The 144,179-nt window shown below is 42.7% G+C and overlaps 1 protein-coding gene across 1 annotated transcript; it reads left to right on the top strand.

Annotated features, from left to right (window-relative positions):
- Positions 1 to 77,844: 77,844 nt before the first annotated feature.
- LOC311521343 (interleukin-6 receptor subunit beta-like) lies at positions 77,845 to 118,612 on the top strand (the record flags this gene model as incomplete). The annotated part of the gene is made up of 14 exons (XM_084629624.1): positions 77,845 to 77,921; positions 80,454 to 80,620; positions 83,329 to 83,465; positions 85,975 to 86,116; positions 86,274 to 86,356; positions 90,143 to 90,353; positions 92,673 to 92,831; positions 93,866 to 93,988; positions 94,634 to 94,786; positions 97,195 to 97,338; positions 99,764 to 99,860; positions 100,061 to 100,185; positions 115,642 to 115,709; positions 118,047 to 118,612. 14 exons carry the CDS (start codon positions 77,845 to 77,847, stop codon positions 118,536 to 118,538), a joined length of 2,178 nt encoding a protein of 725 aa, XP_084485750.1. The 3' UTR covers positions 118,539 to 118,612.
- Between the last annotated feature and the right edge of the window lie 25,567 nt (positions 118,613 to 144,179).

The raw sequence follows: 144,179 nt of genomic DNA, 5'->3' as shown, positions 1-144,179 counted from the left end.
CTCACAAGTCCCAGTAACTCTGTGTTTCAGAGTAGCAGCCGTGTTAGTCTGTATTCGCAAAAAGAAAAGGAGTACTTGTGGCACCTTAGAGACTAACAAATTTAGTTGAGCATAAGCTTTCGAGAGCTACAGCTCACTTCATCGGATGCATCCGTGGCACCTTAGAGACTAACAAATTTAGTTGAGCATAAGCTTTCGAGAGCTACAGCTCACTTCATCGGATGCATCCGATGCATCCGATGAAGTGAGCTGTAGCTCTCGAAAGCTTATGCTCAACTAAATTTGTTAGTCTCTAAGGTGCCACAAGTACACAGATGTCTCAAGAGAGATACCTAAATCCATACCTAGGCATTTAAATACATGACCTGATTTTCAGACGTGTTGAACATCTGAGCTCCCATGGCCAACTGGTCAAATATGCAGCGGCAGACTTAATGAAATTTTCCATTGCATGTGCTTCATATGTAATTTCCAAACAGTCACATAATTGTTAAATCAGAAAGATTTTATTTTCAAATCCAGTAAAGCATATACTTCTTTTAAGGATTTTAGTCCTTGTACATGGCAAAAACTGGATCCTGAAAACATTTACACAGGTAACTTATGTGAGAAGTCCACCTGAACTCTAACAGGACTCTCCGCATGTGAGTCAAGTTACTCACGTGTGTGTTTGTAAAATCAGGCCCTGTGTTTCAAACTTCATTTTTTCTTGCTGTAGCACTGTTCAAAAAATCTGGGTAGATTTATTTTTCTACAACAGCTTAAAGTGTATTTCCTCCCACTCCCTGTCTCATGACTTAAAAATAACTGTAAGGCTTTTGATCAACAGAAAAATCACTGTTGGGGAAACTTTTTCACCTTTTTCACTGCCACTGCACAGGAGAGTAAAACTGCTCTATGCTGCAATTAATCTAATTTCATGAGCTTTCCACCACGGATGCTGTAACCCCTTCCTTCATCAATCACAAGGAAACCATGATGGCCTATGTGGAGCTGAGGGATTTGTGTGGCGGTCTGTCAATGTTTGTGGATAGAGTGCTGTCAGAGTATTCTACTAAAATGTCAGCTGAGTGGCTCAGTGACTGAGCAGCATAATCCCTCAAAATTCTGGAACACAGGAAAATGTCATCAGTTCCTAGGGTGCATTGTTTAAAAAGATCCTCTGTCTCAGCATGATAGGAGGAGACCCTAACAAGACCCTGGAGTAAGTGATAACCATGAAAAAGATGTTATTTTATTCCTCCAATATCCACTCCCATTCTAAAATATGCTGCAAAGTGTGCTTGCCAATATGCATCAAGCTAAAAACTGCCTAACAGAGTGGTGTTTGTCATGGAGGCAACGTGTCTTCAAGCAAACATACCAAGTTATCATACCAAACATAACAAGTTATCATTGACATGGACAACAAAATTATCCAGAACACTAAGTCTCTTGCTCAAGAGTCTGATCCAACAGGAGCTCAGTCAGATCCGGGAACGAACTAGAGGAGCAGCATGCTGTTATATACCACAAGCCAGGCCTTGGTAACATAGGCAAGCTTGGGCATCTCATTTATAACAAAATTGTATATAGTAAGAGTCTTCCTCCCAGTTTCCTGGGCTCTGAAAAACTGAGGGATAGGGCCTCTGTTTGGCATTCTTCTTGTTCCTTCAGTGAGACCTCCTGTAAGAGCAGAAGAACAACAACGTATGTCCCAAAGCTGGCCTCTGCCTGTCTCTTACCCTTACCAAACTTAAGGGCCATTCCCATGAGACCGCATCACCAGATTTCCCATAGCTCAGAGGGCTATCCTTAGTCCTTTCCTAAAATAAATGCAATTCCGCACCTTCTCAAACGCCTCATCTGGACAAGGCACCTTTCATCAACCCTGAACTATGACTAGACTCTTTCAATTTAAAACTTTCCTTTACACTCAGGGCCAGGAAAAACCATGTTCATTTCTCCTAGGTTGAAAACACATTCTAGATTTGACAGTGTTTTGTGAAGAAGCAGAAATATTCCCACAAAGGATCCGTAATGCTTCATGTTAATCTACTTTAAAATTATGTAATCCGCAGGATGTTTGGGCACTTAAAACTTAAAGGGCATGGGTTTTTTTAATGCTTGCTTCACTTTGGAAAGGGAAACCGTCTTTCCTCTGTACCACGAAAATCATGCACATTATAAAGAACCCTTCCCTACTTCCAGAGCATCAGGCTTCTTTGATCTACCCCACTGCCTTGATTTTAATAAAACCTGTCCTCAAGCTTCTGTTGATTCCTAATTATTGGTGCTTTACCCAGTAAGGTTGACAGACATTTTTAGTTTGCGACTGCTAGACTATGGGAGAAGCTTCCTTCACAGCCAGTCACACCATGTTCCAGCTGTTTTGTTTGATTACCATTTATCCCAGTAAACATTAAAGCGTTAAACAGGGTTAGGGGGGAAAATTCTGAAGCCTTTATGCAGTTTTTACTCTTACCCCTGAACTGAATGGGTGTTTACCAGAGGAAAGACCTCAAGATTTGGTCCTAACTGAGCATTTTTGCCCTTCATTTCCTGACAAAACACATGCTGTGGATTTTTTTTTTTATTTTAAATCATCTGACAACTTTGACATGTAACTTAACTCTCATTTTCAGCATTAGCGACTGACAGGAAAAGAAAAAGAAAGAGCATGTCCTATGATGCCACTGGGGTATCTTTCAATTGTGCAGATTGTGGGGCTTCAGGTTTTTTTGAATTAGTCTGTGTAAAGTATTTTTCTCTGAACATACATATGCTTGATAGATTTTAACTGTACATTGTTTGGCTCAGAGAAAGTAGATAATTTCTTTTACTGTGGTTCAGAGAACATTGTGTTTGATGTGAGAATTTCAAAAGCTTTTAAAAATATAACACCGCGGCAGTAATTATAGTCAAATGTCAAAGCTTTGATTTTACTCTATTTTATTAATAGTGGAACTGGAGAGTTTAGGTACTTCTTTAGTAGATTATATTTTTTATTGTTCCATTTTACAAATGGGTAAACTGAGTCACTGACAGGCTAATTCACTTACTGAAGATCACACAGCAAATTGGTGGCAGTGCCTGGGAATATAGCTCAGGAAGCTTGATTTCAAGTTATCTGCTGTAATCAGAGATAATAGCTGATTCTCTATTTCTTGTGCAGTCATTTTCACCACTGAGTATCAGAATGGAAGCATTTTCCACCACTTTTTGCATGTAAACGAATGTATCTAAGTACTTAAATGGCCCTCCTCAGCACATTATCTGAGCAGCTACAATGGCTATGCATAGCTGACTACACAAGATGCAAGGCACTGGAGGATCAGCCCCATTGTTTCATTGTGGAATGTAAAGCTGGGTTAGCTCAAATCCTGCCAAATAGTTTTAAAGCATTCACAAATTGCTAATCCTTTCCTACAGCTAGGGGGCCTAACCTGCCAACTCTTACGGTCTCTCATCCAGAAGGGAAGCTGAAGACTGTAGTTATCATAAATATTCACTCCGATGAAGTGAGCTGTAGCTCACGAAAGCTTATGCTCAAATAAATTGGTTAGTCTCTAAGGTGCCACAAGTACTCCTTTTCTTTTTGCGAATACAGACTAACACGGCTGCTACTCTAAAACCTGTCATAAAGGGAAGGGTAACCATCTTTCTGTATACAGAACTATAAAATCCCTCCTGGCCAGAAGCAAAACCCTTTCACCTGTAAAGGGTTAAGAAGCTAAGATAACCTTGCTGGCACCTGACCAAAATGACCAATGAGGAGACAAGTTTCAAAGCTGGAGAGGCGGGAACAAAGGCTCTCTGTCTGTCTGGGTGATGCTTTTGCTGTGAACAGACAGGAATGCAGCTCAGAACTCCTGTAAAAGGTTAGTAAGTAATCTAGCATTAGATTTATTTTGTTTAATGGCTGGTAAAATAGCTGTGCTGGAGGCAATGTATATTCCTGTTTTTGTGTCTTTTTGTAACTTAAGGTTTTGCCTAGAGGGATTCTCTATGTTTTGAATCTGATTACCCTGTAAGGTATTTACCATCCTGATTTTACAGAGGTGATTCTTTTACTTTTACTTTAATTAAAATTCTTCTTTTAAGAACCTCATAGATACATAGATTCATAGATATTTAGGTCAGAAGGGACCATTATGAGGGGACCATCTAGTCTGACCTCCTGCACAACGCAGGCCACGGAATTTCACCCACCTGATTGATTTTTCATTGTTTTTAAGATCCAAAGGTTTGGGTCTGTGTTCACCTATGCAAATTGGTGAGGATTTTTATCAAGCCTTCACCAGGAAAGGGGGTGTAGGGCTTGGGGGATATTTTGGGGGGAAGACGTCTCCAAGTGGGCTCTTTCCCTGTTCTTTGTTTAACACGCCTGGTGGTGGCAGCATAGGGTTCAAGGACAAGGCAAAGTTTGTACCTTGAGGAAGTTTTTAACCTAAGCTGGTAAGAATAAGCTTAGGGGGTCTTTCATGCAGGTCCCCACATCTGTACCCTAGAGTTCAGAGTGGGGAAGGAACTTTGGCAGTAGTACTCCAAAATTCCTTGAGATTGTAGGGCTACTGCTGCCTGTATGCTTCAAGGTACTTGTGGTGCTTCAGTCTTTGGCACAGGCACTGTTCAGAATATGTGAGGGGTCTAACCTTGATTACATGTGGAGATCTAAAGCACCTGGTTCCAACACAGTTCCAATTTGTCCTGTTGACATGACTATAACCCTGCTCAAGCTAAAGCCTTGGACCAGGCTGGCTAGAGAACATAGTTAAATCCACTCCTACACAAGTCCTGGCTACGCTACAAATTAACTTCTGTTGTAATCTGGTCCAATGAATCAGTTGCAACTGAAGTCTAGTTGAAGTCTAATGGCCTGTTTATGGAATTGGCAAGGGAGATTTAAGCCTAACTACATTATTTTATTTTTCATGATTTGTTTCCAGTAGCATCCACAATGTGCTAGGCACTGTCCAGACAAAAAAAGAAGGTAAAAATCAGTCTTGAGGAGTTTACCCTCTTAAAAGGGGGAAGAGAAAAAGGTACAATACACAAGCATAATGGACAAATGGTGATGAGCCATGCTCTAGTATTATATATTTTTAATAAAGATAGACTGTCCCCAAGTATCCCACAGTCTTGCCATAATCAGTTGGTGGGTTTCTTCTAGGTATAGCTGGAAGCTGGTCTTCCGAAGGGACTTGAATCAAAAAGGGTACAGTGGCCTTGTGGACTAGCTAATGGGGGGCATTCCACGTATAGGGAGGACACACTTGTGGAATAAACTAAACCAACAGGACATGAATGGGAGCAAGGGTGGGTAAATTGGGAGGGACAGAATTATGAAGGGCCTTAATTGCTAAGAAATTTGTAAAATATATGGAATGCTGTCAAAATTCAGTTTTAATGGGTAAAAATGTCACATTACAACAGATTTGCAAAATTCTGTATTTTCACTTTAACAAGTTTTTGTTTTGGTTTTTAACAGCAAAACTTGAAACTTCGCACAGTAAAAGCAGATGGTTAGTACTGCTGTGTTTTCATACACCAGCCTTACATTGTGAACAAGGCTCTGACTAGCCTCATCACAAGAAAAAATGTTGGGTGGTCTCACACATTCCTAGTGAACCATGGTCCATACTCAACAACCTGTTGCAATTTACGTGGTTTAGGAGAGGTCCAGAACAACAATAGCGGGGAAATTCTAGACAATCAATCCTATGCATTGTTAAAGCACGTCTAGACATGTCTTTTAGCTGAACTACATCTGGCTCTCCATAGCATCATCCCCCTCACCCTTTAATGGACACTGTAATTCACTGTAAGAAGTTCTGTCCTTCGGTGGGGCTGCTGTACAGATGAAGGGGACCCTGTGCGGAAGGGCTGGGAGCAGTGGAGCTGTGCCAGAACAGCTGCGGGCCTGGGGTCACCCAGCAGCCCCACGTCCTACTCCTTTCGCTGCTGCGGTTCCGAAGGTGCAGTGGGAAGAAGACAGAGCCTCCCACACCCGAGGTAAGGGGGGTGGATCATGGGGGCCCTGGGCTGGGAGCGGGGAGGGGAGGAGTCACATGGAGGGTCACATGAGGAGGTCACATGTCCCTCATGGCCCCCCAGCCTGTACCAGTAAGAAATGGATTCCACTTGCACCACTGACCACAAGGCTCATTAGCCCAGAAAGTAGAAAGGCACAGAAAGATGCGAAGGGGCGGGGGGAGAAAAGAGGGAGAGACTGGCAGGCTCTGGAGAATCAGAGCCAGGAGAGATCTCTCAGTGAGAAGACACCTTCTGTCTCTTCTCATCTTGGCTGAGTGAGCTAAGCAGTGTTTGCTGCAGCCAAGACAGAGCTGCACAAATTTGTAAAGGTGTGGGGAGAAGACTGTAAATAAATTGCACATGGTGTTTGACCAGAAGAAGGTCTCTCTGAGCAGTGTGTGGCTAGAGAAGAGACAGGACCGGGATGACATCCTTTCACAGTCCTAAATTTTCAGAAGTGACCAGTCATTTAGGTGCCCAACTTAAGACACTGCAACAAGGCCTGATTTTTCAGAGGACAGGTGCTGAGCACTTTTTGAAATTCAGTCCCACTAGAGATGTCTAAAGTTGGGCAGCTAAAAATTGAGGCACCCAAAATGACTAGTCACATCTAAAGTTGGGTCTTTCTGTGGTAGGTCTTGGAGACTCTTATTTCAGTACATAATGTTCAGATGAACTCCTAGTAGGACTAGACACACAAAGCTAAACTAAAGCCTTTTCCCAGTTACATTTAAAATGTAGCTAGTACTATCTGAGGCTGACCTGTGGGCACTAAAATCCAGTGGCTCTATAGACTGGCAGGTGCTGGCATCTTACAGGCATCTTTACCTGTCCCCAAAAGGCTCCACTTACTGATCAATCAGATCAAGCCCCCTGGAGCTAGTCTTTTAACCCCCAAAATCAGGGTCCCAGACATCTGGCTTCTTCGGTTTTCATGACAGTGACATTTTCTGCATCTCTACTAGTGCAACCAGGAAATAATATACTTCTACTGGTATCTGCTCCAAGTTACACTCTTATAAGATTTCATTTTGTTACTGAAAATCTCTGCCAAAGTTCTCCCACCTCTGACACCATATGAAAAGTTCACAATCTAGTTTTGCTTGTAATCATTCTATTCACAATCCCATCTCAGTATTTTACCCAATATTTAATAGAATTATACTTTTGACACCTAAAAGGTATCAAAGTATTAAAGATTTGGGTCACAAAACTGGCTTCTGTATTACTGTCTCTCGTAACAGAGTTTCAGGCTCCTGCGTTACTAGCCACAGCAAGAATCTTCAGGCACCTGCATAAAAAAGTTGCAAGGAACGCAGTTTTAAATCAACATCGAAGCATTTTTCAACTTTCTATACAAGATCAACTCCAATTAATTACTTAGCACTGACATCAGAACCAATTCTGGCTCCAAGTGCCATTTCAAGTCTCATTGTCCTCACAGTCACAAGTGAAGGGCATAACACTTTGTTTCACTTGTAAGTGCCAAGAGATGTAGCACTATCACCCATGTTACCAGTGGCACTAATAACATTGCAGACCAAACCACTTTATCTTCATCAAAGGCTATGTATCAACTGAGACACACTGCTGATAACCTGAGTCAGCTCTCAGTAAAAAGAGCTCTTTATTAGGTAGGTCACTACCAGGGTTCATGTCAGCAAACACCTGCAAATCACATTTGGCCAGAAAAAAAAATCCTTGAGAAAAACTTAAACCGAGGACAGGGAAAAACCTGAAAAATGTCTGAAGAGCTACACAACTTTAGAATATGTACAAGAAACTCTAAATATAGAAACTATCATTTGTATAAAAAGCCAGCATTCTGGTTTCTCTTTCCATTGTGTTCTCAGCTTATATCCACAACATGCTGTCACTGCACCTGTTGAGAGTCCATATAAGAAAGACAGCAGGTCAGAACATGTCAAAGAAATCACTGAGCTGCCCAAATACATTGAGGTGATACTGTGTCCCACTTGTCTGCTTAAACAAGTCCTTGGGCTGAAACGTAAGTGTAGATTTATCGTACATTTCCTGTACATTAGCAGAGTGTAACATACTAGTAACCCATCTGTAGTTTCACATCTGACTGGGAGATTAGATCAAGCAAATGAAAAAGTGCACTTAGAATGGAATGGTCAATTAGTGAGAAAGTTACTGCTCATCTTCTGAATGGTTCCAGACAGCTAGGCTCCCCAGCCCTTAATATCCAAGACTTTCTTCCTGAGTGTACTGTACCAGGTCAGATCTGCAGTACAATTCTATCCCAAATGCTCTGGGGAAAAGAAGAGCTGTAAAATAGTGACAAGCAGTGAAAACTGATTAGTGGATCTTGAAAATCTCACCCACCACTAGCATGTGTAAATAACACATCTAACTACTGTTCCTTAAATGCCTTGCTCTTGCAAGCAAAACTCATGGATCAGCCAACTTTAGAGCTGATACATAGTCCCCCTTCCATCTATATAGTCAGTACTCAGGGCTGTAGGATGAATCCATTTTGAGCACTTAAACGTCCAGATGCTTTCTTGTAACCTTTACCATTGACAGATTTTAGTAAGTGAAGTCTGCACTTTTGGGAAATCTGCTGTAATGTCATGTTCCTCTTGCAGAAAAATATGTTAAGCTTACATACATCATCTATGCAAATGACAATTAAGTCCCTAGCTGGAGAGAGGGTAGGGGACTGTTTGTTTTTTGCTTTTTCTTGCCTACATTCTACACAGCTGAACAATTTTAAAAAGATAAAACAAAAATGGGGTACTCCAGCTGTAGCTACAATGCCCAGCTCCACCTCCAATCCCTAGCTTTTGTAAGTGACTTCTTCTGATAAAACTAGTCTATAAGCAGTGAAATTGCTTACAAAGTTTGACATTCAAATTGTCATAATTAATCATGTGTCAAACAGGCTTTCAGTGCACTCACTAAAATTCTTGGTTCCTAAAAATTAGACGAAAGAGTGCATTAAAAATATAGCACAGAAGGAAATGTTCTATGCAAGAAACCATTCCCCAAAAACTCAAGGGTGGACCCCTGTGTTTAGTGATGGATAGCAATAGATCAAACCATATGAATGTGGCCTGAATCTCAACTTGGTGTTCCTTCTCACAAACACAATTACTATTATTATTTATTATAGCCCCAAAAGAGATCAGGGCCCATTGTGCTAGGCACTGTGCAAACACATGGAAAAAGACACTCCCTACCTGAAAGGCCTTACAATCAAAGGATACATCTAGAATGCAGCTGGAGATGTCATTTCTAGCTTGGGTGGCTGTATACACTAGCTTTGATTGAGCTAGCGAACTAAAAAGAGCAGTGTAGCTGTTGTGGCACAGGCTAGCTGCCTGAGTACAATCTCATCTAAAACCTTAGGTACATTGACTCACTTGTCAACCCTGCAGATCAAAGCTAGCATGCGTACATCTACCCAAAACTTATACCTCCAACCTGCAACGTAGCCCTACCCTTAGGGTATGTCGATACCACAGCTGGGAGGTGAGATTGCAGCATGGGTAGCCATACCTGAGTTAACTTTGATCAAGCTGTGATCCAAGCTAGCTGGGGTGCACCTACATATGCTACCATCACACCTACTGTCTGCAGTATAGGCACACCCTAAACAGAGAAGACAAATGAAAGGGGGCGGGGGAGGGCACAGAGAGAAGTGACTTGCCCAAGGTCACATAGCAGTTACGTGGCAGAAGCAACAATTGAACCCGAGTCTCGCACGCCCACGTCTAGTGCCCTGTACGCTGTACTACATGGCCCCATAAACAGAAAAAAAAGCAGATGTCTCTTCAGAAGAAAAGCAGTGATTCCCCACTAAGTGACAACCACTTGTATTTGCCTAATCCTGCAGGGGATTTGTTTTTGTTTGTGCTTTGAATTTTGTGTGACAGACTCAGACCTCTGAACATTTTCCTAGCTGTCCATAAATAAAGCAATTGCACATGAGTTTCTGACGCTGTCACTTTTTCAGATGATGCCTACTGAAATTTTATGTAGTGTTTTATTAATGATGGCTGCATTTTACAAATTGAAAATTTAAATAAAGTCTGCTTCAAATCAGAATGGTTTATCGATGGTCAATCTATGATTGATCTGGCTGTACAGCTGAAATATTTCCATATCTCCTCAAACATTGAGAGGAGGACATGCCACAGCGTGAAGCATCCCTGAACAGCCAGTGAGTGAGAAAAGGGTCAAAGTGAGCCTCAATGCTGGAGCAGCAGTGGCACCTTCCTCTTGAGTTTATTCTCAGCTGAGGGACAGCCACATTTGCTCTTGTATATAAAGAAAGAGGTGAGATGTGAAGACGTATAAGGGGCAGGAAACAAAATGAAGGGGAAGAAGAAATGGCAGAGGGAAAGAAGAAAAACACCACTTCTAGAGGGGATAGTTCCTGGAATAACAACGAGAATCACCCCTACTGCTGCTAGGCAAGATATAAAATTGCCTTCCTTGGCTGCAGCTCTTTCAATAGAGAGTTCCCCAGACCTCACAGTACTCTTATGACCTTGCTGAGCCCTAGAGATACACACACTCCTTTCTACTGTACCTTAAAACTGAAACAAAGATTCAAATGGGTATCAAGGCATCACTGGTTGCATCTGAAGAATTCAAAACAGCTCCAGTAGCACACTGTGATCTAGTGTGCAGACCCCAGACCTATGGCTGGAAGGGAGAGGGTTAAGACCACTTCCTGGCTTGAGCAGCGAGAATGGCCACAGCTGAGAGTACTCTGTGCAGGGATTACCAAGGAACCCAGACATGAGGGAATTGTGGCCATGCTCAGCTGGAGTGAGTTAGTGAATACCACAGGAACTGTCAGAGAAGTTTGCTCTCGGGCATAACATGCACTGATATGCACTGTTCTCAAAGCCAGCTCCTCCCTGTGAACTAGGGGAGCCATTGGGTCAAGGGAGCACTTCTGGATTGTTTAAAATTTGACTCCCCAAAGGATTCCCCCTGCCCCCCAATTCTTTCCATTTAAAGAAACCATAAGTAGGCAGCAGCAACAAGGAAATGTAGGGACCAGCCATATCCCTGCTGCTCCTCCCACTCCTCACCAAGAGCATGACTGGTGCCAGAGGCAGCAGCAGGAGTGAGAGAGAGAAGCTCTATGCCACACCAATAGAGCTATATGAATAACTACAATGGGCAAAGCAGCCATAGACTTCTTCACCCATTATCCCTTGTGGCACCAGGCCTCATAGGCAGTGCATTTTCCCTCCTACTGTGGAACAGCTTCAACAGGAGAGACTGAAGCAGCCCCACATGAGAAGATCCCATACCTCAGTGTTTACGTATCATCCTGAGAGGTGGGAGACACCTGTTCAAATATTGTCTCCCCCTTTGCCTGAGGGGGGAATTGAACCTGGGTCTCCCATGTCCTGGGGGAGTGCATTTACCACTGGGCTAAAAGTTAGACAAGAGGTATCCCCATCATCCCCAGTTTTGTGTAGAACAAGGCAGGTGCCTAATTCATCCTTTCAACAAACAACTTAGGCACCTAAGCTGCCTGACTCCAGGAGAGGGTTTCCCAGTTGTGGATCACTAACTGAGGGCTTGTACACACTAGTGCTTACTTCAGTATAATTTAAACCACCCCCTGGGTGACGTAAGTTACACCGACCTAAGTGCCAGTGTGGACAGAGCTATATCAGCAGGAGAAGCTCCCCCACCAACATAGCTACCGCCGCTTGGGGAGGTGGAGTACTAGCAGCACAACAGCAGCCAGCTACACCAGTGCAGCTGCGCTGCTGTAGCGATTCTAGTGTAGGCTAGCCCTGAATTAGGTGCCTATATCCAGGGTGGAGGCAGGCATCTATCTTCAGAAACGGGGAGGAGCTTAGGACACACACCTCTCCGGCATCTTCCGGTGGCTAGCTTAGGTGGCTCCTTGCCCAGCGGGTTGGCTTTTGGGGATCGCATTCTTAGGTGCCTCTCTCTTCCCATTTGTTGTACAGGGAGCCTAACTGGGGCTTTGTGGATGGCAGAGTTGTTCCTGTGATGTTCCAGGCACCTACGAATTAGAGGTTGTGACACTCAGAACCACAACATATAAGTCCCTTTGTGGATTCAGGCTCAAGAGCCTGATTTTCAGAGATGGGGAGCACCTGTAGGATTTGTGGATACTCAGCATTTCTAAAAATCAGGTCCCAAGTAGGCTTGTTTAGAAGAGAGGACTTCTAATTTTAGATAAGCATGATCTCAAATGTGCAAAGTCTGGAGGGTAAAGTAACAAAAGGCCTGTGTGTGAGGGAAGGGATAAAATGCTGCCAGAAAGAGATGGTGAGGACACCAGGTGACGGGGTTGGTTGGCTGAGATAATTGTGGTATTTGTAACTTATTTCCAAGTAAGTTATTGATTTCCATCCCCAAATCTCCCACTCCACTAACTTGAGAGGTTGAGGAGGAAGAAAAATAATAAAAGGACATAACCCTCAGCATCACCCTTGAATTTCAAGGGGAGGAATTAAAATGTTCTCTTTATTTCAGATTTCTATAGCACCCATTGCCATAGCATAACAATGCTAAAGGATCTTAGCAATATCTAAGAGAAAGAAGAAAACAAATCATGAAATGAATAAATATGATATATTCTTGCCTGACACCCTCTATCACGTGTCCTATGGCTAAATCTGCTACACATTAGAGTGTGCTGCAGACAGACCTGTTAAAAGTTGATGAGAGGTGCAGTGAAGGACGGGCAAATAATGTATTTAAGAATGCGCCCCCCCCCCCTTCTCTTTTCCAGCTATTCACAGCTCAGCTGGCCAATGTCAAAGACTGAAATAGCTCATGTACTCACACATCAAGAGGGCTGAAAATTAATGAGAGGTTGGAGGAGGTTACGCTGGTGGGCTCCTTTTTTTTTTCCCCCGTTCCTGGAGGCACTGCAATACCAGATCGATGCATGGGGTGGACAGAGCAAGCTCCTATTCCATCTCCCTGTTTCAAAAATCAATTTAATATACTGTCCTCAAATAAAGGACATATCAGATAGTAAACCAATAAGAACGGATATTAGCAGATGATTTTCTGATAGGAGGAGATATGTATTCTAGGTCTTCAAAGTTCAGAGAAGTCTTATTAATATTAATAGGCTTGTTCATGGAAGGTCCTATCATAAACATCATCCTTAATGTAAGTATCACAATTTGGGAAAGAGATCTGAATCATTCCTTCCTCCGCACCCTCACCCCTCCTGCCCCAAACTGGTAACTGGTAAAGAAGGAGCACATAAAAAAGGTTTAATTTAAAAAAAATAATAATAATTATGCCCATTTTGCATTTTAAGTCACAGCTGTTTAAGGAAAGTGCTGCTGAAAGGAAAGTCTGACTGATGATGAAGGAATCCTGATGAGGAAACTAAGTTGAAATAGATAATATTAATAGGTTTAGGGCCAGATCCTTAGTCTGGCTGTGATATGATCGATACAACTGGGGGTAGACAAAGAGTAGGTGTAAAGGAATGTTTTGGCGCTCCCAATCCTGGGACAGCTGGGTGCCATCCCAGCCACTGGCAAAATCTTAAGACTGCTCTAAATTATACCTACCTATGTGCAGCTTTACACCTCAGTCATGCCCTCCCTCTGCCTGGGCTGCGGGGGACAGAGCAGCAATTCTTCCCATTCTGGAGGAATTTATAGACGATCCCCCAGGTTTCCTATCACTTTGCACCAACAAAACAGCACAAAGCAGCTGGAACAGGGCCAAGGATCTGGCTCTTAAATTACTTTAAAATTAACCCCCCTATGGATTGATTATAACAAAGAAAAAGAGGGTAAATTCTCTAATCACTATTTAATACCTCTGTCATAAATATAAAGGGAAGGGTAACCACCTTTCTGTATATCGTGCTATAAAATCCCTCCTGGCCAGAGGCAAAACTCTTTCACCTGTAAAGGGTTAAGAAGCTAAGGTAACCTCGCTGGCACCTGACCAAAATGACCAATGAGGGGACAAGATACTTTCAAAGCTGGAGGGGGCAGGAGGAACAACGGGTTCTGTCTGTCTGTGTGATGCAAGCCTTCCAACTCCTGTTAAGTTAGTAAGTAGTCTAGCTAGAAAATGTGTTAGATTTCCTTTTGTTTAATGGCTGGTAAAATAAGATGTGCTGGAGGGAATGTATATTCCTGTTTTTGTGTCTTTTTGTAACTTAAGGTTTTGCCTAGAGGAATTCTCTATGTTTTGAATCTGATTACTCTGTAAGGTATTTACCATCCTGATTTTACAGAGGTGATTCTTTTACCTTTTCTTTAATTAAAATTCTTCTTTTAAGAACCTGATTGATTTTTCATTGTTCTTAAGATCCAAGGGTTTGGGTCTGTGTTCATCTGTACCAGTTGGTGAGGATTCTTATCAAGCCTTCCCCAGGAAAGGGGATATGTAGGGCTCAGGGGGATATTTTGGGGGAAGAAGTCTCCAAAGTGGTCTCTTTCCCTGTTCTTTATTTAAAACGCTTGGTGGTGCCAGCATACTGTTCAAGGCCAAGGCAAAGTTTGTACCTTGGGGAAGTTTTTAACCTAAGATGGTAAGAATAAGCTTAGGGGGTCTTTCATGCAGGTCCCCACATCTGTACCCTAGAGTCAGAGTGGGGAAGGAAATTTGACAACCTTGTAATTCAAGATTCCCTAAAAGGAAAACCTAACCCTGTACTCCAGGGGTCTGCATAGCAAATGGGCATAGTGGGCTGGGAGTAGAAAGAAAAGGAGAGGATATCTGGGATGTTGCTACACAGATTATTCTGGATGCTTTGACTGCCACTCATGGAACAATCCCTTCTTCCCTGACCTTCCGCCCCCAGCCCTCCAGCCAGTCAGCCAACAGAGCACACTAAATTTAAGAGGCAAGAAATGTGTAAAGTTTGCAAATAATTGTATGCACACATATGCCAATAAAAGCCAAGCCACTGGCAACAAAAGAAATTAGTATACAGTATTGCAAAAGCTAGGGTGCATAAACTCACAGCGGACCAAATAGTCAGCTTAGAAGCTCCAGCAGAAGGTTTTAATTGATGTCATGTCTGAAAACAAATAAACAAAGCTTTTAAAATGAAAACACTAGGCTTCTAGAAGCTCTTCCCTTTACATTTATTATTTTCAAGCTGCAGAAAACTGTGTTACATAATTTTTACTTCTGAACCCTGGGCACTGAGTCTTCACATGACTGAGGATTGCATGCCTTGTGTGTTTCTTATCTGATATCAGATCATTATAAGTTTGAGGGTTCTGAATTTAAAAAAAAATGCATCTTGTACTGGAATTGAGATTTCTATTTTTTTTTTAAAAACCCATTCATTACCAATATACTCAAGAAAATCTGTGTCTGCCTGCCCTTTACAAGAATTTCTGTAGTCATGGAATATCTATTAAGCCAACATATTGCAAGAAGGTAAGTCCTATCTTATTAAGACAAAACAGAAGCCACTAGGCAATGGCACACGTCCGCACAGCTCATTGTATGAATATTTTTGCAGTGTCATGCAATCACTTAAATCTTGTCCCTTATTAGAACAAATTATTAAACATCCTTCAAAACTGAAATAAAATATGACCATAGTTTGTATGAATACTGTTGCTGTCTCTTTTCATGTGTTCTACAAAGGAAAAATGTAAACCGTATTTGAATGCAATAGCATTTAGTGACCCTGTGTTTGAACTAACAGATTCATTATTTTCTTTGAAGTAGGTTTTAGCTGGGAATCTTTTACTTGAACACTGTTTTTATTCAATTTTCTGCAGGCCTTTTAGTCTGGCTCATTTATCTCTCCTTATCCCATGAAACCATCTATAGTCATTCTATTCACTACAGTGAGACCTTCTGATAGAGCCAGAACTGATCAGCTGCAGGCTCCACTGCTTCCAAAGCCAGCTAACAAGCATCTCATGATTCTAGCAGAGTTTCCTGGATGTTAGGTTACTGGGGACTTTCTGGACAGCATTTCTACCCCCTTTGTCCTGACAGAGAGCTCCTCTCTACTGAAATACAATTTGAAATACAGTATTACAAAGGCAAACCACAGACTGATTTAAGGAAATAATACACTCCCTGGGTTTTAAATATTCTTGTTTCTGTTACCAGGTAATCTCTGTTTAAACATTTCCTGCCAGAATGAGTTACTTATTCTGCAGTGGTGTTGTAGCTGCCTGGGTTCCAAGATATTAGAGACTCAAGGTGGGTGAGGTAATATCACCCACCTTGTCATTTTACTTGTTCTGCAACATTTCAGTAAACAACACTGCACTTAAAATCATTTAAAAATGTAACATGCACTCGTGAAGACATGAACATACATTTTCTTATAACTAGGTTAAATAAACGAATCTTAAACTGTACTGCAGTTCACAGCAAGTTTGTTAGGTGCCTCAAGAAACAACAATGATCTCATTTGGTTTACAGTGAATCTAGTGTTCATGAAAACTTGCTAAGTGACAGATGTGGAAATAAAAGTCCACTGAAGAGGACAAGGGTAATGGCAGTGCAATAGCCACTCTCATCTTAATGTCCAGCTGCCTGCCTACCTAAACGCCTGTGCATTGTGCAACACCGCATACCCCATTTCCAGTAGGGCTGCAACCTTCCCTCCCCCACAAGCTATCGGGGCAGAACACCTTAGGAGGGAGTGGTGAACTTTGTCTTTCAGCTGGGGATCCCCACCAATCAAATAGCGGGGAGTCACTGACTGTTTTAAGTGCCTTTTCTCTTTTAAGGAAGCTACACACAAAAGCTTATGTTAAATTTAACACTGAGATTACAATTTCAAACATTCAAATCATAGTAACCTTAACTCACCCACATCACAACTAGGGTATGGAATATTTTGGATGATCAGCTATGCTGGTTAGTGTATCTAGTGGGCCTGAGCCTGCCTTCAGGTATACGCTCACAATTCCATTAGGATTTGCATAGATGCACCAGCCAAAATCGATCTAATCTCTGAAACATGGGATGAGTTCCAGTAACTGAGAATTGTAATGGATGAAGTTTCTTTACCTTTGCACGTTAACATTAGAACATCAGTGTTGCATTGTTACATTTTTGTAATTTTAATAAAAAGAAGAGATAACATACTCTAGCTGTAATAAATCAGGGAGCTAGAGAAACAAATTATATTCCCATCCACACCCCTCAGAGAAACGGATGTCATTTACTAGGAGCCCTCAAAAAAGAAATTCCCTAATTGGAAAAACATCCTTTTCAATCACAAGTAGCTGAGCTAAAGTGTGTCCTCAGAATATCAATGTGAGCTGAAGCTATTAAAATGTCATTGTTAACCTTTTTTTAAAACCTAATTTAATTAGAAAATAATGATTAGAACATTCTCACTTGAAGGAAATGCCCATTTCAAATGTACTTCTTCTAAACTCTCAATTGCAAAGGGTAGCACCTTGAAGCCACTATTAGAAAAGGTTTAGCATGTGGACAATGAGATTGCATTTTCCAAATACTGTGATTAACTTTCAGTTTTTCGTATTAGAGTTAAATACTGTAGCATGCTTAAGGGCAGGGACAATTTACTTGCCTGATCACACCTAATAAGATGTTTTTGCACATACCAGCAGCTCCTAGGCATAATCAAAAAAATCGGCCCAATCAATATCCTTAAACCCGCTCCTTGTTTTTTCAGAACAAATGACAGCAGAGACGTTTGTGACTTGAGTGAAAAGGCAGCACTACAGATTGCAAGCAATCTTGGGCAAAAGGGGCAGTTCTGCATTTAAACCTTAGAGAACAATAACCTGATTCTGCACTGCCTTGCACCATTAGTCAAGGGAGTGCACAGATGATTTGGTAGCATTTTACACCTGCATTTTACTCATTTTGCCCAGATGAGAAGGAATACACAAGGTGCAAAGCCATGGAGAAAGAGCTACTTTTAACTTCTGGGGATCTGCACAAAACTGGTGTAACGAGAACTACCATATTAAACATGAACAGACCAATTGGGGACAAACCTTTCTAGGGTATAATGCTGCATCCTAAACCAAGAGGCATTGGGAGGCCTACAGCCAGAACAGTGTAATGTCCTTGAGAGATCCCCACCACTTTCCAGACCCTAGAATAAGTGAAGTAGACAGCCCCAAAGTATCTATCCCAAGTTTTATACAATATGTGGTGCATACGGGGCAGGATACTTTGAGAGTTGAATTTCTTTCAAGATAGATGATTGATGTATATAAATCTGCTCACACTTTGCTTTAAAACAGTCTTAGTTTAACTACTGGGCTGCCAATTATTAAGGCAAAATGTGTATTTTTCTACCTGTGCCACTATCTTAACTCAATATAGTATCCATCTAGGGTTGCCACCTCTGAGGTACAAAACCCCAGGACACTCGGGATGTTCCTGAGCCCATAAAAACTGGACAGCTGCCAGTATGTACTGAGCATCCCTATAGACTTCACAGGACAGATACTTCAAAAAAGGGATGATCCCAGAAAAACGGGGACACGATGCCCATAATCATGAGTTCTTTCCAGCTCTGCAAAAAACTAGATGAATTTGTGCTTGGGGGAAGTAACATGGTAGTACTATAAGGGCACAAACAGAGGTGCAAGGCTTTAAAAATATCCCTTTAATACCTAGAAGATTTTTTTTTTAATTTTTTTTTTTGAGCCCAGGTAGGTACTTTCTAACTGCTGGATTTAACTTCCAAGGCCAGTAATGTCTTTGAGAGGAAGAAAAAATTCACTTCTGTGCAGTCAGTTTTCAGCAAAGTTCTTTAGAGCAGTCTTTAATAGACTTGTGTCTCCTTGCTTGCCTGTCACAGACACACAAAATGTGCAATGTTAGAAAAGACTGTAACCCTTACATTAGCAACAGCTTTTCAATTTAGAGGTAGATCATTGTGTGGCCCCTGTTCAGCTAGGTACTTAAGCAAGTTTGCACCTTTCAGCCTGTGCATGGTCTAGGGTGGCCATTCGCACATTCCTGGAACAACAGACATTCTGGTATTTCAGGGGTGGCATGGGCCCGCCCGCACCAGTGTGACTTCCTATGCATGGGGTGTGCAAGGTCATGTCACACAGGGGATACCATTTTAAAGAGCACCCCTTCCCCAGCAACGTGACCTTGCCAAAGTGTGCATGCACACATGGTGCATGCAAGGTCACGCTGGAGTGGCGCACTCTTAGAAATGGCATCCCCCATCTGATACTGGACAAAACCACGCCCGGTTTTGTCTCAGTATCAGATAGGAGACAAACCATCCAAAAAGAGGACTGTCTAGTTCAAAACCAGACAAATGGCCTCCCTAGTACAGTCCATACAAGCCTACAGGAGTATGAGTGTTCAAGGTGATGCATGAGCTTAAATCCCTTGCTGAATTGGGGCCTGTATGTTGCTTTTTCTCCAGTCCTCTGAATGCTACACTTTCACCTTTCTTCATTCGAAATGGGTCATTATCCTGAGACGCTGTGGAGCTCATCTGTAGACTTCCTGTAACCTATCAGCATATTCCACAAATACCTACTGGTAAAGAATAGCAGCAACAGAATATTGCCCGGGGGTAAAATAGTTTCTGAGACTGTGGTATATTGCCTGAAGACAAAGGCCGATGGCAATATGCACAATCAAAGGAACAATTTTTGCCTGAGGAGATCTTTTACTGCCATGACTGTGGAAACTGTCACTAGTTCTGATTGGGTTGGTTTTTTTTGTTTTTGTTTTTTTAATGCTCTGAAGCTCTGCACAAATTATGCACCCAAGTCCTTATGCACGTACAAGACTGCAGCACATAACCATTTATGTGCATTGAAGTTAACTACACTAACCCATAAAAATGGCAGCTTTGAACAGGCAACACTGGAGCTGGCTGCTGGCTCTTTCTGCTGGCAGAAGAGGGTCAGAGTTCCAGCTGCCATTTTGAAAGTGAACACATCACATGTGGATGATGCTATCACAAGAAGGCTGTTGCCCTTTCTTGGGCACAGGAAGGCACAAACTGAAGCAAGCTTTGACAAGAACAGGGAACTCAGACCAGTTTGCTACGCTTGCGAGTTACAGCACAATAAAGGAGCCCTGGGTGCACTAGCTCACTACCCGTTCACACTGGCAAGGCAAGTAGAGTGCTCTGACTCCGCAGCTACAGCGCTGCTGGAACTCCACCTCGGCGAGTGGAATAACGTTTGCTGCACCCCCGCTGGAGTGCCGCGGCACCAGTGTGGACGCCCTGGTCCTATAGTAAGCTCTGATCGGTCTCCAGAAGTGTCCCACAATGCCTGTGCTAGCCACTCTGGTCACCACTTTGAACTCCTGCCCTGCCCCCAGGTGACCAACACCTGGGCAAGTGTTGCATTTTGCCTTTACAGATGCAACCTTGAGATCTCAGCAGTCCATGTTATCTCCGGCCGAAACACTCCAAAGAATCAGAAAGAGGCCACATAGAAGCAAGGAAGACATGTTGCATGAAATAATGCAGCATTCAAGTAATGAAAATCAAAAAGTGCAGGAATGGCGGGAGAGTAAAAGGAGGGTCTGCCAGAAGAATGCGGATCTCTGGCACCAAAGCACGGAGCAGCTGCTAAGCATCATGGAGCGCCAAGCAGACTCGATACAGACGCTCATAGCAATGCAGGCGGAGCTTGTTTCCCGAGCCCAAAAGTGGCGTTCCATGGTGGTGAGCATGTCCGTGAATGCCACAAGCAAACTCGTGTCATATGCGTTACTCGAGTTGATATCATCATCGGACTCCTCACTGTCACTTTGGATCATAAGGAATAACTCTACTGCCATATGTGATGTGCTGGCAAGACACGTCAGCATACTCCTCAGCAGTTCAGACTCCATTCCTGCAGACTGAAAGGGAAGACAGAGCGCGCAGTGCAAAAAATGTTGAAAGATGGCACCAAATGTGGATGGAAGCAAAGGGAATGCTGGGATGCGAACCAATGCATCACAGGGTGTTGGGACAGGACCCAAAATGCCCCCACTTCCTGCTCCCTTCCCACAAGCCACTGCACCAGGATGGGAAGAGGGATAGCTGCCCACAATGCACCACTCCCAGTGCTGCTGCAAGTGCTGCAAATGTGGCCACGCCAGTGCACTTGCAGCTGTCAGTGTGGACACACTGCAGCGCTTTCCCTACTGCACTCTACGGAGGCGGGTTTAACTCACAGCGCTCTACATCTGCAAGTGTAGCCATACCCTATGCTTACATTTTATAGCGCTCTAACTTGCTGGCTCAGGGGTGTGAAAAATCACCCCCCTGAGAGCAGCAAGTTAGAGCGCTTTAAAGTGCTAGTGTAAACAGGCTCCAAGCGCTGGGAGCGCTAATCCCCTCATGGAGGTGGAGTACCAGGAGCGCTAGGACAGCTCTCTCCCAGCACACTCGCGCTTCAAAGCGCTGCCGCAGGAGCACTCCTGCAATAGTGCTTTGAAGTTTCCAGTGTAGCCATGCCCGAAGTGGGAAAGAACAACTGAATATTTCTGAATAAAGAACATGGCTTTGTGTCCACATGATATAATTATCCTATAGCCATGGTGCCACCCTCACTTAATGGTTTTATTATTATTGATATTATTTGTATTGTGAAAGCACCTAGCGCCAGGACCCCAGTGTGCTATGTGCTGTGCAAACACAGAACAAAAAGATGGTCCCTGCACCAAGGCCGCTTACAATCTAAGTACAACATACATATGTTATTGAAAACAAAAGGAAATAACAACATACCTGTATATTCCTGTAATATTTAAAATACAGGAGTTTTTTAAACTCCCCAGGAGTTGAATTGCAGATTGCCTTCTATTAAAAACAAAACTCTGGTGAAACAATCTCTGAAAAAAATATGCTTGTTACAGTGGGTTTATTTTTTCAGGGCTGTGTTTCATAGACAAGGTATTGTTTCTCTGTGGTATGCTGTTTCATACTTCATTCTGTTTTCACAATTAACGAACATAATAAGCTCTGAGATAAAATACTAGAACATAAAATTCTCCTTCTGCAGCTAAAAACCTAAAACCAAACAAAATCTGCAACAGCTCACACAGTAGGACCCCAGAGACCAGGATCTTCCACACAGAAACTCGAGCATGCTGCGGTGTTCTTTGCATCTCATCACTTAAATTGTGATTCCAAATGGGAAATCCCCTACGGCCCCCGGAAAGCATATATAATAAATTCTACGCATTATTTATGTAAAAGTCTGTCCTGCTGAATCTTCTGCTCTTAAGAGAGACTGTTTTCAAAATGAGGTTTGCCAGCAAAACCCCTTTCTCTGACTGAGACTTAACAGAATATCCGAATCATTACTCTCAATTTAAGAATGACAACAGCACAGAAAGAGAAGTCGACTAAGCAGCATTCTCCACTCCAAAAGAACAATTAAGTAATCCCATTCAAGGGAGAAAACAAAAGAGGAATTACACTACGTGCACATAAATTAGAGATAAAGCAAACACAACTTGCACTTGGGGATTTGTTAAACAGAGTGACCATTGTTTTAAAGATAGAGATGTCCTCCTAGTGAGATACGTGACATGCTTAGGGTACGGCTATGTATTGCCAAATTACCTCAAGGTATTAGTTCACCTTGACCTGCCTAGTATCCAAAAAATGACTTCCTGTGGTAGGCCAAATCAGCACTCAGAGACGGTCTACTATAAGGGTGACCCTGCTCTCCTCTCCAAATGGAGTGGCAGATATTAGTCAATCCACATGGAGTAGATGTTATGGATCATATTGTCATCTTTATCCTTTGAGAGAGAAGCGAGGGGCTGATGCATCTGGGAAGCTCTGAAGATTTATTTAGCAAATGTGAGCAGGAGTTCTTGCAAAGGATGTGGGCCTGCTCTGTATTAATGGATGAACACACTGTATGCTATATGCTTAGGGATGTTGTCTGTCTGACTACATAGAATTCAGTCAGAGGGGGCTGCTAGGAAAAAAACAAATAATTACTAGAGATAAGACACCTCTAGGTAAACTGATTTAGTTGGGGATTGGTCCTGCTTTGAGCAGGGGTTGGACTAGATGACCTCCTGAGGTCCCTTCCAACCCTGATATTCTATGAAACCACTTCAGAGTTGTTAAGAGAATAATGACTGGGCTGTTAATTGGGATGAGCACACCTGCCTTGGTGGTGCACTTGAAGAGACCCAGAAGGGACAGCGGTGCAGCTAACTGCCCACAGATGGCTATTAGGGACCCACCTGCATACACCAATCTAGTCACACATTTTTTGTATAATGATTTACGTATACAAATTTGGCCCTTAAAATGGGGTGGGAGACTTTTCACTAAATCTTTACTAAGTTCAAGAGATTCAAGCCTAGTATCATAGGGTAACTGGTGGCAGAACAGATGGTTTTCTGAGTGAAAAGCATTTTTCCACTGGTAATATATTTTTTCTCACTACACCTCCGTGTCCATCCTCAGTATCTCAGCTGAGCATTGGGGAGATCTGCAGTGAACCAGCGGTGGAGCCATTCCGCAGAAGCTATGCCAGGCCAATGACTGGAGTAGCCTCTATGGCCCTAGCATGCACATGCACGCACACATATACACACACCCATTTACAGAGAAAATAGAGCCACAAGTACTCCTGTTCTTTTTGCGGATACAGACTAAACACGGCTGCCACCTGAAACCTGTCAATATACATAGGGACACTCATGGCAGCAGGGAATAGAGCTCCATAGCTGAGGTACAGTACAAGAACTTAGACTAAATCTGAATTCCACCCGTTTTCAGGAAGCAGAAGTTTTCATATGATTAAAAACCAAAGAGGTAACCTAATGCTTGGGAGTTAGGAAGTTCCACTGAAGAGATGCAAGAAGACCTAGTTGCCTTTGTATTTTTGTTTGTAAAACATCCTGATACAAAGGTAGTGAGGATAGAATACTGTAGATTAGTTACATTGGTAATATTCCACATTGGTTCTTATACCACACTTCTAACTGTAATATCTGAGCTCCTTACAGTAGTTCATTGAGCAACATTAAGCAAATCTGTCGTGTGTGTTATCTCATCCTCTCCATGGGAAGAAAGTATGTGGTGGAGTGGAGTGTTTTGGATTTATAGATAGACATGCATGCTGCTTTATGTTTGTCAGAAAAAGTAAAGTAAAAGAAATGCTCTTAGCACTTGGAGTGGAAGGTGGTGTGAGATTTGTGATGGTAGTTAGTTCCTGAGGGAGTTCATTACACAGTCTCTGACCAGCCCCTGAAAAAGCTCTGTCTCCTAACACAGAGGAGCTTTACCCTTACTGAAGAAAGCTCCATGGGGCCAAAGCAGCTTCATCTCAGAGCTCACCCATAAGATCCGATAAATGTGTTTTCAAAATTTGTCTAAACTGATATGTCAATTTGCATACATTCAAAGTTAGTAACATTTCTGTCTTTTTAAAAAAGTAGTTTACTACTACTTGAAGGATCCTTCTCTTCATTAATTCACCCCTATAGCCTAGCTGCTACAGATGTGTCATACATTGATACATAGGCACAACAGGATGAGTTAATGACTAAGAACCAATTTCTTCCTTTTGCTGTTGTAGAATCAAACCCTCCATGTTACCTAATTATCTTGTTAAGTTCTGTGTGGTTTAATATTCCACAGGTGCAGATCTACAAATTACTACAAAGCACAAGTCCCATGCATGTAATATTATTAATCTAGAAATTTCCCTTTGGTTTCTTTGTGTCATTTTCTCTGTTACATATAAAATGATGATTCTGTTTATTTAGATTATTAAGGTTTGGATAAAGCTAAAAAATTCTGAACTATAAGACATATTAACCAATGTCCTGATGATCAGTAAAGAAATGTTTCATAAGGAATGATTTATCTTCCAGTAGACAGTAGCCATTTCAGTGGTGCTGATTTCTTCATTCTTCCCCTCCCCCACCCCTTTTTTGTATGAGAAACTATTTCTTAAAATAACCTTCTTTTGCAATGACTATGTTATCATTACCCCAGTAATCTCACTTTGAGATTGCAAGCCATTCATTTTAACACTGACTTCAATTTGCCTTTTGATATTTTTCTCTTCCTCTGTTCAAACAAACAGTCTTCTGATTCCCATGGCTCATCGCTGTGGCAGCTAATATTGAAGATGAAATCAGCTGACATCCCACAATGTCATTCAGCAGACCCCATGCTCTTCTCTAGCAGCAGCCATTGTAGGAAATAGTCAAAATGTCACTCTTAAAATTCTTTTAATCATTGTCCCCATGCTATTTTTTAATCTTTACATTGTGTCAAAACGAAGCCTTTTCAACATAAAAAATGAAGCTGTAAATCTTAAAATATGAAACCTATGTGGTTAAGCATTGTCTGGAAATTGAATGGAATACCAGCTTCTGGCTTCCTTGTTTGTAGCTGCTTGCCAGTGCTTCTGTAGTGCAAAATTTTACTTCTGAGAAGGGAGTTACTTTAGTATTTTAACATTATTAAATGCCTCAGTTGTGGCTTCAATGTCACATTTAGATAGATTTAGCTTGAAAGGGGATATTGTGATTTCATAACATCCCTTCTATGCATCTTTAGGACCACTATTCAAAAGTCTCTTCTCTTATCGCTACCTTGTTGATAGCAACGCATGTTCAAGATATTGAAGATGAAATCCATTCAGATTTCAATTCAGAGCTCCAGCTCAGCTTTTAAGGATGTTTTGTCTGCTTTCTAAAACTACTGCATACCACTAGGTACATGATACTGTTGCAGTTCACCGCTTAAAGCCATATGAGGACAGTGACTTAAGATGGTCCACAGAGTAGGAGCATTATAGATTTGCTTGTACCATACTATTTAATGCGGATAAATCTTTGTTCCAATTAGAATTCAGTCTCCGAATAAGGATTACATTCATAAAAGAATGGAGTGTTGCAGGGCATCTCTCTAGTAATATCACTATAGGAGATATTAGCAAATCTTTCTGCCTTTTCCTGTTACTCTATACAGCCTTTCATTACTCTTCTGTTTTAAAGTCTTCGGTATAGATTTTCACCAATGCCTCAATCATCACTACTGTAAAAACGACCACCATGTGTGTCCATATCTACACCTCATAGCTTTCAGCGTTGAATACACCATGCTCACTCAGAACATAGTAACAGCATGGCTAGGACTTGCACCCATCTGCTCCAAAAACCACATGAACTAGAGTGGTAACGGGTTTATGACACAGTGGAACAGTTCTGATGTTATGCAGTAGAGAAGAGAAGTATATAAGTGGTGGACTTGATTGGAGCATGGGTGAGTCACAGATTTAAAGCTAGCTTAGAACTTTGTTTTATCTCAAGAGAAGTTTAAAACCATTCTTTCCTTCTTACACTGCTTTGCTTGCACATACAGACACTACTTACCCCATTAAAGTGACATGAGGGTTGCACGACTGAGGCCTGCTCATCAGTGTGAGTAGTCTTTACTCACACAAATAGTCCCATTTGTGTGTGTGTGTGTGTATACACGCGTGCATGCACACACGCACGCCCTGACCACACAGTGGGAGTAAGCTGCACCCCATGGAAGGGTGGTGTCTCTTCTCAGCCAGGAGCTCCACAAGGCATTTTGCTTCCTGGTGCTTCCACTGAGGCAACAAGAGTCTGCCTTGCTCATTATAATACAGGGCTGTGCTTTCTGGGCACAACTGAGCCCTGAATGAAAGCAAAGGCAAAACATGAGTTAAAAATAAGGATAGTAAAATAGGATGGGGCAAATAACTACACATAAAATACAGGAGAAAATAGGAACAAAAAGTGTTGTGTCCCCTTGTTTCTATCCCTTTTTGAACTATGTTGTCATCACTTTAGGGCCCAATTCTGCCACAGATACTCACACTTAGTACTTTAAATCAAGGAGGCCACGCATGGGTCAAATGATGTCAAAATGAAGTCATAAGCTATTTGGGGCTATGCCCTGTGTTCTTACCTGCCTGCAAAATACCAGTACACTTATGGGCACTATATAAATGTCAATAAATCAGCTACACACTGCAGAGCTCCTTGTTAAATGGAGAGCATGTGTAAATAAGCACCTGGGAGGTGGAAAGTGCATGAAAATGAGTTTATGCTCTCTGGCCCATACTTCCCAATGCTTATTACCTTCAAAACATTTGTTTGCATCTATGCAGCATTGGGAGTTACTCCAGCTTCTTTCCACAGCCATGGGAAGAGGGACAGACTCACTCTGAGGTCTGTATTTAAAAATCAAAAGAACTGAAAGATAACGGTCAATATTTTAAAAATGGTTTCTATATTTGTTTACTTAAAAATCTTTGGACTATTTGCCCCCATACATGTTTTTTTTATGGATGTCTAGGATCAGCCAGGATTTGCTGTTCATAGGATATACTGAGATAGAATGTGATGTGCCTCTTATGCTCAAGGCACCACAAGGTATTACTTATAAATTACACAGAACTTTTCATCTTCAGAGTGCTTTATGAACAATAACTTTTTAAGCCTCAACACCCTCATGAGGTAGATAAAGCCTCAACTCCATTTTACAGATGGAGAAAATTGTGGCAGAGAGGTTATTTGTATTATTTTTTATATTATGGGAGCACACAAAGGTTGTAACTGGGGCTGTACTGTTTTAGTGTCATGTTCATGGCACACACACAGTAGTTCGATAAAAACATAAATCCTCTTGCCGGAGAGTTACAGCATACCCCTACTTTATTATTTATAATTCAGAACAACACAGAAGAATCCAAAAACAGTCACACAAAGCAGGCTTCCCTCTAAAACAGAGTGACACACCCTTCTTTACTCTAAGTAGGCTGAAAATTCTCAGTTCCCTACAGTGCAAACAGGACCAGCAAAACCTCGAAATTTTAAAGTGATAGATCACAATTTAAACAGAGTTTTCAATATACCACAGTTAGGCCCTGTACGAACACATGGGAAAACATGAAGCCTTCCCCAAAGAGAATTCAGTCCAGCCAGAAGGTGGGGAAAAGAGAAAAAACGAGCAAAATGATTAGAATGACGATTGGCACATTTCTCCTTAGTTCCATGTCATCCGTATAATGTGTCAAAGTTTATATATACACACACAATTTGGGTCAATGACTGGGAGGGGCATTTTTTGGGGTGCGGCGTTTGTGTATAGATATCAAATCTCCAAAATTATGTTAAGAATGTTAAAGTCCCACAAGCAAACACTCAAAAGTTGAGACATGCCAGAAGAAAGGCTGCCCATGCAATCTTAGTTCTGACCACTTGTGCCTATGCATTAGGATTCAGTCTTTAATTACAAGATCACATACTATTTTTTCCATAAAACCCCTAAATGGGTGGGCTCTGTTTATCCTCCTCATCCCAAGGGTGGCCCCTGGCCTTATTTAAGGCACACCATCCAATCCAAACTGCACAAATAATTTCCTCATGGGTGTTTCTACAGTATTTTCACAGTATCTAATTTTAAAAAAAATGAAAAAAAAAAAACCAGAAATCCCATCATGTGGAACCATAATGACCCACAACTTGGGTCATCAGCAGGGTTCAAACCTTTATATCCACAGCTCAGACCTCTAGCACTTGAGATTACAGAGCAACCTGCTAGAAGAAGCTTCTCCTCTACATCAGTGTGCTGCAACAGAAGGATAAGACATACACTTTGGCCGTGGATGTCACAGCCCAGGCAGCCAGGAGGAAAAACTGCAGGGTAAGACCTTCTCAGCTTCGGGTTGGGCATAATCAGTTGCTGTCGGGATGATGCATGCACAGTCTGTTCAGCCTATAGGATCTGTGAGGGGATGCACTGTGCTCAGTGCAGACTATGCTGTGGTAGTCAGTTCCAAACTGCCACCCAGGGCTGGTTCTAGGTGTGGGAGAGCAGGGACGTTACCTGGGGCACCAATTTCCAGAGGGCACCATACCACTGGGGTTTTTTGGGGGAAAGGAGATGGGGATGGGCTTTGCTGTTGAGCAGGAGATAACAAAAGAAGCAAGGCCGCTCCTGCTCCCACCCCTTGGCTTGGGGTAGAGACCCACCTTTAGGGAGGAGGAGCTCACACAGAAATCACCCTTATCAGTAACAAACACTTGGCTTTACTACCAGTCCTCAGGTCACAGATTGGGGCATCGCTTTCCTGTGGTGTTCTGGCAGATCCTCATGTGTGCTTGCAAAGGCCCCATTTCTGTTCCCCAGCCCAGAGTTCTAACTCCAAACCTGCTGGGTCCTTGGAGCAACAGCAGCAGCAGCTGATGCTGCCCAGATCTCACTCTCCAGCACTGTGCATTCAGCCCCTGGTGGGACACCCCAGGAAAGTGTGCAACGTGAGGGTGGGATTTCCTGCCATCCTTCTATCCACCCAGAGCTCTGTGAGGGTGAAGAGGCCACTCCTGTTTGCTTGCCCCACCCAACCAAATCCTCAGAGGCAGGCTGTCACAGCATGCAGTGTGGGAGTTCAGCCCCTCTTACTTGGCCTCAGGTCTATTGGAAATAAGACCTGCTCTCCTAACCTTCTAGTTCAACTCCAGCTATCCTCCAATACCTATATCATATTCCACCTGGCCCTGGCACCAAGACCCCAAAGAGTCAGTTCTGTTCTTGCTCATGGAGTATAAGACAAGTACCGGCCCATGGCCCCTGTTCCTTCCCCCCATAAGTCTCATCCTAAGCCGTAAGGGCTTCTGATACTGCTCCTTGGGTAGCTCAAAGGCAGTCTGCTACTGATGCAGTGCAACTGTGAGCCTCTCTGGCTGCCAACCCCATCTGGCTGGGCTATAGCCTCTTATACCAACTGTTGGGGTCACCTATTTATACACAGCTGGAAAGGTAGCTACTCTGTCCCTTAGTGGTTGTGGCAGACTCTTGCTCTACAGGATGGAATCTTCAGAAGATTTAGCTGCCAAACTGACCAATCTCTATTGAGCATGTATGTGTCAACTGAGATTCTGAGAAGCTCATAATGTGGACAAATTTTCATATAGATAGCAAAAAGCACATCCCTACCAGCAGAGCCATTCCCTGGCACCTTGCTCCAAAGCATGCTGGTGCTGGAGCTTCTTCACGAAACAATTGTAAGATTTTCTTTTTTTAATACCTGGGCAAAACATTGTTTCCTAAAGATCATTCTCAGAATGATCTTAACAATTGTAGGAGAAATTTAAAAAAAAAAAAAAAAAAAAAAAAAAAGTCCTGCTTGAGGCAGACATCTGATGTGGAAAATTTTAATCCCAACTGTTAAACTTTAGCAAAGTTACAAAAAACGGAAAACAAGAGATGTGTTGAGCAATCTTAGCTTCAATCAGAGCAGTTTCCACTTCCCTTCTCATATATGAGATTCCCTTGGTACAACAGGAAAAAACATACTACAAGCAAAACTGGTGACAAATGTTGGCCTGATTTTAATCCTTACTAGAACAAAATGGTCCCCAGACATAAGCATGTCTAAATAGACATATTTTGCCATCTGCAGTTTTTATTTTTTTTTTGTACCTAAAATAGTGTCCTTTAACTGAAAATTAGTAAGAAAGCTCAATGCATATGTATCCAACATAAAATATATTTGCCAGATTATACAGTACAGATATTACTCGCAAATGAGAGACCGAGAGAGAGAAAAAAAATATTAGTGGTAAGTAGGGCTTTTAGTCCTTCCTAAACTAACAATATTCAAATACTCCTGACACTTAGTGACACCTAGTGGTGTTTCCTTTCCTGGGGAATGAAAATAAAGTCCATAATTATCTTTTTTAAATGTTAGACTTCTTAAAAGGAACTAGTCCTTCTAGGATTATAAAGCACTGTTTCTTCTTCCACGTGACTCTCTACCCCTCCTTCCCTGGCTTCCAATAGGCAGATATTAGGGGGAAAATTTAACCTGTAAGAGCTAAGAACTAAAAGCAAATACCTTAGAAACCTAGAAAGAATGATTTCCCTAAAACAATTTTTTTAGAAAAAAAAGTTGCCCAACATGAGGCTTAAACTTCCTACCTCTCTGACAGTGAAGTTCAACTAACCGCAGAGGGACTGTGCAGAGATCCTCACTTTAACTTTGTTAAGGGCCTGAGCAAGTCTTGGTCCATGTCCCTAAAAAAGCTAATATAAAACAACATTTTGCTCTCGAGGTCTCTCTCCTTACAGCAGTGTGTTTTATTTTCTTCTGATATTTCTAATAAATGTGAGTCTTTTGTATTGTCACTCCCCATCACTATCTGTCCCAGTGTATGTCTTACTACATTTGGTTTAATTGTATTATGCTGAAAATGCATGTTCTCTATTAAAATGAAGGATCTTTGCCAACAGGTGTCACTATAATATGATAAATTCAAAATGAACCTGAGTTTGTCTGATATGCAAGGAATTCTGTCAGAAAAAGTTCAAAATATTCACCCCTACACATTTACACATCAGGTGAAACTCACCTTGTGCAAAGGGACAGCACAAGGCATATATTACTTAAAGCCCATTCAGTTCCTCAGATTTGGGTGTAAGTGGGTTGCACATCTCTTGTGCTGGTCCTCCTCACAAGAATGACTTTCACCCCCAGGAATTTGTTATCTAGGGGTTGTAGGGGATCCTTACACATTTTTGTTTAACTTTGTGTTGTCAGCAACTGAGGAAAAGCTATTGGCTGCCTGAATAAAAGGACTATACTCAAAGAAGTTGTACAGCTGGTTTACACTACAACATACGGCAACAAGATGGAGCCAAACTCACAAGAACGAAAAAGAAAAATAGGTCTGGAAGTCATCTGTAGATAAGGCCTAGACACCCCAACAAATACAAGGGAAATGGCTGCAACATTTGGGACATTTCACACCATTTAATCAGCAACACAAAACTTGGGGGAACACTGCAAAATATTATCTTATTTATTCGTTGCTAGTGATATTACAGATGAAGGTAAGAAGAAAATCATCATACTCAGCAGCATAGGGGCCAAGACTTACAGTTTAACAAGAGACCTGTTAAGCACTGAAAAGCCTGGAGATGGAGCTAGTAAATCTGGTAAAACATTTCAACCGAACACCCAGTGAAGCAGTAAGATAATTTAAATTTAGCTCTTGGTTGAAGAAATCCAGGGACACTGTAGAAGAATTTGTGACAGAACTGAGGAACTTCTCTTAAGATTGTAATTATGGTTAACTCTGACACAGATGCTAAGACCTAGATTAGTTTGAGCATTAATGATTGATGACAAAATGCAAAGGAGATTACTGTCTGAAACACAGTTATCATTTGAAACAGCTTGGAAATTGGTCTAGGCTATGGAATAGTCAAATAAAAATGTATAGGATTGTGATGGGTGGCGCTCACTGGTACTATCACCTAGTGGTTAGGGTACTAGGTCTCTACTAGCCCCACCTTCAATGTCTCTCACTGACCACTGTCACATCCCATGGCAGTCTGCCTTTTGGTGGGTGTCAACCTGACCCTCCAGTCAGGTCACCAGTTAGCTGTATCCCTCTCCAGGGTAACAGAGTCCCAAGAAAGACAGTGGGTCCATACCCTTTCAAAGGTGGGGAACAGGGAAGGACCTTCAGTCTGTTTAGGAATCCCTGTTCAGTCCCAGCCATGGGATTTGCAAAGTATTTAACCTCTGTGGGTTTGCACATGGTAGAGTGTGGAAGAAAGAGTTTTCATACCCTCCATAACAAGGTGATTGGTAGGGGAGCCTGGACCCCCCTGGGCTCTGGCCCAGGGCCCCACGAGAAGCAACAATGTCCAGCACCAGGAGTGCCTTTAGGCTACCTCCCTTGGCCACTCACTACCCTCTCAAAGTCTTACAGTTTGATGCAATAGCAAAGAAAAGGAGAATAACTGGGCCTTTAGCCCGTCTGGCTCAGTGGAAGGCTTTTTCCTCCCAGGGAAAGATTTTTGAGGCATCCCTCTTCAGGAACTCTCAGGGTATGTCTCTCTCCCTGCCCTGTCAGGCCTCTCTTCCTCCTTCTTCAGTTTTGTGCCATAGCAGACTCATTTCCTGAATCTATGACTGCCACGCACTATACTTTGTATCTTTTTCATGATGTAGGGTAATCTACACTGCATTTAAAAACACAACCGCAGGCCCTTGCCAGCTGTCTCAGGCTCAAGGACCCTGTGAGATGAGAGAGTCCCAGAGCTCAGGCTGCAGACCAAGCCAGAACATCTACACCTCATTTAAACAGCCACACAGCCCGAGCCCCATAATTCTGAATCAACTGGCACCAGCCAGCTGCAGGTGTCTAACAGAGGTTTATACATACCATTAGAGTTTCACACTTTTCCCAGTTTTCCTGAAGAACTGTAGAAGAGCTTTTTCTCCTGGGCCCCATTTTCTTTGTATTCTTGATAGACGTTGCAAAGAAAGTTTTGTTAGTTTAAGGCCTCTGAGTTTTTTATATAAATTCCTCCTTTCCCAGGTACAGTCTTTACAGTCCCAAAGGATATGCTCTATCATTTCCTGGACCATATGTGTTACATATAATCCATCTTTGTGCATATTATTTAGAAATAAATTACAATTTAATCCACAATGCCCTATTAGAATTCTAAATAAAGCCACTTGGCTTTTCCTCACTGAGCCTTAGATCATATCAACTTTGTCAACTGGTGGGCATAAGTCTCAAAAATGTTTCTCCTTTGTTTTTTTGCCTCCTGCCATTCCTTCCTTAGCTCATTTTGATTAGATATTTAAATTCCAGGTTTCTTAAGTGGATTCCTAGGTCAACTTATTCATGATTAATAGCACTTTTTGCCTGTTTGTCTGTGTAACCGGGCGCAACTCACCAGCAGCGCCTCCTGCTGGTCGTTTTGAAGTGTTCTTTAACATGTACATATACATTTTGACACCTAAATAAGTGGCCTGGTTTTCAGAGGTGTTGAATACATTGAATACAAATGATAAATCAATTGGATTTGTAAGTGCTCTGCAGACATATCTAATTTTGGATGTAAATGTCTGGTTTTAAGCAGCCATATTTGAAAAAATTGGCATAGTTAAAACCAAACTGTGCTGTGTCAGCCAAGCTGTAGGAAGTTCTGTTGTGGAGTTCTGATCCTTGTGTGATGAGTTATTTTAACTTCTGTAGTGGTTTTGTGTTTTTTCTGTTGTAACGTTTTTAAGTCTACATGTCTGGGAACTTAGATAATATAATGATTACGGTTTACATGACTGATTCAGTGATATATGTCAGCCACATCATGGACTTTGATTTCCATCCTAATACTTTCATTGTGAAATCTGTCTCAATATAAATCTGTCTCAATATAATTCCACTTACGGTGCAAAGACATCTCATTCAAACTCCTGTAGACAATGAGCCTGCCATCTCTTTATTGCCCATGTTTCTGCACCACACAGCATTGCAAGGAACATCATTATTCTGTACAGTTAGGCTTTTCATCTCAGTGGCATACACTAGTCATACAACCCCTGAGACATTATTCCTGTCAGGATCAAGGCCCTGTGCTGCACCTGCTTAGCACTTCTGTTGCCCTAACAAAACCAGCTAGACTGCCTAATGGACCACCCAGCTTGAATCATAGAATCATAGAATATCAGGGTTGGAAGGGACCTCAGGAGGTCATCTAGTCCAACCCCCTGCTCAAAAGCAGGACCCATACCCAATTAAATCATCCCAGCCAGGGCTTTGTCAAGCCTGACCTTAAAAACTTCTGAGGAAGGAGATTCCACCACCTCCCTAGGCAACGCATTCCAGTGTTTCACCACCCTCCTAGTGAAAAAGTTTTTCCTAATATCCAACCTAAACCTCCCCCACTGCAACTTGAGACCATTACTCCTTGTCCTGTCCTCTTCCACCACTGAGAATAGTCTAGAACCATCCTCTCTGGAACTACCTCTCAGGTAGTTGAAAGCAGTTATCAAATCCCCCCTCATTCTTCTCTTCTGCAGACTAAACAATCCCAGTTCCCTCAGCCTCTCCTCATAAGTCATGTGTTCCAGACCCCTAATCATTTTTGTTGCCCTTCGCTGGACTCTCTCCAATTTATCCACATCCTTCTTGTAGCGTGGGGCCCAAAACTGGACACAGTACTCCAGATGAGGCCTCACCAATGTCGAATAGAGGGGGACGATCACGTCCTTCGATCTGCTCGCTATGCCCCTACTTATACATCCCAAAATGCCATTGGCCTTCTTGGCAACAAGGGCACACTGCTGGCTCATATCCAGCTTCTCGTCCACTGTCACCCCTAGGTCCTTTTCCGCAGAACTGCTGCCTAGCCATTCGGTCCCTAGTCTGTGGCTGTGCATTGGGTTCTTCTGTCCTAAGTGCAGGACCCTGCATTTATCCTTATTGAACCTCATCAGATTTTCTTTTGGCCCAATCCTCCAATTTGTCTAAGTCCCTCTGTATCCTATCCCTGCCCTCCAGCGTATCTACCACTCCTCCCAGTTTAGTATCATCCGCAAATTTGCTGAGAGTGCAATCCACACCATCCTCCAGATCATTTATGAAGATATTGAACAAAATCGGCCCCAGGACTGACCCCTGGGGCACTCCACTTGACACCAGCTGCCAACTAGACATGGAGCCATTGATCACTACCCGTTGAGCCCGACAATCTAGCCAACTTTCTACCCACCTTATAGTGCATTCATCCAGCCCATACTTCCTTAACTTGCTGACAAGAATACTGTGGGAGACTGTGTCAAAAGCTTTGCTAAAGTCAAGATACAATACATCCACTGCTTTCCCTTCATCCACAGAACCAGTAATCTCATCATAGAAGGCGATTAGATTAGTCAGGCATGACCTTCCCTTGGTGAATCCATGCTGGCTGTTCCTGATCACTTTCCTCTCATGTAAGTGCTTCAGGATTGATTCTTTGAGGACCTGCTCCATGATTTTTCCGGGGACTGAAGTGAGGCTTACTGGCCTGTAGTTCCCAGGATCCTCCTTCTTCCCTTTTTTAAAGATTGGCACTACATTAGCCTTTTTCCAGTCATCCGGGACTTCCCCCGTTCGCCACGAGTTTTCAAAGATAATGGCCAATGGCTCTGCAATCACAGCCGCCAGTTCCTTTAGCACTCTCGGATGCAACTCATCCGGCCCCATGGACTTGTGCACGTCCAGTTTTTCTAAATAGTCCCTAACCACCTCTTTCTCCACAGAGGGCTGGCCATCTATTCACCATGTTGTGATGCCCAGCACAGCAGTCTGGGAGCTGACCTTGTTCGTGAAGACAGAGGCAAAAAAAGCATTGAGTACATTAGCTTTTTCCACATCCTCCATCACTAGGTTGCCTCCCTCATTCATTAAGGGGCCCACACTTTCCTTGGCTTTCTTCTAGTTGCCAACATACCTGAAGAAACCCTTCTTGTTACTCTTAACATCTCTCACTAGCTGCAGCTCCAGGTGCGATTTGGCCCTCCTAATTTCATTCCTACATGCCCGAGCAATATTTTTATACTCTTCCCTGGTCATATGTCCAACCTTCCGCTTCTTGTAAGCTTCTTTTTTATGCTTAAGATCTGCTAGGATTTCACCGTTAAGCCAAGCTGGTCGCCTGCCATACTTACTATTCTTTCGACACATCGGGATGGTTTGTCCCTGTAACCTCAACAGGGATTCCTTGAAATACAGCCAGCTCTCCTGGACTCCTTTCCCCTTCATGTTAATCCCCCGGGGATCCTACCCATCCGTTCCCTGAGGGAGTCGAAGTCTGCTTTCCTGAAGTCCAGGGTCCGTATCCTGCTGCTTACCTTTCTTCCCTGCGTCAGGATCCTGAACTCAACCAACTCATGGTCACTGCCTCCCAGATTCCCATCCACTTTTGCTTCCCCCACTAATTCTTCCCGGTTTGTGAGCAGCAGGTCAAGAAAAGCTCCCCCCCTAGTTGGCTCCTCTAGCACTTGCACCAGGAAATTGTCCCCTACGCTTTCCAAAAACTTCCTGGATTGTCTGCTCACCCAGCAGATATCAGGAAAATTAAAGTCACCCATGAGAACCAGGGCATGCGATCTAGTAGTTTCCGCGAGCTGCCGGAAGAAAGCCTCATCCACCTCATCCCTCTGGTCCGGTGGTCTATAGCAGACTCCCACCACTACATCACTCCTGTTGCTCACACTTCTAAACTTAATCCAGAGACACTCAGGTTTTTCTGCAGTATCGTACCGGAGCTCTGAGCAGTCATACTGCTCCCTTACATACAGTGCTACTCCCCCACCTTTTCTGCCCTGCCTGTCCTTCCTGAACAGTTTATAACCATCCATGACAGTACTCCAGTCATGTGAGTTATCCCACCAAGTCTCTGTTATTCCAATCACGTCATAATTCCTTGACATCACCAGGACCTCCAGTTCTCCCTGCTTGTTTCCAAGGCTTTGTGCATTCGTATATAAGCACTTGAGATAACCTGCTGATCGCCCCTCATTCTCAGTATGAGGCAGGAGCCCTCCCCTCACAGACATTCCTGCCTGTGCTTCCTCCTGGTATCCTGCTTTCCCACTTACCTCAGGGCTTTGGTCTCCTTCCCCCGGTGAACCTAGTTTAAAGCCCTCCTCACTAGGTCAGCCAGCCTGCTCGCAAAGATGCTCTTCCCTCTCTTCGTAAGGTGGAGCCCGTCTCTGCCCAGCACTCCTCCTTCATGGAACACCATCCCATGGTCAAAGAATCCAAAGCCTTCTCTCCGACACCACCTGCGTAGCCATTCGTTGACTTCCACTATTCGATGGTCCCTACCCAGGCCTTTTCCTTCCATGGGGAGGATGGACGAGAACACCACCTGCGCCTCAAACTCCTTTATCCTTCTTCCCAGAGCCACGTAGTCCGCAGTGATCCGCTCAAGGTCATTCTTGGCAGTATCATTGGTGCCCACGTGGAGAAGCAGGAAGGGGTAGCGATCCGAGGGCTTGATGAGTCTTGGCAGTCTCTCCGTCACATCGCGAATCTTAGCCCCCGGCAAGCAGCAGACTTCTCGGTTTTCCCGGTCAGGGCGGCAGATAAATGACTCAGTCCCCCGGAGTAGAGAGTCCCCGACCACCACCACCCGCCTCCTTCTCTTAGGAGTGGTGGTCGTGGAACCCCCCATCTCAGGACAGCGCATCTCATGCCTTCCAACCAGCGGAGTCTCCTTCTGCTTTCTCCCCCCAGACATATCATCTGGTCCACCCTCCGCAACGGTACCTGTGGAGAGAACATGAAAGCGGTTAGTTACCTGTGTCCGCGTTGCTGGAACCCGGACATTCCCCCTTCTTCTTCTGGAGGTCACATGTTGCCAAGCTTCTTCACTGGCCTCTTGGCTCCACTGTGCAACCTGCTCTAAATCTTTAGAGCTTTGTGCCCGTAGAAGCATATCCTGACTTTTGTCCAGAAAATCCTCCGTTTCTCATATGCAACGCAGGTTCATTATCTGTTGCTCCAGACCTTCAATCTTCTCTTCCAGTATGGAGACCAGCTTGCATTTTGTACACACAAAGTCGCTTCTGTCCTGTGGAAGAAAGACAAACATGGCACATCCAGTGCAGGTCACAATAGCTGAACCCCTCTCTTCCATACCACCGTCTTACTATGAGCTTCCTCAGAGAAGTTGGCAAGATGTAAGCCTCACTGGGCTCACTCCAGGCGAACTCCCAGGCAAACTCCTGCTGTGTGCTGCTCTGCTGTCCCCCGCTGCCCAGCTGGTTCGCGAAGCTCTGGCTATTTTTAAACAGCCAGGCTCCCCTGAAACAAACAAACAGACAGCCCCACTGCCCGCCCCCTGCAGGCTACCAGCCAATCAGACACTCGCTCAGGCTCTCACACTGCCCTCCCAGCAAACACACGCTCGGATACTTACTCAGCAAACACGCACTCGGATACTCACCAATCCCAGGCAAACTCCTGCTGTGTGCTGCTCTGCTGTCCCCCGCTGCTCAGCTGGTTTGCTGCCGATTACAAACATGTCATCTGTGGTTCCTCATCTTTTCCTAAAGTCGAACTGGTCTTGCTCAAGAAGGGCTTCCACCATTCTTCTAATCCTAGCTATGTGCCACTATTTTCATCCCATGCAACAATAGCTTTATCTCTCAATAGTTTCATGGATGCTTCCCTTCTTATGTACTGGGACCGGGATAGACTTGCACCAATCTTCAGGAATTTTCTTGTCTCACTGTATGGTTTTAACAACTCTGCACATCTGCCTTGCCGTTCTTAATTTCCTGGACTGCCTTTCTCACCTCCTCTTCTGTTTATGTCAGGTTCAGGCACCTCATTAGGATCTCATTTTGGCAAATCCAGTCTAAAGGGGTTTATCTCATATAAGAGGCTCTCAAGTATTGTTTCTCTCTCTCCTTCAGTTGTTCAGGTATTCCTAACAGTCTCTCCTGAACATTATTTACAAGTGGTGTTACCATCCTTCCCTTTGTGTCTCATTTTTGCAATGTTATAGATCTTTTTGCCAACCAGCTGTGAGTCATTTACATGCTCAGCACACAAATCATCTAGGATACTCTTTGGGCTTCTTCACAGCCCACATGGCAACTTGCTTTGTTTCTTTCTTGTCATTTTCATTCACACTCAAAAATAAATGAATCTATTTTTTTTAAACACAGAATTTTCTTGTTTCGTTTCGCTACTTGTATTTCATCAGTTCACAACCCCTCCTCTCTTTCCCTTGGCTTTCCTCATCTGCATCATCCACAAACCTCTTCCACTGCCACAGTCTGTGTTCCTCTGAGGTGGTTCCACTCTTCTTCTGCTGATGCCAAATTTGTTTTCGGATACTCATCCTGTACTGCTTACACACCTCTGTGCCACATTTCCCCATAACTTCCAATACTTACATTTTTTTAAGCTTAGTTTTACCCTTGTCCGACACTCAACCACAATCTTTGCCACAAGAGGTTTGTGTTGCACTGTTAGCATCTGCACAGGATAGGTATCACTTGCAGTCCATAACTCCACTGAGTCCTTTGAGATTCCTTCATGAACATCAGATCAATTTGGCTTTTGTTTCCACCATTGATGATCATAGAATATCAGGGTTGGAAGGAACCTCAGGAGGTCATCTAGTCCAATCCCCTGCTCAAAGCAGGACCAATCCCCCAACTAAATCATCCCAGCCAGGGTTTCGTCAAGCCTGACCTTAAAAACTTCTAAGGAAGGAGATTCCACCACCTCCTTAGGCAAACCATCACCACCCTCCTAGTGAAAAAGTTTTTCCTAATATCCAACCTAAACCTCCCCTACTGCAACTTAGACCATTACTCCTTGTTCTGTCATCTGCTACCACTGAGAACAGTCTAGATCCATCCTCTTTGGAACCCCCTTTCAGGTAGTTGAAAGCAGCTATCAAATCCCCCCTCATTCTTCTCTTCCGCAGACTAAACAATCCCAGTTCCCTCAGCCTCTCCTCATAAGTCATGTGTTCCAGTCCCCTAATCATTTTTGTTGCCCTTCGCTGGACTCTCTCCAATTTTTCCACATCCTTCTTGTAGTGTGGGGCCCAAAACTGGACACAGTACTCCAGATGAGGCCTCACCAATGTCGAATAGAGGGGAACGATCATGTCCCTCGATCTGCTGGCAATGCCCTACTTATACATTCCAAAATGCCATTGGTTTTCTTGGCAACAACGGCACACCATTGACTCATATCCAGCTTCTCGTCCACTGTAACCCCTAGGTCCTTTTCTGCAGAACTGCTGCCTAGCCATTTGGTCCCTAGTCTGTAGTGGTGCATGGGATTCTTCCGTCCTAAGTGCAGGACTCTGCACTTGTCCTTGTTCAACCTCCTCAGATTTCTTTTGGCCCAATCCTTTAATTTGTCTAGGTCCCTCTATCCTATCCCTACCCTCCAGTGTATCTACCACTCCTCCCAGTTTAGTGTCATCTGCAAACTTGCTGAGGGTGCAATCCACACCATCCTCCAGATCATTAATGAAGATATTGAACAAAACCGGCCCGAGGACCGACCCTTGGGGAACTCTACTTGATACCGGCTGCCAGCTAGACATCAAACCATTGATCACTACCCGTTGAGCCCGAAAATCTAGCCAGCTTTCTATCCACCTTATAGTCCATTCATCTAGCCCATACTTCTTTAACTTGCTGGCAAGTTGATTGATGTATGTAACCAAATGAGTCACCCTCTTTTGGAACTATGTATTGGCTATCATCCATTGTTTTGCAATACACATGACTAGTAGTGCTTTCCCTTTCTCATTCATAGTTGCCTAGGCTGCATTTTCCTAAAATACATTTCATACCTGTTCCCCCCCCCCACCACCAGTTCTTGCCTGTGTGCGCATTCAGATCACCCAGCACCACCAGGGGCTGCTGTGTCTGCTAGTGCCTGCAAGACTTGGTGGAGACTCTCCTCTTCTTCATTACATCCTTGTTGAGGTGCATGTACTGATATCAGAGACACAATGCACTCTTTAACTTGGACTTGTATAGCCATCACTCGCTCACTTAATCTAACAACTTCAGACCCCATCTTCCTCAGTAATTCTCATTACCACCTAACTCCATTATGCCCTCTTTTGTCACCTACATAGAAGAGTTTGCAATCTAAGCCCAACACCTTTGTTGCATACCTAGTGCTTTGTGTTTCCTGAAGACACAGAATATTAGTCATATCAGCTACTTCCATACCTTTGCCCATCAAACTGGACTCATTTCAGTGTTGCTACCTTTAAGATATTGGTCTTCTTTGGCTGTGCAGGTCACTGCTTTTCATTTGACTCTTTGCTCTGACTGCTAGTTCCCCGACCCTCTACAGGACAGTTCAGAGATAAGCTACCAGAAATCCTATAGGCCTGGGGCTGCCAGACTTGAGGCGGGCCAGCTTATGGCATGGGGTGAAATGTCTTTCCACTATTAGCAGTAGTCCTTGGGGAGAAGTATACAGGCCAGTCTCCTGCTTCTTATAACTGGTGTCTATTACTGCCCTTTGGAAACCTGCCACAAAAAGAAGAAAATGGTTTGTACTGATGTGGGAGAGACCAGGTGGGTGAGGTAATATCTTTTATTGGACCAACTGGTACAGGATCCATCTTGTCTCTCTAATATCCTGGGACTGAAACAGCTAGAACTACACTGCACTGAAGTAGTCACCTTGAGCCAATAAGAACTGCAGTGTATTGGTTAATGCCCTGGTATTTTATTCTATTTAAACTATTTTACAACAAATGTTTCAGTGGTCATACAATCACAAATTAGAGATCAAAAGGAATTATTACATCTACATTCTACTAATTAACTCTATTCTTGGGTGCCTTTTCTAATCTATTTAATCTTTCAAGAGCAATCAGGAGTCCAAAAGCACTGCTGCAAGGGGTGTAGAAAGAGGAGTTCTATAGATAAAAGTAAATGTCTGACCAGTGTGGAGTATTAAGAAAACAACTTGAATGTTTGAAGCAGCATTAATTCTTCCTGGGCCCTTCTGTGGCTGCTACTTTGAATTGTGGGGGGACATATCCATTAGCAGCATGGCTCCTCTATTTAGCAGCTGTAGTTTACTTTTTAACGTAAATCCATTTTATGGATACTATACAAGAATGGAATCAAGCATTCAAAACTAACAGGTTTCAGAGTAGCAGCTGTGTTAGTCTGTATTCGCAAAAAGAAAAGGAGTACTTGTGGCACCTTAGAGACTAACTAATTTATTTGAGCGAGCTGGAGCTCACGAAAGCTTATGCTCAAATAAATTAGTTAGTCTCTTAGGTGCCACTAGTACTCCTTTTCTTTTTGTCAAAACTAACAAGCTCTGTTGCTATAATTTAGTAAAGGCTTCTATTTTCATAGCGAAGAATACAAAAAGAAAACTCTCTCAGTATGACTAAGGCCAAGTTTTAGGCTAGTGTGAAATTCAGTTCTAGCCCCAGTAAAATATTTTTATAGCAGCAATGCTGACAACCTCTTAATCATTATCCTAAGCACTTTGTGGTCCAAACTGGTGTAAAACAGGGTTATGTACTGACACCCACCCTTTTCTCCATTTTCTTAGCAGCTATGAAAATGTTAATCCAAGACCGTTTGCCAGTATTGGACTGGTGGTAATTTCTTCATCCTTTCTCATCTCTGTGGCAGAACTAAAGTAATATCGGCAACAATAACTGAACTCCAGTATGTAAATGATTGAGCTGTAGTTGCACACTCAAACAGCCCTTAATTGCTTCTCTGAAGCTTACAAAAGCCTAGGGCTAACTCTGAACATCAACAAAACAAAAGTTCTCCACCAGCCAGCTCCCGGTCAATCATCAGGCCCAGCAAGGAAGATCACATTGACAAAGAAGAACTGGAACATGCAGAATACTTTGCCTATCTTGGCAGCCATTTCTCACAGAGGGCAACATAGATGTTGAGATTCAGCACAGAATCTGCTGTGCCAGCCTTGCCTTTGGCAGACTGTCTGGCCGTGTGTTCAGCAATCACAACATCAGAACACACACTAGACTTTTAGTTTATAAAGCACTGGTAATCCCAACTGTTCCCTGTGGCTGTGAGACTTGTGTGACGTATAGAAAACATCTGAAAAACCTGGAACGCCAGCATCAGCACTTTCTTTGGAAGATCCTCAACATTAACTGGGAGGATCACCACACTAATGCCAGTGTCCCCACAGAGGCCAATATCTTCAGTGTTGAGGCCCTGATTATCCAGCACCAGCTGAGGTGGAGTGGGCACTGTGTGCGCATGCCTGATGTATGCTTACCAAAACAACTGCTGTTCGCCCAACTCACCAAAAGAGAAAAGAATCGGGGAGGCCAAAAGAAACACTTTAAAGACATCCTCAAGGTAAACATCAAGAGATATGGCAATGACACCACACACTGGGAGACAGTAGCCCAGGACAGGGATAATTGGCAAAAACTTGTCAGAGTGGCAAAGTCCATTTCTGAGGAAAATCACCTTGCCCTGGTCACAGGGGTGAAAGTCACATTAAGCGCTTACAAGTACAGGGGCCCGCCTCTGGGCCCCTAGAAGGGGTGGAGCCTCGGGTGGAAGGGGCAGGGCTGGGGGCCAGCCTCCCCCAGCCAGCCCATCCGTGCTGCCCAGCCTGTGCTGCCACGGGCTCTGATGGTGATTTAAAGGGCCCAGAGCTTTGGCTGCTGCCGTGGTAGCACTTTAACGTCGGCTGTGTATGGGTGGGTACTGGCGGCCACTTCTTACCAGCACACATTCACCCCTGCCTGGTCACAGAAAAAATGACAGAAAAGAAAAGACAGACAACTGTCATGCAGCAATTGTGGCCCAACCCTAACTTCCAACACCACCTGCAAGGTCTGCTAATGAGCCTGTGGAGCCGCAAGGATCGGACTCCTCACTCATCAAAGGACCTTTAAAAAATAAACACCTGTGAAAGAGATCGACCTCGAGGGATCGCCGACACACACCCTGTTAGGAAACACTGCCATATTAGAATCAAATATTTTAGCTTTCAGGTTTCCTTTTTGATTTTTACAGAATGTATGACAGGTGATGTGAGATAGCACACTACTGAGTCTGGCTTTTGTCTTTCGATCTGTGAAGATAAGTTTCTTTGAGGGGAACAGAAGATAAAAAACTGCATCCTGTAGCAGTTAAATTTCTTCTAGTCTACACTGTAATTTTCACTTGTTAAATTCCTTTTTATGAAAGCAACACGTTTCCCAATAATGAGAGAATAAGATTTAAGATAGTAACTAAAATAAATGTGACCTTTCTTGGATCTTTCCCTTCACTTACTGCTTCTCTTTCTATGTACAAAATGTGCTATAATGTGACTGAGAACTTGACCATAGAAATACATACAAAACCTACACAGCAATACCTAGAAGCTTATCGGTGTTTCTGATCTATGACATGGGCGTCAGAAATTTTGTGTAGTTCTCTTCATGATTCAGTAGCTCTGTTAAGCAAAAAGACATGACAGGATGTGTATCATGCTGGGACATTGCCATGTCTGCAGTGAACTTCACACACCACAGAAAACATGTTTACGGAGAGCTCTGTGTGACGTTCCAGAATAGACCAGCTGCAGCCCCCTAGTAACACTTTGTGGGGGGTTTGGACAATTGGCTCCTTGTAAGTATACATCCAAGTAGTCTCCCCTTGGACCTACAACCAACAATACCCCCATTCACAGAGCTTTCTTTGCAGCCATTCTGCCCATGTCCAAGTGAAAGGGAGAAGTGGGACTAATGGCATGAAGAGCCTTGTGCAGACCATTAGCAGATGGGTGAACTGCTGAAATGACTACTAAGGTCTATGTGTGTTTGTGTAAGGATTCCAGGATTGGGCCCAGAAAAAGGGAAAGAAATGAGGAAGAGGAGAGCAGAGCAAAGATGACAAATGGCAATTAAAAAACACAGAAGAATGAATTGGGGTACAGTAATCATGATCCAGAGAAATAAGGGAGCCTAGAACAATAGTTACTAACAACAGAAAACAGACGAAGAAGGAAGAAAAGCTTAATTATTGTTTGTTTGTTTTTACATCAAGATGTCTAATTAAAAGACATTCCATGGCATTAGAAAGCCCTACAGTTTGAATGGCCAAAAGCCATTCTTGTGCAGTGTATGTGTGATGCATTGCAGCAAGACAAAGTAGTTCCAAACTGTGACATTATGGCAAAATATCACCTTGGTGACTAAATAGTCTGATGGAAGGATTTACAAGGTTTCACAATAGTGCTATAAGAAGTGGGGGTATTGGGATGGCTAATGCTGTGCATCAGGTGGGTTGTTAAGAGGCACAAGCCGAATATCACAACCACTCAAAAAACAAAAACAAAAGACATCCCAGCACAGCAGCATTCTATTTGGATTATATCCCCATGTAATTCATATTAGGAAGAAAGAAAATAAAATGATTTGTTTAATTTTATTTTTAAATAAAAAGGTATCTGATGTCTCTAAAAATAATTCCAAAAAGATCAGTTAAATGCAATGAAAACTGGCTTGACTTCTGTTGTTTTCTAATGCAATGTTTTTTTCTTCAATTTCTCCTCTCTAAAAGAGTTTGACTAGGACGCCTTTAGCTTTTGCTTCACACCTAGGAAGCTGAATATGGAGCTGAACAGAGCCTTGGCCCTTTACCCTTCACTGCTGTTGAAATGGTGCTCCAAGCGATTTGGGTCTGATGTGCCAGGCCACTGTTTCTCACTTTCGAAACCCACTTTGTTTTGCTTTTGAGAACCAAGCCCAGTTCCATCCACTTCAAATGTGTTGTTTGTTCTCCGTTTTTGTGTTCACAGCTTTCTATAACCACATACCCCAAACAAACTCTAAATATTTTTCCTCTCCTCAGAGTAAATACCTTGGGCCTGATTCTTCATTGCCCTAAAGACTTTGTCTAATAATTACACCAGTGCAAAATGAGGATAAATTGCCTGTCATTGCCATTTGGTAGCATTTTACACCCACTTTGAATTGGTATAAATGACTATACAAGATACAGTGCAGAGCAGAATCAGACCCCAGTCTTGAATTGCTTCTGTAGAGATAGTCCATACTTTTCTCTGAGATGCTCCCATATGCTTTGTTTTAGGCCAGGTCTGTATGTACAACGCTGCAGCACATCTGGTGAAGAAGCTCTATGTTGACAGGAGAGAGCTCTCCTGTTGGCATAAAAAAACACCACCGTGAGCAGCAGAAGCTATGTCAGCAGGAGAAGCTCTCCTGCTGACATAGTGCTGTGTACATAAGTGCTTATGTCAGTGTAAATTATGTTGCTTAGGGGAATGGTTTATTCATCCCTCTGAGCGACATAAATTATACCGACATAGACTATAGTGTAGACATAGCCTTAATTTCATTTTGGTTTATATTTTCTGCTAGCTCCTTTGAGCTTTCAGCGTGAACTGGAGAACCTAGGAAGGGTGGATTCATGGGCAATCAAACTCATCTCTTGTCCAAGTAATGACTTTGAAGATGCTTTGCCAAACAAAGTTACTACAGCCCAATGGCTGGAGTGAACTGCAGGGGGCCTTTAGCCTCCTTGCCTTCACCTCCACCCCAGAACTGAGGGATAGGAGAATCTTTTCAGTAGCTCGTTCCAGGGCCCTGCCCACAACTCTCCTCCTACACATCTATCTAGTACCCAGCCTGGCTACATAGCCAGAGCCCTGGGGTCTAGATCTGGAGCAATGCCATTTTGCTGCATGGGGACCCTCTGCAGCCATGGTGAAGGTCCTGGCTTTGGCCTTCATTGTTTAAAGAGGAAATTGAGTGTTGAGTCATTGAGTTTATTTAATTATGTAGAAGAAACCAAGCCAAAAAGCTTAGATCCAAACTTTCTCAAGTTTAGGGCTCTTCATAACCACAAGGTTAGTTCAAGTTCATCTTTAATGATTAACTTCAGCTTTTGCACACCCCTTGACTCTTATACCATTAATACATTTTTGCCATGCTGCTTCTACCCACTCCATTGGCGTTTCCCCTTATATAAGCACATTACAGTGGCTTGCAGCAATCACCCCAAACACTCCAGTATGACTACTGCAGCATACAGAGTTCTGGGTTTCTTTGTTGTAGAACACAGTAGTACATTATTGTTGTTTTTTTAAATGCGCTTTCACTCCCAAGGTTTGCTCAAGTCCAATTTTTAAAAAATCAGAATAAATCACCCTTAATGTAACACATTTCCTGTACCCCATCTCATGGCTTTACTTCGTCCTGATTGAGAACAATGGGGTTAACCAACACTTGGCACATCTGAACCCACGTGATAGTCAGGTCTCACAAAATAGAGAACATCGGAAAAGAAAATACCGCGAATTGTTTTGAACTACTAAGGCATTTTAACAAGATGTAATTGATAGAGACAAATGGGCTTCAAAAGCTTCATGAAGGGAAGTGTGCAGACAGTGAGTGTGGTGGTTTATTGAAACTATACGTGTGTTGTAGAGTAAAGCAAATAATAATGCTGGTTAATTTGGCAGTCACCACAGTTTTATTTTTTATCTGCTCTTTACACTCTTCATTTCTGCCATTATCTTTATATCTGAGGCTAAATAGATTTTTAGGCTGAAAGCTCACAGGTACTATTGGAGACAAGGAGTCAATACAAAACCCTAAGATACAATATAGACAGATGGATACTGGATGGGGGAACCAAAAAAAAAAAAAAAACCACACAAGGGAAGGAAACAAAGATACAGGGCTCACTTTGAAATGAGTAACTAACACAGTGATTGTAAGAGCAGCAGCATCTGTCCTTGAGGGGAACAGTGTTTCTTGTGTTTGCAGTTTACACAGCTCTATGCCACAGTGATCCATGCCTTTGTGATCTCTGGGCTGGATGAGTGCAATTCACTATTGCAAAGGCAGTAATTTAAAATCATATATTGTACAGACTAGGCAGAGTATTACTTCTCAAAACTGATGCTCTACCAGGCCGGAAGCATTGATGGAACTGGACTGACATGCTGGAACTAGACTTTTCCCAGATGATATTTACAGTTAAACTTCTTGGCATCTTTTAGAGCAATTCTGAGCCCTTCCTTAATGAAATCAAAACTCAAATGAGGCAGTGTGACTTTTGCCTAAATAAGGAGTTCAGGTTCAGGCTCTATTTTGGACAAAGTAAAATGAATATTCTGCCTGTTTTACTTTTTTAAGATGCCTCACACCATGGTATCTGAAGCACCATACAACAATTAAAATAATCTGAAGCATGCCCTAAATGGCAATATTCTTGTAGCCTATCTTGTTCCTGCTATGCCTGCTTGTCTGTGTTTTGGGGATTTTTTAAAACTTTTTTTCCTTCTTGCCTTCTATTCAGTCCCATCTCCCCCAGTTATGGGATGGGACTATGAAGAAGCCATTACTGACTTACTAGCAAAGAGATGCGTCCTGGAGGTCTGTGAATGAAGAGGCAACTTCAGAGGTTGCATGGACCCATTAGGAGCCTTTTAAATCCGGTAACCTTAACTTCCAGTTGGCTAGCATGATGTTACATGAACTTCATCTTATTTGTGATGATCAAATTAGTCTCCAGCCAGAACAAGCTACTGTTGGTGACATGAGTGGACTCTGCAGATTATTTTTTGTCTGTTTTCAGAACCTTGACTGTGCTTATAGTTGACTTTTAGTCTTCCGTTCTAGTCATCGTACAATCGGAACTGTGGTCCAGGAAGTCAGGCATGTGACTCTTTCTGCACTCACTTAGGGCCTGATCCAAAGCCTGTTGAAGTCAGAGTCTTTCTATTGACTTTAGGGAGCTTTAATCAGGCTCTTACACTGGTGTGAGTGAGTGTAAAACTGGTGTTAGTGAGAGCAGACACTTGGGATCTATTTCCCCACTCTGCCAGTGACTCATTGTGTGACCTCAGACAAATCACTTACATTTTCTATGCCTTATTTTTCCCAACTGGGGTGGGGGGAGAGTGGGGAGGGAGAAGCTTTCCTAGTTTTGTAAAGTTTTTTGAGCTCCATGAATGAAAAGCAGATAGTGAGTCAGTATCCTAGTTCTACCAATGTCAATTCAAAAGTACTGAAGTTACTCTGGATTTACACTGGTGTAGATGTGATCAGAATCTGACCAAGCAACTGCTAAATATGATTAATAACAATGTTTAAAAAATTAAAACTGAATGCAAAGTAAAAGTGGGTTAGGGCAAGAGGAAATAAGTTATGGCTGAAAGGATAGTGTTAGCATACAACTCTCTGTTGGGTTTCTGTTAAAATGTTTGATTTATTTTAGGGCTGTTGATTAACATCACGCGATTAACTCAACAAAATTAATCACGATTAGATAAATTAATTGTGATTAATCACAGTTTTAATCGCACTGTTAAACAATAGAATAACAGCTGAAATTTATTAAATATTTTGGATGTTTTTCTACATTTTCATATCTATTGTATTCTGTGTTATAATTGAAATCAAAGTGTATATAATTTTTTATTACAAATATTTGAATTGTAAAAATTATAAACAAAAGAAATAGTATTTTTAAAATTCACCTCATACAAGTACTGTAGTGCAATCTCTTTGTTGTGAAAGTGCACAACTTACAAAACTTACAAATGTAGATTTTTTTTGTTACATAACTGCACTCAAAAACAAAACAATGTAGAACTTCAGAGCCTACAAGTCCACTTAGTCCTACTCCTTGTTCAGCCAATTGCTAAGACAAAAAAGTTTGTTTACATTTACAGGAGATAATCATAGAATCATAGAATATTAGGGTTGGAAAAGACCTCAGAAGGTCATCTAGTCCAATCCCCTGCTCAAAGCAGGACCAACACCAACTAAATCATCCCAGCGAAGGCTTTGTCAAGCTGGGCCTTAAAAACCTCTAAGGATGGAGATTCCACCACCTCCCTAGGTAACCCATTCCAGTGCTTCACCACCCTCCTAATGAAGTAGTGTTTCCTAATTTCCAACCTAGACCTCCTCCACTGCAACTTGAGACCATTGCTTCTTGTTCTGTCATCTGCCACCACTGAGAACAGCCTATCTCCATCCTCTTTGGAACCCCCCTTCAGGTAGTTGATGACTGCTATCAAATCCCCCCTCACACTTCTCTTCTGCAGACTAAATAGCCCCAGTTTTCTCAGCCTCTCCTCATAAATCATGTGCCCCAGGCCTTAACCATTTTCTTTGCCCTCCGATGGACTCTCTCCAATGTGTCCACATTCTTTCTGTAGTGGGGGGACCAAAATTGGACGCAGTACTCCAGGTGTGGCCTCACCAGTGCCGAATAGAGGGGAATAATCACTTCCATCGATCTGCTGGCAATGCTTCTACTAATACAGCCCAATATGCCATTTGCCTTCTTGGCAACTAAGGCACACTGCTGACTCATATCCAGTTTCTTGTCCACTGTAATCCCCAGGTCCTTTTCTGCAGAACTGCTGCTTAGCCAGTTGGTCCCCAGCCTGTAGCGGTGCATGGGATTCTTCCTTCCTAAGTGCAGAACTCTGCACTTGTCCTTGTAGAACTTCATCAGATTTCTTTTGGCCCAATCCTCCAATTAGTCTAAGTCACTCTGGACCCTATGCCTACCCTCCATCATATCTACCTCTTTGCTCAGCTTAGTGTCATCTGAGAACTTGCTGAGGGTGCAATTAATCCCATCATCCAGATCATTAATAAAGATGTTGAACAAAACCAGCCCCAGGACTGACCCCTGGGGCACTTGATACCGGCTGCCAACTAGACATCGAGCCATTGATCACTACCCGTTGAGCCTGACAATCTAGCCAGCTTTCTATCCACTTTCTAGTCCATTCATCCAACCCATACTTTTTTAACTTGCTGGCAAGAATACTGTGGGAGACCATATCAAAAGCTTTGCTAAAGTCAAGATATATCACATCCACCGCTTTCCCCGTATCCACAGAACCAGTCATCTCATCATAGAAGGCAATCAGGTTGGTCAGGCATGACTTGCCTTTGGTGAATCCATGTTGACTGTTCCTGATCACCTTCCTCTCCTCCAATAATGCTGCCCTCTTCTTATTTACAGTGTCACCTGAAAGTGAGAACAAGCGTTCACATGGCACTTGTGTAGCTGGCGTTACAAGGTCTTTACATGCCAGATATGCTAAACATTCACATGCCCCCTCATGCTTCGTCCACCATTCCATAGGACATGCTTCCATGCTGATGACACTTGTTAAAAAAATAATGCATTAATTAAATATGTGAGTGAACTCCTTTGGGGAGAATTGTATGTCCCCTGCTCTGTTTTACCCACATTCTGCCATATATTTCATGTTATAGCAGTCTCAGATGATGACCCAGCACATGTTGTTCATTTTAAGAACACTTTCATTGCAGATTCACAAAACGCAAAGAAGGTACCACTGTGAGATTTTTAAAGATAGCTACAGCACTCGACCCAAGGTTTAAGAATCTGAAGTGCCTTCCAAAAACTGACTGGGACAGGGTGTGGAGCATGCTTTCAGAAGTCTCAAAAGAGCAACACTCCTATAGGGCGAGTACAGAACCTGAACCACCAAAAACAAAAATCAGCTTTCTGTGGGTGGCATCTGACTCAGATCATTAAAATGAACATGCGACGGTCTGCATTGCTTTGGATTGTTATCAAGCAGAACCTGTCATCAGCATGGATACATGTCCCTGGGAATGGTGACTGAAGCATGAAGGGACATATAAACCTTTAGCATATCTGGCACATAAATATTTTGCGACGCTGGATACAACAGTGCCATGAAAACGCCTGTTCTCACTTTCAGGTGATGTAAACAAGAAGCGGGCAACATTATCTCCTTCAAATGTAAACAAACTTGTTTGTCTGAATGATTGGCTGAACAAGAAGTAGGACTGAGTGGACTTGCAGGCTCTAAAATTTTACATTGTTTTGTTTCCAAGTGCAGTTATGTAACAAAAAACCTACATTTGTAAGTTGCACTTTCACAACAAAGAGATTGCACTACAGTACTTGTATTAGGTGAATTGAAAAATACTATTTCTTTTGGTTTTTTACAATGCAAATACTTCTAATAAAAAATAAATATGAAGTGAGCACTGTATACTTTGTATTCTGTGTTGTAATTGAAATCAATATATTGGAAAATGCAGAAAACATCCAAAATTGTTAAAATAAATTGTATTCTATTATTGTTTAACAGTGCAAATAATCATGCATTAATCATGACAAATTTTTTTAAATCGCTTGTCAGCCCTAATTTATTTACAAAACAGTTTAGCCACTATAACTTAGAACTTCGATATTTTTCAGATTAGCAGCTGATGAATACTTTAGGGTGTGTACAGCTTTGTATAGTGTGTCCCCAGTCTCCAAAGAGCTAATAGAAATTGCAGTAAAAGATGTCACCATAGATTGGCGGAAAAGGGACTCATTCTGATCAGTCTAATAGCATTGTTATACCACTGTAATTCAACCGACTTTACTCTTGCTTTATATCAGTGTAACCAAGAACAGATTCAGGCCGCAAAAGTCTATTTTACATTAGATGCTTTGTTTTGAAAAAAGACCCCTTAGTAAAATTTGTTTCCAATTGCTTGTTGCTTGACGTATGTTCCCTTCTGGCAACATCTGTTTTCTGCTTCTCATGGGCTGCATTTTAGTGTAGTGAAAAACTTCATCACAGGATGGAAAAAATAAAAACCTGTCAAAATGTACACGTTTATTTTCTGCATAGCCAATGGAGTTCCCAGTTGTATGTCCATGCAATCTCAACAGTGGGTATTGAGAACATAGGTTATTGATTTTCTTTTTCTGTACCCTATGTGAGATTTTCCATTTTATAGTCAGAACTGGTTATAGTGATTCAGCACATTGCAGAAGCCAGTCCTATGATTTACATTTACAAAAGTCCAAAGGAAATAGCTTATGTGAGGGAGGGTGAAGATGAAATTGTCTGTTTAGGGCTTACAGGTAACAGGGTTTTCGGTGAAAGTTAAACAGAGCATCGTCAGATCACTAGCTGTGATTTCCTGCATCTTGCATCACAAACAAATGACAAAACCAAATAAAAATATGAAACCCTTCAAAAAGAAATTTGTTTCACAGCACCCAAAATGCACAGAATATCCAGATGCTAGAAGTCTGTATAGAGCTGGAAAAACACTCTTGTTGAATCAGCTTGAAAGCCAGACCAGGTGAGTCCTATTAGCTCCGACCCAGGGTTAAAAAGGATTTCAGTGTCTCTCTTGTGGAACATGGATATGGAGAAAGAAAAGAAATCTTGCCAAGGAAAACAGTAGGAACACCCAAACTGATGTGAAGGTGGGATTGATGGCAGCAGAAGCTTCTTAGGTTAACGTTTATAGTCATCATTATTTAATGAGCAACAAAAGCAGACTTAGGCCAGAGGCTAAGTGTGATGCTGGCAGACCAGGTGCCAGCTCAAGCCAACGTCCCTATGTCTCCGCTGATCACAGATAAATACATTGTGGGAACCAGTCTGGATCATTTGTGTATTATTATTGTTAAAATAGGAATTAGAATTGTAAGAATGTGTTTAGACTTTATGAAATGTTTATAAGTTTCTGCATGTGCTAATCTCACTTGCAGTATCTGTATTCCATGTTACAAGGTAATATTTAAAGTCTTGTCTACACTTAAAACGCTTCAGCAGCACAGCTGCACAACTGCAGTGCTTCAGTGTAGACACTACCTGTGCTAACAGGAGAGACACTACCTATGCCAGTCTTCCATTTCGCTTTATACTGATTGATACTTTGTTAGTGATCGTATGAGGCTGATCCTTCTCTCAGAGAATGGGAGTGTTGGTTGTTGAGGAACATAGGCCCCAGGTGTTGAGCACTGTGACAGGGTCAGGCCAGGTGGCTACAAGAGAGTGGTCGAAAGTAGATACATTAGTTCCAGGTTAAGCAGGTCCCTTTTCCCTGGGTAAGATAACAGGGACTATTCCAGAACACTCAGGAACTTTCTGGAACTAATTAAGGCAGGCAGGCTAATTAGAACACCTAGCCAACTGGGAAGCTGCTAAAATTAATTAAGGCTAATCAGGACACCTGGTTTAAAAAGGCTGTCACTCCAGTTAGTGAGGTGTGTGGGTAAGGAGCTGGGAATGAGAGGATGTGCTGCTGGAGGACTGAGGAGTATAAGTGTTAACAGACATCAGGAGGAAGGTCCTGTGGTGAGGACAAAGAAGGTGTTGGGAGGAGACCAAGGGGAAGTAGCCCAGGGAATTGTAGCTGTCGCGCAGCTGTTCCAGAAGGCACTCTAGATAGCTGCAGTCCACAGAGCCCTGGGCTGGAACCGGGGTAGAGGGCGGGCCCAGGTTCCCCCCAAACCTCCCAACTCCTGACCCAACACAGGAGCTTCCACCAGAGGGGAAGGTCTCTGAGCTGGTCCCCGACGCACGTGGTGGATCAGCAGAAACTGCGGGGATTGTTCTTACTCTTTTTTCCCCATGCTGGCTGAGTGATGAGGTTATCTGAGTGAACGGCAGATCTGAGCCACGAAAGTGACCAAACTGAGGGCTACTGTGGATCTGTGAGGCGAGCAAAATCCGCCAATAAGCGCAGGACCCATCAAGGTAGAGGAGGAACTTTGTCACAGCATACATAAACATATAAATCTGAACGAGGAATGGGTTTTTAAAAACAGTCATTACATTCACTTTCTATTTTCAGAAGAAGCTGGTAATGTCTGAAAACAGACAGGTAAAATTAACATGTAACGTGCACTCAGAGGCAAGCCATGATCAAAGCACTATTGATTCAAAACAAGGTACTCACAACATGTGACCTGCATGTTGTGCTTGTTTCTGTAAAATGCCATGCATCTACTCCCACTTTCTCCACAAAACAACCCCATACTCTAAGGGTGTATCGACACTGCAGCTGGGTGGGTAGCCAGACCAGCGCAGGTAGACAGACACACACACACACTAGCTCTGCTTGACCTAGCACACTACAAATTTCAGTATCACCAGGGTAACACTGATGGTAGTTTGGGCTAGCTGTCTGAGTTCAAACCTGCCTGGAATGCCAGCTGCCCATGCTATCTTGGCTACATTAGTTTTAGCACACTTGTGCATGTCTGTCTACCCCTGAGATTGTGAATTGCTTGCTCTTCTGTATTCTGTGTTCGCTATCTAGTATGTATATATTATTTGTGGTTTGTACAGGCTTCTGGGGGGATTTTTTCACCCTGTTGTGTGGAACTCAACCTTTTGACGGTCTCTGGTTAGAGAACACATTAGGGTGTACATCCTGATTCTCTTTGAGATAATATGTAAATATTTTAGCAATAAGTTATTTTATGGTGTAACTTGAAATTGACAAGGAGGAAAGTGGGTGGGGTGGAGATTTCCCTGTGGTTCCAAATTTCCCTCAGGGGGCGTGGCTAAGGGCTGTGTGGGATCTCTTCTGTACAACATGTCAGAGTTAGTCTCTGAGATCAGAAACACAATGTGTTTCTTTGGCAACTACACTCTGCAAGAATCTGTCCTACCTTTTACTATCTTGGAGTCCTGGAGGTGAACCTAGAGGAAGTGGCGTTGGGTACAGTATCCTACTGTCTGTGAGCTGATTTTTAATGAAAGCTAACCTTGGTTAGAAGGGAGTTAAATTGAACTTCAGCCTTTACTACTAAAACACCAAAAATGTATTAATTTAGTAAAATGTCCATAGGCCACAGAAACAATACTTATTTAAAATAACTATATTATGCAATTTCAGCAAAGGGGAATGAAGATTTCTCAGCTACTGTACTTCAAACCAGGTAGGACCTTAATTAAATATGCTATATTGCTTACCATATACAATATAACTGTATAACTGATGTGCCTATTGGTTTCTGGGTTGATTTTAAGGCATTGGCTTGACTTATGAAGCTTTAAATGGCCTAACCTATCTATCCAAGACCCTGATTAAACAAACTTATTCACATGGGGAGACTCCTACTGATTTCAGTGGGGCTCAGTATGAATGCAGGGGTCTAGCCACAGGAGTGCAACTGCAGGATCAGAGTCTGACCACCACAGCTAGTTATATATGGGGATGCATCAGCTGAAGCCCCATTGGTAGAAAGCTGAAAAAGCCTCACAGGGAGTTCTTCATTAAGGCCCCTATCTTTAAAAAACAATTCCTCTTCAGAGTAAAATAGAAAGAGATTGTTAACAGGGGAGGGTTGGAGTGAGGGAGGGATTCTGTTGGTTACATTATTTTTTTGTTGTTGTTGCTAGGTTATTGTTATCTAGGGTAACTGATGGATTGGTGGAAGTGGTTTATTTTAAGATTGTGTTTTGAAGGGCTGCAGGGTGCCCAGAACCTGCAATGGTTGTCTTATTGTAGAATAGTACAAATTTAAATAAATGAGAGGAGGAGCTGAAGAAATCCAGTAGAACATTGACTTTATGCAATAGCCTTTTTTTTTCTCTGGAAACTTGGGCTGAAAATCTGCTTTCATCCCAAATGAATCGAGTTTGGTGGTCTAGTCTAGTCAACACTGAACATTTGCCAATATCTCAGAGAATGACATTCAATCTGGTTTGCAGGTTCCATTTCACTTCTGATATAAGACCAGGCCTGCAAGGGTGAAAGGATAAGATTGAAAGGTTGCAGAAAGTGGCTATTTTTAAAGGGCATTTTACATAGAATAATTCAGGCTTCATTATACATAAAAAGGTTACTATAGGAACCTGGCAGCTATGCTATAATTAAAGATGAGTTCTTATTCATTCCTATTATAAATTCCAGTTTTCAGCATTTTATCATCTCGGTTCTATTATACTTGTTATATTTGGCCCAAATTCTTTATTTTTAAAATGGCATTAAAGCAATGTTGAGTTTTGGAGTGCTAATAAATATAATTTGGACTTAGTTTATGGTGTTCTCCCCTCTAAGCTTCCCCAAACCCTACACTTATCAAATTCAATATATTTGCTGCTGGACTGTCTTGTTCACAGTGCAGGCTCCCTTCACTGGAAAATAGGCTGCCTTAAATGTGATTATCCCTCTTGTTTCAAATGAGTACTTTGTATTTAATGAAGTTGGCTCTATTGTTTCCTCCTCATTTGTTTCATCTCTTGTCTTTTATGATCTAATCTATAACTCTTTGATCCACTGTTTCTGCCATCAAACTATAATTGACAAGTTGACTTTTATTTTTTGAGTTTTTCTTTAGCAATGATATATCTTAACGATGGAAAAGAACAATCCCTGTCAACTATTCTTGAGTGGTTTTGAGCAATCTTATTTTTGAGTGCTTCAGATTACTGTATCCTTCCCTCCCCCCACCCCTTCTCTTCTGGACAGCCTAAAAGATCTCACAAGTAACGACTTGTCTAGGGGGTAGTTTAAAATGGATTGATTAGACATGCATTATTTAACTTGCAGTATGTAAGCCACACTTTCAGCCTGTGTTATTGTGTACACACAGAGGCAGCTTACTGGGTACTAAGCATACGACATTCTCTAGAGCATCCCATGGCTATTTTTTTTGCTGCTCAGCTGTGTGCATTTTGGGATTTTTCTTGCTCTGCATTGTGGGATGCATAGCAGAAGCCAGGCAGGTTTCCACGGGCTTCACCCCATGCTTCCTTTCTGATTGAGCTAGCTCTGTTTTTGAATTGCTGTCAGCCAGCATGGACCCAACAATGCTTAGCAATACTACACTGGCAACTCAGAATAGGTAGAGGCTGCTTGGGCTGTATTTCAGCACTCAAAGCTGGACGAATTCAGAGATTTGAGCTGCCAAATGGTGTCTGGGTGCAAGGGGGTTCACCCGGCAGGACAGACGTGGGAAGAGGAAACGAAAATAGGTGGGTGGGCACGGTGTCCTCCATGGCATGGGCCTAGATTTCTGGCCAGGAATTGGGCTCTGTTGCTCGCATCAAGATCCTCTGTCCCAAAGAGATCCTGGTTTTCTGGGGACAGCTCTTCACTGACCTCCTCATGCTCATCATCCAATGAATCTTACTGATCATCCTTTGGGTGGTGCGGGAGGTTAGCAGAGTGGGCAGCAGCATCCACAACCTTCCTGGGTTGGGCAGTAGGGTAATTGATCAAAATCTTGTCCAGCTCCTGAAAAAAGTCCACAGGTCACATTTCCCCTGCCAATTTTTTTCCTGGCATCCCCAGTTTGAATGTAAATCCTCCTGAGCAGCTTGCTCTTTATCCTGCACTAGTCAGCATCCCAGTTGTGGCCCCTTGCAGTCATATCCATAGAAAGATCCTTATTCCGGTGGCTGGCCATAAGAGCTTCCCACCCCGACACTCCTCCCCACCTGGGTATAACTAACAGCTAACTTTGAGTCTTGGTATCTCTTACAATCCAGTGTATCGCCAATAAGCACCACAAGAGAGTCACTGGTATTCACCTGATGTTAGTGTAGTGGGTAGTGGATTGAATGGGCAGTTTGGAGAGCTTCAGCTAGAGGTGGACTGAAGCCCATGCATACGCCCATAGTAATGATTATGCTTCTTTTTAAAGGAGAAGATGAAGCGCTTCTTATTGCTTGTGTCTATGGCCTTGCTCACAACAGGTGAGTTTTCATTCACTGCATAACTCATCCATTTACAAACAGTAAAAAATGGTAATAAATTATTTAAGTATGATCATCCCATGCCCAAAGAACTGTCTGTATTAACTCATGGCAGGAGAGACTATGCAAAAACTTTAAAAAGAGAGAGCTTCAACACATTTATTCTTTCCATATTTGTTTTACATTCTTGCTGTTAATTTTATCCTATATTATCTTCCAGATTCTTCTGATTGCTTGGAATCTGATCTTCCATTTTGCAAGCAAGTTCCAGGTAAATAACTCTCTTTAGGCAGTAGCCAGTTAAGGATGGGCCCCACTTGTGAAGGAAATGCCACAGTTGAAGTGATTGGATAATCAATTTGGGTTTGAAATATTCATTAAAGTTTTTTGGCTGCAATCCAATCTCCAGTGGATAGGGATTTCTGAAAGTAGCACCAGCAGTTTCTTCAGAGCATGAACCTTTACTCATTGGTGTCCCACTGCAATCAATGAATGAATTCAAGGGTACGGAGCAGAGGGCTTTACTTGGAAAGATTAACTTTTTATGTTTGCAGATTTAGTGAAAAGCAGAGACATTCATGCCATTGAAATGGTGATGTATAACAACCAAGCATTGCTATTGTATGGATACAACCAATCCATGCAAACATGCAGCTACTCCAGGCAATGGAGTCTATAGCAATGGGGCCAGCTAGCAAGACAATGTTAAAAGCTGAAGATTTTAGAATATTTGATAGAGAAAGACAGTGCTTCTGCATCTACTGACAAGTGATTGATATCTCATTATCACAGCAATCAAAACAGTCTAATTTAGAGAGAGACTATTTTCACCACAATTGCTGGAACAACTGACATGCTGCTGTTATTAATGTTACTGTCACATCTCTAAGCCTTCATCGTGGACCAGGACCCTATTGTGCTAGACATTGCAAAAACAGAACAAAAAGATGGTCCCTTCCCCAAAATGCTTATGCTGTAGCTAGAAGATGAGACAACAGATGGGGAGTGCAAGGAATCAGCATGAAAGGCAGTTGTCTCATCACCCCAGCTTAACCATTGTCCATTTTTTTTGGTAGGCATCGTGGCAAAGGAGAATTTTGAGGAGGATAATGTGGTAGCTGTAGAGATGTTTACAGGGAGCTCCGCCCAGCTGCAAGAAGCAGTGCGGGAGAAAGCACAAAAGTGCTTGTTTGAAAATAAGTGGCCAATGGAGACTGGCATCAAGGGTCAATCTGAGGCAGGAGTCAACAGCTTGATAGTGAATGACACACAATAGGTAGGGTGGGCATTGGCTGTGAAGGGACTTGAAAATGAAGACTATTAGCTTATTTTGGTTCCCCCTTCTCTCTTACCTCAATGGAGAGACTGACATGGTCAAAACGCTGAGCTAGGAAAATGATCTTTGCAGCAGAATTCTGAATGGGTGTGAATGGGGGTAAAATTGCATTTGTCAAGGGCAGAGAGAAGGATGTTGCAATAACTGAGGTGCAATATGATGATGCAATAGGGAAGAGGGAGCCAGTGTATGAGAGTTTTAGCTGTGTGGATAGATAGGAAAGGTCGTATCATAGAGATGTTATGCAAGATTTTGATGTGGCCTGGATGCAAGGCCCTAGAGAGGTCCAAGTTGAAGAGGACACCCAGGTTACAGGCCTGAGTGACCACCACAGGATTGTAGAGTTGTCCACAGTGATTGAGAAAGGAAGTAGCAGAGAGGATTTGGGGGGGTGAGGGGAGGATTAAGAGCTCTGCTGAAGCCATGTTTATCTTGAACTGACTGCTAGAGAGCCATAAGGAGCTGTCTGAGACACAGGCCAAGATTTTAGTTTGGACAAAAGGAGACAGAACTGGAGTAGAGAAGTAGTTTAGTGAGTTGTCTGCATAGCATTGGCAGTTGAATTTGGATCTGTGGATGAGATTACCCAGAGATAAGATGTAGAGTGAAAGGAGAAGGGGGATGAGGAACCAAGCAAGCCCTGTTGAACCCCCACAGACTGGGTCTGAGCTTTGGCTAGGAACCAGTCACTGAAGACTTTGGCAAGAGAGGTGTCGATGAACTGCAAGGGATGGAAGCCGAATTGAAGAGAGTCTACGTTGGAACTGAAGGAGAAGAACTTCAGACAGTGATTTTTAGAAAGTGTGTTCAATGAGCTTACAGATGAAAGGGAGATGGGGCAGTAGTTAGAGATAAGTGAGGTCAAGGGTGGGAGTTCTTTAAGATGGAAGAGACTAAAGCATGCTTGTATTGTGAGGGGAAAGAGACAGAGGAGAGCAAGAGGTCAAGGAGAAGAGGGAGGAAATGTGCCAAGGAGGTTTAGAGAGGGAATGGAGTCACTGGCGCATAGGAAGGGTTAGAGGAGGAGAACAGATGAGAAACTTCTGCATTAGTTACAGAAGAAAGGAGGCTGGAGTGGTAGGAAGGGAAGGAAAGGCCACACTGTATGTTGTCAATTTTCCCTTGGCAGAAATTGGCAAGATGTTGTGTGGCGAGAGAATTGGAGGCAGAACGATGGGAGGGGTTGAGGACAGTCAACGGTGGCCGTTGGGTTTGCAGGCATGAGATTCAATTAAATTGGAGAAGTGAGCTGTTTACCAATGAAGAAGCAAAAGTGAAGGAGGAGAGAACAAATTGGTAGAAGAGGAAGTCAACCCTCTCACAGAATTTCTGCCAGAGTTGATCTGCAAAGCAAAAGCAGAAGTTGAGAAAGAAGACGTTGGAGGTGAGCCAGGAATGACTTTGCAATGGAAGGGAAGAGGAAAAAAAATCAAGGACAGAGGAGCATGAAGTACGGAGAAAGTCAACAACCATATCAACGGAGAAAAAAGGCACGGAGGAAAGGGCTGAAAGCAGACAGAAGTAATCAGTGCTGATGGATTAGAAGTAATGGAAAGGCCAAGTGACAGGGAATGAGAGAGGGGCTAATGGGTGATGTTGAAGACCAGGTGATGATTGGAGAGTGGAACTCAGCAACAGAGAGATCAGAAAGCAGTTCTTGGTGAATACAACGTCAAATCAGTTTTGACTCACTTTGGTGAGTCACTTTTTGGTGAGTGGGAAACAGAGCAGCAGGTGAAATGAAGAAGTGAGGGAGAGGAAACTTGCAGCTAAGTGGCTGGATGGATCATCAATATGGAAGCTGAAGTCATGAAGGTAGGTCTGACTCAGGATGAGGAGTGTGAGAGAAGGAGAGTCCTCTGTAAGAGAGGGCAGCTCCAGAGGCCATGTCAGATGAAGGGATTCATGAGCTGGAGGGAAAAAGATGTGAAAAGGTCATGGATGGTTGCAATCTTTTTAGAGATGGAGTGGGCATTCCAGAGACAACAGGAGGGGGGATGGGTGAGAGACTGGGAATGGTGGCACGAAAGAGGAAGAGGTGGTGATGGTGGTGGTGGGGATGGGTGTGGGTCGTGTGGAGGGGGCCAAGGTTGGGGCAAATGTCACCAGAGATGAGGAAGAGGCAGCAGAGGAGGATGTTGCTGTGAGATCTCCCCCCTCCTCCCACCAGCACAAATCCAGAAGTAGGTAGATCCGGTGGGAACTACAGAGGAGTGGGGAAATGGAGTCAGGGGGAGAAGGCGGACAAGGGATGCTGTGATTCAGAAGAGGCACCTGGCGAGAGCTGTGGCAGATGGATGAGAAAAAAGGCTATTGGAAAACATTGTGAAAATAATGCTACTGCAGCCCCCTCAGGCACATTGCCCTTCCCAGCTGGGGATGCAAGAGTAATCAGGCCAGGCTGCACCACTGGCAGTATTGGGATGACAGGCACAGCAGGAGTAGAGCAACCTGCTGGAACTTTCACAGCTGCCTCTCAGAAAGTTGGGGTGCTGAACAATTGTTTCAGCAAATAGGATTTTTCTGCCAATAAAAACAGTTCCAGCATAGAAGATGGACTCTGAGTACACAATGTGCGCTGGGTGTGTCATTTTTGCTGCAATCAGCCACAGCTTTCCAGGCCACACATTTAATTCGGCATCTGCTGACTATAACCCTTACGAAAACATTGCTGAAAAATCTTGCTGACTAATAAAAAGAGGTTTCAAAGTGAAAAAACTGGGCCATTTCCCATTTGTCTTTTCAAAAGAGATTAGATCTCTGGTGGGAGGAGATACAGTGAAATGAAACTAGAAGTAATTGGATGAAACTGTGCAAAGGAAAATTTAAGATCAATAAGGAAACACTTGATAATGGGGAGCTTTATTTGACTGTAGAATGAAGTGGTGGGAACATCATTGTTTGAATAAATGAAAACTGACCTGGTCAAGGTACTGAGGAATGTAATGTACAAACAGACCTGCATTAGCGGGGAGAGGGATCAGCTGAGCTAATAGGCCTTGTCCATCTCTATTTCCTATGTTTCCAAGTTGCTCATTATAGTGTAATCACCTGCAAACTGAAGGCATTTTTGTAAAGCCACCAGGAATAAGAGTCAGATGATCTCCTCCACTTGCACAAGCATAGGGAACTCTTCAACACTATGGCCAGTTCTTCCTGGACCCCATAAAAACCCCATATGCATCCAGGAAATTTTGGCTGGTGGGGTAAGGAGAAAGAGTTACTCTCTGCCCCTGAAAAGGTAACAGGTATCCACACTTAAATTAATGCAGCATTAATTCAGACTCCACAGAAGACCTTCTCTTGGGTAGGGGTGCAGGGGGTTTTGTGAAGGTGCAGCGTGCTTGACCATTGGCAGAGGAACAGATGCCAGCAAACAGCATAGAGTGGCTGGCTGTAGGATTCAAGCTTCCCTTCCCTGTGAAGCTTTAGGGCCACAGGAATTAAAGGCTGCACTCCCTCTCCACTTTGTGGTCCTAAAACTCCTTCTGACTGAAGGAACGGATGCCTGGGAATGTCACAAAGTCAAATTCATGGAGTTTTCCGGCTCCCTGCTCCTTCCCACAAGTTTCTCTGTGGGAGGGATGATCCAGAAATTTAAGATCGTGCTTCTGTAGGAAGAGTTTTCTAAAATACAGTGATGTGTCTCTGCTCTGTGCAGAAGAGAATAGAACTGATTCTTCTCTCATTTACTCCACTACAAATCAGAGTGCAACACCACAGAAGGCAGCAGTGCTCTACAGAGAGATTCTACTTACATTCAGTGTTTAACTTCCAAGTAATAAGATGCGTCTCAGACAGGGGTTTGGTTTTTTTTAAATCTGTGCAAATGAGAAAATGAGATTTGTACAATGGGGATTTGACTACAGTTATCAGGAAAACAGAACTACAGTTGTATCTTCTACATTTCAAGATCCTTATCCTTGTCTCTAAAGTTAGTACATTAACATTTTATTTTGGTGTCTGTTTATAAACTAGGGCGTGGTACCCAGGAACATAATTTCTTAATTCCTGTGAATTCACAGTTCATACACTGAAAAGAAAAAAATGACTACAATTTCTAATACTTAAGATTTCTGAAATATTGTGGAAAACCCAGGGGACACTAAAGACTAAAAAAAAAGTTCCTTTAAAAATACTGTCAGTGTTTGACAAACTGTAAAAAACACTAAATAAATTTTAGGTTCTTGAGGAAAAAATTAATCATTTTGTATACCAAGCCTGTGGTCATATTATTTATTAACTGATAAGTAAGAAACTGACATTTCATCCAGTATGCTAACGTACTGTAGTCCTAGTTAGCCTATTATTCTGAATTAGAAGACATCACTGAAAAATAACTTCAAAAGTACGCGATTCAGTAAATATATCTTCCAACGTTGGTCTCTTGCCTAATGTTACATGATGATGTAATGTATTAAAAGAAACTCCTACCCGTTTAAAGGTATGATCCTGAATTCCTTGTAGTATGGGAGTTTTGGGTACACAAGGAATTCAGGTCTGGGCCATTACTGTGTCAATTATCAGAAGCTCTGTGTTTTCTTTAGCTGATTGGAATTAGCTTCAACAAGGTTTAATACTGGATGAACCATTAACATGAAGAGGGATAATTCTCTAATGTTTCCAGCAAGTTACCTGAAATCAGAATGCCTAAACTTCTCAGCTCTGCTCCTGACTTCATTGCTATCTTGTACAGATAATTTAGGCTTATATTTTCAGAAGTGTCCACTAATTTTGCATGTTCAAGTATTTAGGTATCAAGTTAGACAAACAAACCACTGAAGCACCCCAAATCAGTGTCCGTTTTGAAAAACTTTGGTCTTAAGTTTTCCAATTCTTCCATTATTCATCTATACAATAGTCATAAACAATGCTTATCTACAACACAGGATGTCTGTGAATAAATTCATTAAATATTTGGAAAGTGCTTTGAGATCATTGGAAGAAAGATGCTTTAAAATAAGAGTTAAGCAAAAATATTCTGCAAATATTCACTTGATTTTTTTAAAAACTTACTTTAAATGACAATAAAATAAAATTTAATCAGTCATTCTCAATTTCTGGATTGGGACTCAGAGCAGCTGTTTGTTCTTCAGGTTATCTGGATCTATATTGTTTATATCCTTAAAGTTCTTGATTGCATTAAGCAGACTATAGGCAACCAAAGGCCCTCAGGTAGTCATGTTGCCTCATTCTGCAAAAGCTGCAAATCTGCAAGTGGTTTTCTAAAGCAAAAAAAGTGTGTTGATATTGAGAATTCATGAAGATGTGAGTGCGGGTGGTGTGTTCCATGTGTAAAGGGACTCTTGCCCCCTTACTAACATTCAGTGGGGGTGTTTTGGTTGGCTAGCTCCCAGTAGTAAAAGGGGAAGGGTCTGTGGGAAATCAGGACCCTGAGACTGATATTCCCCAGGAACGATGGGGAGAGGCCAATGCTCCAGGTCAGCCTGAATGACAGGGCAAGCAGGCTAATCAGGGAGTCAGGAGGCCAGGGAGGTCCCATCCTCTGTGTGAGCTGGATTTGCCTGGGTCAGACAGAGTGGGGCCAAGCTAATCTGGGGAGCAGAGCTGTGCCAGATCCAGAGGGACCAGAAGAGCAGACCCTGTCCTGGGAGCAGAGCTGCAGCCCCAAAGCCAGAGGCACAGCCCAGAGAGAGCAGACTTGCCCTGGGAGGAGAGCTGCAGCAACCAGAGCCAGAGGGGCCAGAAAAGCAGCCCACGAAGCCGGTCAGTGCTGGGAGCAGAGTCACAGAAGCAGCCTGCAGAGCAGACCTGTCCTGGGACTGTGTGAATTGGTGTAGCAACCAGAGGCAGAGGGGCCAAAGAAGCAGCCCAGGGAGCTGGAGGCAGAGCAGCAGCAGCAGTGCAGAGACAGAGTGGTGGAGCTGGGGCAGGAGCAGTCCGGAGCTGGGTGCGGTGAGCAGTGGGGAGACCGAGGGGGACCCTGGGTAGCAGGCCCAGCACAGGGAGATGCCTCAGCCAAGAGGCTCTGCAGACCAGGCTTGGATCGTAACCCCGACAGGGCGGGGGCGACACTGGGAAGAAGAGTCCTACCGCTTAGAGCCTGAGAGCATGTGGCCACCACCAGCGCAAGTGTCCAACCCACAGCATCCCTACAGCATGGCCAGGGCCTGAGCAGGAGGCCTGGGACTTACAAGGAACAGACTGTGAACTGCCCGGACATTCCAGAGACACTGTTTGTCATGTTCCCTGCCACAGAGCGGGTGGATGTGTTTCCTTTAACCTTTCCCATTTTTCCTTATTCTTTTTAAAATTAATTGTTGATTGAATAACTTGCATTTGCTTTAACTTGTATGTAATGGTCAGTGGGTCAGAGAAGTGCCCAGTGCAGAGAGTACCCCGGAGTGGGGACACTCTAGCCCCTGTACTAGGTGACCACAGCAAGGTTGGGGGTCGACCCCCCAGGAATCCTGGGCCCAGCCTTGTTGGGGTTACGAGGACTGTGCCAGACAGGAGAGTGGAAGGGGAGGGAGGCCACTGGGTAAAGGAAGTGGGAGCGAGGACTCAGATCCTTTCGCTAGCCCACTTCACCGGTATAATGCAGAAGCCAGTTCCCCACAATAGTGGGACTATTCCCCCGCTTACACGTCTTAAATAAAAGGTAATGGCTAAAACTTTTGGAGATTGTAAAAGCCAATCTTGACCTACTTCTGGCATCTAGATATCAGCTGTAAATGGAGGGCAGCTGTCTGTTCATCTCCCCCCAACTCTGGGAGTTAACATTGCTGAGTTGGAAATGCAGAATACGCACTGCAAGCAGAGTTCAGTAATGGAATCTGTGTGCAAAGAATGCAGCTACATTAGCTAGCCCTTAAGGTAATTTAAGGAGCATACAGTGTGTTCCAATTTTTTTAAAGCAGAATACACAATCTAAATTTTAAACAAGTGTGGAAGTATTTCACAGACCCATAACATGCTGTTCAGTCAGACAGCAATAAGTCTTTGTTACCAGAGAGAAGCATGACTAATGGGTGTAAAGAAAGACTAAAAAAGTAGGAAATGCCATAATTCAATAGGCCTATATTTTTATCGAGCCTCATATCCTACTGTTTGGCAATGGTCCTTAATTAGATTCTTAAAATAAGACATCCAACACTGGTCCCAGTACAGATCCTTGGGGGATCCTGCTATTTACCTTCCTCCTCTGTGAAAACTGACCATAGATTCCTACCCTTTGTTTCCTACCTTTTAACCAGTTACTGATCCTTGAGAGGAAATTCCCTCTTATCCCATGACTGCTTACTTTGCTTAAGAGTCTTTTGGGGGCTTTGGCAAAGGCTTTCTGAAAGTCCAGTTATACTATATCCACTAGTTACCCTTGTCCACATGTTTGTTGACGCCATCAAATAATTCTAATAGATTGGTGAGGCATATGATGGAGCGTAGGCATAGGGTCCAGAGTGACTTAGACTAATTGGAGGATTGGGCCAAAAGAAATCTGATGAGGTTCAACAAGGAAAAGTGCAGCATCCTGCACTTAGGAAAGAAGAATCCCATGCACCACTACAGGCTGGGGACCAACTGGCTAAGCAGCAGTTCTGCAGAAAAGGACCTGGGGATTACAGTGGATGAGAAGCTGGACATGAGTCAGCAGTGTGCCCTTGTTGCCAAGAAGGTCAACGGCATATTGGGCTGTATTAGTGGGAGGATTGCCAGCAGATTGAGGGAAGTGATTATTCCCCTCTATTCGGTACTGGTGAGGCCACACCTGGAGTATTGAGTCCAGTTTTGGGGCCGCCACTACAGAAGGGATGAGGATATATTTGGAGAGAGTATTGCATAGGGCAACAAAAATGATTAGGGGTCTGGGGCATATGCCTTACAAGGAGAGGCTGAGGGAACTGGGGTTATTTAGTCTGCAGAAAAGAAGAGTGAGGAGGTATTTGTTCGCAGTCTTCAGTTACCTGAAGGGGGGTTCCAAAGAGGATGGAGTTAGGCTGTTCTCAGTAGTGTCAGATGACATAACAAGAAGCAATGGTCTCAAGTTGGAGTGGGGGAGGTCTAGGTTGGATATTAGGAAACACTATTGCACTAGGAGGGTGGTGAAGCACTGGAATGGGTTACTTAGGGAGGTGGTAGAATCTCCGTCCTTAGAGGTTTTTAAGACCCAGCTTGACAAAGCTCTGGCTGGGATGATTTAGTTGGTTTTGGTCCTGCTTTGAGCAGGGGATTGGACTAGATGACCTCCTGAGGTCTCTTCCAACCCTAATATTCTATGACTTATACTGTATAGTTTGCTCCAAAAACTCCTCTACTCGCACCTACATCTGGGACAGTTCCTCAGATCTGTCACTTAAAAAGAAGGGCTTGGGTGTGGGGTTCTCCCCCGTATCCTCTGCAGTGAAGACCAACGCAAAGAATTCATTTAGCTTCTCCACAATGGCTTTGTCTTCATTCAGTGCTCATTTAGCAGCTCGATTGTCCAGTGGCCCCACTGATTATTTGGCAGGCTTTCTGCTTCTTAAACTTTTTGCTGTTAGTATTTGTGTACTTAGCTAGTTCTTTACATTCTTTCTTGTCTTGCCTTACTATACTTTTACACTTGCCAGAACTTATGCTTCTTTTTTCTCTTCCTCAATGGGATTGATTTCCAATTTTACACTTGCCAGAGCTTATGCTCCTTTCTCTCTTCCTCAATGGGATTCATTTCCAATTTTTAAAAGATGCTTTTTTTGCTTCTAACCACCTCTTTTACTTTGCTGTTTAGCCAGGGTGGTATTTTTGGTCCTGTTACTTCATTTTTTATTTGGGATACACATTTATTTGAGCCACTTATGTTTTTAAATAGTCTCCATGCAGTTTGTAGACATTTCACCCTCATAACTGGTTCTTTTAATTTCTATTTAACTAGCTTCCTCATTTTTGTATACTTCCCTTTTTGAAGTTCAATGCTATGATGGTGGGTGTCTTTGGCATTTCCTACCCCCCCCCAAAAGATGTTAAATTTAATTACATTATGGCTGCTGTTACCAAGCAGTTCAGCTAGATTCACTTCTTGGACTAGATCCAGGTTTTCACTTAGTCCTGGAACCCACCAGGAAAGAGGCAATTCTTGATTTAGTCCTAATTGCTCCAAGAAGCAGTTATTTAATGGGTCTAGAAACTTTGTCTCTGCATCCCAATCAATGAGGATAACTGAAGTCTCCCATTATTATTGCATTGTCTGCCTTTGTAGTAGGGCAGTCAAATTATTTTAAAAAATAATCACAATTTATCATGAGATTAAAAAATAGTCACGATTAATCACAGTTTTAATCACACTATTAAACAATAATAGAATGCTAATTTAAATTGACTATAAATATTTTTGGATGTTTTTCTACATTTTTAATTATATTAATTTCAATTACAACACAGAATTCAAACTGTAGAGTGCTCACTTATATTAATATTGGTTAAATATTTGCACTGTAAAAAAGATAAAAGAAAGCATTTTTCAATTCACCTCAAGCAAGTCCACTCAGTCTTACTTCTTATTCAGCTAATCGCTAAAACAAACAAGTTTGTTTACATTTGCGGGACATAATGCTGCTCGCTTATTTACAATATCACCTGAAAGTGAGAACAGGCATTCACATGGCACTGTTGTACCCAGCGTTGCAAGGTATTTTGGTACCAGATATGCAAAACATTAATATGCCCCTTCATGTTTTGACTTGTAAGTTTTAAAGTTTTACATTGTTTTGTTTTTTGATTACAGTTATGTTAAAAAAAAGTCTACATTTGTAAGTCTTTCATGATAAAGAGATTGCACTACAGTACTTGTATTAGGTGAATTGAAAAATGCTATTTATTTTGTTTTTTTACAGTACAAATATCTGTAATAAAAATATAAAGTGAGCACTGTACACTTTTTGTACTGTTTTAATTGAAATCAGTGTATTTGAAAATGTAGAAAAACATACAAAAATATGTATAGTAAATTTAAATTGGTATTCTATTATTGTTTAACCGTGCAATTAAAACTGCAATTAATTTTTTAATCTAGTTATTTTCTTTTGCATTAATTGCATGCATTAACTGTGATTAATTGACAGCCCTAGTTTGTAGCATCTCTAATTTCCCTGTTCATTTCAGTCACCCTCACCATCCTAGTCAGGGGTATATTCCTACTGCTATACTCTTATTGTTCAAGATTTGAATTTCTATCCATAGAGATTCTGTGGTACACAGTTTGATTCATTTAAGATTTTTTTACTTTGCCTGTATGCTTTTTTTCACATTTAGTGCCACACCCCCACCAGCACAACCTGTTTTATCATTCCTATATATTTTGTACCCTGGTATTACTTCGTCCATTTGATTATCCTTATTCCACCAAGTTTCTGTGATACCTATTACATCAATATCCTTATTTAATGCCAGGCTCTTTAGTTCACCCATCTTACTATTTAGTCTTCTAGCATATGTGTCAAGGTCCCTTCCCCACTCTGAACTCTAGGGTACAGATGTGGGGACCTGCATGAAAGACCCCCTAAGCTTATTCTTACCAGCTTAGGTTAAAAACTTCCCCAAGGTACAGACTTTGCCTTGGCCTTGAACAGTATGCTGCTGCCATCACCAAGTGTTTTAAACAAAAAACAGGGAAAGAGACCGCTTGGAGACGTCTTCGCCCCCAATACGCCCCCCCCTTTCCTGGGGAAGGCTTGATAATAATCCTCACCAATTGGTACAGGTGAACACAGACCCAAACCCTTGGATCTTAAGAACAATGAAAAATCAATCAGGTTCTTAAAAGAAGAATTTTAATTAAAGAAAAGTTAAAAGAAGCACCTCTGTAAAATCAGGATGGTAAATACCTTACAGGGTAATCCGATTCAAAAAGAATCCCTCTAGGCAAAACCTTAAGTTACAAAAAGACACAAAAACAGGAATACACATTCCCTCCAGCACAGCTTATTTTACAAGCTATTAAACAAAAGAAAATCTAACACATTTTCTAGCTAGATTACTTACTAACTTTACAGGAGTTGTAAGACTGCACTCCTGATTTGTTCCCGGCAAAAGCATCACACAGACAGCCCAAACCTTTTGTTCCCCTGCCTCCAGATTTGAAAGAATCTTGTCCCCTCATTGGCCATTTTGGGTCAGGTGCCAGCGGGGTTACCTTAGCTTCTTAACCCTCTACAGGTGAAAGGATTTTGCCTCTGGCCAGGAGGGATTTTACAACATTTTATACAGAAAGGTGGTTACCCTTCCCTTTATATTTATGACAATATGTATACGTAACACCGACAGACCCTGGTCATCAGCAGGCAGGATTGAACCTGGGACCTCTAGAGCTTAGTGCATGAGCTTCTACTGCATGAGCTAAAAGCCATACGGCTATTAGCTAAGGCTGTAGAGCAGACTCATTAACTTCTCTCTAAGTGGTCTTGGTGCCACTAGATGGGACAGCACTTGTACATTGTCAATATTCAGTTGCTTACCTTCATGTGTTCTATTTAAATGGGAATCTTACATTTGACTGTTCCTCAGTAGCTCCTATCTGAATTTCACCAACTTCTCTCCTACCCTCTTTACTAGGATATAGAGTTCCCCTTTTAATAAAAATTCCTCCCTTAGGGATGTCTCTGCCTGAACCATGTTCTCATCTGTACCTCTTGGCTTTCTCCCACCCCTTAGTTTAAAAAATCCTGTATAACCTTTTACATTTTACAAGCCAGCAATCTTGTTCTCTTTTGGTTTAGGAAGAGCCCATCTTTCCCATAGGCTCCTCTTTCCCCCAAAGCCTCCCCAGTTCATAATAAACCTAAATCCCTTCTCTCTCCGCCATCATCTCATCCAAGTATTGAGACCCTGCAGTTCCGCTGGTCTTCCTGGCCCTGTGCTTGGAACTCTCTTACCCAGCAGCCTCAATTTGGCCTCCACGCCCTCTCTCCTACCTTTACCTATGTCATTAGTACCTACCCTGTACTATGAACGTGGGCTCCTCTCCAGCACTACACAAAAGTCTGTCTAGGTATCTCATGAGATCCACAACCTTCACACCCGGCAGCCAAGTTCTCCTGCAGTTCATCATGCAGTTCTCCTGGTCATCACAAACCTAGATATCTATATTTCTATTAAGTGAATCCCCCATTCTGCTACCTGGCTCTTCCTAGTTATTGGGTCCTCTCCTTCAGTGGGAGCCTCAGTGTGAGGGGCTATCATGACATCATCTAGAAGGAGGTCCCAGCTATGGAAACATTTCCCTCTACTCCAGCTTGACATCTGCTTCCCTGAGACTTTCATCCTCCTCAGCAGTATAGACGCTGTCAGACTGGGGGTGGGACCACACTATTGTGTGTCTGAAAGTCTTGTCTATGTACCTCTCTGTCTCCCCTCGCTCTTCCAGTTCAGCCACTCTGGTCTCAAGAGTCCATACTTAGTCTCTGAGGGCCATGAGTTGCTTGCACCGAAAATACACATATGCCACCTGCCCACAAGGCAGGTAATTGTACATGCTGCATTCAATACAATAAACTGGGTAGTTCCCTCTGCTGCTGGACTTCTGCCGGTATTATTTTTACTCTTGCAAGGTTTGTTTGTGACCTAAGTTTAGAGAATGTTAGGTGTAGAAGAGTGTTTTTGTTTGGTTTTTCTCCTCCTTTCTGTGTTTCTTTTCTCAAGGGTTTTCTGGCGTAGTTAGGTTAAAACCCCTCAGCCTCCTCTTCCTGCCACTGAACTGTCTCTGCTGCCAAACTCTCCTTGGTAATTCACTCTGTCCCACTCTGCTTGAGAGCTGGACCTAGAAGGAACGCCTCTCTGAACTCCCTCACATAACTCCCCTGTTTGCTGCTACTGGTCGCTTAGGAGCTGGCTTTTAAAACCCCTGTTCTCACTGAGATAGGATCCCTTAACAAGGGCATGGAGCTAAAGGGCTTAGGGATCAAAGAATAGCACGCTAGAGCCTCATTAGTAAGCTCTCAGCCTAGCCTAGCCGGCCACTTGGCTCAGCACACAGCCTCCCACAACAGACGTGTTTGTGTTTGTGTTGACGTAGTTCATTTCAAACAACTCTAAGTTAACATGAACTAGGTACATTTTAGTATATACCAGCAGGGTCTAGATGTGCATTTACCGCACAGCACACTGGTGTGCTTTAGAAATCACACCCCTCTGGTGCTCTTTGTATAGACAAGCCCTAAAGTGGTTGGGTTTTAAGTAATTCCTGATTGTAGTACTAATTGCATCGATGTCTGCTTTGCCCAAACACTATCATTTTGACAGGAAATACCACTGGTTAATTAAGAAGTTGTATCCCATTTCAGACTTGTTGCCTCTTTAGTTTGAGAGTTGTCTTCCTCTTGTTAATGGGGGGGTTATAAATAGATGTCCAAGATAGTCCTTCACTATATAGTGTGATTGCTTATTTAGTTTGCTTTCATTTTGCAGATTGGCATGGCGAACTGACTTGCTACACAGAGAGAAAAATAAGTCTATTTTGCTCCTGGTTGCCTGTCCCCTGTGCTCCAAAAACTACTTCTTATACAATAATTTTAAAGTGGTAAGTTTGAAAGACATTTCAGAAAGTCTGTCATTGTTGCTTGATGTGATTCTTTCTGTCCTGACTTAAGTTCTCTCTCTTATATTAAGCATGCCATCAGATTCTAGATAGTTAAACGCTGAAGGTCAAAGTCTTCCCTCGGATTTGTACTTACATGTAGTACCCACTGATTTCAGGGGGAACTGCATTTTAGAAACTGATGGGAGAAATTGGTGTGGAGGATGGAAAAAGATTCAAGACAGGTGAGCTAGTAGGCAATGCAGAAGCATACAGGACCTCTGCATAGATGGCTCTGGCCTCCACCAGTTTATGTATCTATCTCAGCATTTCCTATAGAGTCCACCACACTAGTATCTAATTTCAGTAAGGAAAGGAATTAACTGCCCTGCTAATTCCACAGGGGAAGGTGCAGGTGACCATCCCTTCCTCGTTAGGGACAAATCAATGGAAACTCCATGAACACAATCTCACAGGTTTCCTTGCAAAGGTTCTTCCTCCTTTGGGACAACCTGCCCATGTTTGTTTGTTTTGTTTTGTTTTAAAGTAATTGTAGAGAGCAGCAGTACAAGTTGGTAGTTGTACTGGGGAGGAGGGGGAAGTAGCAGTCTGAACTGTGATGTGATTTTTCACTATACTGTGTGGGTTGACATGTACACCATTTGCTGTTTACATTTACAAGAGCCGTGATTAGGAGCACATCCTAATGCTGAGTAAATGGCTGTGCAGTGAGGAATTCCCCTAGACCCACTGGGGCCAGCGAGCAAGAGAATCATCTCTTACAGGCCGGAATGGCAGTGGAGGTGCTTGATAGCTGCAGTGCTCCCCACTGACTCCTGCACTCTCCATTTCTGTGGGGAATGGCTGGTGGATCCAGCCAGCTCTACTCCAACTCCTCCCCTGCCCGACTCAGTCTCCAAAGCGCCTCTGTTCCCTGGAGTGTTAGGAACCCTGTTGGAGCACAGACCTGTGTTGAGAACCCATTGCACTTGCCTTGCCCCAGCAGAAGCACCAAATCTATTGCACTTCAATTGGGGCACTCTGTAGCTATGCAGAGCAGGCAGGTCTTGCCTATCATTTGCCTCACTCCTGGCTGAATGTGTGTTTCTATATACATAGTGTATATGTCTTTAGCGACCTCGTGGCCAAGATGGAGTCTGCTCTGCAGGCAGCTCTGGCCAAGAGATGGCGCGCGCAGGAATGCAGCAGGAAAAATTCCCTCCACCACAGGGGCACCTGTTCCAAACCCCCCCAGAGTGAACACGCACACCCACAGGAAAAGTACAATGGATATAACAAAGGGGGATATTTATTTACAGAGGAATGAGAGGAGAAAAACAACAAGGGGAAGTAGAGGGGGAGCAGAAGAACAGGGTTGCATCCAAACCAAGGCCCCACAGGCCCAGTGGTGGCACAGTCTGAAAGGGCAGACACCGAGCAATGTGTCTGCACACAGAGTTCAGGAGTCCTGAGCAAAGTTCCAGTTCAATGATGAGTCTTGGGTGCTCCTGGTCATCTTCGGTGCCAGTGAACTTTCCCCAACAAATCCCTCCGGTACCCTCTTGTCAAGGTTCCTCCCCCACTCTGAACTCTAGGGTACAGATGTGGGGACCTGCATGAAAAACCTCCTAAGCTTATGTTTACCAGCTTAGGTCAAAACTTCCCCAAGGTACAAAATATTACACCCGTTATCCTTGGACTGGCCGCTACCACCACCAAACTAATACTGGTTACTGGGGAAGAGCTGTTTGGACGCGTCCTTCCCCCCAAATACTTCCCAAAACCTTGCACCCCACTTCCTGGACAAGGTTTGGTAAAAAGTCTCACCAATTTGCCTAGGTGACTACAGACCCAGACCCTTGGATCTTAAGAACAATGAACAATCCTCCCAACACTTGCACCCCCCCTTTCCTGGGAAATGTTGGATAAAAAGCCTCACCAATTTGCATAGGTGACCACAGACCCAAACCCTTGAATCTGAGAACAATGAAAAAGCATTCAGTGTTTTACAAGAAGACTTTTAATAAAAAATAGAAGTAAATAGAAATAAAGAAATCCCCCCTGTAAAATCAGGATGGTAGATATCTTACAGGGTAATTAGATTCAAAAACATAGAGAACCCCTCTAGGCAAAACCTTAAGTTACAAAAAAGATACACAGACAGAAATAGTTATTCTATTCAGCACAATTCTTTTCTCAGCCATTTAAAGAAATCATAATCTAACACATACCTAGCTAGATTACTTACTAAAAGTTCTAAGGCTCCATTCCTGGTCTATCCCTGGCAGAAACCAGCATACAGACAGACACAGACCCTTTGTTTCTCTCCCTCCTCCCAGCTTTTGAAAGTATCTTGTCTCCTCATTGGTCATTTTGGTCAGGTGCCAGCGAGGTTACCTTTAGCTTCTTAACCCTTTACAGGTGAGAGGAGCTTTCCCCTGGCCAGGAGGGATTTCAAAGGGGTTTACCCTTCCCTTTATATTTATGACACCTCTTCTGCTGTTCTCTGCAAAGCCACACAGAGCGACCATCTCCCCACTTAACTAGCTAGCAGCCTCCCTCCTTTCTCCCAATGCAGAGTCACAAGCCCCAGTACTCACAGCCCCATGCAGCTCTGGGCAGCAGTGATACTGGGTCCAGCTCCGGCCTGTCCTTCTCGGGCGATTCCTCCCTGGCACAGTGCTCCTCCTGGCTCCCATCCTGGGGTGTCCCCGTTCGGCCGCCCTGTCCTTCCGAGGCTTCAGGCAGGTTCTCTCTCCTTCACTTTGTCCAGGGTGTCCCGGCTGAAGCCCTTCTCTTCCTGCGCTCCAGAGCCACACGCCCCAAGTTTCCCTCCTTTCTCTCACTGCTCCCCCTCCCCACTAGGAAAAAGATTTAAAGGGGCCATACTCTCTAAACCCCAAAGGGTTACATATGTGAGTATTCCAATGGCTCCAGAAGGCCACAGCCATCGTCAGGCCCCATTTTGCTAGGTGCTGTACATACACATAGCAAGAGAGAGATCCTGCCCTGAAAAGCTTACATTCAGAACAGAGAAGCCAGATGAAGGGTAGAAAGAAGAGATTCAGCATACAAGCAGAAGACTGAGAACCAAGGCACAGAGAGATTGTGACTTTTCCAAAATCACACAGAGAGACTGTTGCAGTGATAGGATTTGATCCAAGGTCTCCCGAATTCTAGTCCAGTGCTCTTAACAAGAAAATATTCTTCCTTTTTATGGGTTTTTAAAAAAGCATTTGCTTACGCCAAGCTGAGGACATTATTGCTTTCTGCAATTAACATCAGTTGGAAATTGGAAGAGTACTGTATATGATTTAGCTGTCATGAAGGAAGAGATTAAAGAAAAACCTTACACAGATGCTCTAGCTGTGCACTCAAAAAATCAGACTTAGAAGATGGGGGAGAAAACCTTCAAACGTTGTTCATGTATTAAATATTGCATTGTGACCACGTATTGAATTCTAAAAAAGCTGGTAGGTAAGTAATATCACTAGCCATAAAATAAATATTCCATTTTAAAAACAGTGTTGAGATGGCACACCTTAGCTGTACAAAGTCTTCTGTCTTCAGTGTACGGGAAAGGATGTATAACCTTTTAGGGGGTATGAAATAGGATGTTCCCAGACTGTCTATCTTTTTACCTCCCATTTTTGTTTACATGCCAGGAAATTATATTAAAATCTGTGTTTAAGTATCATTAAGGCTCCATAGTTAAATCACTCAGAGGTCAGGAAATGCCAAAGTAAAGGTTTGAACATAAAGTTATTCTTCCCCCTTGTGTATATGCAATTATAATGCAATTTTTAGTTACATCACATACTATTTCCCAAATAATGCCCTATACTATAATATACAATTATTTTCTACAGCCATGGATACACATGTAACATTTACAGAACTTTGTCCTACACTGTGACCATCAGGCAAAAAGGGCCAAATCCTCAGCTTTGCTGGGGCCACTCCACCCACTTTGATTTCCCCAGGATAGGAAAGTCATTGGGTTGTTCAGAGACACCACAATGGCTCCTGCACCAATCTCCCTTCCTGGTCCCACCAGTGGAGTCATGGCTACAGTAATGGGATTTCATGGAGGCAATTCCTGGATGCCTCAATGTCCCATAGGAGCTATTGACAGCTAGCACAGTTTAGGGCAGTCTTCAGACTGTTCTAATTTATGCCAGGGAACTAGCTTGGCACTGAGCTGGCTGAGGTAAGTATGGCACATGATACCTTTCCATTCCTCCTCCTGAAAAGCATTGAGACCATAATGTATGAAAATCATTCCTATACCAGGTATGTAAAAGAGTTTGATCCTGAGGACAGTGGCAGTTGAGAACCCTCTGATCTTGTAGGTTTGATCTGTAACTAAATAAAGGTTCCTGTGGAGCCCTGCCTCAGTCACTCTGCACCTGACAAGATTCACCATACAAGGTTGTGGGAAAAGTGGTACATCTGAGAAACCATGTGATTCAGATATGTGTGGAGGCAGAGTTAACCTTTGACTGTAAAGCCTCAAGTGTTTGTAAAGTTCAGGTAGGGAATCTCAAAGTAAGGCTAGCATTATTTTATTTGCATTCATATTCAACAAAAAATGCATGTCAAATTTGTAAAGACACTTAAATCTGAACAGAAATAGAATTGCTTGGTTACCAGCGTTACATTCATTGGTCTGGTTCAAATGGATGGGTCTGTAGTGATAACTGGGGCCTTGTGAGCCTAACTGAGGGAAAGTAGATAAAAGTTTATGAAGTATCACAATAAATTAACAATAAATGTTGATGGAAAAAGGTGCAAAAGGGAGTCAGATTAAATTAATCTAAACAAAAAGGCCTAATGATATAATTCAAGGACTGTGTTAAGATCACATCTGGTAATCAAGAAAAGTGTGGGACCAGAAATCAAGGAACCAAAATTGATGTGTTTGAAGTGAGGCCTAACAGAATAATGAGGGGGTGGGCTATTCTTCCCATTACTACTTTTTGGATTCCTCAAAAAGATTTTTTTGGGAAAGCTAGAAATAAGTGAAAGATGAAAAAACAAGCTTCTCCATCATTTCTGACCACCCACGGTCTCCTGGGACTCCAAGATCCACTGTGACACAACTGGGTCTTTTTCATCCTAATCTTGAGAGATGTCCTGACCAAAGAGAGAGAGAGACCCAGATGACACTGCCACCAGTTCTGGCTAAATTCCAAACAGCCTTCTCCTTTTGCCTTCTGTTTAATAAGAGTTGTGCAATTAGAAAGTTGGCAACCCTAAAACTAAACACCCTAGCTCCACCCCTTCCCAGAGGCCATGCCCTGCCCCCTCAGTCACTATATTCCCCCTCCTCAGTGGCTCGCGCTCCCCCACCCTCATTCACTGTCACTGGCTGGGGTATGGCAGGGGGTGAGGGCTCTGTCTCGGGGTGCAGGCTCTGCGGTGGGGTTGGGAATGAGGGGTTTGGGGTGCAGGAGGGGGCTCCAGGCTGGGGGGTGGAGAGAGGGGTTCAGGGTGTGAGGGGGGCTCTGGGCTGGGGCAGGGGGTTGGGTGCAGAGGGGGTGAGGGCTCCATCTTGGGGTGCAGGCTCTGGGCTGGGGCAAGGGATGAGGAGTTTGGGGTGCAGAAGGGGGCTCCAGGCTGGGGGTGGAGCAGAGGGGTTCAGGGTGTGGGAGGGGGCTCTGAACTGGGGCAAGGGGTTGGGGTGCAGGGAGGTGAGGGTTCCATCTGGGGATGCAGGCTCTGGGTGGGGCCTGGGGATGAGGGGTTTGGGATGCAGGAGGGGGCTCTGGGTTTGTGGGGGGCTCAGGGCTGGAGTAGGGTCTTGGAGTTGGGGTTGGGGCATGGGCTTACCTGAGGTGGCTCCCGGTCAGCAGCACAGTTTGGGGGGGGGGAGGGCTGAGGCAGGCTTTGTGCCTGTCCTGACTCCACGCTGCGCCCCGGAAGTGGCCATCAGGTCCAGCTCCTAGGCAGAGGCGTGGGAGGCGGCTCTGTGCACTGCTCTCACCTGCAGGCACCGCCCCAGTAGCTCCCATTGGCCGCGGTTCCGGGCCAATGGGAGTGCGGAGCCAGTGCTCGGGATGGGGGCAGTGAACAGAGCTGCTGGCTGCTTCTGGGGTGCACCGCAGAGCTAGGACAGGTAGGGACTAGCCTGCCTTAGCTCCGCAGCACCGCCGATAGGACTTTTAACGGCCCAGTCAGCAGTGCTGACTGGAGCCACCAGAGTCCCTTTTTGACTGGGTGTTCTGGTTGAAAATCAGACACCTGGTCACCCTAATAAGAGTCTGGTTTAGCCAGCCAAAACTGCAACAAACCCAAAGAGACAGTTAAAAGCAATGTCCTAAACAGCCCAGCACTGGTACAAGTTTGCCAGATCTTGAAGTGGCTGATAGTGTGCCTTGCCTGTATTTTTTCAGCAGTGAGATTGCAAGGAAAAGTGAGCACCAAAGACAAGCTGCATTTTCTGTCTTTGCTGTTTTCTTCTTTCCCTGTTCATATGCGGTTGTCTTGTTTTGTTTTCTAGGAAATGGGATTGGACATTAACAGCGACAACACCTGTTTTTAAAAATCTGTTTGCTATGGTACTAAGTAAGCTGAGGTGACTGAATTCCAAGCCTGAACTTTATTTAAAATTGTTTAATATTGGACAATAACAGGGTCATGTTAACACCACTAAGTCTTTGGGCCCATATATTCCACCAAAATTAATGCAAGTCTACACCTTTGAGATTGCCTTTTAAAGTTATTGTGTGTGTTCTAATTGCCCCCAAAATTTACCGGTTGTCATATTGCTGCTTTAATAAGTTATAGTTCAATAATGTTTATTTTAATGCTCTTTGCCTCAAGGGATAAAATCCTGAGATGTTTTGAAAGAACAACAACATCAACGTCCATCACAATAGAACGAAAATTCCTTTACATGAATCGTGCTGTAATTATTTGGGTATCAGCAAATTACTCCCATGAGAGCTATGTGAAAACAAAGAACATCTCCATTATACCCAGCAAGGCAGGTACAGTGCCTCTAATATGGTTCATTATTTGTATTACCATAGCATCTAAGATGCAATAGTTTGGCTAAAACTACAGTATAATTTTATTAAAGTATGGATTTTTTTGCTAAATTGTAACTCTCAGTATACACTTCTTACCACCAAATCAAATAGTTAAACCATAATTTGGACCTCTGGGGTGAAATCCCCACTCTAGTGACATACATGTGGGAAGGATTTCACACCAGGAATGTTTGCTAGACTGTAAAGGAGCAATATCCAGAAACATACATCAATACACACACACACACCCCCTTAGGCTCTTATTTTGTTTGCTGGCTTTCTGAAGACAGGGCTGGTTCAGCATCCTGTGTTTAAGGAAATCTATATAGTTAGAATCTCTGTGTGTTGAGAGACCTTTTCCAGGTTTCGGTCTGTTTCTTGACCAACTAAGAGTATGTCTACACTTTAAGAAAACGGGGGGCGGGGACAAGCCATGGCAGGGAGTCTGAGGTCAGATCTACAAACTCTGCTCACACTACAGTGCTTAAAAATGGCAGTGTAGACATTCTTGCTCAGGCTTAGAGACCCATCCTCCTTGCTGGGTTTCAGACGCCCAGAGGGAACATCTATACTGCTATTTGTAATGTTGTACTGCCTGCACAAGTCTGTAGACCCAGGTTCTGAGTGTCACTACAGTGGCTTATTTGGGGGGAGGGGGAGTGTAAACCTACCCATTGGGTAAGACCAAATCTGATTCAGGTTTGAGCTCAAGTCCCCCATCCATCCACACACAAATCAGTCTGACTTGGATCAGCAAACTTTCAGGACCTGGGTCCTACAACCCTGCTATAGGGCTCGGTCAGAGCCAGAGTATCACTCTGACTGTAGTCCAAGCCCTGCCATTTTGCAATATTGACTCAGCTCAAACGGTAGACCCAAGTCAGACAGTCTATGTAGTGCAATATGGACACATTAACACAGCTGAGACCTGGGCCCAGCAGTTGTAAGTCCAGGTTTACAATGCAGTGTCCATGCTCAGGTGTAGGCTTGGACACCAAGCCTGGATCCCACAGACCTGGGTTAACAATGCAGCGTAGACATACTTAAGTTAGTTACACAATAATTTTATATAAAAGGAACTACCTGATTACAAATGAGATGTCAAGTCCTGTTCTTCTGATTAGGTGTTTATAGTGCAATTCACCATGGTATCCAAAATATTGATCTAATCCTCAAGCGCTGCCCAAAGACTGAGTGAGACTTTGGTCATGGGCTCTTCTAGGAGACATGGGATTGGAGGTGGAGGGAGAACAGAGTCCTCACTACTACAGCACCCTACCAGAACCAATGCACAGCCGCTACTCTAGCCTCTGGTGGGGGTCTTTGGCCACTTTACATGTGTTAGGTTATGTCTACACTTTGAGCTGGAGATGTGATTCTCAGCTTGAGGAGACATACCTATGCTAGCTCTCAGTGAGCTAGCACGCTAAAAATAGACAGTAGCCCTGACAGTGAGAGTGGTGGGAGGTGCTGAGTTCATGCCTGTCAGAGATGCTAGATATGTAGTCTGAGCAGCTAACCCTTATCGCCACTTGCGCTACTGCAACTACATTCTATTTTTAGTGTGCTAGCTAGCTCAGGTACTTCTGCTGGAGCTGGAATCACACCCCCAGCTCAAAGTGTAGCCATAACCTTAGAGAAAAAACAACAAGTAGTCCTTGTGGCTCCCTAGAGACTAACAAATTTATTTGGGCATAAGCTTTCGTGGGCTAGAACCCACTTCATCAGATGCATAGAGTAGAAAATACAGTAGCAGATATATACACACACAGAGTACATGAAAAGATGGGAGTTGCCTTATCAAGTGGGAGGGTCAGTCTAACGAGACAATTCAATTAACAGAAGAATACCAAGGGAGGAAAAATCACTTCTGTAGTGGTAATGAGGGTGGCCCATTTCAAACAGTTGACAAGAAGGTGTGAGTAACAGTTTGGGGAAATTAGTATGGTAAAATCAGTTTTTGTAATGGCCCATTCATTCCCAGTCTTTATTCAGGCCTAACTTGATGGTGTCCAGTTTGCAAATTAATTCCAATTCTGCAGTTTCACTTTGGAGTCTGTTTTTGAAGTTTTTTTGTTGAAGAATTGCCACTTTTAAGCCTATTATTGGTAACCAGGGAGGTTGAATTGTTCTCCTACTGGTTTTTTAATGTTTTAATTCCTGGTGTCAGATTCATGTCCATTTATTCTTTTAAGTAGAGACTGTCCGGTTTGGCCAATGTACATGGCAGAGGCCATTGCTGGCACATGATGGCATATGAAAAAGAAACTGTACTTGAAATTACACCTCTGACATACCCATAAAATACAGAAGCAATCAGAGTTCAGGATAGTCTTTTTAAACAGCATTATTGCTGGTACTGTCAACATTTTAATTTGAGGATTGTGCCACTCATGCTGACTTTGAATGGTATCTGATACCACAAATTCTCATTGAAATCAACTGGACTACCTGCAGAGAAAGATCTTACTCTCACTGAGTAAATGTGGCAGACCTGGGCCTTTGTCTCATACTGCAAAATTTCACTAATGAATTCTTTCTCCATTTTGAAGATTGAAAATTGACATATTTAGTACTGAACAAACAGAAGGGAGAAAAAAATGTATTTATCATTGGTTTCCTCCTGTGTGTGTATGTGTTTACGGCTTCTGCATTGTTCATTTTAGAGAAGTGTGCTATACACTCCATACGTGCTCACCAGTTATCAAACAGATTAATAATTAAGTGGGATGCACCAAAAAAGTCTATGCAATATGAACTGCAATATAAAGAAGCACGTCCAGCAGCCTCACAATGGATATTGGTGAGTAAATGAAGATTGATATCAATTTAAAAGCTTCAGCTGAAGTATTACTGGTTCTACGATACACAGCACTGTTCTGACAAGACAAAAAAATACTCCTGTTAACCACCATTTAAGTTCTGTTAAGATGTTCCAGGCAGTGGGACAGATCCTGAGCTAGTGTCAATCAGAATAGATCTGTTGACATTAATGAAGCCATGGTGAATTACATCAAGTGAGCCTCTGACCATACATTGGTTTCAGAATAGCAGCCGTGTTAGTCTGTATCCGCAAAAAGAACAGGAGTACTTGTGGCACCTTAGAGACTAACAGATGTATTGGAGCATAAGCTTTCATGGGCTACAGAATGGCTAATTTCAGCTTGACAAAAAAGTGCCAAATGTTGCACCCTCTGCTCATGCTTAACCCCCACCTCTTACACACACATTACATTTTTAAGCTGGTGCTCAACGAATCAGATACACAAGGCATTTTCAGTACTAATGCAAAAGCTAGCTTAGCATTTTGAGCATTCATAACTCTTATTAAAAATCAATCTCAGTTGCACAAGTGGCTTGAGGGTTTTGAATGTATTATCTCACCTCTTCCATGTGCCTCAGCTTCAACTCCAAAGAAAGTGGAAAGTCTCTAAATCTTTCCATTATTCTGTATTTTTCCCCAGATCAACTTTATTAATAGAAATATGTTACAGGACAAAATATTGTCTCCTAAAAATGCTTCTGCTCACTGTCTTAGCACTAGAGCAAGAGCTAGCCACCTAATTGCTTTTATTCATAATTATCACAAATATTTTCATGGCAATAAAAACTTATATGGAGAGTAGTAAGGAGACTTTAGGCCCAAATTTTCAAAAGTGCATCTCTGCCAACTATGTACATTGCCTGTGTGATCACTGTAATTGTGCAAGCTACTATTAACTCCATACACAAATTAGCATTGAGGCACTAAGTATGTGCATACAGTTTTGAAAATTTTTGAGCCCAATGTGCATTTCTAATATTTCATTTTACCTCAATTTCCAGCTCTTTTGAGCTCCTAAATGAAGCCCCAACTCAGTAAAGCTCCTAAGCTTGTGTTTAAATCCATCCCTGGTCACAAAAGTACTTAAGCTTATGCTTCACTTTCAGTACATGCTTCAGTCCTACTGAAGTCAATGGGACATAAGCACAAGCTTAACTTTAAACATGCGCTTAAGTGCCCTTCTTGACTCAGGATACTTTTCTGTAATGGGACTGAGTGTCTAATGGCTTTGTTAGGGCCCAATCCCTCAAAGTGCTTAGGTATGTAAGTCCCAGACTTATGCTCCACTGCAATCCACAAAACTCCCACCAAACCCCCTAGGTGTCTACACTCACTCAAGTACCCTAGGTGCTCTCTGACTCTGAGCATACACAATGCTACCTCACTCACGGTGTCTGAATGCCCATCTCCTGCCCATGCCCCAGACCGATCTGCAAACCGGGGGAAGATAGGTGCTCCTCCTACGTCATGCACAGGGCCCAATCCAATAGGCATGCTCAGAGGCTGCCTACTGGATCAGGTCCTATTCAATATCTGGCATCCTGTTGGAGCTGGGAAACTGGACCCTGGGACTTCCCAGGTCGATGACCTCACCACTGAACTATACAGTCATTCAGTCTCTCTCTCTCTTTCTGGCCCAGTGATTGTTCCACTGTGAATAAATACTTAAGTAGTCATTGGGCCAGAAAGAGAGAGAATGAATGTTTCTGTAATTTAGAGTCCAGTCCTCCTGTTCCAGTCACTAGTTAGTTATACACAGTAGAACACTTTCACCAGAAGAAAGTAGGAAGCACTGTGTCAGAATATCCCATAAGCTCAGTGGGTAGAGCACTTTTCTGAGAGATGGGAGAACCCTGTTCAAATTCTATCCCCCACTCAGGCAGAGGGGAAAATGGAACTCACATCCCAGGTGAGTGATCTAACCATTGGACACTACCGCCTCCAGCCATTTTGTGAGGAACAAGTCAGGCTCCTAAATCTGTCCCAAAACAAATGACTTAGACACCTAAGCCACCTGACTCCAGAAGAGGAGTTCCTGTTCATGGATTACTGGCAGAGATAGGGGTCTCCCTGCAGCCTCAGAGAGAGAGATGGTGCTTAGGACACTGCCCTCTTGATGGCATCTTCTATTGGATAGCGTAGGCGGTTCCCTGCCTTGTGTGCTGGCTTTTGGCTTGCATTCTAAGGCACCTCTCTTCCCCATTAGTTATACAGGGAGCCCAGGTGCCTAACTCAGGCTTTTGTGGATCACAGTGTTGTTCCTGTGATTTTCTAAGTGCCTAAAAGTTAGGTGCAATGATGTTTAGCATTGCAATACCTACTTCCCTTTGTGGCTCTGGGCCTTAGTGTGTCATGTGTATTGGTGAATACCCTTAACTTCCATTGAAATTGAAGAACAGGGCCCTTAGAAAGGAGAGCAATGATTACAGAGTATAACATTATTAAAAGGGAACTTTAGTTTAATGATGCCAAATATGTTTGTTGGCAGGTGCCCACAGCAAACGATGCTGTCAATGTGACTGTCTCCAATTTAAACAGCACATCTTCATATGTTATTCAGCTCAGATGCATACCCAGCGAGGATCACCACTGTGTTTGTGTTTGGAGTAAAGAGATTTTAGTACCTCATAGTAAGTGGCATTTCATTTGGTTGTTCTGGTTTTTCTGGTTGTTCTGGTGATTGATATAAATAAATCAGTTGTTGCATAAAGTTATATTGTATTTATAGATTGGAAAATATTAAAATCAAATGATGAGATTGGGTTTCCCCATCCTTCTCTTCTCTAGAGCTAATTGACAAGCCAACAATTTCAGCTAATGAAACCATAGAAATCAATCCGGGAAGAATAAGTATTTTTCTTCAGTGGCAGGTAATGTATTTGTTGTTGTTATTATTATGGATATAGCAAAAAAGTTAATCATTTTGGGCAAAACAGGATTTTGTTCATTATGTTGAAATGTCAGCAAATATTCTTATGCAAGCAAAACTATATTTGAGTATTGCAATGTTGTGCACCTTTGCAACAGCAATTCCTAGCACTATATATATAAATGTGTTATGGACATGGTCTTAGAGAAGAGAGAGCAAAACCCCTTTGTAAACTTACAAAATGATTGATGCAGCAACATCTGAACTCTGGACCTTGGCCTAAATGAAGCATCTTTCCATTCTACACTAAGTATTTTTAGGAGCTGGATTCTCAAGTCTCTCTCTCACCATCACCCTCACACTTCATCTTGAAAGATTCCCTTAGGCAGAGACACCTGAGGCTGTAGAGCTAAAATACTCTCTTTGTCTTACATATTCATAAGCTGTCATCTTATTCTCAAATGGGACTAAAGCTTTTGAAAGAGCCCCACTCTAGGAATCTGAAAGCACCTTCCAAGTTTATTTATTCAAAAATCTAGATACAGCATAGGTTATGAGGCTCTTGCTGACAAAAGAGTGCTCTATTCACCATGCAGAGTGCTGCATATTCACCACAAAGACATTAAAAGTTCAGAAGCTGAGATCTGGAAGTGTGCCTTCTTCCACAATGGACATCATGATCATCAATTGACTGACTACTGTACATCAGCCATTTTTGCTGAATTAATGATGTGAAGGTTTCCTGACAAAGTGAGCACATAAAAAATGTGAGGGCAGTAAATCCAACAACCTTGAGTTCACTGCCTGTGGGCTAGCAGGACATTTTGATGAGCAAGGAGCTATTGTAGACTTCAAGGCTTGTGGTCTTCATGTAAAGACTATCTATCTAAAACCAGAGGGGAAAAGAGGGCTTCTAATTCTAGATCAAAGAGGGTTGCCATGAGTGAAGCCAAGAGTCCAAGTCAGAATCAACAAAGACACCCATATCTGTATGTGAAGGAATCTATCAAAAGGGACATTTTGCAACAATCTGCTTTAAAAAAAAAAAAAGAAAGAAACTTCTTAGGAAGTTACCCCTCTTACCAGCAGGTGATGAATCTAAACTAGAAATAAAATTGTTCCTTTTACAGTAATGTCTTAAATTGTACATACTAATTCCAATATCAAGTTGAAGGAAGAAATCATCTTTAGACTGAGAGCTTGAGTTAGATCTTATGTAATTGTTTCATCTGATCCCATCTTCTACAAAATTGAAGGCCTTTTGTGCACTTTAGTCCAATTCAAATCAAGAGGGATGCACTTAAGTGCATGCTTTCCTGACTTGGAGCCTAAATCACTTTAAAGATACACAATAGTATAAGAGTAGCTGGGATGCACGTCCGAGTCTTTAATACTTATAAAATGTTAAAGAAAAAAAATGTAGACTCAGCTGTTTACACAGTATTGGAGCAGAGACCAGTTTGTGACACAAGACTATAGTATCTAGTACTAGTGTCTGGATGCTTAAGATACATTTGCTTTGCTCAGTGCTCACCTTAGAATCCTAGAATATCGGGGTTGGAAGGAACCGCAGGAGGTCATCTAGTCCAACCCCCTGCTCAAAGCAGGGCCAATCCCCAACTAAATCACCCCTGCCAGGGCTTTGTCAAGCCTGACCTTAAAAACCTCTACAGAAGGAGATTCCACCACCTCCTTAGGTAACCCATTCCAGTGCTTCACCACCCTCCTAGTGAAAAAGTTTGTCCTAATATCCAACCTAAACCTCCCCTACTGCAACTTGAGACCATTACTCCTCGTTCTGTCATCTGCTACCACTGAGAACAGTCTAGATCCATCCTCTTTGAAATCCCCTTTGAGGTAGTTGAAAGCAGCTATCAAATCCCACCTCATTCTTCTCTTCTGCAGACTAAACAATCCCAGTTCCCACAGCTTCTCCTTATAAGTCATGTGCTCCAGCCCCTTAATCATTTTTGTTACCCTTCGCTGGATGCTTTCCAGTTTTTCCACATCCTTCTTGTAGTGTGGGGCCCAAAACTGGACACAGTACTCCAGATGAGGCCTCACCAATTTCAAATAGAGGGGAATGATCACGTCCCTCGATCTGCTGGCAATGCCCCTACTTATACAGTCCAAAATGCTGTTAGCCTTCTTGGCAACAAGGGCATACTGTTGACTCATATCCAGCTTCTTGTCCACTGTCCACTTGTCCCTAGGTCCTTTTCTGCAGAACTGCTGCCTAGCCATTGGTCCCTAGTCTGTAGCAGTGCATGGGATTCTTCCGTCCTAAGTGCAGGACTCTGCACTTGTCCTTGTTGAACCTCATCAGATTTCTTTTGGCCCAATCCTTTAATTTGTCTAGGTCCCTCTGTCCTATCCTATCCCTACCACTCCTCCCAGTTTAGTGTCATGTGCAAACTTGCTGAGGGTGCAGTCCATGCCATCCTCCAGATCATTAATTGTTCTTTTGAGCATTGCTCTGCTCTGTTACCATACTAAACAAACTTAATATCAGTAGGTAAGGACACCATTCTGCTGTAGCAGTTTAATTACCAGTCCCCTCTTCCTCACAAGATAGTTCAAAATGCCCTGTAGAATCTAGGGGATTAAGATTTTCAAAGGCATACATGGCAGTTAAGCACCTAACTCTCACTGACTTTCAGGCTCCTAATAAATAGGGGCACATTCTGAGTGCAGCGTACAAAGTATTTAAGCTGCTTCATCCTCATTAGTGTTTACTGGATTTGCACAGGTAAGAACTCAATTCATCATCACTACTCCCATAACCGTATTGGTCATTGGGACACCATCACTGATGAGGAACCAACCAATTGCCTCCACCCCTGATGATTGTGTGTCAGTGCTTGAGTCTCTGCAAAGCCCATTTCTGTTCACTGTTTTACGTTGTCAATCCATCTCTTCTTCTCTTCCCCTCTACTTCTCTTCCCCTCTACTGTCCCTTGGAGGATGATCTTGGATAGGCCAGATGATCTTGTTACATGGCCGTACCACTTCAGCTTGAGCTTCTTCATGGTCATCAGAAGGTCTTCATATGACCCAGCACATTGGGTGATGATATTGCAGACCTCTTCATTAGTGCCGTGTTCAAAGTACAAGATGCCCAGGATTTTATGGAAGTATCTCATCTCTACTCCTGTATTTTCCATTCAGGTTCTGCCGTAAGGGTCCATGTCTCACACATATACAGAAAAATGGAGATGACCAGTGCGTGCAGCACTTTCAGTTTGGATTCCAAAGAGATGTTCTTATTTCTCCAAATTGGCTTTAGCTTTCCCACTGCTGCTGCTGTCTGTGCAGTTCTTGCCAGAATTTCTGCCTTTGATCCTTCATCAGTGATGACTGCCCCCAAATACTTGAACTGTTTCACTGGCTCCAGTTCTTGTCCACTGACAGTGATATGTGAGCTGATCCCATCACATTTGTTTGTCTTCAGCTTGGTTTTCTCTGCACTGATTTCCATGCCGTATTTTGTGGAACCCAGTTAAGCAAAGCATTTAAGCACAGGATTATGTGCTATATATTTAAATAATTTTAAGCAAATGCTTAAGTCCCAAGAACATGCTTAAGTGCTTTGTTAAATCATTTCTTAAATCTCCAATCACAGCACTAAATTTATCTCCTTTTAACAATCAATGTGAAAACACCAGGAAGATTTGTTTATACATAATTTCGTGTGTGTGTTTTGGCTTACAATTTTTTGTAACTGTTCTAATTTTATTAAGAAAGGGATTGATATTTGATTGTTCAGTAATAATCTTTTTTCTATTAGATAACACAAAGCAGGAATGTCATTGGATACTATATTAATATTGAAAGAATACCCAACAGTTGCAATGATCGATTCGAACGCATCAACGTAACGGAGAGAAGAGTGCATCTGAATCTCTCCATGGCTTATTATCGGTTTAATATTTCTGCCTATAATGAAGCAGGAGAATCTCCACAGAGCACTTATGTTGTCCCAGATTTCACCGCAACAGGTACTTTATCCAGTTGGTGAAGAAACTACACACATATTCTTTTGTTGGCAATGTTGCCTTGTGATAGCAACAGTTTGGGGATGAAAAGGATCTTATTGTTCCTCTTTATTCTTTTCTTTAAACCCGCACCAGATTAAGGACTCATGTGAAAACTGGACAAAAAGAACAGTTTTATGGAGCTCTGTCAGAACACAACATGTTATCTCATGTGGTCACTATATGTCACTATCTATTGTGAAGAATAAAGTTATTCATATCAAATTAATGGCTGTAGGAGGTATTCAAACTGAATTCTGTGTGAGCTGACCCAAACCAAGAAATCTGAAAAATAAACTGGAAACCTGAGAGAACAGCTACATTTATATCAGCTAGGCCATTGGATTAACTAATTACTAGCAGACTAATTTTACTGTGCATTACAAACACGCTTTTTAGTATGAGGTGGTTATAGCTGCATATGACCTGCCAGGTGAATATTTACAATTAAAGGTCACGATGATCTACTGCTATTCCATTCTCTCTTTATCTTATGTTGTCTTCTGGCAAGTTGCATGAGGGCACAAATTTCCAACATGAAACTAATACGATGGTAAGAACAAAATTAAGAGAGGATGGGGAGGTCCTTCCAAAAATTAGAGGGCTTCTAAGAAATCCAGGAAATATAATTGCCATAGTACAATTTCCATGCTTTGCTAGACACTTGCTTGTATATCTGCATTCATAGTTAAAATCAGTGTTCCCATGGGCTGGCACCAGTTGCTCATTTCTCCCATGGGACATGTATTGTTGTAAGGTAGGATTTCCTATGGCCTGATACTGTGAGTAACAATCAGCATCTGGGTACCGCTGACACTCTCCAGCTGATGTGTCTGCAGTTAATGTTTCATACCGTCTCCTATCCACCCACTGCCACTGAGGAATATAGTATCCACCCCTTCAATCTTTTTTGACTAATCCTACTGATAGTCAATGGTTTACCGAGTCTGCTCACTTAAGCATCACGATTTTCCTTACACATTTATTTTCAACTCTAGCTGTAGTTTTATCCTTTGTTTTCCCTAATGTGCCTATGGTCTTGAACATCAATAAAAGCATTACTATGATGATATAGGCATTCAGTTTGTTTCTCATGACCTTTTCTGAGATCAAGTTTTCCTCAGCTAGTTTTGTCACTCTTTAATTCTTCCTTATAGCCACTCTCTACTGTTTTTCAAATAGAGAGCTCCATTTCATCTTCTATCAGCCACTGACTTATAAGTTGCCAGTCTTCCTTCTTAGTCTTGCCAATTTTGATTATTAATAGATGACACGATCTAGTGTTGGTTGGGAATTTTTAGATGAAATGGTTTTTTTCAGTCAGAAAACACTGATTTGTCAAAACCAAGACTTTTAGCAGAAATGTATCAATTCAAATGAAGCTTTTGTTTGGAAAGTTTCTCAGGCCCTGAATGGAATTTCTAGGAAAAACCAGGGAAAGAGAGACAGACACTCAGGTTCAAATCCCCGCTCTGCCTAATTTGGAGCAGGGGCTTGAATGTGGGGATCCCACATCCCAGGTGAGAGTGTCCTAACCACCAGAACTTTGGGTATTCTGGGGTGGAGGAGCCCAACTCTTTCCTGTTGGAGCGATTCCAATTTGTATAGATAATTAAATATTAATTGGATGAGAGAGAGAGACTGACTCTAGCCTGGTGTTTAGAACACTCACTTGGAAGCACCAGTCCCTGCTCCCTCTAACTTGGTGCCCTAATTACCAAGCTAGAGTCGTCTCTGTCTGGTTTTTCACAGAGTTTCAAAACTTCTCTGGTTCTCCCAGACACAAAACTAAATGCTAAAACCCCAGCTTTTCTTGTGAAATGGAATTCTCATTTTCTACCCAGCCCTACTATTGTCAGACTTTACATAAGGAAGAATACCACAAAAACATCTTATTTCCCTGAATCTGAAGCCCAGCATGACTGTCTCCCCCAGTCAGAAATGTTTCACATAGCAGCACTACATATGACTTTCCTGGGGGGAGGACTCCAGTTGAGTAAGGTGAGGTGCTCCCCCTTCCCAAGGTTTGAATGTTCTCTTCCCCCTTTGTAGTAAAGGCCATGTCCAGAAATCAAATGTGGATCTTCACTAAGGCAGTGCAAAGCACTAGACTAGCTTGAAACTTTTTATGAACTACATTGTTACTAGTGATCAGAGTTCATTAAGCCTTACTACCCACATAGTCGCTATGACTTGTCACAGGATGCTGACTTCACAGTGAAATTTTTAAAAAATATTTGCTTTCCTATGCATTGATCTATAAAATATTTTGTTTTGCCCCAGTTTTGCCTGGACAAATCACTGCCATACCACAGGAAAACAACACTGTTGTCACCTGGACTCCAGAATATATTCCAAAGTGTTTTGTGGTTGATTGGGGCACTGGTAAAGAAGATATGCACATGAAAATAATAACTAAGCCCATGGGAAATTTCACACTAGGTAACAATTCAACTTTTTTTCATGGATTGTCCAATTATTTTATGGGAAACATGCCTCTTTCTTTCGCTTGCAGTTTTAAAAACCATGAGACAGCCAAAGATCCTTCCTCACACCTCTACTCTTCTTTGTTCTGTGTATATGGGGGAGGGGGAGGGGAATTGAAGTACATGGGAGTTTCAGTCCTCTCTGGGAAGCCTACTGGTCGTGGTCAGTGAAGAAATGCAGCTATAAAAACACAGATTGTTTGTGCTATCCCCCTCCCCCAAATCCAGGATAGAGGCTTATATGCTGCAGCATAACAAGAGTGACAACATTTTGCCCTCCCAGGTAAACTTCACTTACATGACAGACAGCTGTGTCACAGGCTGCCCAGTAGATGACATTTCATCCCTTTCCCCTGAACTTGTCCTTGTAAAGTCGCAACAACAAAACAAATCTTGTTATGCAGCATATCTGAGTTATGTGCAAAGAGCTTCTGTTCAGGAAGATTTTACAGGACTTGCATTCTGCATATTGATTGAGATCATACAAGTGACTGGCAAAGAGCAATCAGGATTAATGTCAATGTACATTGGAGACATTTGATCTGAGGGTCACAATTGAAATGTTATCAATAATTCATCCACTATTTTAATGGATCCTCTTTTTACGTGTGCAACCCCTGGTTGCATCCAGTTTAAGTTCCCAGACAGGAAAAAAAAAATCCATGCTTGAGCCAAGAGACCTTGAGCTTTCCTGCTTTCTACCCTGTAGCTCCATCTGTGCAACAGAGGCAGACTAGAAACCAATTTGGCATACTTTACAAACAACGTTGTATATTAATATTTGTCATTTTAATTATAAAAAAAATCCAATGTACAGGTTGTATGAGGATGGTCTAGGAAGCTACCTGGAAAACGTGTACATTTGGACTCTTAACATGAAGACCTGGAATTTGTTAGACTATATTTGGGGAGTTATACAGAAAATCTGAAAGTTCCCTCCTCTTACTTATCTGTTCAGCAAATACTGATTCCAACGTGATTGTTTTCCAGACCATTTACAACCATATAAATTGTACAAAATAATGGTGCATGCATCTGACATATGTGAATGTGAAAGTTTCATGAGACATGAGAGGACATTTGGAGTGACCCACTTCTACTCAGTTCAAGGAGGTATTTCCTAGAAAATCTTCATTCCCCCCCTTGCCCCGTTTGTTCCCTTCCACTTTTTCTCCTATTTCTCCACCATCAGTAATAAGGGAGCTCCACCACAACATCTTTGATGGGATGACCTAACATAACACTTATATCCACTCAGTCATGCCCCTAACTCTAAGCTGTGATGTGCTGGCTTTGTGTATGAGTGAATATGAAGTTGCTTGCTAGTGACAGGTCCAGAGATATGATGAAGTAACTATTACTATTCATAGCAGAGATGTTAAGGCAATGGAGCAGGGGTTTTGTCCCTTCTTGCAGTGTGTGATTGTGGCCAGATTCTGCTACCCTTACCCACATTGACTAGCACCTTCCTAGGTGAGTAGCCATTCATGCCAATGTGACTATGGTGAGTAAGGGTATCCTTAGAAATTGTATCTGTAGCAGATGGATGATATGTCTCTACCTTCTTTGGTATTGTTTAAGCAGGACTTTTTCCCTTCTCTGCCATTAGTTATCTGTGTGTCAGTCTGCAAACTGGGGAGATGCTTCCCATTCAGCGGTCAATTTCTATGTATGGATTAGCATGCTGCACATTGGATTATAGGCAATAGTTATCTGTATGATTTGAGTTATTTATTTTTAAATGACCTGATGCTTAAGTTCCTAGGACAGGTCCAGCTACTGTGAAAATTTCAAATATCATGAAGCATTCTGCTATTGTGAAATGGACTGAAGTACCTGCAGAAGACTGTTTGGGCTTCCTCCAGGGATACAGAATCAACTACACAGACACAATGAAGAATCTCTCTCTGGGTAGGTCACTATGTCACATTATCATAAAAGACAAGAGCAACATTTCACACATAGAGCAGTAGCAATCAGACATAATCATTGCCTACAAATTACAAGTGTTGAGCTATTTAATGCCTTTACATATAACTTTATCCACCTTTGATTTCAGTGGCAGTTGAATCTGTCACTAGATCAACTGCCAGTGAACATTTTAATATTCTAACTAGTTTAGACTAACCAGAGACTTCTAATGATTACAGGGTATGCTCTCAATTTATTATGAAATGTATCTTTAAAGATTTAGCATCAGCATCACCACAGGAGGCCAAAATTCAGATCAATTTAGGCCATGAAAGAAACACTCAACATATTTTCAATTCAGAAAAGTGTTCAAAGGTTCACAGAATTACCCTCCAGTTCAATACAATTTGTTTTAATTTACAAGTGACTAAGTTGCTGTTAAAGCTTCAGCCATTTTCATGACAGTAAAACCCACCAGGCTAAGATGCTTAAAACTCCTGCTGCTAAAAATATAGTAGCCATTTCTATTAAACACTGAAAGGAAGGATATGCTATCAGCATGTTTACCACTTAGCTTAAGGTATTGTGACAATTCACACTATTTCTGTGTTGCATTATGACTCAGCTCAGCTAGTTCCTGAAGATCTCTACTGTGGGTCAAAGATAAGCAGCAAATAAGAATCATGCATTATCGGACTGAAAATAAAATATAGTCTCAACAGTTTCCTGCTCATATTGAAAGACAGATTAAATAAGTGATCAGTTAATACCAACTCCAAAGAATATAGTTTTAAGTTTGTTCCTAAAGGCACGATATTAATTACAAAGAAAGATTTATTGATTAGTTAGAAGGTAATGAATGGTGGGCTGATTCCATTTTACCTGAGCTCATATCAGAGAAATTTACAACAGATTCTCTTTTGATTGATATCCTTGCTCTTGTCTGCAGGGGAAAGATTCCAAGCTGCAAGTTACAACACATTGAGGTTTAGATCTTTAACTTTCATAGATAGTGCAGTCTGCATATCAAGAGAGATGACAAATATTTCCTGAAAACAGTAGAAGAGCAAAATGGAAGAGCAACTGGTTTCTAGAACTCAAAAATCAGCGGATGGACATAATGGATGATCAAAAAATAATCAAAATAATCAAAACTTGGTGGATGAAATCCTGGCTTCATTGAAGTCAATGGCAAGAGTCCCATTGACTCAAAGGCAGATTTCACCCCAGGTTCCTGCTTAGAAATTTGAGTATTTTGAAAAAACAAATCCCAGGGTTGCTTGAACTTTGTCGGCAGAAAGAGTTGAAAAACTGCTGAAGTGTAGTGACAATTCAAGTCACTGCAATGTCAATTAGCCTGACAGATGATTACTGGGTTTTCCAGAAAGGAAGGATGATAAGCTTCATTTCACAGACTCTTTGCCTCACTCAGCTCTACGATCACACCTTTTGCTTTCAGGAAATAGGCTATTTTCTTTAACATTAAAACTTCCATATCAAGAGTATCTAAATGCTTGGCAGCATTCTATAACATAAAGGGCACTGTTGTATTGCTAGTGAAGTTATTCTGGTGACAGCAAAATCATCCACTGCACCTTCAGAAAGGAAATAGTTTTGAACTAAACCCAAGCAGTACAGCTGTGGATCTGAACATACAGTCTTTTCTCACACCAATACCTACCTGAATAGTACATCACTGAAGTCAAGTAAAGTGAGTGTTGCCTGATGAATGAGGATTGCTCAAGTTAGTAAAAGGCCCCCTGGTATGTTCCTTCTATCACCTGCTTTGACAGTTACCAGGCATCTACAAGCTCCTTTGAGTCATGCATTCTACATTAGGGGTCAAATTCAGGGCGTAGTCACTTAATGTAGATGTACAAGCACGCTGATTAGGCAGTAACATTCAGATAAGTCCTTATTCCGACTGTCACAACAGTAGATACCCAGGAAACTCACTTTCAGTAAGTTTCACACCCCTCTCCCCCTCCCGGTCTACAGTATATACGAGCCTACCATGGCTACCCTTTAAGGATAGCTCAAGTGGTAGAGGCTCATGCTTTTAGCACTGGAGTTCTTGGGTTAAATACCCAGGCAATTACCTATACTGGAAGTTTATGGCACACCATCTTCAAATAGCCATACACTGAGATTGCTTGTTCCAGGATCCGGATTAATTTCAAGAAGAGAGGCTACATAGTGGGTCCCAATCCCAGCATCCGCCACAGAATGCTTCCTCCTTTGGCACCAACCGTAGAAGGTCTGCAGAGTATGGTTTCCTACAGGTTTGGGATGAGGGCATGAAGTTGGGCCTCTTCTCAGCTACAGCTTTATGGGCTTGTTCCTATGTACAGCTTGAATTTGGCTCTAGTGTTGTACATTTGCTGATCCCTCACCCTCTTGTGTTGCAGCTGTTGCTGTCAATTCTTCTACCACCTGCTACCTGTTAACAGGACTTAAAGAAAAAACTGCCTATAGAGTACAGATTTCAGGAGTCACCACTGCAGGAGAAGGAGCCCAAAGTCGTTCACAGTTTTTCACTACTCTGAAATATGGTACCGTGAAGTTCTTTTTGTGACTGTGCTGTGCTGCATTGATTCACACCATAAAAATGGGTTGTGGTATTTTATTCCAAAACCTCAGCCCTGGGCAATATTAGCCATGAGTAGAACAACCTGTAAAACTGAGAGGCGGAGCTAGGAAAAGGGTGATCATGTTTACCCCTCCTTTGACTTGAAGGAGGGGTAAACATGATAGACTCCCATGAACTCTCTTCAGCAGACAAGCAATGAGGGAGGCCTATAATTTCATTCTGGTCAGTTTTTGTACGGCACAAAAAACAAACAAACAAACCCACACACCAAGGGCTTGAAGCAGACAGAAATGGGAAAGGAACTAAAATTCCCCTGCAAACATGAAATGGTTCATCATTAACTTAAACCAATTTTCATATGAGAACACTTGGATATAAATTGGCCATGAATAAATTTTATGCTGGAAGTTTAAAGAAGGTTTCTATAAACTCTCAGAAGAGTGAGGTTCAAGAACAGCCTCCCAACAGGAACAGTGGGAGGCAAACAACCTAACTAGTTTTAAGAATGATCTAGATAAATTTTAGTGGGATTTGATGGGGTTGCTTGGGAAGAGGGGGAGGCTGGGCTTGGTGGCCCAAAGAGTTCCTTTTGGGTTAGTTTTATGTTCCTAAATCTCATGCAGGACTTTAGCTGGTCAGCTGTAGATGTCAGGAAGGAATTTCTTCCTTCCCACCCATCCCTGATGTAGTCGGAGTTTTTTCCCTTCCCTTTTCTGATGCATCAGAAAAGACCATGCCCAGATGGGACTCTGGAAAAGGTGGGCTAGTGCACTGAGGCTGTGTAGAGAATTTTTTTGTACCATTCACTTGGCTGGTGGGTCTTTCTCACGTGCTCCAGATCACTGATTGCCAGATTTGGGGTCAGGAAGGAATTTTCCCCCAAGTCAGGATGGCAGGAAACTTGGGGTCAGGGGTTGTTTTGATTTGCTTTTTTGCCTTACTCTGCAGCATGGGCCACAGGTTCCTTGCTAGAATCGTCTGGATATATCTCACCAAATCTGGATATATATCTCACCAAATCAATTCCCTGCCATTGCAGGGGCCTCGGACATTGGTTCACCTCAGTCCCTTGTACTCTCTACCTGTGGCACATAATAGTTTAGTCTCCTGAGGGCTGTATTACATTAGTTTAATCTAGGTTATTGGGTTCAATATAGGGATAACTGGGTGGGTTTCCATAGCTCGTAATGTGCACGAGGTCAGACTACATGATCTGTTGGTCCCTTCTGGCCTTAAAAACTGTGACATGCTGCCGCTAAGGAATCAAGCTTGGTACAATCAGTGAGTAAAGCAAGGACACACTGTTTGTATCAGATTCTATTTGCACTAACTTTCAAATGAATGTGACCAGTTACTGACATGGCTGGTTAAAAAAAACAACAAATTTTGTTATGAGAAAAATTATGAATTTCAGAGTTTTTATTTTGAAGTGTCTATTTTTTCAAAGTTTCACAGTTTACTCATTTAAAAATATGAAAAATTATCAAAATGGCTGATGTATTGTTTACCAAAATCCATTTTTTTGGAACTGAAAAAATTTACAACTGTTTAAAAAAAATAAAATTCAGCCAACTTTATTGTAAGTGTTGTTTGTGTCCACACAAAACTTAGTTAATACTTAGTTCTAATCATGCATTGACCACATCAACAGCATATGATTATCTTCCAGTAGCCAGGTTAAAATGCTGTTGGTTTTGCTGAGTATACAGGACCCTCTACCTGCCATCTAGGTAACCAAGATGGCATGTACTTCCTTACAGCTTTGTGCTGGTGGTGGTCTTTGTTCATCTCCTCTGGGCACTCAGAAAGGGGGCAGAAAGGGGTCTCTAGCAATACTTTCCCAGAAATTGTTGATGCAAATAATGGTAGGCAGCGTAGTAGGTGTAGTTACACAGCCACGGTTGACATGGTTGTGTTGTGAATAAAGCTGCCTTTTTGTTGTAACCAGGTCAAATTAGCAGGTCATCAGCTGATTACAGAATCAAGGTTATAGTTATAGGGGACAAAAGAGGAGATCCTGGGACCAAAATGGCCCCTGATTTAATTTAGGGCTACTCTGAATTATGCTGGTTGAAGCAATCTCATAGTCTGGGGCTACAGATCTGGCCCATAGCTTAGATGGGGCCTTACAAGGCAAAGTACTCCCTACTCCACCCACTTTTTATACAGCTCCTTTCTGTGGTCAGCTTTTGATTTTAAAGGTTTATCATTCAGTCATGTGTGGAACTTGAAATTAGTTTTCTATTGATTTGATTGTTGCTAAGATCACAGGGATCCCATGCTATAACTGTGAGGTTTATGCTTTGTGCAAAGAGAACTCCATCTCTTTCCAGTCTCTCAAACCCTGGTCCCATAAGTGATTTTCATCTCTGTTTATCTCTCATCAGATAAAGGGGAATTTGAAGGTATTGTTGCTGCCCTTTGTCTTGGCATCACATCCACCATGTTTTTTCTACCCATCATTTGTTCATTGATGCTTAGAAGGTAAGAGGGTAGTATTGATTTGGCTATTGCACAGCATAAGTACATTTCCTGACCTTGCATTCTGTAGTGTTGAGTCATGTCTTATTTTTGCACAACTAGTCTTTCTAATTTGAAACTAGAAATGACAAGTCCTTATGAGACAGGATGCAAAAAAGCAAGTTATACTGATAATTTACACAATTCTTGTGGGTTTGGAACAGCTTTAACAAACCAAGAATGTGCAAGCTACAGATGACTAAAGAGGCTTCTTTGCCACAAACTCAGAATGTTTTAGTCTTTGATACAGCTGCCAGTCCAGTTACCATCTCATACATCAATGGGATAAGTATGTAATACCACCTACTGTCCCAAAAATAGATAAAACTTCTTATGCAAGGAATAATTGTCCAATTGATAATTATGGCCTATTTTTCCTGATGAACTGGGATCACAGTCCTATTACAGTAGGACTGTGGATTGATTGTTCAAAGCCACATACAGATTGATATAATTTAGAAAGTCCCACTAGCCTAAGTAGTGCATCAAATCCCACTAGTGCAAATCTGGGACATGATCTCGTACCACCTCCAACATTATGTTAAATGAGTGAAGAGGAAACAATGAGGGGAAGAAGACAGAGATAACAAGGCACCTGTTGAGACATGATGGTGGTTTTTCCCATTTTGTGAGGAACTACTTTCTATAGTGGAAGAATGTTGCATAATATCCCCTCCCCCAGAGAACAGTCTTTTTAAAATATTATTTTTACAAAATGTAAACTGAAGGAGCTATACTCTAATAAAATAAATAAATAAATAATAAACCATGACTGGTTGCACATTAGTAAACTATTGGTGTGCATCTGAAAATGCACCAATAGTCTACTAATGCAAAACCTGTCATAGATTACTATAAGGAAACCCTGGAACCCTGCCCCCATCTCCGTTTTTTCTGCTTTAACTATTTCTCCTGTCATTATCTGACTTGATTAGTGCTGAGTGACTAGAGCAGACAAGATGTCAAAACCATAGCCTAAGGTCAAATATGGTCCATGGCATGATTTATTCTGGTCTACTGCTCCACCACAACTCTCCTCCCTGCAGCAACTACTCATCCTTTCTGGCCTCTCTCTGGCTTATCGCTACTTTCAGAATTTGAGGCTCATTGATATCTGTTCTGTAGCCAGAGGTGACAGCTTGAGTTTGTGTCAGGGCACTGGGAAATAGTGTGTCAAATCATGTGAACCTGTTATGATTTCAAAGTTTGGAGCATGCCAAAATAAAACCAACCAACCAACCAACCGAAAACCTGAAGACTGACCCTACCCTTTGCATGAGAAAAAATATATAAACATTTTTAAGATTCCAGAAACCTACATAACAGTTGTTTCTGACAGGATATTTTTGGAGGGTGGGGGTAGGGGGCAGGGTGGAGGTCTAAGAAAATGAATTCACTCAGTCACATGAGCTAGGCTGATTTCTTAAAAAGTGCATCTAAAGGCAGAGCAGGCAGACAGCTTGAACTCCTTCAGTGACTTCCGGAAGCCTCTCAGCTCATGAGAGCAGAGTCAGAAAATGTTTATTCATCCAACAAAATACAATCTAGCTTTGAGGTATTGCACTGATAATATTAAAGTGAATCATTTTAAAAAAAAACACATACAGAGTGCTATTCTACTGATTTCATATGCAGAGAGAATTGGGGCCAGGAGATTCTCAACAGAGTCCAAGTTAAATTAATTCTACTCACACTGACTTCAACAGGAGCAGAGTTAGGCCAACATTAACTGCTTTTGAAATTCCTTCCCTGCTTCCACATTTTGCTCTCCACCATTTCCACTGGAAAATAATTGCCAGAAGCTCCGTTATTGTTATGGAAGTGCCAAACTAATCAGGATGGAGCCTTGTGTTGCTCAGAGCGATACAGAGGTAGTCTCAGTCCCTGTTCTGAGAAGCTTACAGTCTAGGATGACCCATATTAAGGCTGGGATGGGAGGGGTAATGATACTCTAGATATAATTTTTATATACATATTGTAATAGAGACTTACCCAATCTGGCTCTGGGCTTGTCTCCTGCCTCAGTTTCCCCTTGCCTTGAGATGGTTCTTTCTGCCATGGCCTTCTGGTCAAGTCAAAAGTCCTCCCCTTCCAGAGTATAAGCCAAGTCCAAACACACACAAGTCTTCCATGCCACACTCACCTGACACAGTCCTCCTTTCAAGGGTTCATTTTCTCTTCCACACCACACTCTTTCAGCATTACCCTTCTCCTGGGCTCAGCTGTAGCCTTCCTGGGCACTACTCGGTCCTTTCATCCACCCTTCATTCACAGGGTTCAATGCATCACCTCACCAGGTGGCAGCTTAAAAAAAAAAGTCACTCCTGTCTTCCCTTAATAGCAAGGGTCTCTGTAACCCCTCACAGAGTGACAGCATAGGCACACCCAGCCTCCGCTACAGATGCCCAGCCTTGGGAACCCAGAACACCTGGGCTGTCTGCCCTGTTATCCCAGGCTATCCTGCGTTCTTTCCAGGGCCTCTTCCCACATGCTTCCAGGCCTCCTATTGCTCCTTCCCACTTTTTATAGCTCACAGACCTACTTCCATGGAGTCTTCCTGTTCACTTTTCACAGAGCATTCACTTACAAGCCCTTACTAGTGGAGTCTCCCTCATCCACTCTTGACAGGCTGCTCTTATCCCCACAGCAGGCCTGCTATTATCACCTAACTTCAGCAGGCATTTCCACCACCTGGGGGAGGTGAGTAGGGTTGTCAACTTTCTAATCACACAAAACCAAACACCCCTGGCCTGCCCCTGAGGCCCCCACCCCTTCTCCGAGGCCCTGTCCCCACTCATTCTATCTCTGCTCACTCTCCCCTACCCTCACTCACTTTCACCAGGTTGGGGGCAGAGGGTTGTGATGCAGGGGGGTGAGGGCTCAGGTTGGGGGTGTGGGCTCTGGGGTGGGGCCAGGGATTAGGGGTTTGGGATGCAGGAGAGGGCTCTAGGTTGGAGTGCGGGGGTGGGTATGGGCTCTGGCCTGAGGGCAAGGATGAGGGGTTTAGGGTGCAGGAGGGGGCTCTGGACTCAGGCCAAGGAGTGCAGGAGGGGGTGCAGGCTCTTGCTGGGGGCATGGGCTCTGGGATGGGGCCAGGGATGAGGGGTTTGGGGTGAAGGAAGGGGCTCCAGACTGGTGCAAGGGTGTCGGGGGGGGAGTGAGGGCTCCGGCTGGGGGTATGGGCTCTGGGGTGGGGCCAGGATGAGGGGTTTGGAGTGCAGGAGGGGGTTGGGGTAGGGGGTTGCAGGGTGTGCAGGCTCCGGGAGGGAGTTTGGGTGTGGGAGGGACGCCAGGCTGGGGCAGAGGGTTGCGGTACGGGAGGGTGTTTAGGGTCTCGGCAGTGCTTACCGTGGCTCCCGGAAGTGGCCGCCAGGTCCCTGCAGCCCCTAGATGCATGGGTAGCCACGGAGACTCTGTACGCTGCCCTCGCCCCCACAGGAGCCGTCCCCACAGCTCCCATTAGTTGTGGTTCCTGGCCAATGGAAGCTGTGGAGCCTTCCATGCGTCTAGGGGCTGCAGGGACCTGGTGGCCACTTCCAGGAGCCGCGCGGAGATAGGGCAGGCAGGGAGCCTGCCTTAGCCCTGGGGCCCCGCTGCATCGCCAAGTGGACTTTTAACGGCCCAGTGTTCAGGAGCTGCCAGAGTCCCTTTTCGACCAGGCATTCTGGTCGAAAACTGGATGCCTGGCAACCCTAGTGAGCCAAGAATGCCACTGGTGCATTTGAGCCCTAACCCTCTTAAAGGCCCAGCTCACTCTGTGGCATGTATACTTATTTCCATTTTAGAGTAGTTTTGTATTTATATAAAATAGTATCACCTTTCTCCAGCTGCCTCTCAGTTTAACCATCAAATACTGTCTGATTTCTTGTAGGCCTGGAGGCCTAGCTTGAACACATACATGGTAAAGTTAGCCAGAGTTAGAGGTGGCTAGCTTTTTAAAGCTTGTTATTTCTCAGGTCCCAAGTTCAATAAGAGATTATAAACCACGTTGAGGTGGTGTTCATGAAGGCCCTCAGCTGAAGCTAATTTGAACAAGGCTCATGAATTTGGTTTTACCTTGGTAAAGCACCACAGGTTTTCCCCCACCACTAACCCTAATAGGATTTAAGCACAGAGGCAGACATACTAGCTAAGCCCTGAAAATGCAGCTAGAATTTGGATTTTATATCAAGTCTGCATGAGGAAGTACCTATTTGTTGTAGCAACCAGACAAGGTACTAACAAACTTCAACAGGCCTTTATTTTTAAAGTGGAAATCTCTTTACCAAGCTGCTGCTGCACCCTCGGTAGCTCTCACTCTGCCTCCTCAACTCCTCCCCATTTCCTGTCCTTTCACACTCCCAACAGCCAGTGATCCCAGTTTAATAATTACAAGGAGCATCTAAACATCACATTCCCTCCTCCCTTAAGAAACTCTCCCAATTAAAATAAACATTGTTGTTCTAACCACAGGAACAAATATGAAACAAGACACTATACTGCTGGCAGAAATGTTACACTGAAAACACTGTAGATACTACATAACAGTCTCTAGTCCAGACAGGTGGTAGCCTGGGTCTGACAGGCTGTCTCTCAAGCCCTGGTTCCAGTGCAATGTCCTGTTGTGTTGATACTAAGGTGAAGTCATCCAGTGCAGACTGGGTGTTGACGTAATCTCCTCTTGGTGCATAGGCAGGTGCAAGAAAAGAAGCATTCTATACTCGCCCATCAGAAAGTTGATCCCTTCTTCTCTATGATTTTTTAGAGAAGCTGTGAATTTATGGTCCCCTTTGCATAAAATTCCAGGTTTTTGTATTCTAACGAAGGAACCACACTCTAAAACTTTGGTTCCTTAGCACCCCACCGCTTGTCTGTGAAATCCTTATACTTTGCTTGGTTCTGTTCAACTGTTTTTCTCACATCATCCTCGGTTGGGGCCTCAGGTCGTGCCTTTAACAATCCAGCAATGTTCAGTTTAGTATTCTTCTGTTTCCCATGCAGTAACTCTGTGGGTGATCTTTGCATTGTGGCATGTAGTGTAGCCCAGTATGCTTGCAAGAAATCAGTAGTGAAGGTTATCCACAATCGCCCTTCCAGTTTAGCAGTTTGCAAACTCCCTTTCAAAATTCTGTTAAACCGTTCAATTTCCCCATTGGCTTGAGGGTAATATAGGGATGACCTTCTGTGTAAAATGTTCCTCTCTGCTAGAAAAGTTTCAAACTCCAGGGAAGTAAATTGACTACCATTATCTGAAACCAGTTCTTTGGGGTTATCTTCCCTGCTAAAAACTGAAGAGAGGAACTTAATTCTGTAGCAGAAGAGATTTGCGATGTAAACGCTATCTCAGGCCATTTACTGAAATAGTCTATTAAAGTGATGGTATAACAGCAGTCACTTGGAGCAGTATCAAAGGGTCCTACAATGTCCATTGCCACTTTTTCCCATGCAGATTCAGGAAGAGGAACAGGCTGTAATGGAGGGGTATATGTCACTGCTGTCTTATCATGCATTTGGCAAGTGACACAGGTTTTCCAGCCTGGGAAATTGTATGCCCCAGAAAGGAGAGTTCGGTTTGTCTAAATTTGCATTTGGACCTATTGAGCTTGAGGCCTGCTTTGCCGATGCAGTTTAGTACAGACGACAGGTTATTGTCATGCTTCTCAGAAGTATTTCCAAACACGATAATCATCCAGATAGCACTGAACTCCATATTGATTCTTCAGAATCAATTACATCATTTTTTGGAAGGCATTTGGGGCAGATGCAAGACCATATGCAACACGTTTAAAATGAAATAGTCCCTCATGTGTAATAAATGCTGTGAGGTCTCTGCTATCTTCATGCAACATAACCTGGTGGTATGCGCTCTGCAGATCAAGAGTAGAAAACATCTTTGCTCCACAGAGTTCTGCAAATACTTCTTCTATGTGAGGAAGAGGATGGCTGTCAATCACAATAGCTTTATTTGGCTCCCTTAAGTCCACACAAAGGTGAATGGCTCCACCCTTCTTCTGTGTCACTACTATATGTAAAAAGAAAAGGAGTACTTGTGGCACCTTAGAGACTAACAAAGGTATTTGAGCGTAAGCTTTCGTGAGCTACAGCTCACTTCATCGGATGCATTCGGTGGAAAATACAGTGGGGAGATTTATATACACAGAACATGAAACAATGGGTGTTACCATACACACTGTAACCAGAGTGATCACTTAAGGTGAGCTATTACCAGCAGGAGAGGGAAAAAAAAGACCTTTTGTAGTGATAATCAAGGTGGGCCATTCCCAGCAGTTGACAAGAACGTCCGAGGAACAGCGGGGGAAGGAATAAACATGGGGAAATAGTTTTACGTTGTGTAATGACACATTCACTCCCAGTCTTTATTCAAGCCTAAGTCAATTGTATCCATTTTGCAAATTAATTCCAATTCAGCAGTCTCTCGTTGGAGTCTGTTTTTGAAGTTTTTTTGTTGAAGAATTGACACTTTTAGGTCTGTAATCTAGTGACCAAAGAGATTGAAGTGTTCTCCAACTGGTTTTTGAATGTTATAATTCTTGACGTCTGATTTGTGTCCATTTATTCTTTTATGTAGAGACTGTCCAGTTTGCCCAGTGTACATGGCAGAGGGGCATTGCTGGCACATGATGGCATATATCACATTGGTAGATGTGCAGGTGAATGAGCCTCTGATAGTGTGGCTGATGTGATTAGGCCCTATGATGGTGTCCCCTGAATAAATATGTTTCAGAGTAGCAGCCGTGTTAGCCTGTATTCGCAAAAAGAAAAGGAGTACTTGTGGCACCTTAGAGACTAACAAATTTGAGCATAAGCCTTCGTGAGCTACAGCTCACTTCAAAGGCTTATGCTCAAATAAATTTGAATAGACACGTGGTCACAGTTGGCAACACTTTGTTGCAAGGATAGGTTCTTGGGTTAGTGATTCTGTTGTGTGGTGTGTGGTTGCTGGTGGGTATTTGCTTCAGGTTGGGGGGCTGTCTGTAAGCAAGGACTGGCCTGTCTCCCAATATCTGTGAGAGTGATGGGTCGTCCTTCAGGATAGTTTGTAGATCCTTGATGATGCTCTGGAGAGGTTTTAGTTGGGGGCTGAAGGTGATGGCTCGTGGCGTTCTGTTATTTTCTTTGTTGGACCTGTCCTGTAGTAGGTAAGTTCTGGGTACTCTTCTGGCTCTGTCAATCTGTTTCTTCACTTCCGCAGGTGGGTATTGTAGCTGTAAGAACCCTTGATCGAGATCTTGTAGGTGTTTGTTTCTGTCAGAGGGGTTGGAGCAAATGCGGTTGTATCATAGAGCTTGGCTGTAGACAATGGGGCGTGTGGTGTGGTCTGGATGAAAGCTGGAGGCATGTAGGTAAGCATAGTGGTCAGTAGGTTTCTGGTATAGGGTGGTGTTTATGTGACCATCGCTTATTAGCACCGTAGTGTCCAGGAAGTGGATCTCTTGTGTGGACTGGTCCAGGCTGAGGTTGATGGTGGGATGGAAATTGTTGAAATCATGGTGGAATTCCTCAAGGGCTTCTTTTCCATGGGTCCAGATGATGAAGATGTCCTCAATGTAGCGCAAGTAGAGTAGGGGCATTAGGGGACGAGAGCTGAGGAAGCGTTGTTCTAAGTCAGCCATAAAAATGTTGGCATACTGTGGGGCCATGCGGGTACCCATAGTAGTGCCGCTGATTTGAAGGTATACATTGTCCCCAAATGTGAAATAGTTATGGGTGAGGACAAAGTCCAGCCACCAGGTTTGCCATGACATTATAGGGGATACTGTTCCTGACGGCTTGTAGTCCATCTTTGTGTGGAATGTTGGTATAGAGGGCTTCTACATCCATAGTGGCTAGGATGGTGTTTTCAGGTCCACACAAGAGATCCACTTCCTGGACACTATGGTGCTAATAAGCGATGGTCACATAAACACCACCCTATACCGGAAACCTACTGACCGCTATGCCTACCTACATGCCTCCAGCTTTCATCCAGACTACACCACACGATCCATTGTCTAAAGCTAAGCGCTACGATACAGCCACATTTGCTCCAACCGCTCAGACAGAGACAAACACCTACAAGATCTCTATCAAGCATTCTTACAACTACAGTACCCACCTGCTGAAGTGAAGAAACAGATTGTCAGAGCCAGAAGAGTACCCAGAACTTACCTACTACAGGACAGGCCCAACAAAGAAAATAACAGAACACCACGAGCCATCACCTTCAGCCCCCAACTAAAACCTCTCCAACACATCATCAAGGATCTACAACCTATCCTGAAGGATGACCCATCACTCTCACAGATCTTGGGAGACAAGCCAGTCCTTGCTTACAGACAGCCCCCCAACCTGAAGCAAATACTCACCAGCAACCACACACCAGAAACACTAACCCAGGAACCTATCCTTGTAACAAAGCCCGTTGCCAACTGTGTCCACATATCTATTCAGGGGACACCAACATAGGGCCTAATCACATCAGCCACACTATCAGAGGCTCGTTCACCTGCACATCTACCAATGTGATATATGCCATCATGTGCCAGCAATGCCCCTCTGTCATGTACACTGGGCAAACTGGACAGTCTCTACATAAAAGAATAAATGGACACAAATCAGACGTCAAGAATTATGACATTCAAAAACCAGTTGGAGAACACTTCAATCTCTTTGGTCACTAGATTACAGACCTAAAAGTGTCAATTCTTCAACAAAAAAACTTCAAAAACAGACTCCAACGAGAGACTGCTGAATTGGAATTGATTTGCAAACTGGATACAATTAACTTAGGCTTGAATAAAGACTGGGAGTGGATGTGTCATTACACAACGTAAAACTATTTCCCCATGTTTATTCCTTCCCCCGCTGTTCCTTGGACGTTCTTGTGAACTGCTGGAAATGGCCCACCTTGATTATCACTTTTTTTTCCCTCTCCTGCTGGTAATAGCTCACCTTAAGTGATCACTCTGGTTACAGTGTGTATGGTAACACCCATTGTTGCATGTTCTCTGTGTATATAAATATCCCCACTGTATTTTCCACTGAATGCATCCGATGAAGTGAGCTGTAGCTCACAAAAGCTTATGCTCAAATAAATTTGTTAGTCTCTAAAGTGCCACAAGTACTCCTTTTCCTTTTTGCCAATACAGACTAACACGGCTGCTACTCTGAGTACTATACGTGAAACCCATTCTGAGGAGTCAATCTCTTCAATAACGTCCTTTCGAACAAGTTTTCTCAGTTCCTCTGAAACAGCTTCCTTGACTGAAAATGGTAAGCGCCGTAACTTCTGTCGTACAAGCATCACATTATTCCGCTTTTTAACTTTATGCAGAAATCCATAAGCACACCCAAGTTTCTCCTCAACCTGGTGTTGGGTCCCAGCTGAAACTGGTGTGTGTACTGCAAAAGTGCTTTGCTGAGGAAGATCAATTCGTCCATTAACTACCCTGAGATTTAAAGCAGCCAATATTTTTCAAATAGCACACCAAGTGAAGTTTGGGTTCAGTAAGAGGCACATCTTTAAAGTAATGCAAATTTGATGGAATCAGGTAGTATAGATACTGCTGAGCCAGTGTCCAACATTAGCTGAATAGAGTGTGATTTGCCTGAGGGTATGACAGAAACATTTACAGTGCACTTTATTTGTTTTGGAATATGTGCAGTAGTGATTTTGTCCACGCTCAGCACAGTAACATCTGGTATTGTAACTGCATGCACCTGTTGATTGAACTGGCTGCTGCGATATACTTTAGCAAAATGCCCAATCTTTTTGCAATGATTGCACTAAGCTACATTTGCCGGACATCCTGTATAGCTTGCAAGGTGTTGTGGGGATCCACAGTGAAAGCATGTATTTTGAATTTGCTGATTCGGTGGTTTTTCATTAGTTTTCCTCTTGTAATTGTTTGTCTGCAGCGACAGTGAACTTTTCTTCAAAGGAGTCACAGCCTGGACTGTGCCTCCTGTATCCATGCTCATTATTTTGGCTTCAGCTGTAGCTGACTCAATCTGGGTAGCAATGGTTATTGCTTTTTCTAGTGTAAATTGTGGTTCTAAAAGGAAGCGTTCTCTTACATGAAGCACGGTTGTTTTCTCAATGAGCTGGTCTCTAATCATCTCATCTGCCATATTCCCAAAGTCACAAGTTACAATCAGACTCCTCAGGGAAGCAATATACTGCATTATAGGCTCCCCTGTTTTCTGCTCATGCTGGCAAAATCTGTAGTGATTAACTACTACATTCACTTTTGGCACAAAAAAGGTCTTTAATGCAGTGAGTGCAGTCTCATATTTATCATCTTCAAGGGGAAACGTGTAAAATATATGCTGACCTTCTGCTCCAAGGCAGTGGATTAGCAAAGCATGCTTTCTTACTTCAGAAATCTCTGTAGCACTGATTGCAAGCAGATAAGTCTCAAACATATGGATCCAGGCAATAAAAGCAATTGGAGGCTTACCTGGGCTTTGCAGAAAGGGTGCAGGTGGGTTCAGAGGCAGAAGATCCATCCTCGTTGCCAAAATGTTGTAGCAACCAGGCAAGATACTAACAAACTTCAACAGGCCTTTATTTTTAAAGTGGAAATCTCTTTACCAAGCTGCTGCTGCACCCTCGGTAGCTCTCACTCCGCCTCCTCAACTTCCCCCCTCCTTCCTGTTTCCTGTCCTTTCAGACTCCCAACAGCCAGTGCTCCCAATTCTAATAATTACAAGCAGCATCTAAACACCACACTATTGCTCTACAGTTAGTTCACTGAATACCATGTCTGATCCTTCAGTCAAGTAGGTGGATCTCCCATTGTGTCGGAGTCCTAAGCAAGAGGTGACATGGGCTAATATAGCTCTGCTGCACTCTGCCTTCTAGTCCCTAGGCCTCCACAGGTTTGTAGCATCATGGGGGAGGAGCAGATGCTTGCTCTTGATTGATGGGCAGATTTCTAAATGGAAACTGATCTATAAGTTGCTACTGATAAGACAAAGTAAACCTGCAAGGGAGGAAAGGGGGTTGGAGGAGCCAGGAAATAGTGATGGATTAAAGAAAGAGAAAGTGGATATGCAGTATAGATGGAAAGAGAGTCACATACTGATGGCCTTCATAGCTCGTTAATTACACTAAATAATTTTGCATCAGAAACTCACTAACTTACTGTGAAAATATAGACTATAGTTTGGGACCTCCAATTTGTGTGTTTGTGTGTGTTGTTAATAGCTGCTAGAAGACATCCTGGTCTGATGTGCATGAAAATACTGACAAACTATGTACATGACTTGTGATGAAAACAGAAGTATATGAAGGCTCAGTCATTTAATTGGAGCCTCAGTTTAAAAAGCATGTCTTTCCAGGTCAAGAAAATTGTGCTGGCCAACTGTCCCAGATCCAAGAAACAGCAGCGCTATCCAAGATGTGGCAAGAATCAGTCCACGGGTATGAAAAGTGTTTATGAATGGGCCCTTTCAGTGAATTACAGCAGCACTGATTACTAGCGTCTTCTCTTTTTAATTGTGCCTGGTAAATGTACAGCATTAAAGATCTAGCAGAAGCTCTGGTTGTATTAGGAACATAGTGTCAGGCTTTTACAGGGGATTTTCCGACTCCTTTTTAAAAAGGTTCTATTGATTTTTTTTCCCCAAGCATTATGCAACATGCACTGAGGCAAATGTGTGAAAAACAAAGACAAAAAACCATGAAGTAACTCAAAAAGGAAAAAAAAAGTTACTTTTTTGACTTATACAAAGTCCATTATGTAAGAGTCAATAATCACCAGGACTGATGGTTTCTTGAGAAATCCAGAGTGTGAAAGTTCACGTGAATCTGGAATTGTTCAAATACACAATTAATAGAATCCTGGAATATATGAAAGTTAGATAAAACATTTTGAACCAAAATTCACAGCTGCATCACAAAGGAGCTGGTTTCTGCTATCTGATTCTGGGACTAGTTCTTCACTGACCTCAGCTTCAGCACACTTCTGAGGGCTTTGGGGGTACTCTAACTAGTCAGAGACTAATCACAGCAAGACCTTATATTCCAACCAAGTATTGCAAGAACTCAGTAGTGTACTCAAGTCATGAATTTTCCCTGTCTACACCTGCCTGCCATATGTCATCTGCTGGGGCAGGGGCCAGAGGAGCTAGCTACATCAGCGCTGTGTTAGCAAATTGCTAGCTAAAAGATCCATACTTCAGTGTTTAAGAAATCTCTAGCTTATATGGGTCAGGAGGATCTCTCATTTTTGCCTACTGTTGGGTTTCTTGCGCCTTCCTGTGACGCATCTGGTGCTGGCCAATGTCTAAGCTAGGATACTAGACTAGATGGACCATAGGTCTGATCTAGTATGGCAGTGTTTATGATCATATCCTGCTGTGTTCCGTAGCAGAGTGGATCTGACTTTTTTTTAGCCTTTTTTGTATTTGTTTTGGTGGTGGTGGTGGTGGTTGTTGTTTTAAAACACTTCCAGATTTTTACAAAGTATGAGTAGGTAAAATAGTATGTTCATGGTCAGTTAGAATCATGGAAGATTAGGGCAGGAGGTCATCTAGTCCAACCCCAACTAAATCATCCCAGCCAGAGCTTTGTCAAAAAGGGCCTTAAAATCCTCTAAGGATGGAGATTTCACCACCTCCCTAAGTAACCCATTCCAGTGCTTCTCCACCCTCCTAGTGAAATAGTTTTCCTAATATCCAACCTAGACCTCCCCCACTCCAACCTGAGACCATTGCTTCTTGTTCTGTCATCTGCCACCCCTGAGAATAGCCTAGCTCCATCCTCTTTGGAACCCCCTTTCAGGTAGTTGAAAGCAGCTATCAAATCCCCCTTCACTCTTCTTTTCTGCAGACTAAACAATCCCAGTTCCCTCAACCTCTCCTCGTAAATCATGTGCCCCAGGCCCTAATAATTTTTGTTGCCCTGCCCTGGACTCTCTCCAATTTGTCCACATCCTTTCTGTAGTGGGGGTCCCAAAACTAGAAGCAATATTCAAGATGTAGCCTCACCAGTACCAAATAGAGGGGAATAATCATTTCCTTCAATCTGCTGGCAATGCTCCCACTAATGCAGCCCAATGTTAGCTTTCTTGGGAACAAGGGCACACTCTTGACTTATATCCAGCTTCTCGTCCACTGTAATCCCCAGGTCCTTTTCTGCAGAACTGCCGTTTAGCCAGTCGGTCCCCAGCCTGTAACAGTGCATGGGATTCTTCTGTCGTAAATGCAGTACTCTGCACTTGTCCTTGTTGAACCTCATCAGATTTCTTTTAGCCCAATCCTCCAATTTGTCTAGGTCACTCTGGACCCTATCCCTACCCTCCATCATATCTACCTCTCCCCCCAGCTTACTGTCATCTGTGAACTTGCTGAGGGTGCAATCCATCCCGTCATCCAGATCATTAATGAAGATGTTGAACAAAACTGGCCCCAGGACCGACCCCTGGGGCACTCTGCTTGATAACGGCTGCCAACTAGACATCAAGCTGTTGATCACTACCCATTGAGCCTGACGATCTAGCCAGCTTTCTATCCACCTTATAGTCCATTCATCCAATTCATACTTTTTTAACTTGCTGGCAAGAATACTGTGGGAGACCATATCAAAAGTTTTGCTAATGTCAAGATATATCATGTCCACCACTTTCCCCTCATCCACAGAGCCAGTTATCTCATCATAGAAGGCAATCAGGTTGGTCAGGCATAACTTGCCCTTGGTGAATCTATGTTGACTGTTCCTGATCACTTTCCTCTCCTCCAAGTGCTTCAAAATGGATTCCTTGAGGACCTGCTCCATGATTTTTCCAGGGACTGAGGTGAGGCTGACTGGCCTGTAGTTCCCTGAATTCTTCTTCTTCCCTTTTTTAAATATGGGCACTATATTTGCCTTTTTCCAATCGTCCAGGACCTCTCCCAAGTTGCCACGAATTTTCAAAGATAATGCCCAATGGCTCTGCAATCACATCAGCCAACTCCCTCAGCATCCTCGGATGCATTAGATCTGGACCCATGGACTTGTGCATGTCCAGCTTTTCTAAATGGTCCTTAACCTGTTCTTTCACCACTGAGAGCTGCTCACCTCCTCCCCATACTGTGATGACCAGTGCAGCAGTCTGGGAGCTGACCTTATCTTTGAAGACCAAGGCAAAAAAAGCATTGAATACTTCAGGTTTTTCCACATCTGTCACTAGTTGCCTCCCCCATTCAGTAAGGGTCCCACGCTTTCCCTGACAGTTAGTGACATTTAGCAAAAATAAAATTAAAATATTTGGATTGTTGAATTTAGAAAGAACGATTACTTACGCCAGGTTCAGTAAGATGTTTTAGCCACATGGACCCCACTGTAGGTGCACATAGGCCCCATGAGCACAAAATCAGATTATTTTGGCCAGCAAGGTCTGCTGGGGCCACACATTCACCCTGGTTACTCTTGCCCACCCCACCCAGGGCATAAAGGGAGGAGTGGGCACAACCATCCCACAGGATTATGTATTAATGAAGGCACTTGGGGTATTTCTGCACTGCAAAGGAAAATCCATGGCACTGAATCTCAGAACTCAGATCACTTGACTTGGGCTTGCAGGGCTTGGTCTTAGGGGCTAAAAATAGCAGTAAGACGTTCCCACTCGGGCTGTAACCTGTAACCTCTCCCTCCCCTTCCTCCTTCCATCTGCCAGGTTTCAAAGCCTGGGCTCCAGCCCAAGCAGGAATGTCTGTACTGCTATTTGCAGCCCAAGCCCCACAAGCCCAAGTTAACTGACCCAGGCTTTGAGACTTGATACCACAGGTTTTTCTTTCCAGTGTGGACACAGTTTAAGACCACAGGACTCCACAGTAGCAAAACAGGAGGACCAATCACGGCAGCCATGTGGACATGTTCTATGTTCTATCTACATAAAGGCTTAGGACCACACTGCCAAATGGGCATCCAGTCTAGAACCTGCCACTAAGTAAAAATATGTATTGAATTCCAAGTTGATGCCATGAAAATCTGATAGAGGGATACTTCTAAAACATATCAGGAAGGTTCCTTGAGACCTAGTAAAGTGTGCTTTAATTTGAGAAGCAGCAGCTAACGTATGTAGTTCATAGAAGACCTTAATACAATCAGATGCCCATTGTGAGAAGCTCTGGGTCAAAAGAGCCTGCTCTCAAAAGCTGTCCCCAAACTCTATAAATAGCCATGGTGACTCAAAGATTTTTGCTCTACTGAGGTAGGAGAAAGCTCTCAGAACAAATGTATGGAGCATTGCTTCCCAGGCAGAAAGAATACTGGTAAGTGTATGTATTGATTTAAAAGTAAGTTTGAGACTACGTTGGATAAGAGTTTTGGGAGAGGTCCAAGAATCACCTGGGTTTTGTATATAAGGTGGTCCTACCATTAAACACTTGATTGAATCTGGCTCACCCTTTCAGCAGAGATACTAACTACCCAAAATGCTGTCATAATAGAAAGATGATATGATGCCATAGGCTCAAAAAGGGATGTTCCATTAGTGCCGAGATACCACATTTAGTTCCCAGGGAGGGAAAATTCTTTAACGGGTAGAAACACATGGATCAGGCCCTTCAGAAACAGTCAGGTGAAAAAATACTGTGTGAACCTGAATGACGGGGAAACAGGTTGATATTGTCGAATGACTCCTAAATTGAGCTGGTTGAAAGTCCTGAATGTTTCAACGACAATAAAATGATCCGGAACATTGACCCTGAGCAACCCAAAGCAAAAATCATTTCCACCTGGTTTTATATGTTAACGTTTCTGCTCTGCTTCAAAATGCAGAACAATTCCTGGCTGTGGAACTTAATCAGCGAGCCTCCATGCTGTTAGGTAGAGAAATGATGGACCAGGTTTAGGAGCAGACAGTGATTCTGTGAAATCAGCATCCAGAAGATATGAAAGAGTGAAGGGCAGTTTAATCAATAGATGTATCTGCCAGAGTACCAAAACTGACACACCCATCCTGGTGCTATCAGTATTAACAAGGCTTTGACCTATCTTATTTTACTCAGGACTCTCGAAATTAAGGGAATTCTGTGGTAAGGCATCCTACAGGTTTCTGTCCCACTGACTCATAAATACAGCCAAAAGGGAGCCTGGGCTCACATGTCTCCTCAGGACAAAAAGCATGTGACATTTCTTGTTCAAGTTGCTGGCAAAGAGGCCTATGGTCAGAAGAGGTCATTTTAAGATAAGTTGATCAGGGACTAGAGCTGCATCAATAACTGATTTTTCAGTTCACTGGCAGTTCTGGAAAAAAATTTGTTTTGGGTCCACATAATTGCATCCAAGGTCATACAGGGCACATGTGTGGCTCCAACGGACACAGCTGTCCAAAAGAATCAGATCGTGTGTGCAAAGCGCACATTTGCCCATATGTAAGAAACCCAAAGTATCCAGCACACAGGTGCAAGGTGTTGTGATTTCCATCTGCAAGATGGAAGACTTGTATAGCGAAGTTCTCCATCCTAGAATGTCACTCCAAAATAGGTACTTGGAGGGAAAAATACATAGCTGGTATGTGGCCATAATGTTACTGTACACACACAGCAGAGAGAGAAGCTGTGGAAAGAAATCAAGTCAGTTAAACTGATACTGTAAGAAATATTGCTGTGCTGATAACATGGCAGAAATAGAAATAATGGTTAACAGATGAAGCATAAAGGCTTTTGGGGGAAAACATAGCTCAGAATGAGTAGGCAGCAGAACAAGGCAGCTACTTTTGGAGACATTACCTAGTGGTAACCTGACATTAGCAAAGGCTCATGAAATGTGATAGATGCACCCACATACACCAGTGAGCATTGTGAAGTTGTTAAATAGAAGCTGATTCCCTCAGGGAATTTCACTATAGTCAGAGCGCTCACAAAATTTCTTCAAGTCAAGAACGAACACAGTCAAGTAAATCAGTAGTAAATTCCTAGAAGAAATAAAGGAGATCAAGCATATGATCAAAAGTACCTACTGCAAATTTCCCCTGCAAACTCAGATGGGATACCAGATATCACAATCTAAGAAAAATTCTAGGAATTACTGAATTAAATCACTGAACTTTCTAATAGCTGCAGTAGTCATAAGTACCTCACCAATATAGAGCATGCAAAGATTAGGAACACAGGAACTTCCATAACTGATTGGACCAGCAATCCAGGAAATCCAGTAGCCAATCTCCAATAGTGCCTATACCACATTCTTCAGAGCAAGGTGCCAGAATCACTTTAAGGGACAATTATGGGGTAACGTAACCATCGGAAAGTTTTGTTCCTTAGACCGCTAGAGGATGGCTTCTGCTATGAAGCAGGCAGTCATTCTCCAGCTCATGAATGGGAGTCAGAAAGAATGAATGAAATACAATAAAGTCTTGATCATTTCTCAGGTCATCAATGCTAGAATGCACCTGCTCCACTTAAAATAAGTGAAGATTGAAGCAGTTACTGGTGGGTCAGAGAACATGACATCCAGTCTGTAATTTAAGATAGATAATGGAAAAACCAAAGCAGTGTCACCAGAAAGGAAAGATGCTATTTATGGACTATAAAAAACCTTTCCATTCTATGTGTTTTGTGATAGTTTGTATGGCTCTAACAGGACACACACATTTCTAAGCGGGTAGTACCTGGCTTTACATCACACACTGCTCTGCAGTTTAGCCAGCCAAAATATACAAAAGCTTTCAACACAATCTTTACCTAGACCAAAGTGATAGTGAAGCGACTAGAAGGCACTGCAGATGGACGTTGATATCAAAGGGTAATTAGGCAGAATTGCACTGTTCAATTCAACCGGTTAAATGTTGATATCAACATGTGAATCACACAGATCAATAGTTATAGGGCCCTGCACAGAACATCCTGCAGTTTACATTTCATTACTTATGTGTTACCTACCTCACCTCACTTTAACAATGAAGGGATGGAGAATATGGTCCTCTTGGGCAGAAATATTTATTTCCCTAATTAAGTTTCTCATACCAATGCACATTGTAAATGGAATTTAAAGAGTAAATAAAATAGCTTGGCCAGCTCAATTAAACAAGAAAGTAATAGCTGCGGCCAGGCTTCCCATTTCCTGACTTTGTTTTTCTATTGCTTAGTATTAGTAAATTATTTATTTCAATATCATAAAAGTTTACACTATGTGCAGAAACATGCAATTATTTTTTTCTTTCCATTTCATTTTGTTTGTAGGCTAGCCAGGGACCCACTTCAAGGCTATTGCTTCAAACACAAACAGACAATGATACTACCAGCCTTCATGTGATAGAAGAGGATTCAAAGGCTTCTTTGAAGCTGCAGCCCTTTATTGAGGACACAGAAGACAACAGTGAGTGTGATGCAGGCCACTCTGAAAGTGCTGGTGGTAGCCCAGACACCTGTCCAAGTCTTTTGAAAATCCCTGAAAAAGCAATTGCAACCGAAAAAGAAAGAGTCAGCTCTAGCATGAGGGCACCTCTCCTAAGTGATTACACCAGCATGGAATTCAGTCAGAAAGCCATGCTAAGTCTGGCACTGAATCTCCTTCCGCGGGCTGTCCATCCTCACATGGAGGGGAAACTGAACAACAGGCCAGGAAAAGTGGAGCAACGCACACTGTTTACTCCTCAAGACTATGTGAAACAGAACCAGGTGGTGTTTACACCAACTGGACCAACACTGATGGAAGAAGCCAGTTTGAGCTGAGGTCTCTCAGTGCCTCCCCGTGACATAGAAGCAAGTCCCAAAACCTTTGATGTTTGATTGGAGCAGTTACAATATTTTAGGATGGTGATTCTGTGAATGTTGATTCTTCTTTGCTTTAATAAGTTTCACAGATAAAGTAGTTTGTGCGTATAGTTACATTAGCCATTTCAGGCCCTTGCTCTTACCACAAATCATACTCAACTAAGTTTTGCAGTCATGACATGGACAAAGCTCCAGTTTGGGTCCACCAAAGATTTCTAGCTGGATATGGCTCCTTGCTACTTTGAGCCTGATAATTTGTCAGTGTTACTGTAGTAAATGCAATGTGGTCTAGTGACTCAGCTGCAGCACTGGTAGACACGAACCCTTGACTCTAGTCCCAGCCTTGTTATTTGTTTGCTGTAAGCAAGTCAAAATCTCCAAAAGTGGTGTTTAATTTTGGATGACCAATTTGAGACAACGAAGATCCGATTTTCAGAGCTGGTTAACAAAGCCCTTCAATCTGTTGGAAAGGAATCCAACCAACTTGTCTGTCTTTTGCATTTTGGGGCAGTGTGGCAACTTTCTCAACAAACTTCCTGTTCATTCCTTCCAAGAGATGTTCCTGATCAGCTTGTGTGTTTGGTCATTGAGAAGGGTACAGGAAATCCTCAAAAGCGGGAGAGCAAGTTTTCAGCCATATCACACTGGGCTCTGATAGTCTTGGCTCTCACAAGCCAGGCACAGAATTTGCTCAGTATATGGATAAGACATCTTCAATGAAAACCTAAGTGGTTACTGTAAGTGATGTTAACGAGCCAGACTCTTTGAGTCAATGATATATCAACCCCCAAGGCAGATGTTTCGCTGATAGAGGTGGCATCTTTAGGATGAGAAGAAAAACAAGCCCTCGTGGCCACCGGAGACCCTGTGACACTTTCTGCAAGAGTGGGAGTATTTCCTAGACAACCTAGCCAAACTCCGAGGAGGAGGAAATGATTCCCCTGAGTTCAGCACTTCACATTGATACAGCACCTTACATCCTGAAGTAGTGGTGCTATTATGGGTGTGCACCGCCTTTTCACCCAAGCAGCAAATCCAAGTTCAAGGCCCTGTGGGTTGTTTCCACTAGGAAGTGAAAATAAAATAGAGGCAGGTATTTCTTTGATGCAATTTCTTTGTTTATGTATACAGAATGTACAAAGTCCAGTTTCCCCAAACAAAAGAAGAAACAACAACAGAAAACAGCATCCTTTCTTTCAGCCCATAACCCCAACCCAAAACACCTCTGTAGCTTCTTCCAGGGCCACACCATGCTATGTCTCTCTCTGTCCTGAGTTTGTTTACTTACTCACACACACACACACCACAGTCCTTCCACCTAGATTGTATGTTCCTGAGCTGACCTGCTTGTTCCTTTGTTTTGAGCTTGTTTAACTGTCTTTTACAGTTCTCTTAAGTGAAGGGTGGTAGTTAAACCTGCAACAGGCGCTATGATTTCCAGCTTTATATAAAATGGGGGTGGGGGGATGTGAGAAAACCTGGATTTGTGCAGGAAATAGTCAGACTTGATTATCATGCACATTGTGTAAAGAGTTGTCACTTTGGATGGGCTATCACCAGCAGGAGAGTGAATTTCTGTGGGGGGGTGGAGGGTGAGAAAACCTGGATTTGTGCTGGAAATGGCCCACCTGATGATCACTTTAGATAAGCTATTACCAGCAGGACAGTGGGGTGGGAGGAGGTATTGTTTCATATTCTCTGTATATATATAAAGTCTGCTGCAGTTTCCACGGTATGCATCTGATGAAGTGAGCTGTAGCTCACGAAAGCTCATGCTCAAATAAATTGGTTAGTCTCTAAGGTGCCACAAGTACTCCTTTTCTTTTTTGCGAATACAGACTAACACGGCTGTTACTCTGAAACCTTCTTGTAACTGTTGTTCTTAGAGACGTGTTGTTCATGTCCATTCCAATCAGGTGCATGTGTACCACAGGCATGACAACCAGAAGATTTTTCCCTTAGCAGTATCTGTAGGGTCAGCCTGGGTGTCCCCTGGAGTTGCACATTCATGGCGCCCAATATAGGGCCCTGCTGACCAGACCCCCGCTCAGTTACTTTATGCTGGGTACTCTGACAGAGGGGTAGGAGGGTGGGTATTGGAATGGACGTGAACAACATCTCAAAGAACAACAGTTATGAGAAGGTGACTAACTTCTTCGCGTGCTTGTTCATGTCAATTCCAATCAGGTGAATCACAAGCCCAAATTCAGATGGCGGGGTTGGAGTTGTGCACTGATTGGAGTACCGCTCTACCGAAGGCCCCATTGTCTCTGGCCTGCTGGGTAATAGCATAAAGTGTGTATGGAGGATCATGTCATTGCCCAGCATATTTCCTGGGTAGGAACCTGAGCCAGGAAAGCCACTGAACAGGCCTGCACCCTGGTGCACCCTAGTGATCGGAGGGGCAGGCACTCCTGCCAGGTTGTAGCACTCTCGGATGCAGGACGTGATCCATGACAAAATTCATTGAGAAGAGACTGGAAGACCCTTCATTCTGTCTGCCACAAATTGTTGAATGGACTTCCGGAATGGTTTTGTTCTTTTGACGTAAAGGGCTAGCACTCTGGAGACATCCAAATAATGAAGCCTTTGCTCCCTGCTACTCGAGTGCACCATAGGATAGAACACTGGGAGGAAGATGTTCTGGTTGATGTGAAACTGGGAAACAACCTTTGGTAGGATAGCTGGATGTGGCCTGAGCTGAACCTTGTCCTTGTAGAACATGGTGTAAGAGGGCTCTCATGTTAGGGCCTTGAGCTCAGACACCCTCCTGGCTGAGGTTATCACTACCAGAAACACCACCTTGTACGAGAGGTAGAGGAGGGAGCATGTCGCTAGCAGTTCAAAAGGTGGTACCATCAGTCTGGAAAGGATCAGGTTGAGGTCCCAGGCCGGGACTGGCTGCCTGACTTGCAGATAGAGTCTGTCGAGACCTTTGAGGAAACGACTGACCATAGGGTTGACAAAGATTGACCAGCCCTCTGAGCCTGGATGGAAGGCAGAGATGGCAGCCAAGTGAACCCTTATTGATGGCATGGACAGCCCCTGCTGCTTGAGATGGAGGAGATAGTCTAATATGAGTGGCATGGAGGCGAGCATTGGGGACAAACGGTGCTGCGCCGACCAGATTGAAAATCTCTTCCACTTGGCAAGGTAGGTAGCTCTGGTGGAAGGTTTCCTACTGCCAAGGAGGACTTGTCTAACCAGGTCTGAGCAAGAGAGCTCTGTCCGGTTCAACAGATTGAATGGAAGGACTGTGAACTGGTAGTGGGTGTCATTCACCACAAACCTGAGGTATTTTCTGTGGGACAGAGTTATTGCTATGTGAAAGTATGTGTCCTTCAAGTCAAGGGCAGCATACCAGTCTCCTGGATCCAATGAAGGGATGATGGAGGCCAAAGAGACCATGTGGAACTTGAGCTTCTTCACGAACTTGTTGAGCCCTCACAGGTCTAGGATGGGCCTGAGCCCACCTTTGGCTTTCGGTATTAGGAAATAAGCTTCTCATGACCATCCCTGTAGTCATGGTCCGGGCAGCCGCACCAGCACAGTCAAAAGCTGCCTACAAGGAGGCCCTAGAAATGAGTTTGCCTTCCTCCACAAGGCATTAAATTGGGAGCAGGAGTCTGGTGGTAATAGCGTGGCAAACTTGACCAATGCTCTGCAGGTGTTAAAGAAGTACCTACTAATGATGGCCTGCTGGTTTGAAATGCGGAGCTGCAAACCACCGGTGGTGTAGACTTTTCTCCCGAACAAGTCCACCTTTTTCACCTCCTGATTTTTTGGGGAGGATTCCTGAAACCCCCGATACTCCCTTTGCAGCATCCACCACCAAAGAGTTGGGCAGAGGAGGAGTATAGAGATGCTCACATCTCTTTGAGGGGACGAAATAGCATCTCTCATTTCTCTTAGCTGTAGGGGGCAAAGAGGCCGAAGTCTGCCACAAAGCTTTTGTGGTCTCATTTATAGTTTTGATTAATGGCAGTGCAATACGTGAGGGCCTAGAGGGGGAGAGGATGTCCACCATGGGATCAGCATCCTCTTCCAGTTCCTCTGCCTGGATCCCCGGGTTCTGGGCCACCCTGTGCAGCAACTGTTGCAGGACCCTGTTATCTTCCAAGGCCGGGGCTATCGAAGTGCCCGCAACCACCTCATCTGAGGAAGATGAGAGCACCAGCATATGGCCTTGGTAACTTCCCTCGGCACCAAGAGGGTCACGTTGTTCATTGGGCTGCTGGTGCCGAGGAGGTCAGTGTCAAGGAGGTCACTGGTGCTGGGATGGTTGCCAGCGCCGGGGCCTGAGCAGCAGGCGGAGGTATCAGCATTGTCTCCAGTGCCAGCTGCTGTGACATGACCTTTGCCGACCTGGATCTTGACACCTGGCTCTGACCCTGGGCTTGATGATAGGCCCAGGGAGTCCAAAAGGGCCACTGAACTGGTGGTTGCCATTGAGGTGGCCACGCCACCGAGATCTAGACCTCCTGCTGCTTGACCTATGTGAATGATAGGACTCTGCCTCAGACTCCGAGGTCTCCAAAAAGGAAGACCACGGAGGAGTGGTACTGGGTGGTGCCCATGAGCAGCACCAAGCCTCTTGGGATTGGTGCAGTCCCCACATGTGGGCAGCCCGCACTGGGAAGTGGCACAGCAGAGATGGGGAGCAGTGTGTCATCAACTCCGGCTTGCCCCTAAATGGAATAGGAGGCCAGGTTATGACTGGTGACTCAGCCCTCCTTGGAGAAGGCGGTGCAATCAGGCGAATAAGGTCCTGCACCGCCTCAAAAGTCTCTGGAGTGGAGGGGAGTTGAATGTGCTGGCCATGGCGGTCTGGAGAACAGTAGTGGGCCAGACTCGACTGGACCCCTTGCTGGGCAGAAGTCAACAAGTTTCAGGGAGGTGCCGGGCCCAAAGTAGGCTGCATGGACTGAGGCCTCCCTGCCGCTAGCTCCTTAGGCTTAGGAGAGGGAGAGCGTCCCCTCTCCTGCCTCTTTTTCTTCTGGGGCACCGGGGACAAAGATTGGTGCCTGCCAGAAGATTGGTGCCTGCTTATGTTTGGCACTGTGTTGGTGCCGGGAGTCCTTAGCCTCCTTTCTTGATGCCGGTGCACTGCACACAGAGGATGCGGTGCTTGGCAAGGGCTCCACCAACCAGGGGTCGGACTGTGGGAGGAGGGCTCCCTCCATGAGGAGAATTCTGAGTCTCTGCTCGCAATCCTTGAGGTTCCTTGGCCGAAACCCCTTAAAAATGCGGCACTTGTCCTTTTGGTGACTCTTGCCAAGGCACTTCAAACAAGAAGTGTGCGGGTCACTCTTTGGCATCAATTTACCACAAACTTCACATGATTTGAACTCTGGCAATGGACACATGCCCCAGTGTTAGGGAAGCTTTCAGAAGTAAGAGTGACAGAAGTTCCAACTAGCCGTCACCAGCGGTAAGAAAGAACTGGGAGGGCGGGGGGGGGGGTCAGGTTGGTAGGGCCCTATACTGGGCACCATGAAGGTGTGACTCTAGGGGGCACCCAGGCCAACCCTACAAATACTGCTAGGGGAAAAATCTTCTGGCTGTTGTGCAAACGATGTGCGCACACCTGATTGGAATTGACATGAACAAGTACTCGAAGAAGAAACATCTTTACTTCTTCTTCAAGAATTTAAAACACATATGAAAATGCATCTGGTCTGCTTCTACATCTATAGAAGGAGTTAGTGGGGATGCAGCGGAGGAAATGTCTTCTCTCACCATGTTGGAGAATCAAGATTAAAAAAATTAAAAATTTATGAAATCATGCATAGAGTTCATCTCCATCATGAAATCACTGGGCTTACATCATCCTGGTCTGGAAAGATGTTTTCCTATGAGATGAGGCCAGAGAGAGGGAACCAAGTAACATCACTGCCTCAACTAGCTCTGGCTCAATCCTAAACACCACCTGGATGCAAGACTCCAGTCACCTCCTCCTTTCTGTGTCTGTTTCCTTCACTGTCTTATGTTTTTTCCTTTCCTATTTTTCTCCTTTTGCCTTCTGTCTAATAAGGATATGCATCTTGCATTATATCCAACACTGCATCTTTTGTAACATTACTGTGAACCCTGTGACCAGAAAGCCAGCCAAAAGCCTTAACCTGCTGTACCAGTGTTAGGTTTGCCAGGTCTCAGAGTGCAAAATGACGTGCTGACTCATGTGTCTCTAGCAGCAAGGTTGCAAGTAAAAATCAGCACCAGAGATAGAAACTATACTTTTTCTGTATCTTTAATAAAACGTTTAAAAAAATAATGGTGTGTTTGCAATATGACTAAGCAGGCCAAAGCCGTTGTACTCAAACCCCCAACCGTGTTTAACTGTTTAGTGTTCTAAAGTGACAGGGTCATGTTTGACTATATGGGACTCTACTTATTCCATTTAAATTAACACAACAGCACACTCTGGGAAGAACAACAGTTGCCAAAATCTCACTCTCTGAAAGGGAGAAGCAAAATATGTATGAAGCCAGAAAAGTAAACTGTAAGAGTTTCATGGACTAAAGTAATTATCACTATGCTGATTACTCATCTCTACATCAGGCTTGAATAGGACTGTGTTTTCTTGCTTAACAAGCTCCTTGTAGCGGATAGGGTCCTAGATGGACTCTAGCTAGTAGAGGTGATCTAGAGGCTAACATTTGGAGGAACTGGCAATTAGTGATCACATGCACTTTCAAGTGAGGGCATTTGGCTGCAGATTGTCAAAGTGATTTACAGTCTTAGGTCCTTGATGGACTAATCTTTGTTTTTGGATACCCAGACACAAATGACCAAAACCACATTCTTTCATCTTAGAGATTGCACACCTTTCCTTCATGTGCAGACCTAGCTACATTTATCCATGCTTTCATTTTACTTTAAGGCCAGACTACAACAGCTCTCTATCTGGCTCCCTCAAAGACCATGTGGCATTCAGCTAGTGAGAAACATGGCTGCTCAGCTTTGGTATATGGTATTTTGGCAAGATGTTAACACACCAAGTTTTGGTACTCTATGCTGGCTACCAGTTCACATCTGCGTGAAATTCTAGATATTAGTTACAGTCTATAAATTCCAGAATGGTCTAGGCTTTGTTTATCTCAAAGACCACCTCTCACTCAGCTCTACCATGGCATCTGTACTTGAAGAAATACTTCAGCTGTCTTCATAAAGGAGGTATGGGGGACTGGAAGAAAGGTGCACTCTGTATTGGTCCCTCACCTCGGGTCCATGGGCCGATTGGAAGTCACTCTGAACCCAAACCAGGTCATAGCTAGAAAGCTCTTCAAAATGCACTGCCTTGTTTAAAGCTTCTACAAGTGCCAGACATTGGTTTCCAAGCTTGTGTTACCCTATTTTATGCAGTTGGTTTGCCTAGCTTGGGCTGAGTGGCATTGATATTGGCATCCTACTTTGGGGAAGTATATTTCTTTTATCTAAATTATGTTAACTGTGCTCTAGTACTGTGGCAATGAGCACATTATGAAGGCATGTAACAATAATATTCTGGACTGTTCATGGCAGGGTTTCAGAATACAGTTCGTTTTAGGAAGTCTTCCCCTGAAGCAAGTCATATTATTCATATGGAGAGACCAGACTTGTATCTGGGGTGCTATATCAATCATACTCATCCCCATATCTACAATCAAAGTGCAGGTGTAAGTAACAATATATGTGGGGGATGTGAGATTGGGAAGGGGGGGAACTCTGGGTTCACTAAATGGAGCCCAAGTCACATACATGAAAGAAGCCTGCTTGCCCACCCACTATGCGTGAACTCCTGGTTCCCTACCATACCTCTGGGGAGGCAGGAATTAAATCCAGAAATAAATACTGCACTCAGCTACAAAACACTTTTACCAGGGCAGAAACGACAACTTAATGAGAACCAGGAACTATTTGGCCCCCCTCCCCCCTGACACCTCCCACCGAGCAGTAACACAACGTATTGCATCCCCACTGCCTCAATATACTGCCGAAGCCAATTAAGAGTCCAAATGGTCCCCCAACACCAGTCACCTTGTTCCAAACAGGATACACTTCAGCTGGGAACTGGTACCTGGGGGTGATGCAAGCTTGAAGGGGTGAATCCCAGTCTCGACTGTGTTGCCTGACAGGCGTCTCCATGAACCCCATGCTGGTCAGGACTCCTGGGTCTGCACATTCAGCCCAGCTACATCCTCACTCCTAGGTTGATCCCCTAGGCCTGAGTCAGGCTATGTTTGGCCCTACTCCCTCCAGCAGCAGCGTGTGATCACACCTCCATCCCCTCTACACCCCCATTTCTGTGTCAGCCAGTTGGCTCACAGCTAGTCACAGGCCACCTGGTTAATCTCTTGTCTCCACTTGGGCAGTGTGGAGCTCCTGCTCTGGAGTGGCATTCCTGTTCTCCAATGGGGAGAGGGGCAGGCTGGCTGGCTGGCAACAAGGAGTGGGATTTCCTTCCAGTCCTCTAGCCCTCTGGTTCTCAACCAGGGGTACATGTAGGGGTACATCAACTCATCTAGATATTGGCCTAGTTTTACAACAGGCTACATAAAAAGCACTAGCAAAGTCCGTATAATCTAAAATTTCATACAATGACTTGTTTATGGACACTTTTCAAAGATACCATAATAGAGGCTCAACTTAAATGTATACCCCAAATTAAAAAACACAGTAAAAGAGCCACAGTGGCTTAACAACCATGTAAAAGAAGCAGTCAGAGATAAAAAGGCATCTTTTAAAAAGTGGAAGTCAAATCTTAGTGAGGTAAATAGAAAGGAGCATAAACAATGCCAAATTAAATGTAAAAATGTAATAAGAAAAGCCAAAAAGGAGTTTGAAGAACAGCTAGCCAAAAACTCAAAAGGTAATAACAAAATGTTTTTTAAGTACATCAGAAGCAGGAAGCCTGCTAAACAACCAGTGGGGTCCCGGACAATCGAGATACAAAAGGAGCACTTAAAGATGATAAAGTCATCACAGAGAAACTAAATGAATTCTTTGCTTCAGTCTTCACGGCTGAAGACGTTAGGGAGATTCTCAAACCTGAGCCGTCTTTTGTAGGTGACAAATCTGAGGAATTGTCACAGATTTAAGTATCACTAGAGGAGGTTTTGGAATTAATTGAGAAACTTAACAAGTCACCGGGACCAGATGGCATTCACCCAAGAGTTCTGAAAGAACTCAAATGTGAAATTGTGGAACTGTTACCTATGGTTTGTAACCTGTCCTTTAAATCAGCTACTGTACCCAATGACTGGAAGATAGCTAACGTAACGCCAATATTTAAGAAGGGGCTCCAGAGGTGATCCTGGCAATTACAGACCGGTAAGTCTAACTTCAGTACTGGGCAAATTAGCTGAAACAATAGTAAAGAATAAAATTGTCAGCCCCATCGAAGAACATAAATTGTTGTGCAAAAGTCAACATGGTTTCTGTAAAGGGAGATCATGTTTTACTAATCTATTAGAGTTCTTTGAGTGGGTCAACAAACATGTGGACAAGGGGGATCCAGTGGAGATAGTGTACTTAGATTTTCAGAAAGCCTTTGACAAGGTCCCTCACCAAAGGCTCTTATGTAAATTAAATTGTCGTGGGATTAGAGGGAAGATCCTTTCATGGATTGAGAGCTGATTAAAAGACAGGGAACAAAGGGTAGGAATAAATGGTAAATTTTCAGAATGGAGTGGTGTTCCCCAAGGGTCAGTCCTGGGACCAATCGTCTTCAACTTATTCATAAATGATCTGGAGAAAGAGGTGAACAGTGAGGTGGCAAAGTTTGCAGATGATACTAAACTGCTCAAGTTAGTTAAGACCAAAGCAGACTGTGAAGAACTTCAAAAAGATCTCACCAAACTAAGTGATTGGGCAACAAAATGGCAAATGAAATTTAATGTGGATAAATGTAAAGTAATGCACATTGGAAAAAAGTACCCCAACTATACATACAATATGATGGAGTCTAATTTAGCTACAACTAATCAGGAGAAAGATTTAGCTACAACTAATCTTTGAGACATCATGGATAGTTCTCTGAAGACGTCCATGCAGTGTGCAGCGGCAGTCAAAAAAGCAAACAGGATGTTAGTAATCATTAAAAGAGGGATAGAAAATAAGATGGAGACTGTCTTATTGCCCTTATATAAATCCATGGTATGCCCACATCTTGAATACTGCGTACAGATGTGGTCCCCTCATCTCAAAAAAGAAATACTGGCATTAGAAAAGGTTCAGAAAAGGGCAAGTAAAATAATTAGGGGTTTGGAACGGGTCCCATGTGAGGAGAGATTAAAGAGGCTAGGACTTTTCATCTTGGAAAAGAGGAGACTAAAGGGAGGATATGATAGAGGTATATAAAATCATGAGTGGTGTGGAGAAAGTGAATAAGGAAAAGTTATTTACTTGTTCCCATAATATAAGAACTATGGTCCACCAAATGAAATTAATGGGCAGCAGGTTTAAAACAAATAAAAGGAAGTTCTTCTTCACTTAGCGCACAGTCAACCTGTGGAACTCCTTGCCTGAGGAGGTTGTGAAGGCTAGGACTATAACCAGGTTTAAAAGAGAACTGGATAAATTCATGGAGGTTAAGCCCATTAATGGCTATTAGCCAGGATGGGTAAGGAATGGTGTCCCTAGCCTCTGTTTGTTAGAGGGTGGAGATGGATGGCAGGAGAGAGATCACTAGATCGTTACCTGTTAAGTTCACTCCCTCTGGGGCATGTGGCATTGGCCACTGTCGATAGACAGGATACTGGGCTGGATGGACCTTTGATCTGACCCAGTATGGCTATTCTTATGTCCATACTGCTCTATATACTATTCGCTGAAATGTAAGTACAATATTTATATTCAAAATCAATTTATTTTACAATATGGTAAAAGCAAGCAATTTTTCAATTTGTCTGATTTTGTAAGCAAATAGTTTTTAAGTCAGGTGAAACTTAGGGTACACAAGACAAATTAGACCCCTGAAAGGTTGAGAGTCTAGCCAACCCAGGTTTTCAGCCAGGTCTCCTCTCTCCCCCACCACCAAACAATTAGAGCTTATTACAGTAGAACTGGCCCCTTCATGCTTCCGCTGATCTGTGGAAGGAGGGCTCCACAATGTGAAAGAGAAAAAGGCTACTTTAAAGTGGGTGTAACAATTCTTTGGGGTTTGAGACTGCATCATTTCTTGGATCACAGGAGACCTAGAATCTATTTGTTGTTTTAACTTTGTATAGCCAACATGATCACTCTGCAGCATGGCTCCTGGGGCTTGGTAGTGTAACTGAATGTTTTTACAACTACTGGAAAAATTGACCATCCCAGTGTTTCCTCAACCTTTTCAGCTTGATGACCCCCCCCCACTTCAAAAATCAAAACTTTCTCAATCCCCCCTTACATTTACTATAAAATTTAGACTAAAAAGTGTATGAATGACAACTATGCTAAGCCTATATAATTTATTTGCATGTGTGTTTCAAGAGGTTGATTTTGAAAGATAAGATTGTGTGGAAATAGGGACCAAGATTTTCTTTGCTTTAAATTGTAACAACATTTTCAGCACTGCTCACCCTACAATTGGCTTTCATGACCACCCTCTGTCGAGAAACACTGCCATAGACCTCACAACGGAAGGATACACAGAGAAGTGAAGACTCCACTGTGTAATTGCATGGACAATGGCATTATTTTAATGTAACACATACACTCTTGGTGATGCATTTCCTCTCATTTTTCTCTCCTGATTCTTCAGTTTATATTGAATGTGTGGCTCTGATGTTATGACGTGGTGACTGTTGCAGTTTCAGGATAACTGCACCTGTATTCCCCCTCTGTGGGCCTTCAAGGACACTCACTTAAGCTTTCCGGCTCCCAGCCATCACCTCTCGTAGGCACAGGTCTATGTCTCGCTCCCTCGTGGCTGGGGTTTTAAGGCTGCACAGTTCTCTACATTACACAGTGGTATTTCCAGCAAGCCTCAAGGCCAGCACCTGTGCTTTGTTTTCTCCCTGAAGGCTATGAACAGCCTATTGCCAGCAATTACAAGTTACCACACAGCTCTTTCGCAGCAAGCATCTTTATTCTCAAGTTAAAGAATTACAAAAAATACATATAAAAAATAAAAGTTCTGGTATGCATGCTAAAACCTTACCAGAGCTCACCCATCAGGCTGATGGGGTCCTAGCAGGCCAAAGTCTTTTTAATAGCATTGTCGATTAATATTAATAACACACAATTAACAAAAAAATTAATTGCGATTAATCGCACTGTTAAACAATAGAATACCCACTGAAATTTAATATTTTCGCATGTCTTTCTACATTTTCGAATATATTGATTTCTATTACAACACAGAATACAAAGCGTACAGTGCTCACTTTATTTTTTATCAAATATGTGCACTGTAAAAATGATAAACAAAAGAAATAGTATTTTTCAATTCACCTCATAGAAATACTGAAGTGCAATCTCTCTATTGTGAAAGTGTAACTTACAAATGTAGATTTTTTTGTTAAATAATTTCATTCAAAAATAAAACAATGTAAAACTTTAGAGCCTACAAGTCCACTCAGTCCTACTGCTTGTTCAGCCAATTGCAAAGAGAAACAAGTTTGTTTACATTTAAGGGAGATACTGCTGCCTGTTTCTTCTTTACAATGTCACCTGAAAGTGAGAACAGGCATCCTCATGGCACTTTTGTAGCCGGCATCGCAAGGTATTTACGTGCCAGATATGCTAAACATTCGTATGCCCCTTCATGCTTCAGCCACCATTTCAGAGGACATGTTCCATGCTGATGCTGCTGCTTAAAAAAAAGCGTTAATTAAATTTGTGACTCAACTCCTTGAGGGAGAATTGTATGTTTCCTGTTCTGTTTTACGCACATTCAGCCATACATTTCATGTTATGGACGTCTCAGATGATGACCCAGCACATGTTCATTTTAAGAACACTTTCACAGCAGATTTGACAAAAAAAAACAAAGAAGGTACCAATGTGAGATTTCTAAAGATAGCTACAGCTCTCAACCCAAGGTTTAAGAATCTGAAGTGCCATCCAAAATCTGAGAGGAATGAGGTGTGGAGCATGCTTTCAGAAGTCTTAAAAGAACAACAATCAGATGCAGAAACTACAGAACCCAAACCATCAAAAAAGATGATCAACCTTCTGCTGGTGGCATCTGACTCAGATGATGAAAATGAATATGCGTCAGTCAGCTCTTCTTTGAATCGTTATCGAGCAGAATCAGTCATCAGCAAGGACACATGTCCTCTGGAATGGTGACTGAAGCATGATGGGACATATGAATCTTTAGCACATCTGGCACATAAATATCTTATGACTCCAGCTACAACAGTGCCATGCGAACCCCCGTTCTCACTTTCAGGTGACATTGTAAACAAGAAGTGGGCAGCATTATCTCCTGCAAACTGGAACCAAACTTGTTTGTCTGAGCAATTGGCTGAAGTAAGACTGAGTGGGCTAGTAGGTTCTAAAGTTTTACATTGTTTTATTTTTGAATGTAGTGACTTTTTGTACATAAATCTACCTTCATAAGTTCAACTTTCATAAGGAGATTGCACTACAGTACTTGTATTAGGTGAATTAAAAATACTATTTCTTGTGTTTTTATAGTGCAAATATTCGTAATCAAAAATAAATATAAAGTGAGCACTGTACACTTTGTACTCTGTGTTGTAATTTAAATCATATTTGAAAATGTAGAAAATATTCAAAACTATTTAAATAAATGGCATTCTATTAATTGCAAGATTAATTTTGTTAATTGTTTGACAGCCCTACTTTTCAACCCTTCCTCAAGGTTTGGGGCCCCTTGTCTGTTTGCTGGATTAGAAAGAAGGCCCTGAGTCAGGTTAAATGCCAAAAGCCCTTTCTTTATTGGTCTCTGGAAAATCCAGTTTGAACCAGTCTATACAAGCCTCCTGAGGAGGTGGTATCTCCCTCTGGGGTTTACAGCCTGAATGATTCACCTTAGTAATCCTCCACCGCTTAGTCTCCCACCCCCTGACTGGAGTTGCATACAGTCCCTGGCTCAGTGATATATAAACCATTTATAAACTTGATTACAGTATGGTTCCCAAAGATATTGCATGCAGTTGCAATATTTGTGACAGTGATAGGCAACTCTAATTTAGTATTATTTGCTGAATAACAACATGCTTAACTCTGCATAGGAGACAAACATTCAGCCAGTCATTATCCCAAGGAGCTCAAAAAAATGAACAAGATCATTTAAGTTAATATAGGGAACTGTAGGTTGAAAAGTTGAATAAATTGCATTTTCAGTTCCCATACAACCTGGACAAGTGCATTGTGCGGTTGTTCACTTAATTCATTTGCCAGTGCAGTTCCCGGCCACAATTTTGTGGTACATTTGCCTGATTTTAACTGGTTCCTGCTGCCTCAAAATGGAGACTTTTCATTGAGTAGCTGTTCATGAAAGTGCCCCTTTTTGGCAGGTCTACCGAATCTTATACTACATACCTTTCCACCTGTACTAATGACCCAAACTTCTGCAAAAGACCTGGTATTGGATGTACATGTGCAGATGCTGCCAAAAAAAGGAAGCTTTCCGAAGTGCCAGTCCAGCTGTATGTTGCTGGCAGCTGCCAGCAACTACAATACTAACCAGGGATATGAGTGTCCCAAACTTGCCCTTTGGGAAAGTTTGGAGCTGAAATTTGCAGCTCGGGCCCAGCTTTAGTATGAATATAATTCCATAATTAAGAGGATGTGTTTAAATGATCAAGGTTGAAGATGTGAGATCAGGCAAAATTCCTCTGTGAACTTTGACCTCTGTGAACTAAAGTTTTTAAAATAGCTACAGCGTCTGTAAGTAAAGGGAAATTGAACATGCTGAGTAATTATCAGTAGGAATATAAAATCAGCTTGTTGAAAATTACCTGCAAGCTATAAAAGGTTATGGGCAAAGTTGTTATTGCCATTATGTTGTAAATGCATTTAACTTTCAAACTCCCTTTTAGAGCATTTCAATTTCATTTGTTTAATCCAGTCTTTAGTTAGAATTTATTCTGCTATAAAGTCCGCAAAGTAATCGCTAGTCCTATGAAGCTTCCACACTTGTCTGAGCCTTGTAATTTCCTCTTAATTCAAACATTACGAAACACTTATTAGATTTAAATAAGCCTCTGAAGGCTTCACAGCCTTAATTTATACCAACTTGATAATTGTTTCACTTTTTGGCCCTGCCATGGGTCTAAATTTGCACAGCTGTAATGGCGAGATGGCGGCACAGTGTTTTGTTGAACACGGCAAACGCAAAACTAATTTTGAAAGCTTCTCCCCCACATATACATGATCTTTTGCTGTGTACAAAAACAGAGTCAGCAATTCCAGATGTCTAGTCCCACCTCCACCACTACCTCTTTTGTTTGTTAAATTGTGTGTATTGTGGTCCGTTTTACTAAGGAGGACGTGACAGCTGTAGGTGGGCACCCTTATGTTGAAAGTGCTTGGAAAGATCACTTCTTGAGATTAGTCCCAACTTGGCCCTAGTATTCCACCATAAGAATACTACCTAGCTCGTATACAGTGCTTTTCATATATACATTTTCAATAAAGAATTTCAAGTCTTCTTCATGCTGGGTGAGAAAGGGTAAAACTGATGACGTAGGGCTTTGGGTATTCAGCATGGAAAAGAAAATGCCTTCGTTTAAAATGTGTATGACGTTCTACTCGCCAGAGATGAGGCCTAGACAAGACAATCTGCTCCACTCTGGCAGTTGCTATGTTACTAAATGTGTGCGGTGGTCTTTTAAACAAGGTCATGCGTCTGTAGTACAGGTAACTAAAGCTACACAAGTGATATTGATGAACAAAAATAATTCTGCAAGGGGACAGGCAAGGGAATAGAAGTGAACGATCTTGATACTAAGGGCTTGTAATCAGCCTCTAGTACTGCTTTTTACACATTTTACAAATACTTTGTTATGGAATGTGGCTCTTCAAAGCCAGAGGGTGGTTTCCATTTAATGTTTAACTTCTATTAGTGCTAAATGGAAAGACTAAGGAGTGGGCTGCATATTGCTGGTGCGATTTGAGGAAGACAGCAGTGTGAGTGGTTCTCCTCTTCCTGTTCTGAGTAACTAAAGGACTGTGGTTTCCACAGCTGTCATTCCTGTGAATTTCACAGTCAACTCACATATATGAAAATTAGTAAATTGCAGCTTTAAATTATCCCAATTCTCTCCACCAAAACAAGATTTGAAATAAAACGTGGTAGAGCTCGTCTAACTCCAGTCCTCAACTTCACATCCCCCCATAATAGGCCCAAAATAACTCTTTCTATATAACCTCCTCTCTCTCTCTCTCTTTTTGGCCACATTGTTGTCTTGAGCCAGTTAGTACCATGCCCACATATTCACAACACAGAGCCTCATTCACCTCAAAATAGAGCCTGACATCAATCATAAATACCACACAGTCTAAAACAGAACCTGGTCGAGAGTGAAACTGTGACAGAGTTTTATTAGCCTGTCAGAAGTGCTCCTTCTTAAATGGAAAATGGAAAACCTGTCTTGCTCTTTTGAGAAATTTGGAGCAGCAAAGAGAAAAGGAATTTAGCAGTTTTTCAAACATAGATTGGAAACCTTAGGTAAAAATACAAAAACAAATGCTAAGTCTGACTTATTGTTGGCCAAGCTGTTCTGTGGTCATGGATGAGTAGAGACTGTTGGGGGATTCAAGACAATTATACACATACAGCAGTCAGGTTTTTCCTTTTTGACTCAGCAAACCATCTGTCTAATCACTTTTCCCCCCCTCTCATGAAAACTTGGTTCCAAGGCATTTGCAATTGAGGCCATTGGTGCTGGAACTAGGGGTGCTGCTGCACCTCTGGCTTGAAGTGGTTTCCATCATATACAAGGTTTGCAGTTTGGTTCAATGGCTGTAAGCACCCCCATTATACGAATTGTTCCAGCACCCCTGACTGAGGCAGAGAATAGGCTGAAAAGAAGTGTTAGAGGGATTTTTAAAAATTATTAAATAAAATAATAATAGGTACCTTATCAGGACACACAGAAATAAATATGCAAAATGAAAAGACTAAAAGGATCACCCTGCCACCAACAGGCAGTACTGAAGCAATTGCAAACAATTAAGCCACGTATTCTTAATATTCTAAGCTTGCCATTTTCGATAATCGTATATTGTAGAAACATATTAAAATGACTGCAAACTACAACAGATAATTTCAATAGCCCCTTACTACATTTAGCCTGGTGTGTAATCAGTCTATTGCAATGTTAGCAAAAACACAGCAACAGGCCACCAGGTCAGTAATATATATGTAAATAATAGTGTATTAGCAGCATAGAGTTTTTGCTATGAGGTGTTGAACAAAGTGTGCCTGGCAGTACCCATAAAACATACAGAGTTGAATTATTTACCCTTGCACAGTATTATTCACTGTAGTCATAAAAGTGTGTGCAACTAAGTACCTTGTTGCTAAATGCAGTTGCAGGTATTTAATTACAAGGTTCATCTTGTCAGGTCCAGTTGCACTGGGTCTCTCACACTCTCCAATTGTAACACTGAGATTGCAGCAAGATTATGTTGAAACTGATGTGACATATGGATGCGTGTACTGGATGAAAACGATAAGATTTAGCAACAAATCCATTGTTTGCAGAAAAATGTTTGTATTTCCATCAATCATGTATAAACTATTCAGATGCTGAGAATAAGAGTGAGGTCAGAAAATAGCTCAAAATCAGAGTTGGCTGTTTGTGCTTCTGTCAGTCTAATTCTTTTAATAATTGTGCTTATAGCCATATTAACTGAGCACCTTTTGGTCATTTTACATTTAGTTGCTTCCCCCCCAAATTCTTTTTTAGGTCTCCTCAAAGGCCTAGTGTAGTTGTGACCTTTGCGCTGACCATAGCGCTCTCTATAGTCCACCAGAAGTTTTACTAGCTACTACCATTGTTTATTTTCTATGTAGCATTATAGGTGACATATTGTGACTAGTTTAATTTGGACCAAAATATGAACTGGGATCCTGGCATATAGGGATGGGGGTGAGTGGGAAGAAAAAAACATATGTAAAAGGTAAGGAATGTTGCTTTGGTGGGGTAGTATTTATTGCTATAGAAAGTGAATTGTTTAGGCCTCAGATCTTGATAGTTAAAGTTTTATTTTTTGTATATTGGTAGGTACCATTGGAAGGTTTAAAAAAAAAAAAAAAAAAAAAGTGCATCTGAAGGCAGGATTTGAAAGACGAGAAAGCATTGACTGGCACACAGGCAGCAGAAGGCTGCTCCAACCACTCCAATCATCAGGAGAAGTATGGAAGACAGAAACACAAAGCTCTCTTTACCCTCTGTCCTCTGGCTTAAGTATGCTGCCTTTGCAATGCACCCAACATCTGGCAGCTTTGGAACTAGTTCTGATGCCTGTGTGCCAGAGCACTGCTTATTATCACAGAGTACTCCATATAGCAGGACGTCTAGCGTGGTTCAAGTGGAATAAAATCCTATGGTCCTTATTTAATCCTTACTCAGGCAAAACTCCCATTGCCTCAAGGACTGAGTAAGGCCTAAATGATTTACATGAGTACAAACTTTTTGTTGTTCTAAATCAAAAGAAAATAAAGTATCTACCTATACCCAGGCTCTGAGTGTACTGGCAGCCATTTAAAAACAAAACCACAGTTCAAATCAACCAACCATGTATTCTATCAAGCAGCAGCTCATAGTCAAATATTAATCCTTGTGTGACTGGGTTCTCCACTCACCACTAGTTTGACGCCTCCTCCTACTAGCTCTGCAGATTAGCTCATCAGGTCGACACCCCATCTTGCGGTTACATGCCATGACTCCATCTCTCTCTTTGGTCCGCAGACCCTCTCTCATTCCAGAAACCACAACATCTTCTTCATGACTCAGCCCTCTGGCCAGGTCACTCAGCGTTCTCTCTTTCCAAGCCGTATCACAGTCTTTCCTTCAGCAACCCTAGGCAGTCTTCCCATTCACCGCCTGAGGTGCCACTCCTTCAGTTGCTGCTAGGAGAACCTAGGCCCACCCTCTACCTGGGTTCCAGCCCAGGGATCCCTAACAACACACAGCCAAGGTCTGTTCAGTCCCCAACCTTGCTGCTCACTCCCTGGCCTGCTTCCTACTCTCCCCCTCCTCTGGCTGTACCAGCTTCAAACCCTCTTCCCTCTCCTCAGGGGGTAACTACAGGCTACCTCCCTGAAGCCCCCTTCCTCTCTCAGTTCCCTGGCTTTACAGAAGCCCTGCCTGTCCCTGCAGGGGTGAGCTTCCCCTAATTAGGGCTTTCCTCTCAGCCTAATAGGCCCATCTGGCCTCCATTAACCTCTTCAGGGCAAGTGTGTGGTGGATACCATATCATACTCTGCCACAGACAATGCCTCAATCCTCTACCAATCCTAAAGGCCCAGTGAAACAAACAGACCTTACAGAATGTCCTGAAAATCAACAGGCTATTTCAGATCAGCCTGGGAGGGCACTGCAGAGACCTACCACCCTTGTGGAAAATGCCTCCTGTTTTATAGTGAGGGGGATCTACCATCAGTGCCTTTACTGGTCACAGCTGTGATAGTCTATAAAGGGGAGAGAGGCATTCTTTCTAGAAGGCTAGTCACAGGCTATTTAGAGCTTTATCAGTCTAAATATTAAAGTGTTTCTAATGCTCCTTTCATAATTATCTAAGCATAAGATTTCACACTATCACAAGCCAGCAATACGTTGGTCACTAACCCTGTCCATCCTGGACTGGTGCATGCACCTGGGAGTCAGAAAAATCTGAATTCTAATTGCATCAGTGACACTGGCTCGCTGTACGGCCTTGTGCAAGTCACTTACAGACCCCCCCTGTAGCTCACCTTCTCACCTGTAAAACAGATCTAGTGATATTTACCCACCTTTGTAAGCACTGAGATCTACAGCTGAAAATTGCTATTTAAGTGAAAAATTATTTTAAAAAAACCACATAGTGAATGCAGTAACCAGCAAATAAACCAGATGAAGAACAGTGTGCTAGTCTTGCCAGGATGCTGTTGGGAGAGACACAGTATTTCAGGACGACTGATAAGAAAGATCCTGAAACAAACAAGAAGGATTTCCAGCATTTATCCATGAACCCATCAGTTTAATTAATTCCCTAGCTACAATTAAAACGTATACCAAGTAAGAATGATCAAGGACGAATCTTGAGTCAGCATGAATTTGAACCTCTAACATTTGACTGCAATATTTTATTCCAAGCGTAATAGTGAGGCACAGATGTCTGCTTCTAATATTTTATATGCATTTCACAGACTTGCTATAGCACCTTCCATCTAAACATCTCAAAGCAATTTTCAAACATTAATAAATTAAGCCTTGCAACACCCCTACGTAAAAAGGTAAGTATTGTATCCCTGTTATGCAGATGAGAAAAATGAGGCACTGAGTATTTAAATGACTTACTGAAGGTCACACAGCAAGTCTGTGAGGAATGAAAGTACACCCAGTCTCCTACAACCCAAGCTTGCACCTTAAGTATATGGCCATCCTTCCATCCCTTTTTGAGACTGAGCATGTTTAAGTTATTGTCTTAAGCATCCAAATGACCATAGCATATAGAATCATAGAATCATAGAATATCAGGGTTGGAAGGGACCCCTGAAGGTCATCTAGTCCAACCCCCTGCTCGAAGCAGGACCAATTCCCAGTTAAATCATCCCAGCCAGGGCTTTGTCAAGCCTGACCTTAAAAACCTCTAAGGAAGGAGATTCTACCACCTCCCTAGGTAACGCATTCCAGTGTTTCACCACCCTCTTAGTGAAAAAGTTTTTCCTAATATCCAATCTAAACCTCCCCCATTGCAACTTGAGACCATTACTCCTCGTTCTGTCATCTGCTACCATTGAGAACAGTCTAGAGCCATCCTGTTTGGAACCCCCTTTCAGGTAGTTGAAAGCAGCTATCAAATCCCCCCTCATTCTTCTCTTCTGCAGGCTAAACAATCCCAGCTCCCTCAGCCTCTCCTCATAAGTCATGTGTTCTAGACCCCTAATCATTTTTGTTGCCCTTCGCTGGACCCTCTCCAATTTATCCACATCCTTCTTGTAGTGTGGGGCCCAAAACTGGACACAGTACTCCAGATGAGGCCTCACCAATGTCGAATAGAGGGGAACGATCACGTCCCTCGATCTGCTCGCTATGCCCCTACTTATACATCCCAAAATGCCATTGGCCTTCTTGGCAACAAGGGCACACTGCTGACTCATATCCAGCTTCTCGCCCACTGTCACCCCTAGGTCCTTTTCCGCATATCTTCAGGAGTGGGGTCACTTTCTGATCACAAGGGCCTCAAGGCTGAGGTGAAATGAAATTTGGCTAAAAGGAATAGTAGTCTAATACATATCAAGCCCTTAGGCTTTTAGTGGGGTTAACAAAAAAGAAAGGATAATCCATCTTCCTTGTCACCCTAACAGATCAGTTTAAAAAAACAACCTTCCCAAGACAAACTTAATCAATGGGATCTACACTGAGCAGCTTAAAACGCTAACAACAAAAGTGGCTCTGGGCTTTACATCTGTTCCTGCTCACACAAAGCACATCTTACCACCTCTCTTCTCAATGTTATTCCTTGTGATGAGTTCTAGTGATACACAAGGCAGCTAATTTAATCTCAGACCTCGCAGTTCAGCTAGATGTATTTTAACAGCATGGTTTATGGAGACGTTTATTGCTGAACTGCTTTAGCTGTGGGAGTATGATGCTCCATAGCTAAACACAACTAGGAAAAAAATGTTAACATAGCAGAAAAGCAAGTTTCCTGGATTTTACAAGAGCAACAAAATTTTAAAGGAATCTTGGTAAAATAATGAATGTTCTCCTTTAAAAATATATGAAAAATTGCTAGTCTAGACAGGTAGCACAGTAAAACAGAAGTGTAATGAAAGTATAAGATTAAACACTTCAGTGGGCATGTTCTACTTGGGATACTAGATTCGCTCTGAATTTACCATCACTGTTAAAAACAACGGGAAAGTGCAAGTATCAAGTAGTCTGGATCAACCCTTTAAAATATTGATCCAATTTGATTTAAACCTACAATCTTTTCTTCCAGACTCTCTCCAAAAAATGAAATACTTCTATCATTTATACTTGACTACAGTCTTATAAACAAAAAGTTAAATACAAGAGGCATATCTTATTTTTAAAACCACTCCCTGTCCACTTGCCGTTCCCCTACTTTAATATATTTATTCATCCTTGATTAAAAAATATCTTTGCTTAAATTAACCTTATTTAATGAAGCCATAAGGCACATTGTTCAGGCATGCAACAAGCAGGACATGATCTGGGCCCCATGCTGAGGCATCACTTTATTTCTCACATGAACAAGATTTTTTTCCCTTCACCCTTCAGAGGAGAGCAATGCAGTCTCCTCACAATGAAGCAGAATCAACCAGAGTAGAAGACAGTGGTCAGCTGGAATGGGAAAGGTTGAAGTCAAACCAGACAAAAAATGTACAATAAAAAGGGCAACTTTCAAAACCCATATGGCAGAGTCTTATTGACACAGGACAGGATTTTCAAGAGTGCCTAAGTGACATAGGAAAACAAATTGGATTTGTGCTCCTAAGCCACTCAGAGCCAGATTTCCAAAGATATTTAGCCACTGGAAGATGCAGATAGGTACCTGATGGGATTTACGAAGTGCCTACACAAGTGAGGCGCCTAACTCTCATAGACTGTTGATACTTTTGGACAATCACACTCTCAATGAACTGATATTATTTATTGTTAGCACTAAAGAACTTGAGTGAAATTCTGACCCTATTTAAATAAATGGGAGTTCTGCCATTGACTTTAATGGAACCAAGTTTTCACCTCTTTTGTTTAAAAGGAAAAGCATCCTTGGTTGAACTATTAGACACAAGTAACCTCCCAACCAGCCTCTCGGGATCGCTTAGCACTCTGAAGCCTTGTCTACACTAGAAAATGTTGGTGTGCTAAACATTGTTTGGAACCCCCACCTCCATTCCATACACTCTCCGGTTCTAGCCCTCAAGTTCAGTTACCAGCCATTCAATTCTCTGGCACAAAGAGGAGCACTTCAGAAATCTGAGCAATCTGCTATGCTGGCTAGCCAGCAAGAAGGTAACAATTTTTTCACTAAAATCAGACCGGGTTAGGCGAGAGAATTTCCAAGACACATATAAATCAAAAAAACCCTTAGGACTTATTTATTTTCAAAAATAGCAACATAATAGTAGCAGCATTTGACATTTCTTTACTCGTACTATTTAATAATTGCTTTATTAACACACAAGTATATGTAACCCACACAGAACAATTTTACTTCTTTGTTATCAGAAACATCTAATATTAGGAGAAGGGAAATTATTAGTAATTTTTTTTTACAGTAGTGCCAAGTCCCCAATCAGATCAGGGAGCTTTTTGTGCTAGATATTGTGCAAAAAAGTAAAACATGGGCTCTGCACCTTAGAGATCTAGAGAAGATGCAAACGATCTGCTAGTGATTAATGAAATGAACTGTGCATAACTATCTACCTATCTCTAGTGCTCCACCACCAGGTTGTTTTGTTTAAATAATAGTGGAGTTATGAATCTGTGAACTGGCAATTTTTCAGCAGTTCATGAGTTGCTCATCACTGACACAGAATTAGCACCAATCTAGGTCTCTGCAGCAGTTAAGGTTTTAGGTACTTAGTCCCGGCCTCAGCATGGGGCTGAACTAGATTACCCCTTGAAGTCCCTTCCAGCCCTACATTTTCTATGATTCTGTGATACCACAGCAAGCAATTGATATAAACGCCTAGATAAAGAAATTGGATAATGGTTTGCTTGGTGGATTTCAAGTAGGGTTGAAACATACATTTATAGCAAGAATGAAATAATTATCAAGAAATTATGTTATCAGTATGGTGAATCAAGAATCAAAAGCAGAACAATTTGTTCTTCCATTCCTAGGGGGGGGAAGCTTATTACTCATTAAAAAAAAATCAGATATAGAAGTACTGTTGAAAACATTTGGCATTCAGTTGGCAAAGGAAATAGGGCAAAACTGAAAAATAAGAAAATATGGACATACCAGAAACCAAGGAAAGTGATAAAACTGTTTCAAATCAACACTGGTCTGGTTAAACAAAAAGTAAAATAGTTGTTTGGATCACAGAATTTATGTAGATGTATGAACCTTTTACCTTAACTCAGCAGTTCAAAGCCAAATTAATTAGTCATTGACTTGAAAGCCCTGTGACCTCTGAGTTATGAATCAGTTGTCCCAAATCTAGTTTGTAGCGAACAGTTCTCCATATCCTGAAAACCACTCAATAAGGGCTGAATGGATGGTAAGACTAAGCTATGCTCTTACTGTTGCCAAAGGCAGTCCTTTCAGGTCAGGTGTGAGGCACATCAACAAATCTGTGTGAGAAAGATTGTACCACTACTGCCAGGGTGATACTTATTTTGTGATCAAAAGTCTTCAGTATCCATGTCTGTCAAAACATGGCACTGAACTGACTTTAAAACAATATACAATCAAAACAGGCCAAGTGTTCTCAGAAATAATCATAGGATAAAGATTTCTAAAGCAGAAAACAAGTAAACAGCTACAGTCCATTTTTACAAGGCACTCTCATCCTGCAGTAAGCCCAATAGTCACAAAATTGTCAAACTTTATTGGGACAAAGCTTTTTTTCACCTGCTTAGATTGTAGAATTGATCACTTTAAAACGGTCTGTGAGAAATAGTTGATACAATTTCAGAATTGTAGAATACCATCACAAATACAACTGATTAAAGTATAAAGGGGTAAAATGGTTTCCCCCTCAGACCAGGCCAATGTCTGAGTGGGTCGTGCTTTATACCGAATGTAAAAGATGCACTGGAGGAAAGGTAGCTGACACATCTCAAGACCAGCTTATTCAATTGTTGACTATGGAATGCAGTAAAAGAAAAAACCATACATTGATGTGCTCAGATTGTGGATGAGAGCCATCTAAGTATGATAGATAGATGCCTAGAGCAGAACGAGCTGTGCAGAAAACGCGATGGCAAGCCTCCTTGTTGTTGGATTTGAAATAGGATATAAATATTGTATGCAAAGGAGCTCTTGATAAGTTTGGAATGAAATGTTTGTGACTGAGGGGATGCCTAGCTCACACAAAACTACATTTAAATAATGCTTTACTTTTCATTTTCAATATATAATAAACATTAGATGGAGGCTGACTCAGCTTTTTTCATGATTACACAATAATCAAATAATCGCCATCTGAAGATAAGTTGATTGTAGGACTAAGGCCTGGTATACACTAGATAAGAAGTTGGAATAACTAAATTGCTCAGGGGTGTGAAAAACCACACTGCTGAATGGCATAGGTAAGCTGACCTAAGTCTCCATCTCACAGCAGTAGGTCTACAGAAGAATTCTTTCATCAGCCTAGCTACTGCCTCTCGGGGAGGTGGATTACCTATGCCGACAGGAGAATTCCTCCCATCAGCATAAGTAGTTTCTACACTGAAGCATTACAGCAGCGCAGCTTCAGTGGCACACCTGTGCTGCTGAAAGAGTTACATGTAGACAAGCCTTCAATGTAAA

The sequence above is a fragment of the Lepidochelys olivacea genome (genome assembly GCF_965140295.1).
Source record: "Lepidochelys olivacea isolate rLepOli2 genome assembly, chromosome: 5".
Taxonomy (NCBI): Eukaryota; Metazoa; Chordata; order Testudines; family Cheloniidae; genus Lepidochelys; species Lepidochelys olivacea.
Note: the sequence above shows the minus strand (reverse complement) of the source record. Positions and strands in the feature narration are given on the sequence as shown.